Source organism: Pan paniscus, chromosome 9, assembly GCF_029289425.2.
Source record: "Pan paniscus chromosome 9, NHGRI_mPanPan1-v2.0_pri, whole genome shotgun sequence".
NCBI classification, from domain to species: domain Eukaryota; kingdom Metazoa; phylum Chordata; class Mammalia; order Primates; family Hominidae; genus Pan; species Pan paniscus.
Genome location: NC_073258.2, coordinates 40,938,251 through 41,082,429, shown reverse-complemented (window position 1 = coordinate 41,082,429; position 144,179 = coordinate 40,938,251).

The following is a 144,179-nucleotide window of genomic DNA, read 5'->3' as shown; positions in this document are numbered from 1 at the left end:
TCAGCAGTGATCACGCCAGTACACTTCGGACTGGGCAACAAAGTGAGACCCTGTCTCAAAACAAAAGAAACAAAACAACATCCACTTTAATAAGCTGCATGGCATCAAGTCACGTTCATACATACCACCTATCATAGTGTCTATTTTCCAGTTATTTTTATGGAATTAATATCTATGTATTCCACTAAATTGAGGATCTATGAAGGTAATAGCCATCCCCTTATTTGCTCTATGTGGTATTCCAGCACTGAGTTGTGCCTAGTGTGTACTGAATGAATGAATCATTGAGTATAAAAATTGATGACAATGAAAAGAATGGATACGAAGTTTATTTATGATAGTAACTTCTCTGATTTACCAATTCTCTACAATTGCCTGATAATCCTAATGGTTTTCTATAGCTTCTCTCCAATAAATAATGTAGACACAAGTAAGAATTCGGAACTGCTGTCAGAAATTACATTATAATAATTATCATCAATATCATTTTCTTTATCACTATTATCATTGTGATCATTGTTGTCAGAATTACAAATACACCTCTGTTCCATAATTTTGCTAAATGGAAATTTAAAATACATACAGAGTCAAGCATATTTTTCATGTACAAAGAGGATTAATGAAGAGATGATGGGGGAGAAAGTGTAAATCTATAGAATGTATTCATGTTTTGAGGTATAATGTGAAAATTTAGCTTTGAAAGAAAGCAATAAAATTTGCGTTTTGTAATTTATACCTAGTTCGACACCCTCTGGGCCAGGACAAGGAACAGATGCTGTCAATACAAATTGCATCACTTTCAAATTTAACATATCAGCATCACAGAATGCTACTTTTTTCAGTCTGAACTTGTATCCTAGGTATATGAAATATTATCTGTTCATAGAACTTTTTCCCAAATTGAATATAAATGTACACCAGACCTATGATGGATGATTATAGACCTCATTTTCCTTCTCAGAAAAAAATAATTAGTATTTCTCTTTTGCAAAAAGCAGGAACCATTCAAAATTTTACCTAAGATAGGCAAACTTGTGATTTATAATGTATATGTGTTTGTGTATAATATTGAATTACAGTAGATTAAGCAGAGTAGTGTGCATGCATTTTACACAGCATTTAATTGATATTCAAAATATTTCTTAGATGAATGAATGAATGCACTCTGAAAGCATTAGTCTACTTTAGCAGTTTTTGTTAGCAATTAAGAGATTGTTCTCCCTGAAGACATTTATACTTAATGTATATTTTAAAAATAGCATGACACATTTTTTCAAATGAAAAGTGTTGTATGTATGTGTACAATTACTTTTTTTATTAGCTTCCTAAATATGATTCTGCCCAGTATTTAATTGCTTCAGTCTTGTATTCAAAACATGAATGAAACATTCTAATTTGACATCCAGCTTTTCAAAATAACTAATAGGAAACTTGAAGTAAAGCAACACCTCTCTAAGCTTTGAGTCATTTTCTACCAATACTATTTTCTTAAAATTATGTATTTTAAAAAATTAATGGACAGGTAAACATGGAGCTAAAATGTTCCCTTTGGATTTGCAGGCAATTATTTCGACTTGCATCATGAGAAAATAAAACACCTTCACACATGAAAATGATTAAGTTTGAAACAATTGAAATTTATGAAGTGTACATTAAAAATAAATGCTCTCGTTCCTCAGAGAACAAAACATTTTGTTGGTTCCTGGAGTTTCTCTTTCTAAATTAAGGTTGCTACCATTTAACTGTCTCATTTATTCACTTACATATGGGATTCTTTGAGAAATCTAAGATTTACTGATGTCTTAACAAATACAGGTGGGTACATTATGGATGAGCGCACATGTTGGAATCTAATATAGTTTCACTTGGAACTTATATTAGATTCATTTAGTTTTGGATACCAAAAAATAAATCTTTTAATTTATGTCTCTTCATTTCCCCCATATATTTGCCCCTTCTATATATGACTGACATAGAAGATGAAGCTGAAAATTTACAATTTCAAGATATTCTTAGAAGATATCTGGTCTACTTTTTTGAGCTGTTAACATTTTTCTGAGGTTTGTAAAATACTTACAATTTATAAAACTTTGTTAACTTGGTAAGTGAAAATTAAAGCCAGACTTTGACTTTCACTAGAAATAGCTGTCTTTCATTATGTGCAATAGTCTAGATCAATCTTTATAAACATTAGAGGTGAGATTTAAATCTAATTTCCCAAATGATTTCCATTTATCATGCTGCTGCTATGCATGCAATGCGAATGAATGCAGTTGGTTATCAAGGCCAAGAACTTTCCTCACATGAAGCCAGTATCAGAATGAATTTACCATTGATAATTTGTTTTGGTCACTCATAAATTAAAGCTTCTTCCATAATTTTGGAAATTTTTAGGCCTATGAAACAGAGTCCCACTCATGCTAGCTGTAAAGCTGAATATTTTTCTTACAAGCTCCACTTGCACTTTAAATATATAAACACAACTTTGATTCAACCAGTCAGATGCACCCAGTCCAGACTTGTAAGCCAGAGATACATACAAGCAGAAAAAATGTGCATAACATTCTGGCAATGATGAGAGAGTCAGTAGTAATTACATTTATTTTTTCAGAGGCAGTGACATAAGCGCATATTGAAAAGTGTCTCCTGACATTGATAGAAAATGTAGAAAAGGAAGCAAACAAAACGAACAAAACAACTATGACAAAAATCAATACTAGGAGAAACAAAATATTGTATAAAAATGAAATCATGTTTATTGTTCATTATATGGTATGGTTGTGAACAATAATTATGTAGTCCTCAAAAATGCATTCACCAAAAATAAGGGTTGAAATAACAATTGTGATGTCATCATATTACAAGGATGAGGAAAGGAAATGTTTATGAAAGGAAAGAATGGGCCAGGAACGGTGGCTTACGCCTGTAATCCCAGCACTTTGGGAGGCCAAGGCAGGCGGATCACCTGAGGTGGGGAGTTCAAGACCAGCCTGACCAACATGGAGAAACCCTGTCTCTACTAAAAATACAAAATTAGCCAGGCGGAGTGGCATATGCCTGTAATCCCAGCTATTCGGGAGTCTGAGGCAGGAGAACTGCTTGAACCGGGAGGCAGAGGTTGCAGTGAGCCGAGATTGAGCCATTGCACTCCAGCCTGGGCAACAAAGGAAAGAATGTAAGAAAGATAGAGCTGTATTTTATCTTCCAAATTTAGAAGTCAATATATGGACTAGTCATGGTTCTCCAGATAAACAGAATGATAGATATGTTTTAAGGTTGGGTTTACTGATTTTGGAGGCTTGGCAAGTCCAAAATCTGCAGGTTAGGCCATCAGGCTGGAGACGTAGGGAAGAACTGTAATTCGAGTCCAAAGGCAATTCTTCTTGCTTGGGTGGCTCAGTCTTTTTCTTTGTACAAAGGCCTTCAACTGACTGATTGAAGCCCTCCCGTAACAGGAAAGGTAATGTGCTTCATTGAAAGCCTACTGATTTAAATGCTAAACTCATTTAACACATACCTGCTGAGAAACATGTAGAATAATGTTTAACCAAATAGTTTGGTACCTTATTCTAACCAAGTTGATACATAAAATTAGCCATCATGATATATAATATCTAAACCTCAAAAATTAAAGAAATAGTGTGAGGAAATGGTGTTGGGGATGAGAAATGGTGGTATATAGGGTTGTGCTGTTTCCATTATAAGTCTGATAATTTTTACTGTTTAATGATTTAAATTATGTACAAAGGTTACTTGGATAAAAAATTTATAAGGTTACATTTTAGTAAAATATAAAAACTCATATGGTCATTCTGAATATTTCAGATGTATATTTTTGTCTTGTCTTTCATTTCCTCCTAGGGCAATTAAGTAACAATGAAATTGAAATTATCAAATAATTCATCTATTTAGGAAAATTGGAAACTAGTAAAAATGTGGCATCTACACATTTACAGAAAGTCTTGGCTAATGAAAGCATTGATAAATAGTTCTAGGATTGTAAAAATGAGTATATATTTCTAATTTTCTATTTTAATTAACAAATAATGCAGAAATATATGTGGTATGATGTGATGTTTTAATATATGTTTATATTGTGGAATGATCAAATCAAGCTGATTAGCAGATCTATCACCTACCTACTTATCACTTTTTTTTATGGTGAGAACATTTAAAATCTACTCTTTTCGCAATTTAAAAAGTACAATACATTATAATTAACTATAGTTCTCATGCTGTGCAACATATCTCTAAAATTTACACATCTTATCTAACTGAAACTTCATACTCTTTGGACATTTCCCCATTCAATAATAATTTTTGACTCGCCACCAAAGCTACATTCCAAATCTCCCCCGATTATTATAACCACCAGAATTTTTTTGCCTCAATTAGAGATGATGAAGTCTTGACTTTGTCCCCTGGACATGTCTAATTTTAAGAGTTTTGGGTTTTGCCAACATTATGATATAGTATTTGAATGTATCACGTAGAATGAAATTTATTTATTTTGCCTAATAGTCTAATATTTTTATAGCACTATTCAAAGACGTTTATGTAAAAGTTAAAATAGGGATTCATTAGATAGCTAAATAATAGATAAATAGAACATCGATAGATAGACAGATAGAATTTTATTCTAGAGCCTTAACTACCTTCTCTAAAATCCTCTCTACTACATAATTTCTGTATTAATTCCAAAATGATTTATTAAAAATCCATATCAGTTTCTCATAGTCCTGTCATTTGCCTGAAATTGCCCTTAATTTATGTTACTTTACATCATCTTCCTCAAACAGTGAATAAGGATTCCTTCAAGTCTCATTTCTTCCTCTTTTCTCAATATTCTTTAAAACGTAAGTCACTACTTCCTTTGATGAATAAGTTTATTTCAGGAAATGAATATATTTCCCATTATTAATTTTGGCTCTGTGTTTGGAAAATAAATGTTCCTAGCTTTATGTGTTACTTATTGCACCATTTTGTAAATTGCATGTGAATTTTAAAATTTACTTTATACAAAGTAACTACTTCATAACAAAATATTGATTGTTAATCAGGGAGTAGTTTTTAATCATTATCTATTTTGAGACACGTGTATTTAAGTCACATATAGTCATTTTTCTACATGTTTTTCAGTTACTTTTTTATATCAGTTTGGGATTTTTTAAGTTGATGTATAATATATAATAATAATTTTTTCATTTAAGATAAAAAATGCCCCAGGTTAGCAATTTTGCACCGAATTATTGATTTATTGTAATAAATTTACATAAAATTTAAATGTGCTTTCTACAAGTCAGCAACAGCTTCTTTTACAATGTGATATTCAGTCTGATAGCCATAAAAGTCTACGGTATTTGGAAGTAAAGTTAACATAAAACATGCAAGATCTTTATAGAGAAAATTATGTAAAACATTTTAATGATAAAAATGAGAAGCTGAACAAGTTAGATACATGTTCATAAATAGGAAAATTAATACAATAAAATGTATTTTCCCAAATATACCTTTAAACTCAGTGTATCTCAATCCGTCTTCAAAATAATTTTTTTTTCTGAGACATGACAATGTAACTCTAACATATCATGGAAACATAAAAGGTCTAGGAAATAAAAATAGCTTTGAAATAAGATTGCTGTACTTATTTTGTAAAATCGTATTGATTTATTTTAAATCTATAATAATTAAGCCAACATAATATTGGTGTGAAAATAGAAAAATAGACCATATGGATGGAAAGTTCAGGAACAAACCCACCATATTGAAATTAGATATATAACAGAGTAGTAGTATTACAAATTCACAGGTACAGTTGAACTATTGAACAAATGGCACTCTAAGAAACAGGCTTATATATTATATATTTATATATGTGTGTGTATTTACTATATACTATATGTATATACTGTGTGTGTATATATATATATATCACAATCCACATATAAAAGAATAATCTAGGGAATTATATGCCTAAAAAAAGGTAAATTTACTTTAAAATGTATAGATACATATATAATCTCATTTTTTTTAAAGAACATGTAGTGGAGATGTATATACAGGAGCAAGAACTGTTAAAAACACTATTACATTAAAGTTAGAAATCATCTTTCTAACACAAAAATTTCATAAATATACATAAGGCATATAAATGTATAATAAAAAGATAAACAACTCCCCTAAAAAGGACAAAGAATATGATTATGTATTCTCAAAAAAAATAAACCAAGTAGAGAATAAATTTTTTTAAAAAATGTTTAACCACAGTAGTAATCACAGGGGGAAATTAAAAACAAATGGAATATTACTTCACATCTATTATTTCAGAACGAATTAAAAGTCTGGAAACATAAAATGTTGACAAGGAAGTAAATTAATAAATCTCACATTTTAGGTATGCTTGCCAGGTACTGCTATGAATGCTGTTCATGTATCATTTTATTAAATTCTTTCAAAATATTATGATCTTGTACTATTATTTTACACATGATAGAAGTAAGGTAAAGGAAGCAATAATAACCTCCAGGTCAAACAGCTGATTAAGTCTTAGAGGCTTAATAAAGTCTAGGCCATCTCACTCCAGCATCCATCTGCTCAACCATTATGCTGTTCTGGCTGTTTTACAGAAATCACACCCAAAAAGCTCCATTCACATTTAATTGGCCATTCTTAACTAAAGAACAGGCTAAGAAATGTGGTCTCTGAATGGGCACACTTCCACAAGGATTAAAAGTCAGAGTGTTATACCGAAAGATGGAGGATGGTTATTAGATAGCTAATGTGTATATCCTATGTCTCTTCCACTTGTAGGTATAGAACCTTGGGGAAACTTCCACAGCATAGAAGACAGGAAAACATGCGCATCATATTGTTTGCACTAAGAAGTAAATTGGGACTAGTCAGCATGCATCAATAGGATGTATGTATTATTATTGTTGTATAGTCATGGTTAAAAAAATGAGTGAAGCAGACATACGTATATCATCAGGGAAATCATAAATTAATAATATTGAGAAACAAAATAAAAATTCAGAATAATATATTCAATTTGTTATAACTTATTTAAAGTTTATGAACATACCAAACACGGCAGGTGCGTATGCCTTAAAATTGGAAAAGTCTGCATAACAGTTATACATATCAATGACAGGGTGCAAGAAATGATGGGAAAATGAACATTCTAAGCAAGAATTTAACAATATTTTTCATGTTTTATTTCTTTAAAATGATGGCAACACCTATGTCAAACTCTTAGATTGAGTTAGATTTGAGTAGGATGTTCATAAAATGTTTATGTTAATCACTTTAATTTTATATATTTTAAAAAATTGATGAGAAAGTATAATCTAGGCCGTCAAAAAATGAAAATAATAATAACATGCAGGGTGAACATTTTGATTCAGTTTGGTTGCTCACAACTGAGCTCCAGTTTACATTTGTGAAGTTCCTCTTCACATGAATCCTACTGAAGGGCAAAGACCATCGCTCTTTAGGTCCACTGAAAACTCTACTCTCTTCTTTCCAGTTTCCCTACAGCTAGGGCAAAATTATGAGGCCTATGATAGACTTTGACTCTGGGGATGATGATTCAAGAGAAAGAAAGGGTTAGAAGCTGTCTTTTCCTTATTGCGAGGATAGTAACACAACTGGAAAGTCGCATCCTGAAGCAGAAGTAGAGACAGAACCAAGCTCCAGCCTGCTTGCAGGAGCAGCTGTTTCCTCTCTAGGCTAGTTGTGAACTTAGTTTGAGCCTAATTGTCAAGCCATCTAACACATTTTCAAAACAACCCAGTATCTATTTAATCTTTTTTTCTGTTTACATATCAGAGTTAACTTTTGTTGGGAAGAAATGAAGTGGAAATATGGTTGCTGCCTAAGAAGTAATAATAGGAGATACAGGAAGCAGTTTGAAATGGAATAGGTATGCAAAACACTAATGGAGCAGAAATACAGTCGAAAATAACATGCAAAAACAAACATAGTAAACAACTATAGAGAACGCATTTTGGGGCTCATATATGGACTTTTACAGGTGTAGTATATAATGAAGCAAAGCCAGGATTTTGAAACATATGAGGGGACTTTAAAAAGTTCATGGAAAAATGGAACTAAAAGATAAAAGTAAAAAAAATACAAACTATTTCTCAACATAAGGTCCTTCAAGATCAATACACTTTTGCAAACGATGACAACAGCCATTTATTTAACTGATAAAGAGCTAAAAGTCCTGGGAATTCAACCATGTCCTGCAGTCTTCTTTACATTATTAACTGAAGAAAAGTGGGTGCCCTTTACAGAATTTTTTAAGATTAGGGAACAAAAAGAAGTCAGCAAGAGCCAATTCAGGATGGTAAGGTGTATGCTTACCACTTTATCATTAAAACTCTCATAAAATTGCTCTTGTTTGATGATAGGAATGAGCAGAATCATCATCCTCAAGGAGAAGGACTCTCTGATGAAGCTTTTCCAGGCATCATTTTCTCAAAATGAGTTATCTGTTTGTAAACTACTGATTTCTTTAGGTGGCAGGGGGTGGGAGGGGGCATTGTCCCATAAACCTTTCTCTCCTGTTTTTACACACGAAGTCACTATTTTATTAATCCTAATTAGGTATTTTTAATTTTGGGTATCCATCACATGAAGCATTTATCATTTCTTTTTGAATAGAACATTTCAAAGCATCAGTAATTTCACCATTCTTTCACCCAAGCTTCACCATAAATTTGGTGTTTGTTCCTGCTTCAATTTTAGCAGAATGTATGTTACTCTGATAGGGGCTGTTTTCAAACTGATGTCTTAACCTTCTTAGAACCACAAACTAGATATTTTTCAGACATGATATAACTTAGTATGAGTTTGTTTTGGTTCAAAAAGGTTTTGAAATCCATGCAGTTTTTTTCGTAATATTTTCATAACCTTTTTCACAAACTTTTTGAAGACCCCTTATATAGTCTTCAAATCTTTCTAAAGTCAAGAGGAGACACACACACTTTACACACATAGCCAATACAGTATTTTAAACACTATAGCTCTTATTCATGAATGGCATAATTACAAATTAAAATCTGTATAGGATTTACACAAATATTTTCAAGTGCACTATTTATTCCCTCCACATTCAAGAGAATATTCCAATGCATAGTGGTGTGTGTGTGTGTGTGTGTGTGCATTTTCTCTATTGCCTCACAATGCATCAGGTTATTGTCACTATTTGACCAAGACCCTGTTTAGTTCTAGATTGATTTTAAACAGCTAAAAATATTTGCAAAAATAATTGCAATTTCTTGCTTCGTGTCCACATACATTCTGTAAAATTTTCACTTGATTAAGGCAGCCCTCTTTATAAGAGTTTCTATTAGTCTTAGAGTAATTGAAAGCATTTTGTGTTTGTCATATCTTTTTATGTGTTTGTAATTTTTTAATTTCCAGTTATTATTAGGTGAGAAAATAAATGATTAAAAAACTATGAAAAATCTTCTACTTGCATGATTTTGGGTGAGATATTAAATCTATCTGAATTTCAGATTTATGAACTCTAAAGGGTTGATGAGAGTAACTAAAATGTTTCTCCTAACATTAACATTCTGATTCTAAGTTTACAGACTGATTTTTTGTGGGGGCAAGATGGTACTGAAAGAAACGTTTTCTATCACTTTAAACCTAATGAAATTTCCCATTTCCGAGATTTAAGAGAATCATTCAAGAAGAAATACAAAGTCATAAAATTAGGGACATTCTACAATTTATTATGGAATAACTTGACAACCCAGAATTGACATTTTGTAACTGTTACTCTCTCCAGATATTATTTTTTCTCATAAATATGCTTAGGAAATATTTTGTGAATATACTTTAAAAAGACATATGGAGAGAATTACTCATTTGTGTGCTATTCTACATGTGGATATTTTGTTGGCAACTCAGGCTTAATTTAATTCTACTAGGTGTCTACTTTACAGAAATGTAAAATAACATCTTTACCAGGAAGTTTCAATCAAAAGCTCTATTTAGTCTTTTGTAATATAAAAATATTACATTCAATACTGACAGAAACTGTACAATCATATTATAGTCTACTTTCCCATCTGTTACTGGATATAAACTGAGTTAAAGTTTCTGTTGTATGAGAAGAGTAAGCTAAGTTTTATTAAGCACCTGCAATTTTCCAGGGACTATTTCCAGGGACTATTATTTTATTTTTCCTCTTTGACATATCTATGTGGTGCAAATTATGACTATTTTAAAGATGAGGAAACTGAGGTTCTGAGTGAAGCATCAAGTGGAGTTTGAAATAGATTTGCAAGGTGACTTATACACTGTTATTTAATCTTAATAACAATCCTTTTTAGTTAGAGATCACTCTTTTCCTGTTAGATATTGAAATACTGATATTTATAGAGTTTAAGTAATTTGCCTTAGCAGACTTGCAAATGGCAGAACAGCAGAAAGCTAATTCTGTTTATAGCTAAAGACTTGCCCATTTTTAGTCTACTATGATTTAGAATTATTAACTTATTTCCTTCCTTCATGCGTATCTATTTTTTATAAGACTGGTGAATAGGAGAGGCGAGCTTGCTCCATTACAGACATGTGTGTTCATATGTATGTGTACATGTGTTTATTTAAGTGTTAAAATAATTGGAGGAATTTCACTGTAGGAGGTATAAGTATCCTGCAATGAAAGACCATAAACTATATACAGGGAAAGTATTCATGCTCGTACAAAATAGAGAGTGTGACAATGTCACAAATGAGAAACTTAGAAAATATATGATTTACCATAATTCTGCACAAACTATATGACTATCAGAATCTATAGACTGTCAGAACCTAAGTATTTAGATTGATTCATTCTAGATACACATCTAAGGTAGCAGAGACTAACTAGTCAATATTCTTCACCGAATCAGAGAGTATTTAAACTCTTCTCTAAACAGCTAAAAAGGATCAAGAATGAGAAGCATGTTTAACATCAGCTTAGCAGCCGTATACTATTTGTTACAGAAATAACTTGTGATATAGGACAGAAGCCATATCAGAAGTCACAGAATTAATTATGTGAGTCTGGGATCAGTGAGAGATGAAAATTGAGAAGAAAGAAAACTGTAAGAATCTGTGACTTGAAAAATCCAGGAGAGACAGGTAAAGAACAGAAGCCAATATCACACCCTAGGAGATTCAGAATCAAGCATGCCAAATTCACGCTTCACAGTGAGAAGGGTGGTAGATCAGAAATTAAGATCAGATTGTTGATTTTCCTAAGTACTGGAGAAGTTGAGTTATATAAAAAAGCTAAGAGTCATTAAAGATTTTTTTTTTAATTTAGGTGTGTCATCTTTAAAGAGAAATTTTCAGAATTTTATTGAAGCTAGTTTATTTTTTAAATTATATATATATATATATATATATATATATTTACTAGTTTTCATTCAGTAATTTCAAAATTGCCAGAGGAGAAAATCATGGCAGTGGGCATATGATCATCTCAGAGAAAAAGAAACACATTAATGGTCTCTTCTTTCTTCTGGAGCTATATAATAGGAAGCAAGTATTTTCCAGGAAATGGAGGTGACATACGTGTAGATAGATTCCTTTCCTGGTACCTTACAGATAGAGCTAACTAGAGTTTAAAACCCATATGCATAGGCTGAGTAATCCAGCCTGCAAGTGTGAGTGGGCATACTCTTGTAAGAATTATTATAAAACCATACAAATTAAATCCTTTAAGAAAGCATATTATTTTCAATTTTTTTAGCCCCTTCCTTATTATCTATCTTTGTCTCTATATCTATCAGTCTCTCTCTATATAAACAGAGATTGAAAATTGAATGACTCAGTTTTCCTGTAGAGCAATATAAATACAGTCACACGTTTCTTAACAATTGAGATATATTCTGGGAAATGCATCATTGGGCAATTTTATGGTTATGCAAATGTCATTGGTTGTGCAAACCAACTTAGATGGTAGAGCTTACTAAAAATGCAGGTTATACGGTATAGCCTATTACTCTTAGGCTACAAATCTGTGCAGCATATTACTGTACTTACTACTGTATGCAATTATAACACAATTGTATTAGTGTATCTAAATATATCTAAATACAGAAAAGGTACAGTAAAAATATGGTATTATAATCTTATTTGACCACTGATGTATATGCAGTCCATGACTGACCAAAACATTGTTACGCATGGCATGACTATATTTGGGTAAGCAATATCTAGTGTGGACTATAAAACATTACCTTCAATAGAATTACAGAAAGCCCAAGAACTTAGCGAGTCAATATCAGGAAATCAATAATTCATTGACGAAATAAAAGTCAAACATTAAAATTCCAGAAGAATTGAATGCTGGATGAAAATTAGGTTCTATTTTCAATATTTTTTACTTAAAGAGGCTACACATGAATATTATTGTACTGTAATTGAATCAAATTTATAGAGAGAGTTTAAACGTTTTTGGACTAAGCTTTCTTCTGTAACAATGAATACACAAATTTTATATATACACAACCATATATGGTTGGCTATAATCATTGAAATTTAAATGTCTTCATTTAAATGCATTTCTCTTGTCAAAAAAATCTTGGAAAGAAATCTGTTGTCTAAGCAATCATTCATAAAGTTTTGTGTGAACATTTTAGTTGAGATATTCTGATGTATTCAGAGATACACATGATATAAGCCAAGTCTGTTAAAACTGAAATAAATAAATAAATGTGTGTATGTGTATATATGAAAATAACACACATATGTACATTTAAGTATACACACACACATATATATTCTCATATATATAATTTCAGAAATTGCATAGATTTCAAAGTGAGAGTCTATTATACAATGACATGTTTTACAAAGTGAGGTTATTTTGAAAATAAATGATGCTGGGAAATGTAAGAGAATTTTAAAAGTGGGCAAAGAGCACAAATAGACATTTTTAAAAGATATACAAATGGAAAAGCATATGATCTGTATCTACCCAAAGGAAAATACATTATGTAAAAAGAGATCTTCACTCATATGTTTATCACAGCATTATTCACAATAGCGACGATATGGGATCACTCTAAGTATACATCAATGAATGATTGAATAAAGAAAATGTAATATATATATCACATTTCTATATACATTTCATATACACTTCACATATCCATACATTTCTCAAGTTACAGATATGTTGTTATATTATTATCCCAAAGTTTTTAACCATTTATATTTTCATCAATAGGATATAACAGCACCCATGTCCCAATCCATATTATTTCTAAAAGCGAATAAGACTGTGTAAAAAAGAATAGCTTTGACTATCTTATTAAAAAACAAACTATCCTAGGGATTTGATTGGCATTTTCTTGATTATTGGTGATGCTGGAAGTGCTTTCATTTTCTTGTTTTTCGTATATTTTCTTTTATAATGCACTGATTTATGTTTGCCTGTTTACCTATTGAAGTTTTCAGCTCATTTTTAATAAAAGAGCTATATATATACACACACACACATACGTGAATACATATATATGTATGTATGTATACATATGTATGTATAGATAGCTCTTTTATAGTATGTCTGTGTATAGATGTATACATATGTATACCTGTATCTATGTATCTATGTATAGATGTATGTATGCATCTATATACATAGACATACTATAAAAGAGCTACATATACACATGTATACATCTGTATACATGTATACATACGTATACATGTATACAGATGTATACATAGACATACTATAAAAGAGCTACATATACACGTATATACATATATAGTTCTTTTACATATAAATATATATAGCTATATATGTATATAGCTCTTTTACTTAAAAAAAGAGCTGAAAACTTCAACAGGTAAACAGGCAAACATAAATCAATGCATTGTAAAAGGTAATATACAAAAACCAAAGAAGCCATATATGTATATATGTGTATATGTATATATAGATACATATACACATACACAGCTATTTTAGTAAAAGCTGTATATACATATATACTGCTCTTTTATATTTATACATATGTACAGCTCTTTTACAAAAGAGCTATATATGTATGCATACAGAATATATATATATACAGAACATATATATATATACACTATATACACACACACACACAATGTAATAGTATTCAGCCATTTAAAAAAAAGAATAAAATGTTATGATCTGTAGCAACATGGATAGAACTGGATACAGTTATCTTTAACAAAAACACTCAGAAATAAAGTTAATACCTCATGCTCTCACTTATAAGTAGAAGCTACATAATGTGTGTCCATGGACATAGAGTGTGTAGTAATAGATCCTGGAGACTCAGAAAGAGGGTAGGGTGGGAGGGAGGTGAGGTATGACAAATGACTTAATAGGTACATTGTTTGCGTGATGGTTACACTAAAAGCCCAGGTTTCATCACTACACAATATATCCATAACAAAACTGTACTTGTACTCCTTAAATTTATATTTTAAAAAACATAGGCAACCTTAAAAGCTATCTCTTTTGGAATTTATGAAACACAGTACCTGTATCACTTTCTCTCAAACAAGCGATACAACATGTTATACACCATGCTAATTGTGACTGTTGAATATCTGGCAGTGTTTCTAAGGACTCATTGCTCTTTAACAACAACCACAGAAATAATTAATTTGCCACGTTAACAAAGGGAGAAAGTGAAAGAACAGGTAGATTTGGTAGGTGCCATTTGAAAATTTAGGTCCATTTTGTATTTAAAATAATTGAGGTTCAGATAGTAAAATAAATGTTGGCCTAACTGCCAATTAGTGACAAGCATTTTTAACACCAGCCCTGCCTGACATGAATTGCTACATTTTATATTCCCGTTTTTTATATTATCTTCCACTTTTAGGCCTAACATGACATAGACTTTTTTAAAGTTTTATTTCAAAGTGGTAACTATTCTTTCCGGAACAAAAGTAAAATAACCAATTCCAATAGAAACTAAACAAATATTATCAGCATGTCTATGATTTATATACATTTTCAAATATGAAGTTTCTATGTATACATTTATTTAATTTTACTAAATTGGAATTTTTCTATATGTACCAATTTATAACATACTTCCTCCCTTTTGTGAGCATTTTTACATACCAATAATATTTTCACACAATTATTATTTTGATGGATTCATAAAATGATTAATTTACAGTCATGTCTCACATTATCACATTTTGGTCTTCTTACACAACAGTGGTCTCGTAACATTACAATGGAGCTGAAAAATTCTTAATGCCTAAATATATCATAACCATTCAGTTACAACTGCCTACATTATTCAGTACAGTAATATGTTGTACAAGTTTGTAGGAGCATTAGACTACATACACCATATAGCCTAGATTTGTATTGTAGACTATACCATCTAGGTTTTTTGTAAGTACTACTGTGTACTCACAATGAAATCGTCTAGCTCATTTCACAGAACATATCTCTGTCATTAAGCAAAGCAAATATTATATATTATTGGATATTTGTACAATAATATATAATATGTATTCTTGGATATATTTATATATTATTTAATATATTATTGGATTTCTATATTATTGGATATTTCTATATTGTCCTGTTCCTGTTGCCTCCTCAGAATATTTTACATTAATTACTGACTTTTCTGTGAAACAGCTCATAACTTGTAGTTGTGAATATTATTGTTTTAAAGTAGAAACATGTTTGAGAAATACTTCTGTGATATTGTACAATTAGCAACTTTAAAAATCTCTTTTCATTTGATGCTGATGCACTAAAATATTCATCTTGATCAAAAGTTCACTATATTGAAATATCTATTGTGATATATAGGGGAAGAATTTAATCTAATATCACCTTAATCGTTATACATGCTTTAGCAACATTTTGTAAATCAGACCACTAATAACTTACATTCTTGTCTGTTTTGGAAATTGCTTCTCTTTGCTTTTGACCAAACTTGTCTGAAAACATGCTTTCATTTTTAATGCTAACTACTTCTAGTGTTTGTCTTTTTAGGTCTTTGCAAGGAAGAAAAAAAAAGGAAGATATGTTTTTGATTTATAAATTCATTGAGTTTATTTTTCTTTTCTTTTTTCTCTACCCCAGCCATTTCCTTCTCCTGTCCCTCTTCCCTTCCACTTCATCCTCCTCCTCTTTCTTCCTCTCTCTTATTTTTTTATTTATGGGAAAATATAGTGTAGTAATTGATAGCATAGCCACTAGTGTCAGCCCGCCTGGTGTTGGATCTTACATTTTCTGTGTCTGCCTGTGTAAATTTTTGCGTCAATATAATGACTATTTTTAAACCTATAAATCAGGATAGTAATAGTATTTGCTTCAGAAAGGACCCAGGATTACATGTTCACTGAGTTTAAAAGAGCTCTGTCTTCCAGTATGTGCACAGCATGCATTATATTTTATTAATATTAAAGCAATTAACATTAGATTTATTTTGTTTTTGTTTTTATAACTTGGATTTCCTCTCCCATTTCAGAAAGGTCCAAGACTGATTATTTAATGATTTTTGTACACAATAAAAATACACAAGAATATTTTGATAGCAAGGTTACTTAACATAAATGATATAAAAATAAGATAAATATAATAGTATGTGAACATAAAACCAGCCTTGACCACTGAGAATACTAGCTAACAAATATTCTATTATTATTTTTATTATATTTTATTATGACAAAACAAATTCCTATTGAATATATAAATATAAAAAGTTAAACATAAAAGAGCTAGAAAATATAGAAAGAGAAATATCTTTTAGGACATATAGTGAGAACACACACACATATATTATATCTCAGAATTTGAAATATTACTTAAAAACAACTGGTAAAACAATGTTTCTGTTTTACCATTGCCTTTAGGCAACTGAATTGCTACATTGTATTTTCTCTTAAACCCAAGAAAATTCCCTGTGTTAGAGCAACATGAATGAAAAGAAGAATAAACAGGTGTCCAACAATAACATTTCCAAGATAGGAAGAAAGGGAGGGTTCAAAACGAAGGTATGTAAATGAAATGTTGGTATACTTTATGCTCAGGATAACAACCTGTTGGGTTTATTCTATTTTTTGCATTTGCTTCTTATTTATCATTTTAATTTACAAAACTCTTGTGGTACCACGTCTGCTTTCCAAGGCATACACACACTGGTGAAATGGAATGACCGGTTTATGTAACTTCCTTTCCATTCTATGATGTAAGTACCACCCAAATGTTTTCCCAGGGTGTTGAAAAAGTGTAAGTAATTTTCTAAAGATTTGCACTTTGCTTCATCATAGGTAGTGAAAAATACAAAATCTATTTGCAGAAGGATTGAGAATATCTTAGCTTTTTGGATATTTTCTTTTCTGAGACTTGTTTTAAATTCAGGTCAGAAAAGCTAGTGTAATATTGGAATTGAAAAGAGCAACAGTGTTTTGACATTGTATATCTTGGCATAAACCTTGCATTATTCACAGTATGAGATGTCATGAAACTCAACTCAGCATAACATAAAATCAAATGGGTTAAAGGAGCAAACATCCAGGTGTCTTCGCTGTCCAGCATCTAGTAATAGGAGGACATTGAGACAGAATAATATCATACCATTTATTATTCAGCATTTATTGTGTACCCGCTATGTGCCAAGGGCTGTGTCAAGGACATAAAAATTAATTTAAAAAAAACCTCTTACTCTTGAAAAGGGAATCATCTGACAACTAGCATTTATTGAAAACTCAAGCATTGAACTCTGCATTTTGCATGTATCTCTGTTTAATCTTTACATTAACTTCGTGAATATAATATTATTATTTTAAAGATGTGGAAAGAAGATGCAAAAATGTTGATTAAATTATCTAAGGTATTTAACCTGCCATTGGCTGATACATATTTCAAACAAGCCTGCCTTAACCACAAAATGTTTATGCTTTTAGTTATATATAATGTGTCTCACCAATCACTGAAGGGGACAAGTCATCCATGTAAGAAATTAACTCAACCCAGGTGAGAGGACATATTCCTGTAATCTCAGCCACTCAGGAGCCTGAAGCAGGAGGATAATTTCAGGGAAGGAATTGAGACCAGCATGGGCAACATAGCAAGATGTAAAAAAAACAAAACAAAACGCAATTTTTTAATGTTAACTAGGTGTGGTGGCATGTTCCTGTAGTCCCAGCTACTCAGGAGCATGAGGCAGGAAGCTTGCTTGAGCCCCAAAGTTCAAGGGTGCAGTAAGCTATGGTTGCACTTCTGCATTCCAGCCTAGGTGACAGAGAAAGATCCCCTCTAGAACAAATTAATTTATTGTCAAATATACTTTTGCATAACTGTGTGCAAATTACGTAGCTTTAAGGCTATGATGTAATTATGCCCTGAAACTGTTTGTTGCTGTTTTTGGTTTTGTTTTATTTTTGCTTGGTATTGGTGATATATGGAGTAATGTGTTCACTGGTCTTTGAAGTATAATCATACCTTTGCCAGATGGAGAACAGCTGAGCAGTATATTCCAGGAATAGGGAATATTATGTCTAAAACATGACATAGTCAAGGAATTACAGCAAAGTTTTGTTTATAAAGAGGAGAGGAAAAAAAAGAATGATACAAGGAATATAAATGGGGCGGGCTCTGTATGTATGCATTTTTAGAATATAAAATGTTTTTCTATAGAAAATAAAGAAACCATGATATGAATATAATATGTGGGGAGCATAAACATGTCTGCAATTTATTAATATTTATTTTTAATAAACATTTTTGAATGCATATTAAGTGTGTGTACTATAATGATTTACATCGATTTACAAAATGCCAGCCTCCATTTGACAGTAGATCCCAAGGGGCCCAATCTAAGCTCTACCCCCTCTTGTAGTTAGGGAACTACCTTAATTTTTCAGGGACCTGCTGGGTCTCCTTCCCACAGCAAAGCATTTCCACACAGCCACAGTACCATTCTTGGGTTTTCTCCAAGTCCATCTCAGCCAAAAATCCGTGACAATCATCAAGTAAGTCTTCATGATACAGTACATCTTGGCTTAGAGCATCCTTTAGTGCTGAGATGGCTACAGTGGTTAGAGGATCAGGAAATAAAACAGTTAGTATACTTAGAATTCCTGGTAAACCTTCTGAAGAACAGGTACAAAAAAAAAAAACCCAGACTGAAAGGTAAGATTAAGATAACAGGTAGGAGGCAAGACTAGCTTGCAGCTCCCAGTCAGACAGAGCAGGATGTGGAGAGTAACACTGTGAACTTTTGCTCCCAAAACTGCTGCAGGAACATACCAGGAACGCTAAAAGAATCCACAGACCCTTTGAAGGAACTGGATCTCCACTGCAGGCTGCCCGAAATGCTGAAAAACTGTGTCTGCTTGCTTTCTCAGTGGAGAGACTGGTGGTCTGGGGCAATTTCTCAGCCCTGGCCACCGGCTGCCTGGAAATAGACTTGGTGCTGTTCCAGGGTAACAACGGGAATGAGATTGGCCTTAACGACTGCGGGCTGTGTGGGAGTGGGATGAGGCTGAGGGCTTTCCCACACTTCCCTGGTGACCTTATGACTCAGCAGAGGCAGCCATAATCATCCTGGGAACATAACTCCATTGGCCTAGAAACCACACTCCATCCCCTAGAGCAGCTGCAGGGATCCCCACCCAAGGGAAGTCTGAGCTCAGACACTCCTATCCCTGCCCCCACCTGGTGGTCTTTCTCTACCCACCCTGGTTGCCAAAGACAAAGATCAGAATCTCTTGGAGGCTCTGTGGCCCTACCCACCACCTGAGGCCTCTCAATACTTAACCAGGCAATCATAGGGCAAGTTTGCATCCTTCCTATGAAATCACAGCGGATGTGCTCTTGAAAGTGCCACTTCCTGGCTGGAGGCCAACCAACACAAAACAAGTGCACTAAACAAAAATACAACCCAGGACTCTCATAGAGTCCACTTCACTCCCCTTCTGCCTCCACTGGAGTAGGTGCTGGTATCCATGGCTGAAAGACATGAAGATGGATCACATCACAGAACACTTTGCAGACACTCCCCAGTACCAGCCCAGAGCCTGGTAGCTCCTATGGATGGCTGGACCCAAAAGAGCAAAAACAATCATTGCAGTTCAGCTTTCAGAAAGCCCCATACCTAGGGGAAGGGGGAGGGCACCACATCAAGGGAGCACTCTGTGGGACAAAAGATAATCTGAGCAGCATCCCTTGAGTCCCAGATCTTCTCTCTGACATAATCCACCCAAATGTGATGGAATCAGATAAAGAATTCTGGTAATAAAACAAGCTTCTTTAACACCTTCAAAAAATCACAACAGCTCACCAGCAAATGGATCCAAACCAAGATGAATTCTTCGAATTTCCAGAGCAAGAATTCAGAAGGTTATTAAGCTAATCAGGAAGGCACCAGAGAAAGGTGAAGTCCAACTTAAAGAAATCAAAAATATGATGCAGGTTATGAGAGGAAAGGTCTTCAGTGAAATAGACAGCATAAAAAACAATCGCAACTTCTGGAAATCAAGGAGACACTTATAGAAACGCAAAATGCAGGCTGGGCGCAGTGGCTCACACCTGTAATCCCAGCACTTTGGGAGGCCAAGTTCAGGAGTTCGAGACCAGCCTGGCCAATATGGTGAAATCCCATCTCTACTAAAAATACAAAAATTAGCTGGGTGTGGTGGTGGACACCTGTAATCCCAGCTACTCTGGAGGCTGAGGCAAGAGAATTGCTTGAAACCAGAAGGTGGAGGTTGCAGTGAGCTGAGATCGTGCCACTGCACTCAAGCCTGGGCAACAAGAGCAACACTCCGTCTCGAAAAAAAAAAAATCCAAAATGCACTGGAAAGTATCAGAAATAGAATCAAAAGAATCAAACAAGCAGAAAAAAGAACTTCAGAGCTCAAAGACAAATCTTTTGAATTGATCCAATCCATAAAAGACAAAATAAATAAATAAATAAATAAATAAAGCCTCCAAGAAGTCTGGGACTATATTAAACATCCAAACCTAGGAATAATTGGTGTATGGATACATCGAAAAGTTTGGAAAACATATTTGAGAGAATAATTGAAGAAAACTTCCCCAGCCTTACTAGAGATCTAATCATCCAAATACAGGAGGCTTAAAAAATACCTGGGAAATTATTGCAAAAAGGTTATCACCTAGTCATATAGTCATCAAGTTATCTAAATTCAAGACAAAGGAAAGAATCCTAAGAGCCATGAGGCAAAAGCATCAGGTAATGTACAAAGGAAAAACCTAAAACCTATCACAGAAAAAGCAGAAATCCTACAAGCTGGAAGGGACTTGGGTCCTATTTTTAGCCTCTTTAAACAAAACAATTATCAGTCAAGAATTTTGTTTCCAGCTAAACTAAGATTCACAAATGAAAGAAAGATACAATTTTTTTTCCAGACAAACAAATGCTGAGACAATGAACCACTGCCAAGCCAGCACTACAAGAACTGCTAAAAGGAGCTCTAAATCTTGAAGCAAATCCTCAAAATACACCAAGATAGGACCTCCTTAAACCATAAGTCTCACAGGACCTATATAAGAATAACACAATGAAACAAACAAAACAAAACAAGATATTCAGGCAACACATAGCATGATGAATAGAATAGTATCTCACTTCTCAATACTAATGCAGAATGTAAATGGCCTAAATTCTCTGCTTAAAATATATAGAATGGCAGATGGGATAAGAGTTTACCAACCAAGTTTCTGCCATCTTCAGGAGACTCACCTTACATATAAGGACTCATATAAACTTCAGGTAAAGGGGTGGAAAAAGATATTCCATGCAAATGGACACCAAAAACAAGCAGGAGTAGCTATTCTTATATCAGACAAAACAAACTTTAAAGCAACAGCAGTTAAAAAGAACAGGGACATTATATAATGATGAAAGGACTAGTCCAACAGGAAAATATCACAATCCTAAGTATATATGCACCTAACACCAGAACTCCCAAATTTATAAAACAATTGCTACTAGACCTAAAAAAAGGTATAGATGGCAACAGAATAATAGTGGGGGACTTTAATACTCCACTGACAGCACTAGACAGGTCATCAAAACAGAAAGTCAACAAAGAAACAATGAACTTAAACTATACCCTACAACAAATATACTTACTAGATATTTACATAACATTCTACCCAACAACTACAGAATATACATTCTATTCATCAGCACATTGAACATTCTCCAAGATAGACCATATGATAGGCCACAAAACAAGTCTCAGTAAATTTAAGAAAATCAAACCTATATCAAGTACTCTCTCAGACCACAGTGGAATAAAATTGGAAATCATCTCCAAAAGGGACTCTCAAAATGATGCAAATACATGGAAATTAAATAACCTGCTCCTGAATGATTGTTAGGTCAAGAATGAAATCAAGATGGAAATTTGAAAATTCTTTGAACTTAATGACAATAGTGACACTGCCTATCAAAACTTCTGGGATACAGAAAAAGTAGTACTAAGAGGAAAGTTTATAGCATTAAATGCCTACATAAAAAAAAAAAAACTGAAAGAGACAATAGACAATCTATTGTGTTTCACACCTCATGAAACTGTAGAAACAGGAGCAATCCAAACCAAAACCCAGTAAAAGAAAAGAAATAATAAAGATCAGAGTAGAACTAAATGAAATTGAAACAACAACAACAAAACAATACAAAATATAAATGAAACATAAATCTGGTTCTTTGAAAAGATAAATTGAGAGACCATTCATGAGATTAACCAAGACAAAAAGAGAGAAGAAGCAAATAAGCTCAATTAGAAATGAAATAGGAGATAGTACTACTGATACCACAGAATTAGAAAAGATTATTCAAGGCTCCTGTAAGCACCTTTACATGCATAAACTAGAAAACCTAGAGGATATGGATAAATTCCTGGAAATAAACAACCTTCCTAGATTAAACCAGGAAGATATAGAAACTCTGAACAGACAAATAAAAAGCAGTGAGATTGAAATGGTAATTTAAAAAAAATGCCAACATAAAAAGAAAGTCCAGAACCAGACAAATTTATAGCTGAATTGTGTCAAACATTTAAAGAAGAATGGGTACCAATCCTGTTGACATTATTTCACAAGATAGAAAAAGAGGGAATCCTTCTTAAATCTTTGTATGAAGGCAGTATCACCCAAATACCAAACCAGGAAAGGACATAACAAAAAAAAAGTAAACTACAAACCAATATCCCTGATGAACATAGATCCAAAAATCCTCAACAAAATACTAGCTAACAGAACCCAACAGCATATCCAAAAGTAATCCACCATGATCAAATGGGTTTCATACCAGGAATTCAGGGATGGTTTAATATCCACAAGTCAATAAATGTGATACACCACATAAGCAGAATTAAAGACAAAAATCACATGAGTATCTCAATAGTTGCAGAAAAAGCATTTGGCAAAATCCAGCATCTCTTTATGATTAAAACCCGCAGAAAAATTGGCATATAAAGGACATACCTTAAGGTAATAAAATCCATCTATGACAAACCCACATCCAACATTATACTGAATGGGGAAAAGTTGAAAGCATTCTCCTGGATAATTGGAACAAGGCAAGGATGCCCACTTTCACTACTTCTACTCAACATAGTACTGGAAGTCCTAGCCAGAGCAATCAGAAAAGAGAAAGAAATAAAGAGCATTCAAATCAGTAAAGAGGAAGTTAAACTGTTGCTGTTTGTTGATGATATGATTGTACACCTAGAAAACCCTAAACACTCCTCCATAAAGCTCCTAGAACTGGCAAATAAATTCAGCAAAGTTTCTGAATATAAAATTAATGTATGCAAATTAATAGCTCTGCTATATACAAACAATGACCAAGCTGAGAATCAAATCAACAACTCAACCCCTTTTACAATAGCTGCAAAAAAAGAGTACTTAGAAATATACCTAATCAAGAAGGTGAAAGACTTCTACAAGGAAAACTATGAAACACTGCTGAAAGAAATCATAGATAACACAAACAAATGGAAACACATCCCATACTTGTGGATGGGTAGAATCAATATTGTGAAAATGATCATACTGCCAAAAACAATCTACAAATTCAAGGCAATTCTCATCAAAATACCACTGTCATTCTTCACAGAATCAGAAAAAACAATTCCAAAGTTCATATGGAACCAAAATTGGGCCCACATAGCAAAGCAAAATAAACAAATCTGGAGGCATTACATTACCTGACTTCAAACTATGCTATAAGGCCAAAGTCACCAAAATATCATGGTACTGGCATAAAAATAAGCATGTATACCAATGGAACAGAATAGAGAACCCAGATATAAAGCCAAATATTTACAGCCCACTGATCTTCAACAAAGAAGACAGAAACATAAAGTTGGGAAAGGACACCCTATTGAACAAATGGTGCTAGGATAATTGGCAAGCCACACGTAGAAAATGAAATTGGATCCTCATCCCTCACCTTATACAAAATCAACTCAAGATGGATCAAGGACTTACATACAAGACATGAAACCATAAAAATTCTAGAAGGTAACATTGGAAAACTCTTCTGGAAGTTGGCTTAGATGACAACTTTATGACCAAGAACTCAAAAGCAAATGCAAGAAAAACAAAGATAAATAGGTGGGACTTAGTTAAACTAAAAAGCTTCTGAACAGCAAAAGAAATAGCAGAGTTAACAACTAAACTAAAAAGCTTCTGCACAGCAAAAGAAATGGCAGAGTTAACAGAAAACCCACAGAGTGGGAGGAAATCTTTACAATCTATACATCTGAGAAAGGACTAATATCCAGAATCTACAAAGAACTCACAAATCAGTGAGAAAACACCAAAGAATCCCATCGAAAAGTGGGCTAAGGACATGAATAGACGATTCTCAAAAGAAGATATACAAATGGCCAACAAACAAAAGGAAAAATACTCAACATCACGACGGATTATCAGGGAAATGCAAATCAAAATCATAATGCAAAACCATCTTAGACCTGCAAGTATGACCATAATCAAAAAAATAAAAAAAAATAGATATTGGCCTGGATGTAGTGAAAGGGAACACTTTTACACTGTTGGTGGAAATGTAAACTAGTACTCCCATGGAAAACAGTGTGGAGATTCCTTAAGGAACTACAAGTAGATCTACCATTTGATCCAGCAATCCCACTACTGAGTAGCTACTGAGAGGAAAAGAAGTCATTATACAAAAAATATATTTGCACATGCATGTTTATAGCAGCACAATTTGCAATTTCAAAATATGGAACTAGCCCAAATGCCCATCAATAAATGAGTGGATAAAGAATATATGCTATATATATACCATGGTATACTATTCAGCCATAAAAAGGAATGAAATAATGGCATTCACAACAACCTGGATGGAACTGGAGACTATTATTCTGAGTGAAGTAACTTAGCAACGGAAAACCAAACATCATATGTTCTCATTCATAAGTGGGAGCTAAGCTATGAGGACACAAAGGCATAAGAATGATACAATGGACTCTGGGTACTTGGGAAAAAGGGTGGGAAGGGGTGAGTGATAAAAGACTACATAATGGGTGCAGTGTACACTTCTTGGGTGATGGGCACACCAAAATCTCAGAAATCACCATTAAAGAACTTATTCATGTAGCCAAACACCATCTGTTCCCCAAAGACCTATTGAAATAAAAAATAAATTAATAAAAACCAACTGAGACCACATTAGGTACCTAATTCATCAATGTACAGATGTCATCACAAGCATCAAGAACTGTCAGGGAATGTGAACTCAACAAATATACAAAGTAATGTGACACAGACCAATGCTAAAGCAAGGAAAATCTGTCATCCCTGAGACAAAGAATTCAAAATAGCTCTTTTAAAGAAGCTCAACAACTTCAAGAAAACACAAGAAATCAGTGTAGAAATGTATCAGAGAAATTTAACAAAAAGATTGAAATAATTTCAAAAAAGCAAACAATTTTGGAGCTGAAAAGTACCATGAATGAAATTTACAAATGCAGTAGAGAGCATCAACAGTAGAATTGATTGGACAGAAGAAAGAAGCATGAGCTCAAAGACAGACGATTGGAAAATACACAGAAGAGAGAAAATAACAAAACACGAAAAGAAATAAAGCTTACATGATCTACAGGACATCAAAAGATCTAATATTTGGGCTAATGGAGTTAATGAGGAAACTGAGAAAGACAAAAGGATAGAAAACATATTAAAAGAAATAATAATAGAGAGGTTTCTAAGCCTGGAGAATTATATAAGTATTCAGGTGCAAGAAGATCAAAGTTTACCAATCAGATTAAAGCAAAATAAAAATATCTCAAGACATATTATAATCAACCTCTCAAATTTCAGTGACAAAGAGATGATCCTAAAAGCAGTGAGAGAAAGGAAGCAAATCAGATATGAGTGAGTTAAAATATTCTTGGTGGCCGGGCAAGTTGGCTCACCCCTGTAATCCCAGCACTTTGGGAGGCCCAGGTGGGTGGATCACGATGTCAGGAGATTGAGACTATCCTGGCTAACATGGTGAAACCCCGTCTCTACTAAAAATACAAAAAAATTAGCCAGGTGTGGTAGCGGGTGCCTGTAGTTCCAGCTACTCAGGAGGCTGAGGCAGGAGAATGGTGTGAACCCAGGAGGCGGAGCTTGCAGTGAGTGGAGATTGCGCCACTGCACTCCAGCCTGGGTGACAGAGTGAGACTCTGTCTCAAAATAAATAAATAAATAAATAAATAAATAAATATTCTTGGCAGCAGACTTCTCAGCAGAAACCTTATAGGCCAGGAGAGAGTGAGATAATATATTAAGAATAATGAAGGAAAACACACACACACACACACACACACACACACCTGCCAACCAAGAATGCTGTTTGCAGCAAGTCTATTTTCCAGAAATGAAGGATTGATAAAGACTTTCCTAGACAAAGAAAAGCTGAGGCTTTTCCAGACAAACAAAAGCTGGGGAAATTTACTATGACTAGACCTGTACTACAAGAAATGTTAAAGAGAGTTCTTCAAACTGAAGGAAAAAACCACTAATGTGATCGTTATGCTAATATTGTAATGGTGGTGAATAAGCCACTTTTATCCTTCTTAAGAAGAATACAAGGCAAAATATTAAAATTATCACTGCAAAAACTTTTAAGGGACAGGAAATATAAAAAATGTAAATTGTGACGTCAAAAATTCAAAATGTAGGACTAGAAAGGAATTAATGTGTGCAGCTGTTTTATAGTTTTTTTGTGATCAAGGTTGAATTGGTATCAGTTTTAAATAACTAGTTATAACTATAGGATGTTTTTTGTAAGCCTCATGGTAAAAAGTAAAAACCTATAATAGAGACATTACAAATTAAAAGCAACAAATTAAAACATACTCCAAGAGAAAATCAAATAATTACAAAGAAAAACTATAAGAAAGGAAGAAAGAGAGGAGTTAAAAAAAAAAAAACAGAAAGCAAATAACAAAATGGCAGTAGTATGTCCTTAACTATCAATAGCAACATTGGATGTAAGTGGACTAAATTCTCTAATTAAAAGACATAGGCTGGCTGAATAGATTAAAAATATGTGACTACTATATGCCATCTATGGAAACTCACTTTACCTGTAAAGACACACATAGGCCAAAAGCGAAGGCATGAAAAAATATGTGCCATGCAAATGGAAACAAAAAAAAAAGCAGGAGTAGCTACACTCATGTAAGACCAAATAGACTTTATATCAACAACTGTAAAATGAGATATCAAAGGTTATTACATAATGATAAAAGGGTCAACTCAGCAAAAGGATATAATACTACTAAATATATATGTGTATGTAAACATAAACATATATACATATGTACCCCACACTGTAGCACCCAAATACATAAAGCAAATATTAGTAGATCTAAAGGGAGAGATAAACTGCAGTACAATATATTAAAGGAATTCAGCACCCCACTTTTGTCAATGGCGAGATCATCCAGACAGAGAATGAACAAAGAAACATTGAAGTTAAACTATATTCTGGACCAAATGGTCCTAATAGACAGTTATCGAACATTGTATCCAGCTTCTCCAGAATATGCATTCTTCTCATCTGCACAAAGAACACTGTCCAGGATACACCATTTGTTAGGCCACAAAACAAGTCTCAACAAATTTAAGAGTCAAAATTATATCAAGTACCTTTCCTGATCCTAGCAAAATAAAACTATGCTCAACAATAACAGGAACTTTGGAAACAGTAAAAATACGTTAAAATTAAACATGTTTCTGAATAACCAAGGAGTCAATGAAGAAATATAAAAGAAAATTAAAAATGTTTCTCTTAAAACAAATAGAAACATTAGAACCTATGGGATACTGCAAAAGCAGTACTAAGAGGCCTTATTACAATAAACACCTACATAAAAACCATAAAAAAATTAAAATAACCTAATGATGCACCCAAAGGAACTACAAGAAAAGCAAGAAAAAAAAAATGCAGAATTAATACAGAAACTAAATAATAAAGGTCAGAACAGAAATAAAGAAAACTGAGACTGAAAAAAAACAAAAGATCAAAAAAGGTTTTATAAAAGATAAACAAAATCAATAAACCTTCACCTAGATTAAGAAAAAGGGAGAGAAAACCAAAACAAAAAAATCAGAGATTAAAAAGAAAAAAGTAAAACTGATACCACAAAACTACAAAGAGATCATTAGAGACTACTATGAACAATTCTACTCCAGTTTTACTGGACTCTGATTATTAAATATTTCAAGGTATTAATTTTGTTTTTATATATATTAAAATTTTATTTGGTACTTAGAATATGACATCACATTTTATGAATACTAAAGGAGTACTTAAAAAATGATACAGTTTATGTTTATAGGACATCATTAGGATATATGGTCTCATATATCCTTATTAATTTTTGGTCTATTTTATCAATTATGACCTGAAGAGATGAATTAAATTGTATGACAACTAAGATATTTCTCTCTGTTTTATTGTATTGCTATACTTTATTTTTAACTAATAAGTATTGATTTATTTAAATTGGTGCATACATAGTCATTGTTGTAAGATCTGCATGGGAAATAACCATTTTATATAAAATAATATTATTATTCTGAGCAGTTTTAGAAAAGATGTTTCTTTATCTTACATGTCTGATAATTTAATGTGCCTAATCTTGTTGACTGTTCTTTCTTACTCTTTTGTGCATTGTGGTGCACACTTACAACTTTCTTCTTTTAATTTTCAAAAATGTTTCCTAAATTACATATTTCAGTATGTCTTGTCTTTATTTCTATGATGGATTTCTTTTTTTATTCTGCTTTTATTGAGCTTTGAAGCTCATAATTCCCCCCTACTGACTAACACCACATGCTGGCTCTCACTGAAGAGTATCTCTTCTTCCATGCCTCCCTAACTGACTGTTTTTTCCAAATATATTGTGTCTATCTGATTTAATTTTAGCCTTACTTTCCCTGTTTCTCAGAGTTTTATTTGTCAAAGTATGTTCAGGGAAGACTAAATAGCCTAACAGCTTGTGCAACTATTTACTTTTTCAAAATTATTGGAGAAAACCCAAAATAAAAAATTTGGTTTCAACATGTTGAGTTTAGGTATCTGCAAGGTATATAATCAGAGCTGTCCACCAGATACTTGGTGATATAAGGTAACTACTTAGGGAGAAAAATATTTTCACATATAAAAATGATGCAGTAACTAGCACTGAGAAAGTGGGCTTAAGAATATAAATGAGAAGAATGTACACAAAAGGAGCATATTGCCTGGAAAAACAGGTGGTTAACAGGTGGATGTTCACAATCTAACTAATCAAGCATTATTCAAGTATAAAATACCTAGAGAAGTTAGAGGATAGAAGGGGTAAACCTCAAGCAAATAATAATGTATGTCATATATATGTCGTAAATTCAAATTTAATGTCTTCCTGAGTCCCATCATAGTCTGTGTCTCCATGAAAATAAAGGAATGAGAACACTACCAATGCAGAGAAACTTAATCACTTAATAGTAACCAGGCATGAAAAAATGTTTAGAGATTTGCTTGGATTGTCTCATGCAAACAAAAAGAAATATAAAGAATCATAATTGGCCGGGCCCAGTGTCTCACACCTGTAATCCCAGCACTTTGGGAGGCCGAGGCGGGCGGATCACCTCAGGTCAGGAGTTCGAGACCAGCCTGGCCAATGTGGTGAAACCCTGTCTCTACCAAAAATACAAAAATTAGCCAGGTGTGGTGGTAAGCCTGTAGCCCAAGCTACTAAAGAGACTGAAGCAGGAGAATCGCTTGAACCCAGTAGGCAGAGGTTGCAGTGAGCCCAGATAGCACCACTGTACTTCAGCCTGGGTGACAGAGTGAGACTCTGTCAAAAAAAAAAAAAGGTCATAATTTATCACATTGTGGTCAAAACCATATAAGGGTGAATATTTTAACAATCTAAAGTGGGTAAAGTGGGAAAGATTTGAATTAAAGTTGTCCTGGGATGGTAGATATAAAGCAGGACTTTCCTTGGCACACATGGGATGCGTGGTCACCTAATTTTAAGGCACTTAATAAGGTACATCATTAGTGACATGGGTATATCGGTGGTGATAATTCCATTTTACTCGATTAATATCAACCATAACTCTACCTCTTTATACATCCAGCTCTCTTACTTGTAATACGTGTTTATATTACTCTTTGGTTTCTAAGTAGGCTTTCCTGCACAAAAATAGAATGTGTGCTTATTCAGGTGACACTGCTTTCTAACTCATCACACAAGCTGATTAGCCAGTATAAATAAGTGAATTGCTTTTTTTGACATACAATTCATCCTTTTAGGGTTTGGGGTAGCATAGATAGATTTCTTAACAGCTTCTGGTAAGTTGATGCAATTTTGTTGCTGAGCGTGAATATACGAGGCAGGAAATCTTGGCATATTCAGGGAATAATGAGTAGAGCAATACTGCTGGAGAAGAGCTCATGAAGTTGAATTTTGACATCAGTGATCCAGAATTCTTTCTTTTTTTCTTTACAGATCCAAAATTTTTAAGGGATGGCTCTCAGCCTTGTAGCCAGAGCAATGTTTCTTCATCCCCATGAAACATTAGCAGAGAAATTATACCCAAGGTTTCAACCTGGTCATTGCCGCTCCCTGCTATCACTGTGCAAACTATCATTTTCTTCTGAACGTTTTTCCACACAGAAAAAACATCATTTTTTTTCTGAAGTTCTTTTCATGTAGACTGTGGTCTCTGAAAATCTAATGAAACCTCTGTTTTCCTTGTTATATTCTCAATCCTCCATTCTTTGCACATATTTTCAAAATTTATTCTTGTCCTCTGTATCTGTGAAAACTGAATAGCCCAATAAACTCTGAGGTTTAGGCATTCTTCTTTTTTATTGCATTGTTGGTAGTTCTTATCCCTAGCCAGACATGTTAAGTGACAGACAGTGATAGTGGAGGTAATAAGGCTACCTTAATTCTAAACCAAAGTAAACAGGCTGTCATAAAAATATGGAATTGAATAGATGACAAACTAAATTCTCTCTCTGAAAGCAATTATTTCTGAACCTCAGATCTAATAATCTGCAATTCTGAAAGCTTAGAGAAGTGATCATTTGTGGCTCAATCAATTTAAAACTAAAATCTGCATGACGGTACAGATAGCAGCTGAGAGAAAGGTTTTTTTCCTCTGCTCTGAACAAATAACAGACATCTTTTGTAATACCTATTGGCTTTCAATTTATTACAACAATGGTATATTATGCAATCCTCTATATCATCAAATAATAGCTTCCCTGACTAGTATGACCAAATTTTTGTGCAGGAATACAAAGGTAAATAATGAATAAAATAATGCCCTTCCCCAGAGAAAGGCATATGAGTCCTATTAGGCAAATATTTGTTCAAAGAAATTTAGCTCTGTGTAAAATTGTATTTCTTAAATAATATATTTAATAGGAGGAGTATCGTAGTACATATGAATAGCCTTATTTGATTATGTATTTGAAAATGGCTTGCTAAGAATGGCATAGAAGAAATGAATGGTTATGTATAATAAACCTATTATACTATGAAATAATTGTAAGTGGAACAGGTCAATATATTTTGAAGAGCTATCATGAGTCAGAATTAAATATGTTATAACTTATAATCCTAAACCAATGACTAGCTATTATTTCCATTTTAGCTTCAGGAAAAAGTAGGTTTTGAGTTGTAAAATCCTTACCTAAGATGACATTAAGAAAGTGGAAGGGTCAAGATTCAAGCACTTATCAGTCATATTCCAAAGCCCAGGCTTAGTCCACCATATCATCTCTACTTACTGAGTTATGTGATAGATTGAGTCCAAAATAAACTTCTCATATTAGCATAATTGAGTAAATATAGATTTTTTAAACAATATAGTTACCGTTAGAAAAATGTATTTATTAATGAAAATAATTATTAAATGTCTAATTCCATAAAATGGAAAACTGAAAAGTAAAAGTAAAAATGACTATGCCTAGAAAGTGAAAACAATTATGTTAGTGTTCTTCACTTGATACTGAATTAAGTAGCTAAGAGTAGATGTGCCAAGATTATGTATACAGGTGAATGCCCTCTATTCTCATTGTTTACCTTGAGCCCCTAAAATAATGACTTTTTACATTATATAAACTCAGAGAAGTCGAAACCTAGAAAGAGTTAAATTTGTACAACACATTCATTTTGTCAATACGGAAATGCATACTTGGGGAATTAATGTGAGTCACCTAAGATTTAATAAGGTTGAGAGAAAAACTGAAAACAAACTGGTAATTCTTATTTAATATAAAGTAGATTCGAATTTTCTTAAACTCTAAAAAAATCCCAATATTTTGTTAAGATGGAGAGTTAATATTGAGTGAGTGAACAGAATATTGCTGAAGTCTAATGACACATAACTTATATGAAAATGTCTCCTATAAATTGTGTATTTCATATATCTTTTTGTTCAAACTTGAATTGCTATGGGTTGTCTAGTAGTACTTTCATTCCATTATTTTATTACTTTTCTTCTTTTTCCTTAGGCTGCAACTATAAGTGGTGTATTAGTCTGTTCTTGGCATTGCCATAAATAACTACCTAAGACTGGGTAATCTATAAAGAAAAGAGGTTTAATTAGCTCCTGGTTCCACAGGCTGTACAGGAGGCATGGCTGGGGAGGCCCCAGGAAACTTAAAATCATGGTGGAAGATGAAGGGGAAGCTGGCAAGTCTGACATGGCTGGAGTAGGAAGAAGACAGAGTGGGGGAAGGTGCTACACATTTTTAAACAATCAGATCTTGTGAGAACTCATTCACTATCACAAGAACAGAAAGGGGGAAATTTTCCCCCATGGTCCAATCATCTCCCACCAGGCCCCTCCTCCAACACTGGGGATTACAATTCGACATGAGATTCTGTCGGGGACACGATTCTAAACCACACCAACTGGGTACTATATTATATAATACAGTATATAACTGTAATCTAGAATTAGATAAAGAGTTTAAGTGCTAGAATTAGAGAGTTTAGAAAGGCAAGATGATGCTTGGGGAATGGTTTACATTACAAAGTACAGCTATACAGGAACACATAAGGAGTTGAGTTTGGTAGACAATAAGTATGGTTCTGTGATAGATATATGCAAGATTACAAAATTGTTTACATGATTTGAAGGTGGCATTTATTGCTTAGGTATATTATATATATATATATATATATATTCTACTTAGGAGACATAGCATTAAGTTCAAGTTTAAAAGTGAAACAGAGAGCATACTCTGAATTACTAGAAAAATTACAATGGTTTCAGCTTTACTCTAAAGAGTAAACTTTATATTTGTGTTCACCAAAGTGGAACAACACTATAGAGAAGGACTAATTCCAAGGAGAGTTTAGTAGTACAACATATGATAATAAAGTGCTTAGTGACTTTATTATGACACCTGTCCTTATAAGCCCTCTACTTACATTAACTTATTTAAGACTCAGAGTAATAGTAGAAGATGGTTATATTTATCACCCCAACTTATGAATGAATAACTGAGGCATACAGAGGTTATTACTTCTGGATTTCTGTAAAATCACTCCATTATTTTTCTTGAAAATATTTAGATCACTAAATTTTGAGTACCCCCCATCTTAATAGTCTCTGAATGCTGCTTGCAAACAGAAAAGTTATAGTAACCTTTGCATTGCCTTTATTTTATGTTAAAATATGTTTTATAGATGAAGCTGAAACTGACAGCAGATGGTGGTTGGAAAGAATCCAATATTTTTCCTTTCTCCATCATGTAATAGTTATTACTATCCTCTCCTCACTTCACAGATTCATCCCATTAAAATAAATTTTCAAGAAATTTAACTAATGAAGCTATTTTTACAGATATATACTTGGTATATGTTTTTAAATATATAAAACAAACTTAAGGCACATGTTTCAATTGTAGATCAACCATTTCTCTTACGTATTACCATAATGGTCACTTGCCTACTATTACTCTTGCCTTTACCATTCTTAGTCTTTAAATGATAATATGAAATATGAACAGTGATTATTCATGTTTTCATTCTAAAGGACTCTAAAAGTTACATGAAGCATTGCCTCTTTATTTCAGAAGAAAGAAAAACATTCTCAACTAATTAGAGATATTGTAACGTTCAAATGATAGTAAAGTTGAAACAGACATTATTTTTTATCAAGCAATATAAACACTTTTGATCATCAGGCATGGTACAAAGCCATGAGTACAGTAAGGCTTGATGTCTCAAAGAGTAGTATAATTTCCCTTTTAGGAAGAATAAATTTTTTTTTTTTTTGAGACGGAGTCTCACTCTGTTGCCCGGGCTGGAGTGCAGTGGAGCCATCTCAGCTCACTGCAAGCTCCGCCTCCCAGGTTCAAGTGATTCTCCTGCCTCAGCCTCCAGAGTAGCCGGGACTACAGCCATGTGCCACCATGCCCGGCTAATTTTTGTATTTTTAGTAGAGACAGAGTTTCACCATGTTGGTCAGGCTGGTCTCGAACTCCCGACCTCAGGTGATCCGCTGGCCTCAGCCTCCCAAAGTGCTGGGATTACAGGCATAAGCCACCGCACCTGGCCCTGAAATAAAATTCTTTAAAAAAATACATACATAAAAACTAAATAAAATGTGAAAATAATGCTTTGAAATTATTTTACCAATTTTTAATCCAAAAAGGTTTTGATATGTAAACAATTGGATAACCATTAGATATGAAAGAATAATTTAACAATAGAAGAAATAAATGAAATTTTATTATCACATACAATTTTTAATTGGTAATGTTCTAAAATTATGTTTTAGTATATTGCAGAATGATAGCTTATGAAACAACCTAGTGATTAGATATTTTAGGCTTTTGGTAAACATAAATTTCTTAATTTAAAAGCTGAATAGTAATGCATATCATTTCATTTACAAACCTTAAAATGCACATTTCACTCCCCACAAAAAGAAACACTTAATATTAAACTGATTATTTGGTTGTAAATTTATTTCCAAATTTAACAGAATGTGTAATAGAACATATAAGGTACTTTTTATTTGTTAAAGACCATTTACTTCATACATCCTGCATGCAATGTATTGAGCTTTCAATTAAAAAAAATTCAAGGTAAACCATATTCTGTACATAATTATTTAAAAACTATTGCCAATATAGTGAGTGGTATTTTAAAATAATATTTATCATTGCTTCACCCTCAACATCATTAATGTTGCACTTATTCTGTAATGGTTCTTATGCTTCTACTCCTGAATAGATTTTATATTTTTTATTTTAACTCTCCTTAAAAAAATTAAATTCTGCAGTTGCATTTTTTGTAAATATAAGCCAAACTGCTTGTTGTAGTTATGTTTAGATAACATCTGGGAGCATTACCCCAAAGCAAAGAGGATCTATTTCCAATTCATCTCCAGAATGTTGGAGTGTAGTAATTCATTGTCAGTTGACTATTTTGTTTGGAACACTGCATTTATTAGAGAAAAGAATTCATGATTTGATGTGGTGTTTTTCACAACAGAAATGTATGAAAGAAAAATTACCTCTTTCATGATCTATTGCTGTGATTTTATCTGGAGGAAAATGCAGAAAGCTTTTAAATATTATTACACGCTTTATGTGAAGCCTGTGTACAGAGAACATCACTGCCAACCAACAACATTTGACAGTGTCTTGTGAGTCTAAAACCACTGAAAAGAATACTATCTTTAACTTGAGAATTGAATGATATCGAATGACTTTTAATAAATGCAACTACTTTCCATATTTGTGTCAGCAAACCATTGCTCCGTAACAAAATTGCAATGAGTTACAATTTATCCCTTGTCCCTTTTATTGAAAAGAATCGCTAAGGGTGATAACGGATAGAGAGATGTGAAAAATTGGTGCCAGTGATGAAATATACCACACAAAGGGTAACATCAGAATAATCTCGACCATGCATTAAGAAGATAGAAAGATCTTGAATTAACAAGAATAAACTAAACCCAAATCTAGCAGAAGAAAAGATATAACTATAATCAGAGAAAAACTAAATGAAATTGAGACTCAAAAATATCATACAAAGGATCAATAAAACATAATTGGTTCTTTGAATGGATAAAGACATTTGATAGACCACTAGCCAAATTAATAAAGAAAAAAGATAATATTCAAATAAGCACTATCAGAAATGACAAAAGTGGCATTACAACCAATCCCACAGGAATACAAAAGATCCTCAGAGACTACTATAAAATTCTCTATACAAAAAAACTAAAACCTAGAAAAGCTAGAGAAAATTGATAAATTTTTAGAAACACACAATCTACCAAGTTTAAACTAGGAAGAAGCAGTAATTCCGAACAGAACAATAATGAGTAGTAAAATTGAAACTGTGAAGTACCTACCAACTGAAAAAAAAAAAAAGCCCCTGAGCCAAATGGATTCTTAGCCACATTTTAGCAGATATAAAAATAAAAATAAGAGCTTGTCCCAATCCTACTGAAACTATTCCGAAAAATCAAGGAGGAAAGATTTCTCTCTAACTCATTCTATGAAACTGGTATCATCCTGACACCAAAATCTGGCAAAGACACAACAAAGAAATAAAATTACAGGAAAATATCCCTGATGACATAGGTTCAAAAGTCCTCAACAAAATACTAGCAAAATGAATCTGGCACCACATCAAAAATATAATTCATCATAATCAAGTAGACTTTATTCCTGTGATGCAAGTATAGTTCAGCATACACAAATCAATATATGTAATTCACCACATGAACAGAATTAAAAGTAAAAACCATATAATCATCTCAACAAATGCAAAAAAAAGAATTTCATAAAAAACAGCATTCCTTCATGATAAAAACCCTTAACAAACTTAGCATTGAAGGAATATACCTAAAAATAATAAGCATCTCTGAACAAACCAGAAAAACACAGCCAAATCATACTAAACAGGCATAAGTTGAAAGCATTCCCCCTGAGAACTGTCAAATAACAAGGATATCCTTTCTCATCACTCCTACTCAATATAGTATTAAAGGTCCTAACCAGAGCAATCAGGCGAGAGAAAGAAATAAAGGGCATCCAAATAGGAGAAGAGAAAGTCAAATTACCTCTGTTTGCTGATAATGATTCTAAACTAAGAAAACCCTAAAGACGGCTGGGCGCGGTGGCTCACTCCTGTAATCCCAACACTTTGGGAGGCTGAGGCAGGTGGATCATGAGGTCAGGAGTTCAACACCAGCCTGGTCAAGATGGTGAAACCCCGTCTCTACTAAAAATACAAAAAAATTAGCCAGCCGTAGTGGCGTGTGCCTGTAATCCCAGCTACTCGGGAAGCTGAGGCAAAGAATTGCTTGAACCCAGGAGATGGAGGTTGCAGTGAGCCAAGATTGTGCCACTGCACTCCAGCATGAGTGACAGAGTGAGACTCCATCTCAAAAAAGTAAATAAATAAATTAATTAAATAAAATAGAAAAGAAAACAAAACCCTAAAGATTCTGCCAAAAGACTCCTATACCTTGTACATAACTTCAGTAAGATATAAAATCAATGTACAAAAATCAGTAGCATTTATTTATACTAATAACATTCAGTCTGAGAACCAAATCAAGAATGCAGTACCATTTACAGTAGCTACGCGCATGCGCGCACACACACACACACACACACACCTAGAAATACTTATAACCAAGGAGGTGAAACATGTCTACAAGGAGAACTACACACTACTGAAAGAAATCACAGATGACACAAATAAAAAAACATTCCATGCCCATGGATGGGAAGAATCAATATCAATAAAATATCTATACTTCCCAAAGCAATCTACAGATTCCACATTGTTCCTGTCAAATAAACAATGCTATTTTTCACAGAATTAGAAAAAACAATTCTAAAATTCATATGGAACAAAATGGAACCCCAACAGCCAAAGCAATCTTAAGCAAAAAGAACAAAGCCAGAGGCATCATATTACCTGACTCCAAACTATACTGAAAGGCTATAGTAACCAAAACAGCATGGCACTTTTATATTTTATACTAGAAATATAAAAGTGGACACATAAACCAATGGAACAGAATAGAGACCCCAGAAATAAAGCTGTACACCTACAACCGAATGGTCTTTGAGAAAGTTGACAAAAATAAACAATAAAGAAAAGATATCCTATTTAATAAATGGTGCTGGGAAAACTGGGTAACAATATTCAGAAGAGTGAAACTGGACCCCTACATCAGCATACACACACATTAACTCAAAATGGATTGAACTCTTAAATGTAAGATTTCTAAGTGTAAAAATCCTAGAATAAAACTTAGGAAATACTCATAGACATTAGCCTGGGCACATAATTTATAACGGAATCCTCAAAAGCAAATTCAACAACAAAAACAATTAAGTAGGACCTAATCAAACTAAAGAGCTTGTGCACAGCAAATGAAACTATCAAGAGTAAACAGACAACCTATAGAATGGGAGAAAATATTTGCAAATTGTGCATTTAACAAAGGACTAATATTCAGAATCTATCAGCAACTCAAACAAAACAAGGAAAAAACAACACATTTGTAAAGTAGGCAAAGGACATGAGCAGACACTCCTCAAAAGAAAACATACATGCAGCCAACAAACATTAAAAAATGTTCATCATTACCAATCACCAGAGAGATGCAAATCAAAGCCATGATGACATAACGTCTTACACCAGTCAGAGTGGCTACCATTTAAAAAGTCAAAAAATAACAAATGTTGTCAAGGTTGCAGAGAAAAGGGAACGCTGTTCACATGTTTTCACTTGTAAGTGAAAGCTAAACATTGGATACACATGGACATAAAGATAAGAACAATAGACATTGAAGATTCCAAAAGGTGGGAGGGCAGGAGGAGGGCAACAGTCAAAAAGCTGACTATTGAGTACTATGTTCACTACTTGGGTGATGGAATCATACCAAGCCAAAACTTCAACATGCACCCCCTGAATCAATATTAATTTGTTTTTTTAAAAATATAACCTGGGCAGGTGGATGGTGTTGACAGATATCAAATTATTTTACATTTCTAATGATCACAATAAATAGAATTGACACAAAAGTAGTTTTTGCCTCAAAACTCAAATGGTTCTACTGAATAAAGACATGAATATATATATGTGTGTATATATATATGTATGTGTATATATATATTTTTGACAGAGTTTCACTCTTGTCACCCAGGCTGGAGTGCAATGGCACGATCTCGGCTCACTGCAACCTCTGCCTCTTTTCTAGCGATTCTCCTGCCTCAGCCTCCTGAAGTAGCTGGGATTACAGGCGCCTGCCACCACGCCCAGCTAATTTTTTTTTTTTTTTTTTTTTTGTATTTTTATTTGGGATTGGGTTTCACCATGTTGGCCAGGCTAGTCTTGAGCTCCTGACCTCAGGTGATCCACTGGCCTTGGCTTCCCAAAGTGCTGGGATTACAGGCTTGAGCCACAGCGCCAGACCAGGCATGAATATTTTTTAAAAAATACCAGAAATTGTTGTTTAATTTTTTTAAACTATTGTTGACCACTTTGCTAAGTATTTTTAAATTATATTACCTCCAATATTCCATAAATGTCATACAGAATTTTTAAAGAAGGATTACATGCTTTTATTTATTTATTTATTTATTTGAGACAGCGTCTCGCACTGTCGCCCAGGTAGGAGTGCAGTGGCGCGATCTCGGCTCAAGGCAAGCTCCACCTCCTGGGTTCACGCCGTTCTCCTGACTCAGCCTCCCGAGTAGCTGGGACTACAGGCGGCCCTCCACCACGCCCAGCTAATTTTTTTGTATTTTTAGTAGAGACGGGGTTTCACTGTGTTAGCCAGGATGGTCTTTATCTCCTGACCTCGTGATCCGCCCAACTCGGGCTCCCAAATTGCTGGGATTAAGGGCCTTTCTTTTTTTTAAGAGTTATAAAAGCCAATTAAATGTCCTTGTTTTACCATTCCCAAAACCTAGAAGCAATTTGCCCCTTAATTGCTCTTTGAATAGTCACAGATTCATCTCTTCCACTTTCAAAGTATCTTCCTTCCATATATTCTGTCTTACTAGTGTTCCTATCTCATTCTCAACTCTAATGATGATGTAACTCTACCATTTTCTTTTTCTCATCACTGAAAGTCATCATGTCCTAGCAACTGGCCCTCAACTTACTGTCCTACTGACTTTTGTTGAGCCATCATATTCACCGCATCAACTGGTCACTCTATGACCTGAACATTGAGGTTAGAAATATTAACTTAAAATACTTTATATGTTTGATGATTATCCCCTGTTTAATGCCAATACTTTTATCCGTTCTTCAGTCTAATAAAAAAAAAAAAAGGTGTAAGTTCTTTATGTAACTGGGCACTTCATGATCTACTCTTAATTTTTATTCTCAGCCTCCATAATAATTTAACATCATTTGTTTTTCTTTCTTTCTTTAAATTTCTGAATTATTTTCTCCCTGCCTAGGAAGCTTCCATTTAGATGATTCCTCATCAGTCATGCCCTTAGGTAGAGTTTATTGCAAATATATACATATATATAAAAATAATAACCTTGTTTTAATTTTAGAAAAGTTTTAGATTTTTGGAAAATGGTGAAGATAGCTCAAAGAGATCCCATATATCCCACATCCAATTTCCCATATTGTTAACATCTTATATTAGTATAGTATTTTTTCTACAATTAATGATCAATATTTATACATAACTAACTCAAATCCATACTTTATTCACATGTACTTAGTTATTATCTAAGGTAATTTTTCTGTTCCAGGATCTCATCTAGGTTAACACATTACATTTAGTTGTCAAGTCTCTTTAGGCTCTTATTAATTATAATGTTTCTCAGACTTCCTTGTTTTTAATGACCTTGACAGCTTTAAGGAATATTTATAAGGTATTTTGTAGGATGTCCCCCAGTTGGGATTTATCTGTCATTATTCTCATGACTATATTGAAGTTATGAATTTTGGGTGAGAAAACACCTCTCTAGTTGCAATGTCTTACGACATCATATCCAGGGTACATGCTATGCAGTTTTCATGTTGAACTTCATTGTTTGATTGAAGTAGTGTTTGTCAAGATTCTCCACTATATGCTTTTTTTCTTGTTTCCATAACTTTTTGGAAATCATTATGTGCTGCTCCACAACTTTAAAGACAGAGTCTCAAAATACATTACTAGCAATTCTTCTATATAAGAGATTTGTCTATTCTTCTTCAATTATTAAAGCATTTATTTATATCAGCTTGGATTTATGGGTATCTGTTTTACTTATAACGTTACTGATATGGTTTGGCTCTGTGTACCCACTCAAATCTCATCTAGAACTGTAATCCCAAAGTGTTGAGGGAGGGATCCAGTGGGAGGGGATTGGATCATGGGGGCAGTTTTTCCCATGCTGTTCTCAAGGATAGTAAGTAAGTCTCACAACATCTGATGGTTTTATAAATGGCAATTTCTCCTATGCTTGCTCTCTTGCTGCCTTGTGAAGAAGATGCCTGCTTCCCCTTTGCCTTCCACAATGATTCTAAGTTTCCTGAGGCCTCCCCAGCCATGCAGAACTGTGAGTCAATGAAACCTCTTTTATTATAAATTACCCAGTCTCAGGCATTTCTTTATAGTAGTGTGAAAATGGACTAATACAATTATCTTATTTATTTTCTTGCTCAAATTATCTAGATTTGGTCATTGGGCACTTTCTTTGTTAGTTTCAATGTCTCTTTCACATTCTAACACCATTATGTCTGTGTGTGAGTGGCATTTTTATTTACTTGTTTGAGCACATCCTTACTTTCTGGAACAACAAGAGGCCCTGGGCTCATCTTGTGTTTTTCTTATCCCTTGTCTTAAATTCAGACATTTTTTTCAAGAAGCCCTGGTTCCGTTTTTTGGGGAATGGTATTAGAAACAAATATCTGGGTGCTAGATATGCGTATTGCTACTGGAATCTCATTGCTTCTAGGCTCTCTAAACAGAGAGAGCAGGGAGATATATGTGTGGATACTAACCCACTGTCTGACATATAATAGGTAATTTTTTAAATGAAGGCAAGATTGAGTGAAAGAACAAAATAATTTTATGTGATGAATAACTTCAAAGGTAATTGGAGTAATCATGTGTTGAGGAATAAGACTATAGTGACAATTTGTTTTGCATTATGTTAAGTGTCCAGTACATTGGGACTGGATTTTTCCTAACCTCACATTAATATCCTTTATTCAAAGATTTGTCCTTTGAAATATGTTCCAATATTCACTAGGGCCGTCTATTGACAAATTAATTTATAAGAAGAAATTAATTTTACCCCATATGTAATAATGTAGAAACAAATGTTCCTTACTTTAACAAAAGATTCTATCCCTTTCAATCAGGTATGAGTGACAAATTATTTTGAAGCCAATAAATATTTTTGAACAATATTACTTTCTAATTTAGAACATAAGTGCTGGGCTATATATTATTTGTGGATGTGATGAGACAATATTAATAGTAAATATATTGAGGGCAGTATATGAAGAAGATGCGTATGATGTTACAATATAAATAAATCAATACACATTTAGTGAATTATTCTTCAACACATTAGACTATATTACTTACATAAAAATTGTTAAGGTATTTAATTTTTACTTCAGAGACTGAAATTAACAACAAAATAATTTTAAGAAGTTGCCTAGTATCTCTTATCTGATAAGTGTCAGGCCTGTGTTTAAAATTTTGAAGCCAGGTTTTATTTTTATACTTCAAACAGGCCATTTACATCAAGTGTAAGTTTGATCAGAGTTAATTGTTTAATTCAATTAGTTTTCATTAAAACCAAAATCTAAGTTCTTTCAATGATATAGCTATCCTACTTTATATCTCATTACTGAATTACCTTCCTTTTATGTGTGGCACCTTATAGCAAAATGTGATATAAATAGACTAAGCAATGATGCAGAAGAAACCTAAAAAGAGCAAATTTGTCAGAATATATCATAATCATATGAGATGATTCATTTACTGATTTTCTTTTTACCTCAACTATATCTATAATGTCAATTTTTCTCCTAAACCCTGAGGGAATTACAAGTTGTTTTCAGTGTCAATGCTTCACTTCCCACATAGGCCCATTCTTTTAGAAATAACACTAATGGAAGCAGAAGAAAGTGACTTAGAGATTCTCGAATTTGTGGTATGTGAAAATTTATTCCCAAACTCATCTCTTGCCTTTTTTGCCAAGATTCTGGACTTTCATGTACTTTCTGCTGACTTTTTGAAATTTATATTCTTTTCTCTTACTCTTTCTGACATAGAACTTGGATGGATGTCTACTTCCAACAGTAAATCAGTTGCTCTATGCACAAAGAACATTTGTTGCAGTAAATATTTTTCCTCGATTCCTGAGCAAAATCTGAGCCAAGCATTAGTTAGGCTTGGGAAATGACATGAGGTTGATGCCACTGGAATGTTTTATATTGATTGAAAAATGTGGGAGACAAATGTTTGTTAGTGAATCAGTTGGAGAAATATGATTTGCCTAGGCCCTGCTGTTATAAGACAGCTACCAACTTTCAAATTGCTATGACAATAAAAGGGAAGAAATTATTGAAAGGAAAGTCTAACCAATTTTTAACACATTAACTATGAGCTATGAGTTTGTCCATTTCTATAATTTTAGAAAATAGATTATAGTCATTCATTGATCCTAGTGAGAGGAGTGGCATAAACATTGTCATTATAATATTTTATGAAGAAACACAGACTAGCTCTTGTACCTTGGCACCATTGTGAATGCATTAAAAAGGTTTCTAGATTCTTTTTTCTGCTTTTTAGTGATCAAGGTGAGATATAAAAAGAAATTAATCTAAGTGACTTAAATGGAGAAGAAAGGCTTTATTCGGTTGATATAGATCAGGAAGCACCTGCATACAAGTTGACTCCCGGAAGAAACAGTGACAGGATTTTTATAGGATACGGGATAGTTGCTCACCTGTCTAGCAGTTTTGGTTCAAGCAGTTTTGTTTTGTTTTGTTTTTTACTTAACCAAAACACCCACATTTTTGTGGACTATTCATGTTTTCATATTCATTGCTGAGAGCCCTGATAAACATCAGAAAAATGTTTTCTGAGAATCATTTTTCAAGCCTTGCAGTCAATCAGCTAATCAAGGTGAGGGACAGAGGTCACTAACAAACCTGCGCATTCTGCACATGTACCCCAGAACTTAAAGTAAAATTAAAAAAAATAATAAATTTTTTAAAAAAGAAAAGGGGGCAAATGTGGAAAGCAAGAGAGGAGCTGGGGCCTGCCATCATGTTTGCTTTTCTTTTTACTGAGAAAAGGTAAAATTCTTCTCTTCCCTTGAAAAATACATAGCCTTCTTTGGTGGAACTGAGGTAGGTCAAACCATCAAAGCTTGCTTTTGTTTTAAAGACTGGGAAGAATGTTTACTCATTCTCAGTGGAGACTTTCTCACTCTTGTCACTCTACTCATTTTATGGTGGATTCCCCAGAAGTAGATACTGACATAATGACTTTGTGAAAGTGATTACAGGAAATGTTCACAGGACAAAACCAGAAGAAACATGAAGAAATAAGATCTCCATGTGAGTAAACCAAGTTTTTGGTGTCTAAAAAAGTCCTACAGAAATAAATTTTGGCTCGATTTTGCAGGATAGGCATGGAGAGAGTGAAGATCACACATTAATCAGGAGACAAGAAAACTTGGGTTTATATCTTTTAATAGGCGACTCAGTGGTTAACCTCTAACTCCAGCGGATGTACAAATGTAGACACTCCCACTCACAGTACCTACAGGTAAAGTGATTTGGGGTAGCCTGAGTGCAGTTCTAGTGAAAGGATACCCACGTGCTGGGATTATCTAGTATGTGGTGAGGGGAGCGACAGCCAGTGAGCACAAAAGTAATAAAGGAAAACTATGGGACTTTCCACTTTCTATTCAAATACAACAAAAACTCAAAAAAAATTATTTTATCAGGTATCTTACTGGAAAAACTAAATTGGAGAATAAAACATGGCCTAATATCTCCCTTTAGCAACATAGAATTTGAGACCTTCATAATCCAAAATAACTTATTTAATTGCAACAGGTAAGATAGAGCAATAGAGTGAGATCTAGGCCAGAGGTTGGAGGGTCTTGTTTTTGTAGTACTTACTGGAAACACAGTATTCATCTCTTTTTCTCGTATGTAAGGAAGAATTAAGAAAATGGAGGTAAAAACGGGTACCCCTCAGAATTTTTGATAGTCTAGAAACGATGGTGGGACTTCCTTTTCTTTTGGCCAACATGAAAACTAGTTTTCATCTTACATAGGAGATAATTCATGTACACAGTGGTTTAATGGTTTTCAAATGACAAGTGGTAGAGCTTCAATTTTGACCAGGAATTCTACCTCCAGGATCAATACTCTTAACCACTATGCTGTATTGCCTTAGTGAAGTTGCCAGAAAGTACAGAATTAAAAAATTATTCCTTTCCTCAAGGACCCTTCTTTAACCAGATTGGTTCATTCTGACACCAAAAGATACCTTAATTTCCCTTGTTGAAATACTGATATGGAAGACATACTTGTTTCAGTGAAAGTAAAGTATCATATTTTGTAGAATTTCAAAACCTTTAGAGAAAGTGCAGCAAGTGGAAAACCTTCTTGATTCAAAAATAGATAGACTAATGTTTAGCTTAGTTTTGTGATATCCAATGAAGGATGAGATCTGGAAACAACAATTTTAAATGAAATTATTAAATCATGCTAAAGATTGTATCAGAATGTGAAAAATATTGTGTCACTATTTTTCAAGTAATATTCTGTGATGCACCAATAAGATGTGTTTTTCCCTAGGCATGATCTCTATGGCAAAGTGTAATATATCTGAAGTTTGTGAATTTTCCTTTCCCCTAATCTATTCTAAAAGACTTCTCTTTAAATTCTCCCTTTAAAAAATATTATATACTGTGCTACTACTAAATAATTTTATGATACTGATATAGTCATAAGGAGAAGACTTGTCTTCTTTAAAGAAGAGCTTAGGAGAAGACTTGTCTTCTTTAAAGAAGAGCTTTAAAGAAGACTTGTCAAGTTTCAGAGTTAAAGCTCATCTGTCTAATTCACTTTGATTTTATAAATGAAGAAAATAAGGTTAACTGACATGACCAATATCACATTAGCTTAGTATTGAAATTAATATCAATCTCTCTCTAGCTCAGTTATTTTCAACTGGGTGATTTTGTACTCCCAGGGACATTTGAGAAAGTTCAGAGACATTTTTGATTGTCATAACTTGGCAAAAATGTTGCTACTGCTATCTGGTGAGTGGAGGTCAAGGATGCTGTGAAACATCCTACAAAGTACAGGACATCTTCCCACAGCAAAAACATTATTCAGTCCAAAATGTTAATAAGCCTGAACCTCAGAGGTTAAGAAAATCTAGATGATAACAGTGTTAGATAAGCAAATGCATATGTTGAAACAAATTGTAATGGCTTACATAATGAAAATATGTCCTTGTTCAACTGAATTCTGAAGCAACTATTCCTGATTGGGAGAATCTCCTTCAAGCTATGGTTCAGATTCCCAGGTATATTAGTTATCTAAAGCTATGGCACAAGTTACTCCTAAATGTAAGTAACCCCAAAATGTAAGTGGATTAACAGTAGCGATAACAACACATGTACTGTATCTTACAGTTTCTGTGGGTCAGAAATTTGGAAGCAGCTTGGCTAGGCAGTTCTAACTAAGCATTTCTCATGAGGAGTCACATATTGGCCAGGAATGTAGTCATCTGTGAGCCTGATGAAGGATGAAAGCTTTCAGTAGCTTCCAAGGGACTCACTGACATAGCTGGCAATTGATGCTGACTGTTGGCAGGTTTCTCATTACACCCCACATGGGCTTCTCCATGGGGTTTCTTGAGTGTCACCATGAAATCCAAGTAGAAGAAGCAAGTCAAGAAACAAAAGTGGGAGTTGCATCGCAGTTTTTGATACAGTCTTAGAAGTCACACAACATCACTTCCACAGTATTGTATGTGTCACACAGTTCAGCCTTGATTCAATTTGTGAAGGGACTACACAAAAGCTTGATTATCCAGATGTGATAATCATTGGAAGTGTTCATTACTGCAGATTATTGCACATCATTACTTCCATTGTGTCTTCACTATATTCTACCTAAGACTTCGGAGATCACCATTGGTGCATCTCTATCCCAACCACCATGAAGAAGACAAAGATGGAGAATACCACATGCAGGAGAGTTTTGGGCCAGAACTTGCAGCTGTTCACATTCTTTCTTGGTAAACGAAAACCATGGCATGCATGGAAAATGGAGTTGATCTATGTGCTCAGGAAGAGGAGTGAACAAATATTGCAAAGTACCTGCCAGTCTCTGACATACTTCCAGAAGGTTACTTAACACATTTTAGGCAATATCGTGCAAAAATGCTATTCTCAAAATAAGGAAGATATGGAAATATACTTGGGAGAGGAAAATATAATTAATAATCAGAATGAGAGTCACTATTCAATGAGTATATTATACAATTTGGTGTCACATAATTCCTATTTTTATTGTAACATAGTAAAAGTATTTTTACTTCTTCTAAACGTTAATTTAGAAGGATAGCAAACTGACAGCAGTTAAGTACTTTTTTGTGCTTTATAATGTGCAACACATTTGACAGACTTAGTGCTATGTTATTCTTACATCAGACTCAAGAAATAACTATTATAATTCTTATGCTACATATGAGGAAATAGACTAAAAATTCAAGTATATTACCAAAAGTGATATGGCTAATAAGTAAAATATACAAAATTCAAGACTAGGTTGGTCTCAACCTAATATCCTTGAAGGAGGTATTTTCCGTTATACCACCAAATTGCTATTAGTGTGTTCTGTGCTTCCTTAAAAAGATATGTGAGGGTTTATAAATGTTATTTACTTATTTTTTTTAGAAATTCCTTTACAGACAATTACTCACACATTCCAGATCTGTCTAAAATTGCAGACTTTTCTTTAACCTTGTACAGAAGGACATAATGCAAAATAACAGAAAACCCTGGCCTCCAAATAGCATTGTGTTAGAGTGCTCTTATCTTATTTGGAAGCATTTTTGGAGAGTGATTTCATGCATGCAAATAAAGTAGTGCATAAACAAAGAAATTTAGCTATAGAATATTTAAATTATATCAGCCAGAAGCCACAAATACTTCTTTAAAGGACAGATTGCAAAGAAATCTACTAGAAGCCAAAATATTCTCTTTAAAAGAAGTCTTTTAGACACACGGCACATTTCCTTGCTTATTTCCCATAAATTTTGTGTAACAAACCACTCAGTGTCATCGTTCAGTGCTTGAAAAGGTATTTTATGATCAAGTGATGATTACTTTAGGGTGATGAGATTTGAAAGGTATGCAAATGTGCTCTTTGACGGAGGAGCCATTTACCTATGAAAAGCAACATTACTAGAAAACTGATATGTTTAAGAAGTAAATGGCAAACCAAGTGAGCCCACAGTATTTGGCTGTTTCTTCAGCAGCAATATATCCAGAAACATCCAATGCTAGGATCAGAACATGGTAATGTAGTTAAACACTGGAAAAGTCCATCATTTTTCAATCTTAGCAGAGAGCTAAATTGGGTCTAAAACACACACATTAAGACACATAAGAACGATTGTCTCTGAATGCTCACAGACTTCTGATCTCTTTTTATTGCTCCTCTATTAACTTCAGTTCAACAAAGATGCCTTTTTGTTACGTTTGCTGGTGCTTTAGCTATGCTTTTTTTCTTTTTGAGGTGGTGGCTATTTTCATTATTGCAAACTGGACTTATCTAACTTTGCATGTATTAATAGTTTACATAAATACTCTTATTTTGGAAGTTTATATTTTTTAAATTTTAACTTTTATTTTAGATACAGGTGGTATATTTTTATGTATTCTACATTAAAATTATTTCTTAATATATTGGGAATGAATTCTCAGGTGTTTTGGAACTGCAGTTAATTTGTGGGAAGTAGAGGATTTTCTAGCCCTTTCCTCTCTTTTCATTTGCATTTTCTTGGTAATGACCATCCTTCTTATCACCACCATCACCACTTAAAGGTGCTTATTTGGTTGGAAAGCTAGCCTAAGACCTGTTTCTTTCTCTACCACAACCTTCTCTCTCTTTTGCTTTACTTTTGTAGATAAATGAAATAAAATAAACATATTCCAGAAATAAAATGCTAGATATATCCATTAATTAAATACTGTTTACATATAATTCTAGCCTAAAGATTCCCTATGGAATTCTTACTAAAGACTTCTGGCTCTTATCCTATTATGCAGCAAAGTCCAAAGTTCTCGGTAAGATAGATAAATAACTTTGTGCATCTTCACTGATAATTGTGTGTAATTAGTGATCCTGTGGGTGAAATGCAAAAGGCTGAAGAGAATGCGCCCGAGTCAATGCCCTTTTTCATTTTTTGTTTAAAAGCCTTAATGTACTTTTTAAGGCACACAAGTTTTAGCAATAAATAACAGTATATAAACAATTTCAAAGAAGAAAACATTTACCCACATCTAATCATCAGGAAAGATAAACTGTTGACATGACAATCGCTTTTAAAATCATGGTCCTATGATTGTATGTATATGTATATATATACACATATACAAGCACACACATCTCATACTATACAAGTAACATTGTGAACATTTTCTATACATTGTATAAAGAATGTATAGCATATACATTGTGTATATGCTGTACACAAAATTTTGTCTCAAGAAATATGCATATATATAATTTTTAATGGTTGTATTATTTTCTACGAATTCACTTTAAAATATTTAATCAATTCTCTACGGAAAGATATCTGTAATGAAGCTTAGAGAAGCAACTACTTAGGTCATGCAGCTGATGAGTATTGAAAAAGAAAAATAAAATTTGTTTTTTCTGTTTTTAAATCCCATGCTGCTGCCACTACAGAACATTGGCTTACTTTTTTCACACAGCATTTCCAGTTATTTCTATGCATGTCATTGACCCAGACAAATCACTCTAAGTTCTAAAAACAAGGTTAATGTTGCAGGTTAAATAACTCATTCATTTTGGCTTTGTCATTCATTTGAAAGAAGGCCCTTTCCAACATATTTGTAGCTACCTGTGCTTACTATGTGAAAACATTACATAAAGACTTCTTGTTTTACGTAATTTTGAAAGTTGGCATGGAAAGTTCCACCATACAAATGCCCCCAGCTGCATTGTTAGAAGCCTTAGCCATAGGCTTAGCTGGCGTTGAACAAAAATGAGCAGTTAACAACAATAAAACAAAGCTCTCCAGTCATCTGGCATTGTGTAAACCCAGTCATAAAGTGCATGTTATGATGTAACACCCACTGGGCCTAATTATTCCCTTTTATATACAGAAAAGCACAAGCTGTGCAACCTTTAGGAGTATTGACTACTCAGAAAGGCTTCCATTCCTCTCTCCTCCCACTCCCTGCCCACAGTAGAAATTGTTCCATCAAGCCTCCATTCTGCTAGGAGAGAGAATAGAATCTTTGGTAATTGATAGTCTCTGTTCTGGCATAGAGTAGAGCAAAACCTGCAATTGTCACCCCTCTGCTCAGACACATTTAATGGATTCTCAGTGCCAACAAGTTAAAATCTTCAACACTGCCTGCAGTCCTGAATGATAGAGACTGGCTAGCCTTCACAGTCTTGTTCTCACCACTGTCTCTCTGTAACTCTTAGCTTATGCCAAGACTGTTCTTTGTTCCCCAGAAGCAAATCCTACAGCTCAGCTTTCTTTTTTTTTTTTTTTTTTTAACTTTTATCATAAGTTCAGGGGTACATGTTCAGGATGTACAGGTTTGTTAGATAGGTAAATGTGTGTCATGGGGGTTTGTTGTACAGATTATTTCATCACCCAGGTATTAAGTCTAGTATCCACTAGTTATTTTCCTTGGTGGTCTCCCTCCTCTCATCCTCTGCCCTCTGGGCCCCAGTGTGAGTTATGACTATATCTTTATACCCCTTCTACCTGTGTGAATTCTGTCCTCCAACACATGCTAATATACCACCTTCTTCCCAAAGTCTTCTTCCAAACTATCTTGGGCTTTGTTGATGCCTCGTTTCTTTATTTGTAATACTTACTTTGCTCCTAAATTAATCTTTTTATTGTGAATTTTATTTTTCCAACATGTTATTTTTTTCTCTACCAGTAAAAAATTTGTCCTTTACTCTGTCTCTTAACTGCTTAAATGCTGACATACTATCTTCTCTTAGGTGTTTGAAAACAGTGTCTGATTAATTTTCTTGGACTGAGAGTTTACCCTTTCTGAGATAGCCTTTAACTTTACAGTGAATTTAAAAAATAGCCTTTTTTTTTTTGGTTATTGTTTTTCCCAGAGAGAACCATTTGTAACTGAATCACTATTTAAAGACATTATTTATATTAGGTCTGTGTCAGTCACTCTGAAACTATTGAACACCAATTAGCACCTATGAATGCAGGTAGTAACTATCACACTTATAAAGACAGCCCCAGACATGAAGAGTAAGTAGACTCAGTGTATTTAGTAACAACAGAAGGCATAATTCTCTGAAAGGTTCTCTCAGGGGTTCTTTTACCAAACAGGATTGGGAAAGAACCTAGACTGCTTAGTATGAAAGTAAAATGTTGAACTTTTAAACAGTCATGCTGCTTTAATACCAGGAATATTTAAAGAGGCCTTTTAGCTATTTTGCTTTCTCATATTATGAGCAAATAGTCATAGTTTATCTTCTGTCGTGCTGCTTTAGGGTCTTCTAAGCCAATCTCCAAAGGTAAATATCAATTGTTCAGCCATAAAAGTCCATAAAAACCAGAGTTCCAGAAACAGCATTATGTTTTGCATACAGTAATGTGTTTGTAAGTGTTTTATAAGCCATCTGCAACAAAAATGGCAGTGTGAATACAAGTAAATATGATATGTCAGTTACTCTCTGGGACACTTAATAATATTAGCAATATGTTTCAATCAGAAACACATTTATTAAGGAACTTTATGTGGTTTTCTTTTTCAATTTGAAGCTAATACATTGCTTAAAAAAACTCCAAGCATATGTATGGTATCAATCCTTGTATACCAGCTGATGTTTATAGCAGTGCATCATGGGACATTACTTCCAGAATGGCTTGAAAACCAAACCATGAATTTAGAGGGCTACATGAGTTTCCACTATCAATTTTCAGCAACCCAGACATTTCTATACAACATAAACTACCAACTGCATATCATAAATGTGACCTCAAATCCATTTATTTTGTTAATTTTCCCTCTGCTACAATTCTTACCTGAGCCTTGGGAGGTAAAAATGGAAGTTTAAATCAATCCAATTTTAATAACACCCAGGAATTCATTTCTCACCCAAATGGATATATCTTTTATCCTTTTGCTAAAGGAGGAAACATTTAGTTTGCTTTTCCTTTATGAACAAATTATCAACCTACAGTCTCTATAACTATGAGGTATTCAGTAATCTAAAATTAACACAAGGATACTGTTTAATTTAATTAAGCTTTTGGGAAGGTTTCAGATTTGGTTATTCTATGCATGCATCCTTTCTTTTGTATAAGACTGAAGTAACCAACAACAAAATCATTCTATTTAGATTCTCTTGGATTTATTAACTTTCTGTAAACCCTTCCCTGAGCTTCAGGTCTATACTTGCAGCTCTTTACCTGTAGATTACCTTCAGGCTACAGGAGCCACTTTGCCCTGCAAGCACAGAGAGTTTGTATCCTTTTGGTACAGTCTTTAGTCAATGATACCAAGAGTGAACAGATTGGGGTGTGAGATCTTAGGTCTCTGGCCTCAGGTCACAGCAACTTTTTCCAGTGAAATTAGCTGAAATATTCTTCCATGTGACTTTGCCTCAAATCTTATTCTTGCTTGGTTTCTTCAGTTTATCTTTTGGGTTCTTCCTAATAATTCACTTGAATACAAATGCTCAATTTGAGTTGTACTTCTGGGGAACTTGAACTAAAACAGCTTGTCTTATACCTCAATATTTGCTTATTCAGTATAATTCTTGGTCTACCAGTAAAGAATGATACATAAATAATTTATTTTATTAGAAATTAATTTTTTAAATAATAATTTTGTTGGAGTTGCTTTTGGAGAGAACATGGGCTTAGAAGTCAGAGAAAGATTCAAAGTCAGCCTGGCTGCTCATTAGCTGTGCAACATTGGTAAACTTAATTAGTCTTTTACAGTGCTTGTTTCTTCAACTCCATTGGAATTAATCCCTATAGGGATGTGTTAGACATTACATGAATTTGTCTAGCCTATGCTTTGCTCATAGAATTTCTTGTTATAAATATTTCTCTTCGTCCTACCCGCCTGTCTAATTGCTTGAAAATGTTTAATCTGCCAAAAGTATGATCTATGTTACTTTATTGCATGTAGGTTAGGTCATGCCAATTTCACTATTAATTTTTCATGGAAAGACAGGGAATGTTAAGAAAGTGCAAGACTGAAAGGTATAGAATTAGAAATATTGCTATTCTGTATATGTAGTGATGGACTATGTGTCCTTCCTATAATCCAGAAAGCCAATACTATTTTTGGTCTTTGTCCTTCCAACTTTGGCAGCATTACCACATGTAACTACAAATGCCTTTATAATAACAAAGTTTCAAGAATTCTAGATATTAGAGAAATATATAGCTTTAAAAGTTTGCAGAGGAAATCTAATCACTTGATATTTTATTTACTATAAAAGCAGTTAAACTGCTTAATGATTTTGTCCCTGGAGAAGAAGCATTACAGTGGCCATGTTACTTTGTAGTTACAATTATTTGCCCAACTAACACCTACCATCCATTCCTTGTTTGAACATAAATCCAACTTGTTTAGTTATCTTAAGATACCCCATTTTATTTTATTTTTTTTAAGTATATGACCTAATTTGACCAAATAAATTTTAATACAAGTATTTGTGGATCTTTTTGGAAATGCTATTTATTCATTTTGAGACGGCAATCAGAAGTAAGTTGCTTTTTAATCTCTGCTTCAATTTCACTGGATATTATCAGTCATGTATATGAGCTTCGTAGCTGCTGTAGCCATCTCATGACTGTAGTGAAAATGAACCTTTGAAGTAAGAAGGTAAATCCAAGAAATTTACAGGAAAACAGAATAAGAGCAACTCACCTTGGAAGAGAGTCAATTCTCTTAATTACTATTTGTGTGAACTAATACATTTCCATATTTTTACAGTTTGGATGGGCCTATTAGTTTCCAGGGGCTTTGGTAACAAATTATAACGAACCTTATAACAAACCTGATGGCTTCAAACAACAGAAATATATTCCCTCACAGCTCTGGAGGCCAGAAGTTTGACATCAAGGTATTTGCAAAGTTGCTTCTTTCTGGAGACTCTGTGAAAGAATCTGTTCCATGCTTATCTCCTAGCTTCTCGTTAGCTGCCAGCAATGCTTGGCATTCATCAGTATGTAGACACATCACACCAGTCTCTAACTGAGACTTCTCATGTCCTTCTCTCAACTGTTCCTCTGTGTGTCAAATCTCTCTCTTCTCTCTCTTATAAAAACATTAGTCATTGGACTTAGGTCTCACCCTAAATCCAGAGTAATATCACCTAGAGATTTCTAATTTAATTCTATCTGCTAAAATCCTATTTCCAAATAAGGTCACCTTCACAGAAATTGGGGGAAAAGAGTTAGACATATCTATTTGGAGGGACACAGTTCAACACAGTTGAATTTTTGTTACTCGCAGACACAACCATTCTGATTGATCCAGACTCCAATTTTATTCAAATAAATAACTCCTTTATTCTGTACCAAAATTCTAGGATCCTCGTCCTTCAAGATAATATAATTCTACAATTAAACTTTTTAAAAAGTTAGTTATCTAATGTATTTCTTGCAATAAAAATTCTCTTCAGGGGGTTCATAAGCAATGGTTGTCATACTATTTTAATTACTCTGAAATTTATGTTTTTCATGATATCCAAATTACTTCCAGATAATTTTGATCATTTGAAATCTTCTGTGAACGAAAAAAGCATATCTTGTTTTTGAGGATCCCAAATTATGTGGCTTATCTATATGAAAGAAGACTTTAAATCTTTATTAGGGCCATAAAAGTATGGTATTAACAGCAATTTTCTAAAATAGTAAGCTAGATTGACAGATGGAAAAGAAAAAGATCTGCTTTAACAGTAAAATTTCTACACAGTTGACTCTAGGTGAGTTTACTATTAAAACTCAATAAATGTAATATTTTGTACTACTATGCATAGGGGATTATTTCAACTTATCCTGAGACATAAGTTGAAATGAACTTTGTGAACTTTGAATGGAAAATAAAATATAAATGCTTATTTTCTCTGTCATACAATAAAATGAGGGAGAGACATGGAACATCCAGAACTAAGACAGACAGAAAAAAATTCCATTAATTTAAAATTATGTTTATTTTAGGATATTTTACATGTTTATTTAATATGCACCCAGTGGGATCAGTTCATGTGTCCTGCCATTTCCATTAAAAAAAAAAACTACAGTTTTTGATGCTCTTGCAGTAGACATAATAACTTGTTAAAGAAATGGTGTTATACTTTTGAGCCTTTTAAAGCATCTTTGAAAGTAGTATCTGGTGAGCCAAATGTATAGGAGTTTTAACATGAACTATATGAGCAGAGTCTGAGTATGGAATACCATGTATTCCTGTTATTCTGAAGAAACAGACATGAACAAACTTCTGCCCAATGATCAACTTGCACACCCAGTCAGATGTCGTCCCCAAGGATAAAACCATGACAAAACACTTAACAAGTACATTAGTATATTAATGTGAAGAAAAAAAATCAATAAATATGTTAAGAAAATTTGGTATAGTGGGAGATACTCTTCATAGATACTTTTTTTTTGTTTTTCCTTTTTTTTTTTTTGAGACGTAGTCTTGCTCTGTCGCCAGGCTGGAGTGCAGTGGCGCAATCTCGGTTCACTGCAACCTCTGCCTCCCGGGTTCAAGTGATTCTCCTGCCTCAGCCTCTTGAGTAGCTGGGACTACAAGCATGTGCCACCATGCCCAGCTAATTTTTGTACTTTTAGTAGAGACGAGGTTCACCATGTTGGCCAGGATGGTCTCGATCTCTTGACCTCATGATCCACCCACCTCAGCCTCCCAAAGTGCTGGGATTATAGGCATGGGCCACCATGCCCGGAGATAGATACTTTTGATTCAAATACTGCCTTCACCTTTTTCAAAGACAATGATCCAATTACTCAGTTTAATTTTTTTATTATAAAATAAAAATAGAGATTCATTTTGAACAACACTAAATTCTCCACTACACACTTATTAGAATAGTGAAAAGTCAAAACACTGACAACACTACATGCTGGCATGGAGGTTGAACAACACAAATTTTCATTTATTGCTGGCAGGAGTGCAAAATGGTCTAGTCTTTTTGTTTGCTTGTTTAAGTTTCAGGGGTATATTGCAGGTTTGTTACACGGATGTATGTATATTGCTGGAGTTTGGCTTTCTATTGATGCCATCATACAAATAATGAAAACAGTACTCAATAGTAGTATTTCAAAACTTCCCCTTGCTTCCTCCCTCCTGCTTTGAGAATACCCACTGCCTACTGCTTCCATCTTTATGTCTGTGTGTACTTATTGTTTAGCTCCCATGTATAAGTGAGAAGACGAAGTATTTGATTTTCTGTTTCTGCATTACTTCAGTTAGGACAATGGCCTAGCTGCATCCAGGTTGTTGCAAAGGACAAGATTTCATTTTTTTTATGGCTGGGTAGTATTCCATTATGTATATGTACCACAATTTTTTAATCCAATCCACCATTGATGGGCATCTAGGTTGGTTCCTTGTCTTTGTTATTGTGAATAGTGCTGTGACAACATAAAAGCACTGGTGTCTTTTTGGTAGAATGATTTATTTTTGTTTGGGTAGATACCCACTAATTGGATTGCTGGGTCAAATGGTCATTCCATTTTTATTTCTTTGAGAAATCTCCATGTTGTTTTCCCCAGAGGCTAAAATAATTGACATTCTCACTAACAGTGTATAAGTGTTCACTTTTCTCCACATCCTTGCCAGCATCTGTTAATTTTTACTTTTTAATAATAGCCATTCTGACTGAAGTAAGATAATATATCATTGTAGTTTTGATTTGCATTTCTCTGGTGTTTAGTGATGTTTGGCATTTTTTCATATGCTTATTGGCTGCTTGTATGTCTTTTTTTGAGAAGTGTCTGTTCATGTTCTTTGCCCACTTTTTAATGGGGTTTTTTTTTCATGCTGATTGGTTAATGTTTCTTATAGATTCTGTTTGTTAGTTCTCTGTTGGATATATAGTTTGCAAATATTTTCTCCCCTTCTCTAAGTTGTCTGTTTACTCTGGATAGTAAGAGCATCTTTTGCTGTGCAGAAGCTCTTTAGTTTAATTAGGTCTGACTTGTCAATTTTTGTTTTGGTGCATTTGCTTTTGAGGTCTTAGTCATAAATTCTTTGCCTAGGCCAATGTCCAAAGAAGTTTTTCCAAAGTTTTCTTCTAGGACTTTTATAGTTTGACATTTTACTTTGAAGTCTTTGTCTTGAGTTCATTTTTGTCTGTGATGAGAAGTAGGGGTTCAATTTCATTCTTCTGCATATGGTTAACCAGTTTTCCCAGAACATTGTATTGCATAGGGTGTCATTTTCCTGTTCTTCATTTCTGGATTTCCTATTCTGTTCCATTGGTCAATGTGTTTAGTTTTGTACCGCTTCCATGCTCTTTTAGTTACTAGCCTTGTAGTATAGTTTGAAGCCAGATAATATAATGTCTCCAGCTTTATAACTTTTGCTTAGGATTGCATGAGCTATTTGGGATCTTTTTGGTTCCACATGGATTTTAGAATTGTTTTTTCTAATTTTGTGAAAAATAACATTGGTTATTGGACAGGAATAATATTGAATCTGTAGATTGCTTTGAGCAGTATGGACATTTTAACCATATTGATTCTTGGCATTTTTTGTGTAATCTATGATTTCTTTCAGCAGTGCTTTGTTAACAGTTCTTCTAGAGCTCTTTCACCTCCTTGGTTGGATGTATTCCTAGGTCCTTTATTTTGTTGTGGCTACTATAAATGGGATTGAATTATTGATTTGGCTCTCAGCATGAATGTTATATTGGTGTATAGAAATGCTACTACTTTTAGTATATTGATTTGGTATTCTGAAACTTTACTGAAGTTGCTTATCAGGTCTAGGAGTCTTTTGGAAGAATCTTTAACGTTTTCTCAGTATAGAATCATATTGTCAGCAAAGAGAAGTAATTTGACTTCCTCTTTTCCTATTTGGATACCTTTTATTTCTTTTGCTTGCCTGATTGCCCTGGTTCAGATTTGTTGTGCCTTGTCTCTGCCACAAGACAAGGATGTCCACTCTCACTAGTAGAAGTGAGAAGTGCTAGTTTTCAGGGGGAGTGCTGCCAACTTTTGCCTGTTCGGTATAATGTTGGCTGTGGGTTTGTCATGGATAGCTCTTATTATTTTGAGTTATGTTCCTTCAATGCATACTCTGTTAAGGGTTTTTATTATGAAGATAGATTAGATATGTTAGATTTTATGGAATGCCTTTTCTGCATCTATTGAGATGATCACATGGTTGTTGTTTTTAATTCTGTTTATGTGGTGAATCACATTTATTGATTTATGTATGTTGAACCATCCTTGCATTCCAGGAATAAAGTCCACTTGACCATGATGAATTATTTTTTTTTGATATGGTGCTTTATACAGTTTGTTAGTATTTTGTGGAAGATTTTTGCATCTATGTTCATCAGGAATATTGGGTTACATTTTTCTTTTTATGTTGTGTCCTTGCCAGGTTTTGGTATTAGTATAATACTGGTTTTGCAGAAAGAGTTAGAGAGGAATGACTCTTGGCACAGCTTTTCTTTGTATGTCTGATAAAATTTGGCTATGAATCAAAATCCATCTACTGTAAGGTTTTGTTTTGTTTTGGTAGGTACGTTTTTTTTAAATTACAGATTCAATTTTGTAACTCATTATTGGACTGTACAGGATTTCAATTTCTTTCTGTTTAATCTTGGGAGGTTGTATGGGTCCAGAAAATTAAAAATTTCTTCTGGATTTTTTAGTTTGTACAAATAGAGATGGTGAAAGTAGTTTCTGAAGATCTTTTGCATTTCTATAGGATCAGTTGTAATGTCACTTTTGTCTTTTTTAATTGTGCTAATTTTGATATTTTTTCTTTATTAGTCTGGCTAGCAGTCTATCAGTCTTCTTTATCTTTTCAAATAATCAACTTTTTAAAAATTGATTCTTTGTATGGTTTTTGTTCTCAATTTAATTTAGTTCTGCTATGATTTTAGTTATTTCTTTTATTCTACTAGGTCTGAGTTTCGTTTGTCCTTGTTTTCCTAGTTCCTTTAGGTGTGACGTTGAGTTGTTAATTTGAGATATTTTTAACTTCTTGGTGTAGACATTTAGTACTATACAATTTCCTCTTAACACTGCTTTTGCTGTATCCCAGAGATCGTGGCATGTGATGCCTCTAGTTCCATTTGTTTCAAGGACATTTTTTAAATTGTTGCCCTAATTTGGCTATTTACCCCAAAATCATTAAGGGGCAAGTGGTTTAGTTTCCATGTATTTGTCAGGTTTTAAGAGTTCCTGCTGGTATTGACTTTAAATTTTATTCCACTGTCTTCTGAGAAGATGTGTAGTATGATTTTGAATGTTTTGACTTTATTAAGAATTGCTTTATGACAGAGCATGTAATCAATCTTAAGAGTATATCCTTGTGTAGTTGAGAAGAATGTATATTCTGTGGTTGTTGGTGGAATATTGTAAAGGTGTCTATTAGCTCCACTTGGCCAGGTGTCCAATTTTAGTCTTGAATTTGTTAGTTTTGAGCCTTAATGTTTTGTCTAAATGTTGTCTGTGGGGTGCTGAAGACCCCCACTATTATTGTGTAGCTGACTAACTCTGTACATAGGTTTTATAGTAATTGTTTTATAAATCTAGGTGCTCCAATGTTGGGTGTATGTATAATTGGGATAGTAAAATCTTCTTGATGAATTGAAAGCTTGATCATTATGTAGTCCCTTTTTTGCCCTGTCTTTTTTTTTTTTTACTGTTATTGGCAAACAGTCTGTCTTATCTGATATAAAAATAGCAATCCCTGCTTTATTTGTTTTTCATTGGCATTATAGATGTTCACTCATCCCTTTACTTTGAGCCTATGCATGCCATTAAAGATGAGAGCGTCTCTTGAAGACAGCAGAAGGTTGAGTTATTTTTTTTCTAATCCAATTTGCCCCTCTAAGTCTTTTAAGTGGAGCATATAGGTTATTTACATTGAAGGTTAATATTGATATGTGGGGTTTTGTTCCTGTCTTGGTGTTTTTAGCTAGTTGCTTTGCAGTCTTGATTTGTATTTGCTTTATATGGTCTGTGGGCTTTGTACTTACACGTGCTTTTGTAGTGGCAAGTATCATTATTTTGTTGCCATGTTTAGAACTGCATTAAACATTTCTTAGAGATCCAGGCTGGTGGTGACAATTTCCCTTAGTCTTTGCTGGTCTCAAAATACTTTATTTCTCCTTGTTTGTGAAACTTAGCTTTGTAGGAAATGAAATTATTGGATGGAATTTTTTTCTTTAGGAATGCTAAAAAATAGACCCTCAGTCTCTTCTGGCTTGTAAGGTTTCTGCTAAGAAAGCCACTGTCAATCTTAGGAAAATCCTTTTTTAAGTAATTTGACCCTTTTCTCCAGCTGCCTTTAAAATTTTTTATTTCTTGTTGATTTTGGATAGTTGGATAATTATATGCTTTGGGGATGGTCATCTTGTATAGTTTCTTACAGGAGTTTCTGAATTTCTTGGGTCTGCATGTTGACCTCTAGCAAAATTGGGGAAATTTTCCTGAATTAAACTCTTGAATATATTTTCCAAGTTGTCTACTTTTTCTTCTTCTCTCTCAGGAGTGCCAATAAGTCATAGGTTTTGCCATATTACATAATCCAATGTTCCTCAAAATCTTTGTTCAGTTTTTAAAGTTATTTAAAAAAAATTTGTCTCACTGGTTTGGTTCAAAGGAACAGTTTTCTTGCTGTAAAAGCCTTTCTCTTTCTTTGTCTAGCCTATTGTTTAGGCTTCCAACTGCATTTTGAAATTCCCGTAGTGAATTTTTCAATTCCAAAAGTTCTTTTTTGTTCTTTTTTGTTTAGCCATGCCATCTTTCATATCTTGAACCTTTTTTTGTGCTTGTTTGTCTCTTTGTTTTGGATTTCAGCTTTCTCCTCAATCTCACTGAGTTACCTCGCCATTCATATATTTAACTCTCTATCAACAATTTCGGACATTGCAATCTGGTTAGGACCCATTGCTAAGGAGTATATACAATCTTTTGGAGGTGACAAAACACTCTGGCTTTTTAAGCTGCCAGAGTTCTTGCTATAATTTCGACTTATCTAAGGGATCTCTTGCTTCTTTTTTTGAGTTTTCTATCATTTGGACGGGGTTTTAATTTTTTTATTCTTTTTTTCCCTTGAGGGTTTGACTGTGGTGTATGTTGTGTATAATTGAATGGCTTTGGTTTTGGGTGCTTTCAGAGGACCAAAGCTCGGAAGGGGTTCCTTGTTTGCAAATAGGTTCTTTGCGGTGACATTCTCAGATCCTGATTGTTGATGTAATTTTTTTTTTTTTGGTTTGGTGGTGCAATTCATGCTGAAGTCCTATAGATGGTGCTTAAGATTAAGAGCCAGTGAATGAGCTGATGCCCTACATACATGCTCTGATGGAGGTAGCAAGAAGAGATTTTGATGTGGTGCACTGAAGCACAGGGGGAAGAACCTGGGGAGGTATGAACAAGTTCCTCATCTTGAGCTAGCAAGAAAACAATCAGCTTCCCTATTACACCCCTGTCATGGGGTTCGCAGTCTTCTGTTTATGAAGCCTTCATCTTTGGTACCCAGCTGCAGCTTGGCTGTGGGCAAAGGAGCGTCTACCTTATGGCTATCACTAGAATGGGGTTGGTGGCAGAGCCACTTTTCCCTGTCCAGGGCAGGTAACTTCGCACTCTGTCCTCCCTTGCAGGGGTGCTAGAACTCTGTGTAGGGAGGGGTAGTTGGGTGCCATCCTTTGTTTTCAGCTCTCTGGAAAAGCATGAGAAGCACTTTTTTCAGTGTGTGCTCACTTTCTTTGAGGATGGAGCCACCGGAAAAATGAGATAAATGATTTCTTTAATTGCTCACTCACCAGGCCCTGATAGGAAGAAGTACTACTGCATCTGACACAGTGTATGGAGAGGTGGGGGACAAAATATTACCCAATCTCCACATCACTTCCTAGTCATCGATGGGACCCCTTTTGCAGTTGGTGCCTCACCTGCATTTCCTTTGCCCCCGGAGGGGCTTTGCCAGGCCGTGTTCTTCACCAAGGGTTAGATCTCCAGGAGACTCACAACTTCCTGGGCTCCACCAGTTGCCTGTGCTTGCCAAAATCAGAGTGGGTTGTGGGGTATGTTTGTGAGTGTTCCGGTGGTGCAGTGGTTCAAGAGCAGAGGATCCCCAGGAAGGAGAGTTGCACCATGGGTACCCAACTGGTATGGTGCCCACCCTCTTAGCTTGGGTCTGAGGGGTATGTGGCATGGCTGCACAAGCTGACCACTCAGTTCTCTGTTTATGAGAAGTTCTCTGATTGCTACTGATAGTGCTACCATGGATTGCAAGGGCGGGGGGGCACCCAACAGTTTAGTAGTCAGCAGCTTGGCAGAGGGTTCCGGGAGGGGAGAAGCACTCCCACCTACCCTTTCTGCTGGGCTTTGAGTGTGTTAGGGGTCAGTCTAGACTTTTGCTGCTTTTTTTTCTATACCCCAGCTTCTTTCCATGGGTGCTCTGATGGATCCTGGCTCTCTTCTCTCCATTTTCTGTTTAAAACTTGGCCATGCACTGGTATCTTTGATCTAATTTCTGAGGAGAACTAGTATGTATGTCCCTAGTCTGCTATGCCATGTTAAAAAAAAAGATATAACCACTTTGGAAAACATTTTGGCAGTATTTTAAAAAATACACTTCAGCAATCATACTCCTTGGAATTCATCCAAATAAATTGAAAACGTATGTCCACAGAAAACATGCATTAGAATGTTTCTAGAAGCTTTATTCATAATTGCTAAAGTGTCCTTTAGTTGGTGAGTGGATAAATAAATTGTAGTACATTCAGACAATGGAATATTACTTAGCAGTAGCAAGAAAGCTATCAAGCCAAGAAAAGAACTGGAGGAAACTTGATGGCTTATCACTCAGTGAAAGAAACCAAACTGCAACTACTATAGACTGTGTAATTCCAACTATGACATTCTGCAAAAGGCAAAACTATGAAGTAAAGAAGATCAGTAGCTTCCAGGGGTTAGGAAGAGGGAGGGATGCAAAGACAGATGAGATGCTTTGGGCTCTCTGTCCCCAACTAAATCTCATCTCAAATTGTAATCCCCACATGTTGAGGGAGAGACTTGGTGGGAGATGATTAGATCATCGGGGCAGATTTTCCCTATTCTGTTCTTGTGATAGTGAGTTAGCTCTCAAAACAGCTGATGGTTTAAAAGTGTGTGGCTTTCTTCGCTCCCTCCCTCTCCTGCCACCATATAAGATGTGCCTTGCTTCCCCTTTGCCTTCCGCCATGATTGTAAGTTTCCTGAGGCCTCCCCAGCCATGCAGAACTGTGAATCTATTAAACCTCTTTTCTTTATAAATTACCCATTCTCAGGTAGTTCTTTATAGCAGTGTGAAAACAGACTAATACAGCAGAGAAAAGTGTATTTTCAGGGAAGTGAAATATTGTCTGATACTACAATGATGGATAATGTCATTATACATTTGTCAAAACCCATAAAATGAGTACACTACCAACAGTGAACCCTAATGGAAACTATGCAAATATATCCTAGGCAAATATGTAAACTATGACCTTTAAGTATTAATTTTGTGTCACTGTAGATTCATGGATTGTAACGAACATATGATTCTTATGCAGAATGTTGATAGTGGGGGAGTATGTGCATGTGTGTGGTCAGGGGCCATATAGAAACTCTATCTTTTTGGGGTGGAGCCAAGATGGCTGAATAGGAACAGCTCCAGTCTACAGCTCCCAGCGTGAGCAACGCAGAAGACGGGTAATTTCTGCATTTCCAGCTGAGGTACCGGGTTCATCTCACTGGGGAGTGTTGGACAGTGGGTGCAGGACAGTGGGCTCAGCGCACCGAGCATGAGCCAAAGCAGGGTTAGGCATCACCTCACCCAGGAAGCACAAGGGGTCAGGGAATTCCCTTTCCTAGTCAAAGAAAGGGGTGACAGACGGCACCTGGAAAATTGGGTCACTCCCACCCTAATACTGCGCTTTTCCAACGGTCTTAGCAAAGGGCACACCAGGAGATTATATCTTGCACATGGCTCAGAGGGTCCTACACCCAGGGAGCCTCGCTCACTGCTAGCACAGCAGTCTGAGAAAAAACTGCAAGGCGGTAGCGAGGCTGGGGGAGGGGTGCCCGCCATTACTGAGGCTTGAGTAGGTAAACAAAGTGGCCAGGAAGCTCGAACTGGGTGGAGCCCACTGCAACTCAAGGAGGACTGCCTGCCTCTGTAGACTCCACCTCTGGAGGCAGGGCATAGCCAAACAAAAGGCAGCAGAAACCTCTGCAGACTTAAATGTCCCTGTCTGACAGCTTTGAAGAGAGTAGTGGTTCTCCCAGCACACTGCTGGAGACTGCCTCCTCAAGTGGGTCCCTGACCCCCGAGTAGCCTAACTGGGAGGCACCCCCCGGTAGGGGCAGAATGACACCTCACATGGCCAGGTACTCCTCTGAGACAAAACTTCCAGCGGAACGATCAGGCAGCAACATTTGCTGTTCACCAATATCCACTGTTCTGCAGCCTCTGCTGCTGATACCCAGGCAAATAGGATCTGGAGTGGACCTCCAGCAAACTCCAACAGACCTACAGCTGAGGGTCCTGATTGTTAGAAGGAAAACTAACAAACAGAAAGGACATCCACACCAAAACCCCATCTATATGTCACCATCATCAAAGACCAAAGGTAGATAAAAACACAAAGATGGGGAAAAAAACAGAGCAGAAAAACTGGAAACTCTAAAAATTAGAGCGCTTCTCATCCTCCAAAGGAATGCAGCTCCTCACCAGCAATGGAACAAAGCTGGATGGAGAATGACTTTGACGAGTTGAGAGAAGAAGGCTTCAGATGATCAAACTACTCCAAGCTAAAGGAGGAACTTCGAACCCATGGCAAAGAAGTTAAAAACCTCAAAAAAAAATTAGATGAATGGCAAACTAGAATAACCAATGCAGAGAAGTCCTTAAAGGACCTGATGGAGCTGAAAACCACGGCACGAGAAAACATTTTAAGGCCAGGCATAGTGGCCCACACTTGTTATCTTAGCACTTTGGGAGGCTGAGGTGGGAAGATCATTTGGGTTCAGGAGTTTGAGGATACAGTGAGCTATGATTATGTTATGGTACTCTAACCTGGGTGACAGAGTAAGATTCTGTTTCTAAAACAAAAAGCAATGACAAAAAAACCAAAAGATTTGCTGCATTTCATTCTAACTTATTTTTGTTTATATAGCATTTGTCCTGCATAATACTAAGTAATGCTAAATAGTACTATTATTAAATAATATTAAATATTATTGAATAATAACAATATTCAATTTTTAATTCTAAAACTATTTATTGTGTACCTATTATGGCTCCAAAACTCTTCTAGGCAATCAAAATACAATTATAAACTTGGAAGAGAAATTCTCTGTTTTCATGAAAGTTGAATTCTAATGAAAATTTAATACCCAGAAAGACAAATCTAGAAATAATATATTTGTATTTACTGATCAGGATTTAAAAAAATAACAATAGTAAGGAGTGTAAGAACTAATACAAATTAAACATAAGCAGCTTAGTTCTTCTTACTGGAAATAAAGGAAGAGGTATATCCTCCATTCTCTTTTCTGAGAGCATTTATTTTAGAAAACTGATCATTTTAAGTTTTTTTGTATCTCTTTGAAATGTACATAAATCTTTTTGAAAGTTAAATAGCCTCTTGACAGCTTTTAGACCCAGAGATATCTTTCCCAAGGACTGGGAAACTATGTAATTGAAATGTAATCAACAAAGATAGCACCTTACCTCCTCTTTTCCTCCTGTTTCTATGAAAGGGCAAGAGACTAACATCAGTGGGCGCCTTTCTCCAAGTTGCAAAACTAAGTGTTGTAACAAACATGTAAGAGGTTTATTTTTCTGTCAGATGAAAGTAATTAGTTAACACAGAAAGACACTCTATGAAGTGAATTTATGCTGAACTATGTGTGACAAACAGTGCTGTCAAGTCCTCTTATGTGAGGCTAGCTGTTGTTTATCTTGAGAATACATTTGTAATGGGTTGTATATGCTTCTCTATGTAAAAAAGTGAGACTTCTGTCTTTGCAGTCTCTTAGTGGATTGCTTGTGATTTGTGTCACGTACTGTTTTAATTCTTATTAAACAATAAATTTGTGTTACTTCTCTTCCACCTTTGTGGTGGAGGAGAGACTTCTGGGCTTGAAGGAGATTTTGTTTATAATTATATTTTCTCAACATGGAATAGAAAATTATGCAATAAGATGTTTGTGAGGATGTGGATTTAGAGAGAATGGCCTACAAATTCTTTCTAGGGAAACGATAATTTGAGTAGAGATCTGAATGTTAGAAAAGAACTAGCTATATAAAATATCTATGGAAAAGAATCCAAGTAGTGAAAATAGCAAACATGATAGTTCTGAGACAAAGATAAGCCTGGTTTATTTTAATAACGGAAGTAGGCCAATGTATGTAAGGCTTAAAGAATGATAGGAAAAGTGATAAATAAGATCAGAAAGATAAGTTGACATCATGTATGGCTTGCTGTCATTAAGAAGACATTTTTTAAAAGATTCTATGTGTAATTGTATGCATCGCCTTGCTCATGATTTCAAAAATATTACTACTAGGTTTTCTTTGTACAGAATAGGCTATGAAGGGGAAAGAGCTGTAGCAAGGAGGTAATTAGGAGTCTATTATAGTTGTCCAGGCAGGAAATAGGGCTAGAATAACAGTGGTGGAGGTTTTGAGAGATGATTGAATTTGGAATAAACTTTGGAGATAGACAACTCCATTTGGAAAAGAAGACTATGAAAAACAGAGAAATCAAGAATACTCCCTAGGTCCTTGTCCTCTGCAATTGTATGAATGGTGACACCATCATAAACTGTGGTAGGCTGGGGAAGACTAATTTTAAGGGGGAAATAAAAAATTCCATTCAGCCATGTAATGCTTGAAACACTCATTAGATACTCAAATACTGACAGTGAGCAGCGAGAGAAAAAGAGTCTGGAGTTCAGAAATATATTTTAAGAAATCAATAGTGTAGACTGTATTGTAAACCAAGGGTCTGAATAATGTCATCTAGACTAGAGTATTGCTGGTGATAAAAAGATAGATGTAAGCTGTTCCCTGAGACACATAGGCATTTAAAGAACTGAAAAAGGGGGAGAGGCTAGGAAAGGAAAATGATGAGTCATTAGTACAGTAGGAAGTAAAAGAAGACTGTGATTTTACATATGCCAAAAAATGATTTTGAGTTGAAAGAAAGTTGTCAACAGTGTCAGAGACGAGTTCAAGGGTGATAAGAACAGATATTTGAATTTTGTATTTAGAAAGGTAGTCATTGGTGACCTTGATAAGATCACTTTCAATGGAATGATGGGGAAGAAAATCTAAATTGAGTGGAATAAGGAGGTGAGGAAAAGAAGACTAAATATAGGCAGCTCTCTTGTTAGTTGATGGGAAGCATGACTACAAAAGAGAAAAGCTGTGCATTTTTAAAAAATAACCAGGATTGATTTTATGTCAGATTCCAAGACTCCAGCTATTTTATTGTCTTTTTCGTTGTTGTCAATATGCCCCCACCATCTCTTCAGATACATAAATAGAGAAAAATGACAGAGACAACAGCAATAAATTCAGCATGAAAAATGACAATATACACTCCAAACTATATGCGTCATCTTGCAAACTTAGGATTCTTAATATGAACACGATTTAGTGGGGTTGATTTATGCCACCTCCTATTTCTCTAGAAAAAGAATAATACCTATTTTATAAATGTTTAAAATCATATTAAAAATACTATATGAATTTTGTTTTTCTGTCAACCACATGCTAGGTCTTTTCAGAATTTTTTTTTTTAAAATCCTGTAACCATAGTTTTCTTTTAAGCAAAACTAAACAACTTTCCGTCTCCCCTGATAAATTACTATTTTTTAATTTTAATTTTCCTCTCAAGTTATACTTAATATTTAAAAAAAATATTTTGGAACTTTTTTGAGTAGTTTATTCATGATGCATACCTGGGTGAAATGTTTTCTGAAGCTTCACATATGAAATTGTTTTTATTCTTTTCCAGAGTAATAAATAAGTTGGTTGGATACGAGGATCTTGGTACATGGCAGGCCTACTCACATTCTCTACTTATTTCCTGGGTTTTTAAAAAAAAACTGGTTGATGTGTATGTTTCCAAGAACCTTTTCTTCTTTTGGAATTTTTGGAAATTTTTCTTTGACGTTAAAATAAAAAAGTATATCCTATTTAATTCTATATTTGCCCTAAAACATTTTGATTACTCTTTTTTTAAACTTTTCTCCCTTGTTTAAATTTTTTTTTTTTCCAGACAGGTCTCACTACATTTCTTAGGCTGTACTGGAACTCCTGGGGCTCAGCTGATCTTCTGCCTCTGCCCCCTGAGTTAACTGGTACTACAGATCTTGTAGGTTTTGTTTTGTTTTCAAGATAAGAAATTTTTTTCTTCTGCTAAGGAGTCTTCAGTGTTTCTTCTACTTTCTTTTTTGTTCAGACCTAATATGCATACTGTGCAATCCCAGTGTTAGTTTTACAAATATTTTCTATTAAAATAATTTTCAAACTGCATATTATTTTTCTGCAGTGTTCTGATATTTTTCCCTGGATTGTTTCTCAGTATTATAGGATTATTTCTTGACTTTCTCCTGCAAAATACAAATTTGATACTGTTGATAATCCTATTCACACTCATGCATGCTTCTGCATGCTTCTCAGTTCCCATGATTTCTTAAATCTTTTCCTTTACAAATCTAGTGTATGTGCCTTTCACTTGCAGACCCAAAATCAGTACTGTAGGGAAAAATACTAATTCCAAGATTTCTTCCCCACAGAAAACAGGAATTTTGTTGTTGTTGTTGTTGTTGTTGTTTGTTTGTTTTGATAATTCATTCTTCCTTGATATTATTTCAAAAGACACTGCCTCAAGATGGTCTATTTATTTTAATTTTTTATCTTCAACTTCCTTAGCCACGTTTAAAATTTTTAAGTTTGAGATATGCAGAAAGAAAGCCTCATATAATTTATCCCTATGATCTAGAACCACGTGTTTACTGTACTTTTTTTTTTAAGTTTCAACAGGTTCTTAATGTAATCTGCCCCCACCATCTCTTAAGATATGTAGAGAAAAATGAGAGAGAGAATAACAACAAACTCAGCATGCAAAATAACAATATATACTCCATTGTATATGTGTCATCTTGCAAACTTAGGATTCTTAGTATAAACACAATTTAGTGGGGCTGATTAATGCCACCTCCAATTTATTTAGAAAAAGGATAATACCTATTTTATAAATGTTTAAAATCATATTTAAAAATTACTCTATGAATTTTGATTTTCTGTGAACCACATGCTAGTTTTCAAATTTCCTTGATGACTCTATGTCTAATACCAAACCTATGTCAAGAAACATTAATTCTTTAATCGGAAAATAGAAATATGAGTGTATCTGACCACAGTAACTCTATAAAAATGTATATTCTTATATAAAATCACCTCATAAGGCAAATTATTTTTTATTTATTTTTTATTATTTATTTAGAGGCAGGATCTTGCTGTGTTGCCCAGGCTACAGTGTAGTAGTATGATCATAGCTCAGGCAGCCTGAAACTCCTGGACTAAGTGATCCTCCTGCCTCAGCCTCCCAAGTCAATAAAAGCAACATTTTGTCCAGAAACTAAAACCCTGGGAATGGGAGCAAAAGAGGAGGCTGCAGTGTTTGAATAAATCTATACGTGTGTGAGTGAGTGTGTGTGTGTATGTGTGTGTGTGTGTGTGTGTATGCAGTGAATTTTTAGGCTATGATCTACCTAGTTAAATCAAGTAGGAGAAGACAGACTTAAGCCTAATTAATGAGGAATCCATCTGACAGAACCAACACTCAGTATCTCCCAGTAAAGAACATGTTCTTAGCTATACCCACTGATAACTAGAAATTTTTGCTGGAAATACAATTTAAAAATATAAGCAAAGTAAAATTCTTGGGAATGAATAAAAGGCTCAATGATTAGAGCTGGGGGCAAAGGCCAGGGCTGCCATATCATTGAGAGTCACTCGATGGGGGATCTTAGATGCTGGGCTGTCTGTCACTACAGCACCAATGGATGACTGAACCCTTCTTCACGTTAAGTCAAGAATTGTACCAAACAGCTTTGAAACAGCTTCATGATTGAGTAGTGCTTGGAAAATAAGCAGGCAGTTATGTTGTTTTTAAAGGTTAATGAAATACAAGTCCCTGGAAAATATCCTTCTAAGCAGTTGATTACAGTATACTGAGAAAAGAATAACTGTTGAGGGTGCCAAAACTATTAGCCCTAATGAACAGGTAGAATAAGTGACTTTCTACACTGGATAATTTCAAGGGCCACAAAAGCCTCAACAAAACTCCATATTATCCTTCAACATTACATTCATTTATCCATTCAACACAAGTTGATAATAATATATTTTTTTCTTGCCAAACTGCAGATCCCCGGAATGAAGATGGGGAAGATGGTGTTTCTGTGAATTAACAATAATAATAATAAAATAAAAAATACTTGAAATTCTTTTCAGTCATAGAAATGTTGAAATGTTTTGTTTAATTTTTCTTTGTGTATTTATTAGCATAGTGGTTGAAATGTTGTGGATTCTCGTAGAATATTTGTGTAACTTTCATGTAGGGTAAATATAAAAACAGAAATCAGAAATCAGGCTGGTAGGAAAGTACCAAATGATGGTATTCCTTAAGGGGATGCATTAAGTTCATTGTGTCAGGGGTACACATGAGAATAAGAAAACTAAGTGTGCTAAATACAAGACCTGCCTTCTTTACAATATGATTGTGGACCAGAAAATGATCAATACTAGGCCTCTTTGCAAACATTGTACAACTCCCTCTCATTATTTTCCTGTCTGGAAAAATTCTCCTTGTGTATGCAACAGACATCTCATTCCTCCTTCTGTCCTTTAAACTGGAAGAACTCCTTATGTTGTCTATGCATGGATAAAACAAGAATCAACCTAAACACAAACATTTTTTTTCTATCAATCAATTAAGGTATTCAGACTGAATCTTAAAATGAAATTCTATTTCATTCATTCCCCAGCACATCGTGGCTGAGAAATGCAACTGGTATTATAAGTAAATGAGTCATGTTAGGAGAGTCCAGACATTTAACATCTACTCCCGGAAGCCTTCACGTGCCCTGTTCAGACAATAAAATCCTCTAAAAATGCTATGATGTATTTCATCTATGAAATGTTTTTATCCAATTCGTAAAACTCAGGATGTGAGTCAAGGCAACCAGAAGAATTCAGTTTGAGATAATCTTAATGATTTAAAGCCTGCGATGACTGATTAGGAATTCTGAGCTTTTTTGATGTAACCTTTAAAATATCCTTCAAAAATCTTCCTATAGCTTGAACTTGATATCTATACTCTTTTTTTTTCTGTACTTTGTTTTTATTATTATTATTATTATACTTTAAGTTTTAGGGTGCATGTGCACAATGTGCAGGTTTGTTACATATGTATACATGTGCCATGTTGGTGCACTGCACCCATTAACTTGTCATTTAGCATTAGGTATATCTCCTAATGCTATCCATCCCCCCTCCCCCCACCCCACAACAGTCCCTGGAGTGTGATGTTCCCCTTCCTGTGTCCATGTGTTCTCGTTGTTCAATTCCCACCTATGAGTGAGAACATGCAGTGTTTGGTTTTTTGTCCTTGAGATAGTTTGCTGAGAATGATGATTTCCAGTTTCATCCATGTCCCTGCAAAGGATATGAACTCATCATTTTTTATGGCTACATAGTATTCCATGGTGTATATGTACCACATTTCCTTAATCCAGTCTATCGTTGTTGGACATTTGGGTTGGTTCCAAGACTTTGCTATTGTGAATAGTGCCGCAATAAACATATGTGTGCATGTGTCTTTATAGCAGCATGATTTATAGTCCTTTGGGTATATACCCAGTAATGGGATGGCTGGGTCAAATGGTATTTCTAGTTCTAGATCCCTGAGGAATCGCCACACTGACTTCCACAATGGTTGAACTAGTTTACAGTCCCACCAACAGTGTAAAAGTGTTCCTATTTCTCCACATCCTCTCTAGCACCTGTTGTTTCCTGACTTTTTAATGATCGCTATTCTAACTGGTGTGAGATGGTATCTCATTGTGGTTTTGATTTGCATTTCTCTGATGGCCAGTGATGTTGAGCATTTTTTCATGAGTTTTTTGGCTGCATAAATGTCTTCTTTTGAGAAGTGTCTGTTCATGTCCTTCACCCACTTTTTGATGGGGTTGTTTGTTTTTTTCTTGTAAATTTGTTTGAGTTCATTGTAGATTCTGGATATCAGCCCTTTGTCAGATGAGTAGGTTGCGAAAATTTTCTTCCATTTTGTAGGTTGCCTGTTCACTCTGATGATAGTTTCTTTTGCTGTGCAGAGCTCTTTAGTTTAATTAGATCCCATCTGTCAATTTTGGCTTTTGTTACCATTGCTTTTGGTGTCTTAGACATGAAGTCCTTGCCCATGCCCTGAATGGTAATGCCTAGGTTTTCTTCTAGGGTTTTTATGGTTTTAGGTCTAACGTTTAAGTCTTTAATCCATCTTGAATTAATTTTTGTATAGGGTGTGTCCTCCATCCCTTTATTTTGAGCCTATGTATGTCTCTGCACGTGAGATGGGTTTCCTGAATACAGCACACTGATGGGTCTTGAGTCTTTATCCAGTTTGCCAGTCTGTGTCTTTTAATTGGAGCATTTAGCCCATTTACATTTAAAGTTAATATTATTATGTGTGAATTTGATCCTGTCATTATGATGTTAGCTGGTTATTTTGCTTGTTAGTTGATGCAGTTTCTTCCTAGCCTTGATGGTCTTTACAGTTTGGTATGTTTTTGCAGTGGCTGGTACCAGTTTTTCCTTTCCATGTTTCATGCTTCCTTCATGAGCTCTTGTAAGGCAGGCCTGTTGGTGACAAAATCTGTCAGCATTTGCTTGTCTGTAAAGGATTGTATTTCTCCTTGACTTATGAAGCTTAGTTTGGCTGGATATGAAATTCTGGGTTGAAAATTCTTTTCTTTAAGAATGTTGAATATTGGCCCCCACTCTCTTCTGGTTTGTAGAGTTTCTGCTGAAAGATCTGCTGTTAGTCTGATGGGCTTCCCTTTGTGGGTAACCCAACCTTTCTCTCTGGCTGCCCTTAACATTTTTCCTTCATTTCAACTTTGGTGAATCTGACAATTATGTGTCTTGTAGTTGCTCTTCTCGAGGAGTATCTTTGTGGCGTTCTCTGTATTTCGTGAATCTGAATGTTGGCCTGCCTTTCTAGATTCGGGAATTTCTCCTGGATAATATCCTGCAGAGTGTTTTCCAACTTGGTTCCATTCTCCCCGTCACTTTCAGGTACACCAATCAGATGTACATTTGGTCTTTTCACATAGTCCCATATTTCTTGGAGACTGCATTCATTTCTTTTTATTCTTTTTTCTCTAAACTTCCCTTCTCACTTCATTTCATTCATTTCATCTTCCATCACTTATACCCTTTCTTTCAGTTGATCACATTGGCTCCTGAGGCTTCTGCATTCTTCATGTAGTTCTTGAGCCTTGGCTTTCAGCTCCATCAGCTCCTTTAAGCACTTCTCTACATTGGTTATTCTAGTTATACATTTGTCTAATTTTTTTTCAAAGTTTTTAACTTCTTTGCCATTGGTTTGAATTTCCTCCTGTAGCTTGGAGTAGTTTGATCGTCTGAAGCCTTCTTCTCTCAACTCGTCAAAGTCATTCTCTGTCCAGCTTTGTTCTGTTGCTGGTGAGGAACTGTGTTCCTTTGGAGGAGGAGAGGCGCTCTGCTTTTTAGAGTTTCCAGTTTTTCTGTTCTGTTTTTTCCCCATATTTGTGATTTTATCTACTTTTGGTTTTTGATGATGGTGACATACAAATGGGTTTTTGGTGTGGATGTCCTTTCTGTTTGTGAGTTTTCCTTCTAACAGCCAGGACCCTCAGCTGCAGGTCTGTTGGAGTTTGCTAGAGGTCCACTCCAGACCCTGTTTGCCTGGGTGTCAGCAGTAGTGGCTGCAGAACAGTGGTGGCTGTAGAACAGCGGATTTTCCTGAACCGCAAATGCTGCTGCCTGATTGATCCTCTGGAAGTTTTGTCTCAGAGGAGTACCCGGCCGTGTGAGGTGTCAGTCTGCCCCTACTGGGGGGTGCCCCCCAGTTAGGCTACTCGGGGGTCAGGGACCCACTTGAGGAGGCAGTCTGCCCGTTCTCAGATCTCCAGCTGCATGCTGGGAGAACCACTACTCTCTTCAAAGCTGTCACACAGGGACGTTTAAGTCTGCAGAGGTTACTGCTGTCTTTTTGTTTGTCTGTGCCCTGCCCGCAGAGGTGGAGCCTACAGAGGCAGGCAGGCCTCCTTGAGCTGTGGTGGGCTCCACCCAGTTTGAGTTTCCCGGCTGCTTTATTTACCTAAGCAAGCCAGGGCAATGGCAGGTGCCCCTCCCCCAGCCTCACTGCCGCCTTGCAGTTTGATCTCATACTGCTCTGCTAGCAATCAGCGAGACTCCGTGGGCATAGGACCCTCCAAGTCATATGCAGGATATAATCTCCTGGTGTGCCGTTTTTTAAGCCTGTTGGAAAAGGGCAGTATTAGGGTGGGAGTGACCTGATTTTCCAGGTGCTATCTGTCACCCCTTTCTTTGACTAGGAAAGGGAACTCCCTGACCCCTTGCACTTCCTGAGTGAGGCAATGCCTCGCCCTGCTTTGGCTCACGCCCGGCGCGCTGCACCCACTGTCCTGCACCCACTGTCTGGCACTCCCTAGTGAGATGAACCCGGTACCTCAGATGGAAATGCAGAAATCACCCATCTTCTGCGTCGCTCACGCTGGGAGCTGTAGATCGGAGCTGTTCCTATTTGGCCATCTTGGTGCCACCCCAATATCTATACTCCTTATGAAATAATAGAAATAGAAGATATATCTAATTTTTCTGACTCTTGTAAAAGGAGTAAAATGATAAGGGAAAAACTAATGTTGGAACGAGGGAAATTCATAAAAACAAACATCAGCATCAAAAGTCTTGCAAGCTGCCTGTTCCAAAAAGCACCACATTTCATAGGGCAAGAAGAGCCTCTGCCTCCATCCCATGCTTCAGAGCAGTGCTTCTCAAACTTCAATGGGCATACTTACAGATCCACTTAAAATTCATATTCTGGTCCAGTAGATCTGAGGCAGGCTTGAGCTTCTGCATTTCTTATGAAATCCTAGGTGAATGTTTCTTAAGCTCAACACCACTAGCATTTTGCACCAACTGATTCTTTGTTTTGGGGACCGCTCTTGTGTACCGTAGATTTTTTTTAGCAGCATTTCTGGATTCTACCTACTGGTTGCTACTAACACTCTCCTGAGCAGTTGTGACAACTAAAAGCCCCTCCAGATAAGGTCAGATGTACTTGGGAACTATTGTTTTAGGAGATGCTGATGCTGCTGGTTCTAAGGAGAGAGATCTTTAGAGGGCTCCACCTGGTATCTCCATATTTAATTCACTTTTCCACAGAGTAAGAATTCTCTGGGTTATGAGAAGGATACATCCTAAGCCTATGCTTCCCTACTTCATGATGCTCTAGGTAACTAAAACTTGGGGATTTCCTGCTGACATGATCTTGACTTCCTTCCAAAATTCATGGTGCCCCGTCTACTGGATCGGTTTCCCCAAGGAGCGCGTATGTCACTAGGCATATATGTAACCCTTGGCTTTCAGCAGGGTTGGCCAAGGAGAGATGTTCTGAAAATGGGTGGACAGAGCTGAGGCATGTGTGTTGGGATGTCCACATGGATGCATTTCTATCGCAGCACATGAATAATTGAAATGGAGAAGAAAAGCCTATGGGGAGTCACAGAGTGGAGCTGAGGCCATGTCCTCTCCATACTGCCATCTTTTAGTGAAGAAACTTAAAAGTCTAAAAATTTTAATTTCAAGTTTGACTTTCTAGGTCAATGTGAAGGCATACTTATCGAAATAGGATGGTACAACATATTTAATTGAATGATTTTGGAGGATTGATTTATTATTTTAAAATGAATCACATATGTGCCTCCATTTAACTCTTGCCTTGAGAGGCCATAAATGCTAAGGACTGTCTTAGTTTCAGAGTTGGTGGAGAATTCTGAATGTTTGATATCACAGTAAGGTCCTGATGACGGGGGAATAAAGAAAGTCTTTTTTTTTTGTTTTTTTCAGAAGAGAAAATTCAGTTGTTTAACCTGAAAAACACGTTGGGGATTATAAAACGTAGCACAAAATGTAAAGCTTAACCTGGAACACAGTTTCTCATGAGTCTATTTTACTCAAAGACCATTTTTATTGTGCTGCATTAGACATTGGCAAGTTTTGCTGTAAAGTGTCAAATAGTAAATATTTTAGGCTTGGCAGGCTAAACAACTCTGATGAAACTACTCAATGCTGTTGTAGCTAGAAAGCAGACATAGATAATATATAAAGGGATGTTTGTGGCTGTCTTTTAATAAAACATATATTTTTCAAAAAACTGGCTGCATTTTTCTAATCCTTGTGTTATATTCCCCCTCAGTACAAAGGGACTTTAAGGTAGCATGTTAGTGTGACACAATATTAACTGTTAAAATCAATCTATTCACTATGGAGAAGGTACAGATCAAAATACATGAGCCAGATTTTTGAATTTTTGCCCACTTAGTCTCAGAATCTTGACTGTAATAGTATTTGTCTTCTATTTAGATATGATAATCTCTCTGTAATGATGCATAAAGGTGCTTTTGTAACATGAGACTGATAAAGACATACATACATACCATGCACACATACATACATAAACAAAAAAATAAAACTGACTGAAGGCACACTCTGAGATAAAATCATATATAAGTTGGGCGTGGTGGCTCACGCTTGTAATCCCAGCACTCTAGGAGGCCGAGGCAGGCAGATCACCTGAGGTCAGGAGTTCCAGACCAGTCTGGCCAACATGGTGAAACCCTGTCTCTACTAAAAATACAAAAATTAGCTGGGTGTGATGGTGGGTGCCTATAATCCCAGCTACTCAGAAGGCTGAGGCAGGAGAACAGCTTGAACCCAGGAGGCAGAGTTTGCAGTGAGCCAAGATAGGGCCATTGCACTTCAGCTTGGACAACAAGAGCGAGACTCTGTCACACACACACAAAAAATCATATATAATGAATATTGAGTTACCTTAAATTTGACATAAATTTATCAATACTTCTTCATTTGGAATTGGCATAGATCTTTAAAATAAGATTCTAAAAGAATGTATTTTTTTGTTCTTTTCTGAATTATTTTTCAATTTGTGTTTTCTAAGTTTTCTTGATACAGGTCTATGTATTGTACTTTTCTCAACTCACTTCACTGTATGTCAGGATGTCATTCTCTACTACAGAGATACACTGGGGATAGAGGAGGCCAAGTTCCAGACAACTGGAATAAAGTGAAAATTACAATAAAGTTAGCCAAAACTTTTTTGGTTTCCGAATGTATATAAAAGCTATGTTTATGCTGTATGGTAGTCTACTAAGTATTCAATATCGTCATGTCTAAACATTACTGTATATACCTTAATTAAAATATTTTGTTGCTAAAAATTCCTATAATCATGTGAACCTTAAGCCAGTCATAATTTTTTTTTCTGGTGGTGGGTATTGACTTGATGCTGACGGCTGCTGACTGATCAGGGTGGTGCTTGCTGAAGGCTGGGATGGCTGCGACAATTTCTTAAGACAACGGTGACATTTTCTGTATTAACTCCTCCTTTCAGAAAATACTTCTCTATAGCATGGGATAATGTTTGACAGCATTTTACCTATGATAGAACTTCTTTCAAAATTGGAGCCAATCCTCTCAAATTATGCTGCTTTATCAGCTAAGTTTATATAATATTCTCAATCTTGTATTGTTATTTTAACAATGTTCACAACATCACAAGGAATAGATTTCATCTCAAGAAACCACTTTCTTGACTTGTTCATAAGAAACAACTTCTCATTCATTCAAGTTCTGCATGAGATTGTAGCAATTTAGCCTCATATTCAGGCCATAGTTCTAGTTATAGTTCTCCTGCTATTTCCAATATATCTACAGAAACTTCTTCCACTAACACTTGAGCCTCTCAAACTATTTATAAGAGTTGGAATTAACTTCTTTCAAATTCCTGTTAATGTTGATATTTTGACCATCTCTCACAAATCATGAATGTTCTTTTTTTTTTTATTATACTTTAAGTTTTAGGGTACATGTGCACATTGTGCAGGTTAGTTACATATGTATACATGTGCCATGCTGGTGCGTAGCACCCACTAACTCGTCATCTAGCATTAGGTATATCTCCTAATGCTATCCCTCCCCCCTCCCCCCTCCCCACCACAGTCCCCAGAGTGTGATATTCCCCTTCCTGTGTCCATGTGATCTCATTGTTCAATTCCCACCTATGAGTGAGAATATGTGGTGTTTGGTTTTTTGTTCTTGCGATAGTTTACTGAGAATGATGGTTTCCAGTTTCATCCATGTCCCTACAAAGGACATGAACTCATCATTTTTTATGGCTGCATAGTATTCCATGGTGTATATGTGCCACATTTTCTTAATCCAGTCTATCATTGTTGGACATTTGGGTTGGTTCCAAGTCTTTGCTATTGTGAATAATGCCGCAATAAACATATGTGTGCATGTGTCTTTATAGCAGCATGATTTATAGTCCTTTGGGTATATACCCAGTAATGGGATGGCTGGGTCAAATGGTATTTCTAGTTCTAGATCCCTGAGGAATCGCCACACTGACTTCCACAATGGTTGAACTAGTTTACAGTCCCACCAACAGTGTAAAAGTGTTCCTATTTCTCCACATCCTCTCCAGCACCTGTTGTTTCCTGACTTTTGAATGATTGCCATTCTAACTGGTGTGAGATGATATCTCATAGTGGTTTTGATTTGCATTTCTCTGATGGCCAGTGATGATGAGCATTTTTTCATGTGTTTTTTGGCTGCATAAATGTCTTCTTTTGAGAAGTGTCTGTTCATGTCCCTCGCCCACTTTTTGATGGGGTTGTTTGTTTTTTTCTTGTAAATTTGTTTGAGTTCATTGTAGATTCTGGATATTAGCCCTTTGTCAGATGAGTAGGTTGCGAAAATTTTCTCCCATGCTGTAGGTTGCCTGTTGACTCTGATGGTAGTTTCTTTTGCTGTGCAGAAGCTCTTTAGTTTAATTAGATCCCATTTGTCAATTTTGGCTTTTGTTGCCATTGCTTTTGGTGTTTTGGACATGAAGTCCTTGCCCACGCCTATGTCCTGAATGGTAATGCCTAGGTTTTCTTCTAGGGTTTTTATGGTTTTAGGTCTAACGTTTAAATCTTTAATCCATCTTGAATTGATTTTTGTATAAGGTGTAAGGAAGGGATCCAGTTTCAGCTTTCTACATATGGCTAGCCAGTTTTCCCAGCACCATTTATTAAATAGGGAATCCTTTCCCCATTGCTTCTTTTTCTCAGGTTTGTCAAAGATCAGATAGTTGTAGGTAAGTGGCGTTATTTCTGAGGGCTCTGTTCTGTTCCATTGATCTATATCTCTGTTTTGGTACCAGTACCATGCTGTTTTGGTTACTGTAGCCTTGTAGTATAGTTTGAAGTCAGGTAGTGTGATGCCTCCAGCTTTGTTCTTTTGGCTTAGGATTGACTTGGCGATGCGGGCTCTTTTTTGGTTCCATATGAACTTTAAAGTAGTTTTTTCCAATTCTGTGAAGAAAGGCATTGGTAGCTTGATGGGGATGGCATTGAATCTGTAAATTACCTTGGGCAGTATGGCCATTTTCACGATATTGATTCTTCCTACCCATGAGCATGGAATGTTCTTCCATTTGTTTGTATCCTCTTTTATTTCCTTGAGCAGTGGTTTGTAGTTCTCCTTGAAGAGGTGCTTCACATCCCTTGTAAGTTGGATTCCTAGGTATTTTATTCTGTTTGAAGCAATTGTGAATGGGAGTTCACTCATGATTTGGCTCTGTGTTTGTCTGTTGTTGGTGTATAAGAATGCTTGTGATTTTTGTACATTGATTTTGTATCCTGAGACTTTGCTGAAGTTGCTTATCAGCTTAAGGAGATTTTGGGCTGAGACGATGGGGTTTTCTAGATAAACAATCATGTCGTCTGCAAACAGGGACAATTTGACTTCCTCTTTTCCTAATTGAATACCCTTTATTTCCTTCTCCTGCCTAATTGCCCTGGCCAGAACTTCCAACACTATGTTGAATAGGAGCGGTGAGAGAGGGCATCCCTGTCTTGTGCCAGTTTTCAAAGGGAATGCTTCCAGTTTTTGCCCATTCAGTATGATATTGGCTGTGGGTTTGTCATAGATAGCTCTTATTATTTTGAAATATGTCCCATCAATACCTAATTTATTGAGAGTTTTTAGCATGAAGGGTTGTTGAATTTTGTCAAAGGCTTTTTCTGCATCTATTGAGATAATCATGTAGTTTTTGTCTTTGGCTCTGTTTATATGCTGGATTACATTTATTGATTTGCGTATATTGAACCAGCCTTGCATCCCAGGGATGAAGCCCACTTGATCATGGTGGATAAGCTTTTTGATGTGCTGCTGGATTCGGTTTGCCAGTATTTTATTGAGGATTTTTGCATCAATGTTCATCAAGGATATTGGTCTAAAATTCTCTTTTTTGGTTGTGTCTCTGCCCGGCTTTGGTATCAGAATGATGCTGGCCTCATAAAATGAGTTAGGGAGGATTCCCTCTTTTTCTATTGATTGGAATAGTTTCAGAAGGAATGGTACCAGTTCCTCCTTGTACCTCTGGTAGAATTCGGCTGTGAATCCATCTGGTCCTGGACTCTTTTTGGTTGGTAAACTGTTGATTATTGCCACAATTTCAGCTCCTGTTATTGGTCTATTCAGAGATTCAACTTCTTCCTGGTTTAGTCTTGGAAGAGTGTATGTGTCGAGGAATGTATCCATTTCTTCTAGATTTTCTAATTTATTTGCGTAGAGGTGTTTGTAGTATTCTCTGATGGTAGTTTGTATTTCTGTGGGATCGGTGGTGATATCCCCTTTATCATTTTTTATTGTGTCTATTTGATTCTTCTCTCTTTTTTTCTTTATTAGTCTTGCTAGCAGTCTATCAATTTTGTTGATCTTTTCAAAAAACCAGCTCCTGGATTCATTGATTTTTTGAAGGGTTTTTTGTGTCTCTATTTCCTTCAGTTCTGCTCAGATTTTAGTTATTTCTTGCCTTCTGCTAGCTTTTGAATGTGTTTGCTCTTGCTTTTCTAGTTCTTTGAATTGTGATGTTAGGGTGTCAATTTTGGATCTTTCCTGCTTTCTCTTGTGGGCATTTAGTGCTATAAATTTCCCTCTAAGTACTGCTTTGAATGCGTCCCAGAGATTCTGGTATGTTGTGTCTTTGTTCTCGTTGGTTTCAAATAACATCTTTATTTCTGCCTTCATTTCGTTATGTACCCAGTAGTCTTTCAGGAGCAGGTTGGTCAGTTTCCATGTAGTTGAGCGGTTTTGAGTGAGTTTCTTAATCCTGAGTTCTAGTTTGATTGCACTGTGGTCTGAGAGATAGTTTGTTATAATTTCTGTTCTTTTACATTTGCTGAGGAGAGCTTTACTTCCAAGTATGTGGTCAATTTTGGAATAGGTGTGGTGTGGTGCTGAAAAAAATGTATATTCTGTTGATTTGGGGTGGAGAGTTCTGTAGATGTCTATTAGGTCCGCTTGGTGCAGAGCTGAGTTCAATTCCCGGGTATCCTTGTTGACTTTCTGTCTCGTTGATCTGTCTAATATTGACAGTGGGGTGTTAAAGTCTCCCATTATTAATGTGTGGGAGTCTAAGTCTCTTTGTAGGTCACTCAGGACTTGCTTTATGAATCTGGGTGCTCCTGTATTGGGTGCATATATATTTAGGATAGTTAGCTCCTCTTGTTGAATTGATCCCTTTACCATTATGTAATGGCCTTCTTTGTCTCTTTTGATCTTTGTTGGTTTAAAGTCTGTTTTATCAGAGACTAGGATTGCAACCCCTGCCTTTTTTTGTTTTCCATTTGCTTGGTAGATCTTCCTCCATCCTTTTATTTTGAGTCTATGTGTGTCTCTGCACGTGAGATGGGTTTCCTGAATACAGCACACTGATGGGTCTTGACTCTTTATCCAACTTGCCAGTCTGTGTCTTTTAATTGGAGAATTTAGTCCATTTACATTTAAAGTTAATATTGTTATGTGTGAATTTGATCCTGTCATTATGATGTTAGCTGGTGATTTTGCACGTTAGTTGATGCAGTTTCTTCCTAGTCTCGATGGTCTTTACATTTTGGCATGATTTTGCAGCGGCTGGTACCGGTTGTTCCTTTCCATGTTTAGTGCTTCCTTCAGGAGCTCTTTTAGGGCAGGCCTGGTGGTGACAAAATCTCTCAGCATTTGCTTGTCTGTAAAGTATTTTATTTCTCCTTCACTTATGAAGCTTAGTTTGGCTGGATATGAAATTCTGGGTTGAAAATTCTTTTCTTTAAGAATGTTGAATATTGGCCCCCACTCTCTTCTGGCTTGTAGGGTTTCTGCCGAGAGATCTGCTGTTAGTCTGATGGGCTTCCCTTTGAGGGTAACCCAGCCTTTCTCTCTGGCTGCCCTTAACATTTTTTCCTTCATTTCAACTTTGGTGAATCTGACAATTATGTGTCTTGGAGTTGCTCTTCTCGAGGAGTATCTTTGTGGCGTTCTCTGTATTTCCTGAGTCTGAACGTTGGCCTGCCTTGCTAGATTGGGGAAGTTCTCCTGGATAATATCCTGCAGAGTGTTTTCCAACTTGGTTCCATTCTCCGCATCACTTTCAGGTACACCAGTCAGACGTAGATTTGGTCTTTTCACATAGTCCCATATTTCTTGGAGGCTTTGCTCATTTCTTTTTATTCTTTTTTCTCTAAACTTCCCTTCTCGCTTCATTTCATTCATTTCATCTTCCATTGCTGATACCCTTTCTTCCAGTTGATCGCATCGGCTCCTGAGGCTTCTGCATTCTTCACGTAGTTCTCAAGCCTTGGTTTTCAGCTCCATCAGCTCCTTTAAGCACTTCTCTGTATTGGTTATTCTAGTTATACATTCGTCTAAATTTTTTCCAAGTTTTCAACTTCTTTGCCTTTGGTTTGAATATCCTCCCGTAGCTCAGAGTAGTTTGATCGTCTGAAGCCTTCTTCTCTCAGCTGGTCAAAATCATTCTCCATCCAGCTTTGTTCCGTTGCTGGTGAGGAACTGCGTTCCTTTGGAGGAGGAGAGGCACTCTGCATTTTAGAGTTTCCAGTTTTTCTGTTCTGTTTTTTCCCCATCTTTGTGGTTTTATCTACTTTTGGTCTTTGATGATGGTGATGTACAGATGGGTTTTCGGTGTGGATGTCCTTTCTGTTTGTGAGTTTTCCTTCTAACAGACAGGACCCTCAGCTGCAGGTCTGTTGGAATACCCTGCCGTGTGAGGTGTCAGTGTGCCCCTGCTGGGGGGTGCCTCCCAGTTAGGCTGCTCGGGGGTCAGGGGTCAGGGACCCACTTGAGGAGGCAGTCTGCCCGTTCTCAGATCTCCAGCTGCGTGCTGGGAGAACCACTGCTCTCTTCAAAGCTGTCAGACAGGGACATTTAAGTCTGCAGAGGTTACTGCTGTCTTTTTGTTTGTCTGTGCCCTGCCCCTAGAGGTGGAGCCTACAGAGGCAGGCAGGCCTCCTTGAGCTGTGGTGGGCTCCACCCAGTTGGAGCTTCCTGGCTGCTTTGTTTACCTAAGCAAGCCTGGGCAATGGCGGGCACCACTCCCCCAGCCTCGCTGCCGCCTTGCAGTTTGATCTCAGACTGCTGTGCTAGCAATCAGCAAGATTCCGTGGGTGTAGGACCCTCCGAGCCAGGTGTGGGATATAGTCTCGTGGTGCACCGTTTTTTAAGCTGGTCTGAAAAGCGCAATATTCGGGTGGGAGTGACCCGATTTTCCAGGTGCGTCCCTCACCCCTTTCTTTGACTCGGAAAGGGAACTCCCTGACCCCTTGCGCTTCCCAGGTGAGGCAATGCCTCGCCCTGCTTCGGCTCACGCACGGTGCGCGCACCCACTGGCCTGCGCCCACTATCTGGCACTCCCTAGTGAGATGAACCCGGTACCTCAGATGGAAATGCAGAAATCACCCGTCTTCTGCGTCGCTCACGCTGGGAGCTGTAGACTGGAGCTGTTCCTATTCGGCCATCTTGGCTCCTCCCCCAAATGTTCTTAATGGTATCTAGAATGTTGGATCTTTTCCAGAAGGTTTTCAATTTCAGATACATGAGAGGAAGATCAAAATATTTAATTTAAATTAATTAATTTAATCTTCTATTTATGACAGCTATATCCTTATGGAATGTATTCCTTAAATAATAAGACTAGAAATTTGAAATGACTCCTTGATCTATGGGCTGCAAATGGATGTTGTGTTAGCAGGCGTGAAAAAAAAAAAAGTTAACCTCCTTGTATCATCAGAGCTCTTGGGTGAGTAGGTACATTGTCAATGAGCACTAATGTTCAGAATGAAATCTTTCTTTCTAAGCAGTTGGTTTCAACAGTGGGCTTAAAATATCCAGTATGGGCTTAAAATATGCAGTAGACTATACTGCAAAATAGATGTGCTGTCATCCAAGCTTTGCTGTTCAATTTGTAGAAGACAAGCAGAATATATTTAGTATCATTCTCAGGGGTCCTAGGATTCTTGGAATGGTAAATAATGGTAAATGAGCATTGGATTAAACTTAAAGTCATCAGCTGCATTATCCCCTAACAAGAGGTCAGTGTTTCTTTTGAAGCTCTGAAGACAGGCATTGAGTTGTCCTCTCTAGCTGTGAAAATCTGAGATGGCATTTTTTTTCCAATATAATGTTGATTTGTCTCATTGAAAAACTCTTGTTTAGCTACCTTCATCAATTATCTTAGCCAGGTCTTCTGGATAACTTGCTTCAACTTCTACATCAGCACTTGCTGTTTCACCTTGCAATTTTACGTTACGAAGGTGGATTTCTTTTCCTATACCTCATAAACCCACTTCTACTAGCCTCACACTTTTCTACTGAAGCTTCCTCACTTCTCTCAGATTTCAAAGCATAAGGAGAGTTACAGCCTTTCTCTGGATTAGGCTTTAGTTTAAAGGAATGCTGTGGTTGGTTTAATCTTCTATTCAGTTCACTAAAACTTTCTCTATGTAAGCAATGAGACCATTACACTTTCTTATCATTATGTGTGTTCACTAGAGTAGCAATTTTAATTTTTTAGGGTTAATTTCCTGGGTTTTGTACCCAAGTTAAGATTGTTATTGTTCTTTGGTTCAGTGGGAACAGGAAGGGTACTATAATCTCCTACTATTGAAGGAGAGTAACTTACTAATTGCAATATGAGTTAAAACTGATTCTCCTATTGGGAAAAATATGGAAGAGATCCAATTTCTGAAGCAAAATCATTATATACCTTTCTTGGCAGCTGCAGCTCACCATCACGTGGGCTATTAAGGCTGTTATATAGTTGTATATAGCAGTATAAGAAGAATTACCCCTTTTTTTCATTTTGCAGCCAATTCTAGATTTCTTAATAATTTTTGTATGAGGGTCTAAAGGTTTTGCATTTCTCATAGTAGAATATCTGTTTAACAGTGTCTTTTTGGTTCAAGATATCTGTATGCAACCACATGACATAACCTATTCAGATAGAACACCCCCACACACACACCCTTGAAAAAAGGAATTAAAAATTGAAAATGAGTACTATATTCTCATTTTCTGTCTTTCACTTGCAATATACGTCAGGCTCTGGTAGGGGAGAGAGGCAGGCTGATAAAACATTTGCAAAGCAGTGAAAATGTGTTCAGGCTAATAGATTCAAAAATACATCTGCAAGGCCAAAAGGAAATATATTATACAGAATACAACAAGAAAAGTGCTCCAATGATGGAAAACCAAGGTTCCCTGCTTATTTCTACCTAAAACACCTTTAAGGTCCTAATTCTTCTTTTTTTGTAGCTAACACATTTCCAAAACTCTGCAATTATCACACATGAGTAAAGCAGTGAAAATGTGCTATGCTTTCTACAGAAATTCTCAGGCTATCCTTGATAATAATAATTGTGATGGACAGGAGTTTTATTTCTGGAAGCACGGTCACCATGTAAAACCAAGTTATCAGATTTCAGGGCCAAAAAGAACATTTTGTTGGATGTAATAGTTATAAATCATTCCTCTCTAGAATACTGGAAGTTGTGGCTTTTAGCAAAGAAATACATCAAATGTAGTTTAATATTGATTTTTTTCCCTTCAGAAATGCATTTCAACCAAGAGGACCCCAAAGCTTAGTAAATCTACATGTAATTTTTATGCAGACTACAGTTACACTTTTCTCCTTATTTTATTGAGAAATGTTTGTGACAGTTCATTCAATTTATTCTCCTAAATCTGACTTGCTTTTCATAGGAGAGCATCATGAGGACTGTGGCCTCAGATTTATTGGGAATATCAGAGTATGTGTATTGGAAAGAAGTGAATGATCCCCTGAGTAAATGCAACACTCACCACAGGTCCGCTGTAAAGCTTCCTCCCTCAAGATGTGTCTAATACATAGGTTACCATACTTTCTAATGTGAGGCTCCAACACTCAAACAATAAATGATTGGACTATGGACAAAAAGATAACCCTCTGATAGGCTATGCAACTGTCTTACTGGATTTTGTCTTAAAATACAAAGGAAGAAATTAAACTAGTAGCAAAATATTAAATCTAAAATGTATAAATGTCATAAGAAAATGGAAGGTACAAATAAGCATGAACCTTAAAGTAGAATGAACTTTATATCAAATGCCTTCCATAAAACTTTTCACATGGTGTTCATAGACAAGAGAAATGATTGCATCATAACACAAATATGGAAAATGCTGGGTTAAATTACATTGAATTTGGTTTTCAAACTTCAAGCCTTCTCAGCATATTTAAAGTAAAAATATGAATTATGAATCTCAATAGAGAGTAATAGTCAAAATGTTGCCTGTAGATTTCAAGTTATGTTGTAAATCAGCTTGTTAACATATCATAAAATACTAGATTAACATGAATACAGTGTATACAATGCTGAAATATTGAAAAGAATATGAAGGAGAAAGAGACAGACAGAGATAAAGATAATTTTTTTTAAAAATGGAGAGGCACTGAATCACCCACAATTGGTGAAAAGATAGAGTTGGCTAAAATAGAGAGCAATGGACACAGGTTTCAGGAAGATGACAAGTTACCATATCACTACACTATTGCTTTGCTTAAAAGATCTTGAATGCTACTGAATTTTACTTCAGTTTTATAAAGGTGTGCTCTGAAATTCCAAACTCTCTCTTATTCTATTATCCTTATTAGAATAGCCATTAATTGAGCATGTAAGATCAACATGAAACAATTTATCTATTTCAAAGTTTCATCTAAGAACAGACTTTGTTCCCTAATTGGGTGGACATTTTAATGGAGATATTTAAATGAATGCAAAGGGTATGGATTAAAAATTCCAAGCTTGATTGTTGCCTCCTGCCTTTCCTTGAACCATCAGTGAAGAAATGGGAGCCTCCTAGACAGTAGTACCATGGAGGGTTGGTGCTTTTCTACACCAAGTAGAGTTATAAAGTTGGGAATAGACAGACCGTGGTGTGGCAGTAGTTGTGACTACCAAACCAGGGCCTTCCATTAGGCTTAGGTTAATGGAAGAGAATAGTCATTATGTTATCATTGTCATTCTCTACTTCTTCTTTCTTTCTTTTTTTTTTTTTTTTTTTGAGACGAAGTCTCTTCTGTCGCCCAGGCTGGAGTACAATGGCACGATCTCAGCTCACTGCAACCTCCGCCTCCCGGGTTCAAGTGATTCTCCTGCCTCAGCCTCCTAAGTAGCTGGGATTACAGGTGCATGCCATCATGCCTGGCTAATATTTGTATTTTTAGTATAGACGGGGTTTCACTGTGTTGATCAGACTGGTCTGGAACTCCTGACCTCGTGATCTGCCTGCCTCGGCCTCCCAAAGTGCTGAGATTACAGGGATTACAGGCATGAGCCACCGCGCCTGGCCTCTCCTTCTTCTTTCTAAGAGAACCCTCACCACCACCACCACCACCGCCATCACACAAAATTATTGGAGGTAGCAATTTGTCTAGTTAAAAAGTAGTGTTTACCAGCTTTCTTTGTAAATGTATGTGGGCAATATGACATTAACACAAGTAGGAGGCGGGGGTTCTTAGGAAACTCTCTTTGTCCTTCCCTTTTCTTTTTTTTTTTTCTGCCTGTTGCCTGGAATGTGATTATGGAGGCTTAAGTGCCTTCAGCCATTTTTGGGAGTGGAAGGCCAAGACTTGTACAAATCAGATCTCTCATGTTTAAAAAGCTGCTAAACCAAAGCTAGAATCCACCCACCTTCATATTTCTGATTGCAAAGAAAAAAGACTTCTCTCTTTTTATAGTCAGATATTTTTAATTGAGTATTTTGAGGCCTCTGTTTATAGATGCCTACCCTCATTCCTAACTGGATAGCTTGGTCTCACTAGGTATCGAAGAATGGCAAAGACTAGGGACATAATGTGTTATCTCAGACTGCTCCAACGTTATGGCCCCTAGGCTTCCATGTGTCTAACAATTACTGGTTTCTTATTGCCTCCTAATTAGAGAGCCCGGCACTTAGGGGCTATCAGGTTACCTAGGCACAGGTAACATTTTACAATATGTAGCTCTAAATCCATGATGCACTCAATTGAAACACAGCCTTTTCACTTGGGTCCGAAGTCTTGCATTAAAGTCAATTGCCATCAACTTGTTTTATATTTAAGAGTACAGGATACTACTAATCAAAGATATAACTTTATAATAAAAAGGGAAACATGTTTTGAAGTGACACTTGTTTTTCAGACCCAAATACAAGACAATAAGTTCCATGTCAATACTGGGTAGATCCTGAACATGTTAATAGTGGGTAGGTCCTGACCATGTTAAGTTCCCAGATTCATGTCAATTCTGGGTAGATCCTGAACATGTTAAGTTCCATGCAACTTAAAGAACATAACTAACACAGAGAGCAGAAACTATGATTTCTTGTCCTTATACCACATTTGAAGGATTCTTGGTATTAAAACAAATAATGCTTTTATTTTTATGTTCTATCATGTGATGACTGTAGATAAATTTTTACTAATATTTGAAGAAGAGATTACCATAAAATGTCATGTTATACATTTGAAGGTATGTGTGTGTGTGTGTGTGTGTGTGTATACAAATGTTCATTAGAAACCCAACATGCCTTTATACAGAAGGAATTAAGGGATGGAAATAAGTCTTCTGAGAACAGATAATGGTAGAAAATTTAAGAAGGCTTGGATGTAACTGGAGATGAAAGATTGGATAGGTATATTATAACTCTTAGTCCTATAAGTTATGTCTATAGTTATAACTAGCTTTCAATTAATATAAGTATTGATATATGTATTTGCAACCAGTATGTTACAAAAACTTGAGTTTTGCATGCAATCATGAAAGCCATTGATTTTTGTCACCATTGTCACTTCAGGATTTATTAAGAGAGAAAAACTTTTCCTCTGCCATTGGATAAAAACACTGAAGGAAAGACAGGACCCCCCCTATCTTTTCTTGCCACTCATAAGTAATAAAAAACTAAATTTCCATTTAACTAACAAATAATTAGTTATATTCTTGATTATAAAATGAGTCCATTATTTATTATCCGATTTTCATTCAAAGGAAAGACCACTGACACAGACTTCCCAACTAGGCCTGGCCTTAGTTTATTAATTCCTTTGCTCCAGAGCTTTCTGGATTTGGAGTATAGGGAAGAAAGCAGGAAAGTCAGGCAGCACGTCTTTACCATCTGCCTTGTCTTTGCATTCTTTGGGGGTTTGCTATTAATTAAGGAAGAAACGTTTTTACATGGGAATATTCTTGTTTTCTATGGAGGATTCTGGGTGGGACACTCTGATTTTGATGCCCAAACTCACTCTGCTTCAACACACTGCTCCTATTCTCCCCTCAGACTCTGATTTCTGTCTTTCTACTCCTCTTAGACTCTCTCTGCTAGATCGTCCTATGTTATCTAGGATACCCCTATTAGACAAACTCCCAAAGTGATCATGCAATATGCTGACCTGTGGTTCTGTGTTTGTTCCCCAAGATTCACATCCCTGGACAAACTACTGGAGGAGGGTGCAATTATGTTCTTTAGGAGCAGCACTTAACTTTGTGGTACCTGCTGCTCAGAGCCATTGCCATCCTCCACCTTTAGAATACTCAGACTAGTGTATTATGGGAATTGAAACAGATCAGGAAATATGCAAAAGTGTTAACAGTTGTTATTTCCTAGTCCTGGTTACATAGAAGCTTACATTTTCTTTCTCTGTATTTTCCAAATTATCTACGATGTGACACAAAATACATTTAAACCAATAATATATTTAAAGTAATAACCAAGAAAAACTATAATGCATGTGACAATTAACTCAATGTTTTAAATTGATAATAAATAAGATTTTGAAGAACCTTCTAAGAAGTAAAAGGAAATCAGCAAATGAACTTAAACAAACCACAAAAATCTGTTTGAGGAAGGATTTTAGGAAAATATGTGCTCAAAAGACCAGAGATAAGAAAGGAGACAAATCACTTCCAAACCTCTAGAAGCTTATACAGAAATAAATAAGAAGCCAATGGTTCGGACATATTTACGTAGAATATTATCTGGTGTGAGAATCGGGCTTAATAACTGTATTTTCAATGAATCACTGAGAAGAATCATTACTTATTAGGTTCAATATGAGAAAGAAAGAAAAGGGAATCAAGACATTCTTATGAAATCGTAACAGGTATCTTGTGATGTGAATGTCTGTCTATAGCAGGGCCAATGAATACACATTTATATATTAAAACACGCACACATATACATACACCTACACAAAACAAGTTCTATAGGCTAGGGTTATTAAAGAAAGATTTTTCTTCACCAAAGATAATGGGGTTAATAATTTCGTATTCAAAAGTAGTTATTTTTAATATACATGGTAGGAAAAAAATCAAAAGATAAAATTACAGAGTATATTTTCATTTATAAATCCTGTTTTATTTGTAAAATATTTTATTTATAAATTGATGCATATGTGATTATCAATTTATTGGTTTCACATCTATACACACATTTACTTTCAATTATAATGGCAAATATATATACACAGAGAATGAAAGATGTATATTCATATATAAAATAAGTATACATATATTATGTCATATATGATATTCAGAATACATATAAATATACATAAAGAATCAAAACATATACACAGAAATATATAAGCTTCATATGTATATACACACATATATATTACACATTTATCCTAATAAAAATTATGTAAGATAAGGTAACATAATTTTAGTGATAAATAGAAAAGTCAATCAGCACTGAGTGAGTTGGTTAAAGCATAGAAAATATAGAGAGCTTACATCTTACATCTATCAAGGACAATTACTCAGAATATCATTGGAATATAAACCTCAAAAACAGCCTCTGAAGATATATGTAAAGTATATGAGAAGAGTGGAAAGAATGAGAGGTTTTATGCTGTATCATCCTCCATTAAATTCTGTACATGCCATGGACCAGTGTTGGCAGGTTATTGATTTTACCTCCTTCCTTAAAGTTGATACTGGTATTGTCCTGATCCTCCCAGGCTATGGAATAGTGAAAAGCCATCTGATACTTGGTATCTTTAACTTTTAATTCTGGCTTCTCAGAAACATGTTCTAATCAATTGAGGTAAATCTGAACAACCAGTATGCTTCGTCAATCAGGACATTTAATTTGCAAATAAAAAAGAAACAACAGTAAAGAAAATCATAGGGGGATGAATTCATCAACTACCCCATCTGTTGTCCCTTGGGTGCCATTTTGTTTTGTTTTACTTTCTCTGTCATGGTAGGTGTGTTTAGTTTGTGTACAATTTCCAGAGCCTATGTTTTTAGTAAATTGTGATTAAATTTTGATACCAAGAACATTCCTGTATAATGTAACTCCATGCAATTTTTTTCTATTCATTTACAGACCATATGGAGGGATTGAGGAAGTAGATGGAGCTTCTATTTTTCAGTTTTAATTTGTAAAGAGATTATTTAGGGGCTAATCATAGCAGTATACTGCAAAGATGACCTGCAGTGAAGATCTTTCTATAGAAGATTTAAAATGCACTCAAGGTGTTGGCTTCCTCTTTAAATTGCTGCTAATATTATTTTCCTTATTTCAGACTATTTCTCAGAAATGCTCATTTTACTTTCAAATAGTTTCAAATCAGTCTTCTAATTGTTATCACAACAATCTGTGAGCTTTATAGGCTGGTATAGTCCTTGCTTAATACATGTGAAAAATAAAGTGCAGAGATCTTAAGGTGATTTTTTCATGGTTTACAGTGACAGTAAACCAGATATCCTTATCCCGAGTCTATAGTATTTTTGTTTGACTCAAAGCATCAAAGTGATGCAGTAGGACATCACCTTCTTCTTACTGTCAGTTGCTAGATAATTAAATTTGTTAAGAGTCAGGTCTTTGTTGAAAATCATATGGAGAATTTGTCTCCTATAATGACAAAACAATCACAGAATATAGCCATCTCATCTTCAAGGAAGCATTGAACACAGATTTGAGATTCAAAATATACTATAGCAAATTCCATAAAACCCACCTGTTTTTTAAAGAGTTTATTTGAAATCCACATTAAACTGAGAAATTATTCAAGGAGCCCAGTGAAATAAAAAAAAATGTTGAAAATTACTATAAAGATGTCTTGAAGTTTAAAAGCTTTGTCCAAAGAAGCTTGAAACCTCTTTGTAATTTTTCTCTTCTGCCTATTTTAGTTACAGGAGCTCCTGAAATTTTCTTTCCTGGGTGTGAAATTTAATTGATCTGTATACTAATGCTACTTTTATTATTATTATTGTTATTTGACAGGGTCTTACACTGTCACCCAGGCTAGATTACAGTGGTACAATGGGACTCACTGCAGCCTCAACCTACAGGGATAGAGTCATCCTTCCACCTTTACCTCCCAAGTAGCTGGGACTACAGGGACACACCACGATGCCTGGTTGATTTTTTTTATTTGTATTTTTGACACAGACAGAGTCTCACTAGGTTGCCAAGGCTGGGTTCGAACTTTTGGCCTGAAGTAATCCTCCCACCTCAGTCTCCCAAAGTGTTGGGATTACAGGCGTGAGACAGCACACCCAGCCTTCTACTTTTATTATTAAAAAGTAATTTAGATATCTGATTCTATCCCAAGCTCTCACTTTGTTCCTGATTCTAAGTATTCTTTTACTATATAGAAATAGCAAAGCTAATACAAACATAAAAGTTAATTCTCATTAATATTAACATTCCAGCAAAAATGTTTTCAAAATTAAAGCGAGAACTAGTTTCCTTCAATATACCATGTGTTATAGTTAAATTATCTTTGCATCCATATAATATCTACCTTCTTGCTGAAAGCATACATGTTTAGTTGTACAAATAGGTAATAAAATGCAGTTGGAACAATGGTGGGAGGAAATCTCTATGTAGTCTTGGAGTAGCTGAGTGTCCTTATCAATTGACTTAAGCACAAGAATAATTTTAAAAGCACTACTAACTTTCTAATGGAACCATACAGAGACTTCTTTTGTGATATGAAGAATCCCTTCCATATGTAACAGTTTATTCCCTAATTAAAATTTGCAATTTGTGTAAACAAGTTTCATTAACTGAAGCACATTTATATATCATAGATATGACCTTATCTTTGTAATAGCTATCAAATAATAAGTAAATGCTTCTCTGTAATAAGTTTAATTTTATCCATCCTGGCCCAAGTGCAAAGGTGCACCCTTGCCAAAGAATAGCTTTATACAATGTGTCAGACAGGTGAACTCTAGGGAAATAACAGCGTTGGACAGATCAGCCTGGAATGAGCTATCAGCAAAGAGGCCTCTTTTTCAAAATTCGAAATTACCAAACTGAAAATGCAAGTGGATTTCAATTATAGGCTGTAGCTTTTAGAGAGGTATTGTTCTGTTGTGGGTTTTTTTTTTCCTTTCCATTTATATACAGGAAGCAATCACTGTCAGCATCATCAACATGAAATATGAATGACAGTGATGTGTGAATACTGAGACAGGCTCACCAAAGACAGTTACAGTAGGGGTTATGAAGAAGGGGAAGAATTTGGGAGATGAGATGAAGCTAAAAGTGACAAGTAAGGCAAAAAATAGATGGATAGAATTTCTTTTTAAAGGACTCTGAGGTTTACAATTTAAGAAGAGGTGAGGTGACAAGGCCTTAGTGAAAGATGAGTAGCTCAGCTGTGCTACTGTAAAGCAATAAATGCAAATGTGTCATTAATGTGAGGCCTTTATTTACATAAACTTAAAAATAATAACAATAACCAAACAGTAATAAATAGCAGGTAAAATAAAAAATTAGAAAAATAAAAGCATATCATTTCTTCTATTGTGTTTTTATTGTTCTATAAAAATGGATATCTTGATCTTTAAGAAATTTGTTCTTTGTAGAATTGTATGGAACAAATGGGAGACTGATAGTTTCTAGTAAAGAATTTGATTCTATTGTGAAATTGAAATACAGCTTCAAAAGGCATGGAGCTGGACAGGTATAGACATGGGGAAAATCACGAAATGGCTTCATTCTGTCTGGGAAAAGCTTGTCACAGAAAAACTGAAAATGTCAACCACTCTCTTTTTCACACCACCCTCCCTTTTTCCTTGAACATGAAGCTACATAGAGCAAATGCCAGTCTTCTGTGTCAAAAAGACAGGTAACGATTGGATGATGAGATATACAGAGTGAAGCACAGCCCAGCAAAATGAAAATATCACATTTTATAGCTGAAAGATACATCAAAGATTATTCAGTGCACTACTATAGCTTAAGATGAGAAAACTATGGCCTGGGAACCAGATGTGAGACACTCTATTTTACCAATGATAAATGACTGAAGCATATGTGGTGTATTAGTCCGTTTCATACTGCTGATAAAGACATACCCGAGACTGGGCAATTTACAAAAGAAAGAGGTTTGATGGACTTACATTTCCACATGGCTGGGGAGGCCTCACAATCAGAGCAGAAGGGGAAAGGCAGGTCTCACATGGCAGCAGACAAGAGAAGAGAGCTTGTTCAGGGAAACTCCCCTTTTTAAAACTATCAGATCTTGTGAAAGTTATTCACCATCATGAAAACAGTGCAGGAAAGACCCATCGCCATAATTCAATTGCCTCCCACTGGTTTCCTCCTATGACATATGGGAATTGTGGGAGTTACAATTCAAGATGAGATTTTGGTGGAGACACAGCCAAACCATATCCTAATGGCTTAAGCATTTTTCATTTTAGAAGACTACACGTGTTTTGAAATTTATAACCTTTAGGTAAATATTTTTTACCTTGGGTGGTGAGCTACTTCTCAGGTCTTTCTAGCCACATTGTTATGCAAAATTGCTGATGCTGAAATGTGCTGAAATATATAGTCAGAACCAGCCAGCTGAAGTCTGGCCAATGTAGTCCAGCAATGTACATTACTCAAGAGGGAAAGAATAAAATGTATCCAGGCATTCTGGAAAAAGTTGATGCTCAAGGAATCCAAACACATCAGTGATAGAGAATGTGAAACAGATTCTGTGTAAAGCCAGCCATAAAGGAAAAAGAAGGGAATAGAATCTAGGAAGACCAAACTCAATTGCTCTAAGAGGTCAAATATGTAGGTCCAAGTCTTAGTCCCACTGTGATATGATAATTGCTCTTAGGATAGATAATGTTATCTTATGACTTAGTGTGATGGATTCTCCTCAGTGTGGACTGGTCAATACTAGTAAGAAAATATTGTTTTCCGGGGCGTGACACCCGCTTATAATTGATATTCTTTGGTATGAGGCAGACTAAAGAATGTGTACTAGTGCAAACACTGGGCATTGTTAGAATCCTTTTTATTCCTAAAAAAAAAAAGGAGAACTGAAAGGTCCTAATCATGCAAAGTAGTAATGTCTGCAACTATGCAAATTAGAGACATTTTAACAGAATTAACTCATTTTACATATGAAATGGGATTGGGAAAATAAGAGACCCTGGAAGCTGGGGAAAGGTGTAGCAAGCTGCAGGGAGCTGTAGATTACAGGGAGGTTGGAGATAAGGGTAGGTGACTCTTTGAAATAGAGAAAGATGAATATAAGGTGGGAAAAAGAGAAAACAGCCACCTTTATAGAACTTTGATTCACTTTTGTGCTGTGGATTTTAATGTTACACTCACCTCTATTATCAAGGAGCTACTTACTCAACAGTGCTTTGGGGACTGGATTTATGTTACTCATTCAGATATAATGAAGTGCTGAGGCAGATATCCAGGCCAGGAAAACTATGAAGGCTGAACTACAAAGGGTGTAGAGACAAACATGGGTTATTGTGAGAGAAAGAGTCTCTAAGAAGAGAAGGGACGTGTTGATTACCATTTCCAAAAACCTATTTTTATACCTTCAAATGTAATCCCAAATTTTAACTAGGCATTTTCTTTGTCTTGGAATTTTAAGTGTTTACCTTAGAAAACAAGTTCATGGAAATGTGTGTTCAAACATTACACTCTACTGGGAGTCCAGCAGCATAAAATATAAAACCATAAACCGTGTATTTCAGGGAAAGTTAATTCATCACCTTATATGAAACTATAGAGAATAAATCAAATGTTCACCTAAGAAATGAGTAATGATACATTTACACATATTTCAAATAGCATGTCTAAGTTTACTTATATAGCCTTTTGCAACTACTACATAATGATGATACCACATGAACCTTTGGACCTGATCAAAGTTAAGTCAAATTATGTAATGTTTATTTAAATGTGGAGAAAAAAAGATTCATAGACTTTTAAAATCATGGAGTGAATTCCTAAAGTATATGAATATAAATCGGAACACATTATCAAGATTTAGAGAAAAAACTGGAAAAAATACATTATTTTTTTCATTGTTAAGACCAATACAAACAAAACCTTTAAAACTTATCACCAGGCTGGGCGTGGTGGCTCATGCCTGTAATCCCAGCACTTTGGGAGGCTGAGGAGGGCAGATCACCTGAGGTAGGGAGTTCGAGACCAGCCTGAACAACATGGAGAAACCCCGTGTCTCCAGGTTCTTTGATGTTTCCAAGTCTTCCAACACAGCTCGTGTGTTTGCCTAGTTCTCTTGGAAATTGTCCTTTATTTTAAAAATAATTTTAGTAAGTCAGTTAATATTATTCTGTACCTACATAATTGAAACAGTCAGGTTTTTCTCCTTACCCCACCTTGGTGTTCTAAAAATAGGGCAATTGCATATGCTGGCTTATTTCTTTTTTTTTAAACCAATCAACTTCAGTATGTTGTAAAAATACAAAATTTTTTCAGTATTTGTAAAAATATAAAATTAGCCAGGCATGGTGGTCCATGCCTGTAATCCCAGCTGCTCGGGAGGCTGAGGCAGGAGAACTGCTTGAACCCGGGAGGCAGAGGTTGCGGTGAGCAGAGATTGCGCCATTGCACTCTAGACTGGGTAACAAGAGCAAAACTCTTTCTCAAAAACAAAAACAAACAAACAAACAACAACCAAAAAAACAGAACAACTTATCACCTGAGAAACTTTCGTGAAGTCTTTCATTCCTGATGCTGTTAAATACCCACTTTAAAAAGAATCAAGAATGATTATGGATATCATCAAATACACATTGATAACTTCAGTAAGGATTTCAGATTTCAAGGTTTTTAACATATAAAATCATCACATTTTATAGTTTAGATTTTATTGCTGGATTTGTAATGAATTGGTCATAAAATCATTTCCTTTAATTCCTTTTTTATTATGATTATATGGTTAGATATGTTATTGAAAAATTGACATTATTTTATAATTGCAGGAGATTACCATGAAAACTGGCAAATTCTTTGGAGCAAACAATCATAATTGGGGTCTAGGGGGAGGTGTATGGTATTGAACACTAATTATACTCCAGAAATGCTGGATTGGTGGTTGACATTTTTATTAAAATAAAAATACAGAAAAAATTACCTGTTTCTAGCATGAAATCTGTTATTTACCACCAAGCTTTGGTTTTCAAAATTGCACTTATCATAATGTCTAATAGAAAACCTGAACCTTACAATAAAATAGCACAATTACATTGGAGGAAAAAAATATTAAATACTGAACCATTTGCTTTGTTTTTTTTTTTAACTATTGTAATTCAAATAGAAATATTTTTTATTACATACTGAAGTTGATTGGTTTTAAAAAAAGAAATAAGCTAGCATATGCAATTGCCCTATTTTTAGAACACCAGGGTGGGGTAAGGAGAAAAACCTGACTGTTTCAATTATGTAGGAACAGAATAATATTAACCGACTTACTAAAATGATATTTAAAATAAAGGACAACTTCCAAGAGAACTAGACAAACACACTAGCTGTGTTGGAAGAGTTGGAAACATCAAAGAACCTGAAGCTTCAAGAGTCAAACACAAAGATTATAGCTCATTACTATATACCTCAAGTATTGACTGAAAACTGCTAAAAATTAGTGATGAAATTGTCTCCATTTTCTTGATTTGATGAAGTGCTTAGGGACAAGGTTCTTGAACATGATTTTTAAGCAAAACATCAAAATTCAATAGCCTTCTTGTAAGATTACTTGAGATAATTTTTGCTTTATGTTTTGCCTGAGTCTTCCATTTGGAAGTTTGTAAATGACCACATAGGATAACTATTGTGAGATTTTGTTGAAATGATTTTTACTAAGTGATCTTTTATCTCAAACATATATAAGGTGAAGGAGGTCAGCAATAATGAATGCAACTATTATCTATCAATTTTTACACATTGAATAATAAAATATTTATTATTCATGTTATTAATCTTATCTTTTATTGCTACCTTTATCCAAGTATTTTTAAGGACACAGCAACTAATGCTAATTTTATAACTTGTATAATCAGTAGCCTGCATGGAACAATATACGTTTACCAAATTTTCTCCTATCTTATGAACCAGATCAGTAGGCATGTATTTATAATTAAAGAACTGAACATAATGCTTCAGATCACCCTCACTCATCTTGACCCTAAGAGATTCCCTATCAACATGTTCTCATGGCCAAGAGTCTTTGAAAAATGTGCAAAAGCAGGATATTTTCACCACAATTTTTTAAGACCTATTTTTCTTTCCAATCCAACTTCCCATATGTCACGTACTTTTCTTCTGTCAAATGACTCATATTACAAAATTGAAATGGTATGAAGAGCTGATTAAAGAAAACACAACTAAAAGTGTATGAAGAAAAATCGTATGTGATAAACATTTATTATGTCTTTGCTACTCAGCTAGGCTCTTTAGGGATAATCTTATTTCTCCTACATGAAAGCCCTTTGAATCACATATTCGTATAATCATTTAAAAATTATTTTCAGAATAAAGATAATTGATGTTTAATTTACTAATCAAGATATAAAAACATAGACTAGATCATTTTAACTGTGACATCTAAACTTTTGATTTCAATAATACTATTAATTCCTCAATGTCAAATTTGACAGAAAAAGTAATTCATTTTAAAAAGTGTGCTGTGTTTGTATTGCCCTAGCTTTTGGTTCAAACTTCCAGTTAAAATTAGGAAAATAAAACAAAGAACACTGGAAATAAATATAAGTTCCAGGTAATTTTGAATGGTAGGAAGCAAATGGTAATACATTGATGCGCAGACGTACACACACATTGAATGGCACATTATCACAAAAGACGCTCAAAGCAGTTATGAGCCTTTACAGGGAAAATGTCGAGATACCACCTATTTGGAGACAATAGACAATAGATACAGAGGGTGGTCTTTCTTATTTTAACATTTAAGAACAGCAGTAGAACCCTAGATGGTGTTGTCTGTCCCTTTCTCTGTACATAATGTATCTTAAAAAGTGAGTACTGGAATATGATTCTTAATGAATCTGATCCTCTCTTTCAAGAAACAGAAAAGAACTTTGTAAGAATCTACAGCAAACTTAGAGCAGGAAACATATTTTTTTAAATAACAATAGCTCTAGCAAGAAAAAAACACTCCATACACAAAGATTTTTGTTTCTTTTAAACCAAAGATTTCACATCAGGAATTGAATGCTGCATAAAGTTGAGTACATCAAAGATAACGTATGAGTATATGATAACTGTGACCACTGGGGAAAACCAAAAACACAAAACAAAAAGAAAGACAAATAAAAAAATCTCTAGATGGGGACCACCTCTGGGCACCCAGCTAGTGGGAACAGCTTGGGGAATGAGGACAGTGGGGACGCTGAGAAGACTTTTCTTCTTTTTACGTCTATTCTTATTTTAAAATGTATCACTCTGCATAGTGCATCTATTTTGATAGTTTTTCTCTTAAATTACTGTTTTTGTCTTTATATACATAAGTGTCAGTTGAAAAGCTGCTTTAGTATCTAACCACTAGGGGGTGCCCTCATTGCACATATTGATGTACAACTGGTACAGGGCTGATCTGGACAAGGGATGCCATGAGATAAATTTTACTTCAGGCTAATGTCAATCTGAACTTGTTTCGCTGTTTAATGTATACATATAAAATCTGATCTGAGGACCTGACATCTTGACATCACTGTATTCTTCATAGTGAGACATAAAGCCACTTTTTTGCATTTCTGTTAATATTCAGAATTTTGCAGGAAAGAATGAAACACTGGAAGCAGTTACTGAAGCTCAGATTCCTGTTCTCTTCAGGAGACACATCAACCCTCATACATATGCAGCCTCAGTTTTTAAAATATTACATAGTTGCTTATATTTATTTCTATCAGTTTAAAAAATATTTATATAAGCTGATTATGACATCTATTAATATTTTAAAAATTCAAATTTTTCTTAAAAATTGTTATCCCCTCAAATGTAAAAATATTAAATTTTGCTATATTATCACTAGTGTAAAGAACTTATTGTTGTATTTGTTAATCTGTTAGAACATTTTAAACATTGTTAATATTTCACTTTTATTCAAATTTTATGTTACAATTACACTTACAATTAATAAATAGCTTACTATAATGTTCTGGTAGGGAATTCCTTAGTAAAATAATGCACAAGAATATATTAAAGTTTATATAGAGTAATTGATATTATTTTTCCATAAGGGCCAATGAGATTAAATGAACCTTCTTTCTTCTTTTCTGTTCTTTCTTTTTTTTTTTTTTTAACCTCCTGCTCCCGGGTTCAAGCGATTCTCCTGCCTCAGCCTCCCCAGTAGCTGGGACTACAGGAGCCAGCCAGCACACCTGGCTATTTTTTTTGTATTTTTAGTAGAGACAGGGTTTCACCATGGTCAGCCTGGTCTTGAACTCCTGACCTCAGGTGATCCACCCGCCTCAGCCTCCCAAAGTGCTGGGATTACAGGCATGAGCCACCACGCCTGGCCCCTTGTTTCTTATATTTAGAAATATCAACATAAAAATTTAGAAACTTTAATAAATAATTAATGTGAAACTCCAAATACAGTCTTGGCCTTAGAAAACATCAAGAAAAATTTGGGGAGCCTTTAAAATGAGGGAAAAAATAATGGGTGTGTTGTCTAGATTACTCATTCAGGTTATTTACATCTTTGATTGTCTTTGAGCTATTTTGAAACCAAGTAAACTGTAAAAAAATGCAAATGATTTTTTTCTATAAATCCCAATTAATTGTACCTAAGGAATGAAATTGAATATTGTCCTGTAGATGGGCCTTTAAAAAACTTTGTAAATTCATTTTCAGAATTTCTTTTTTTTTTATTATACTTTAAGTTTTAGGGTACATGTGCACAACGTGCAAGTTAGTTACAATATGCATACATGTGCCATGTTGGTGTGCTGAACCCAGTAACTCATCATTTAACATTAGGTATATCTCCTAATGCTATCCCTCCCCGCCGCCACCCCAAAACAGGCCCCGGTGTGTGATGTTCCCCTTCCGGTGTCCATGTGTTCTCATTGTTCAGTTCCCACCTGTGAGTGAGAACATGCGGTGTTTGGTTTTTTGTCCTTGTGATAGTTTGCTGAGAATGATGGTTTCCAACTTCATCCATGTCCCTACAAAGGACATGAACTCATCATTTTTTATGGCTGCATAGTATTCCATGGTGTATATGTGCCATATTTTCTTAATCCAGAATTTCTTATTTCATAGGTATGTGTGCTTCTTGAAATTCTCTTTTGAAATGGTTGTAATGGTTTCCACCCTTATATTATTATTATTTGGAAGGAGCTTCTTTTTTATTTTTTTACTTTTATTTTATTTCATTTTTTTTGAGACAGGATCTCACTCTGTAGCCCAGGCTGGTGGGTGGTGGTACAGTCACGGCTCATTGTAGCCTCTGCCTTCTGGGCTCAGCCTTAGCCTCCTGATAGTTGAGACTACAGGCGTGAGCCACCATGCCTGGCTTCCTCATTCGTTATTGACATAGCATCTTTGACATATGTTTATCTTGTGTTTGTATAAGAGTTATTATTTTGCTATTGTTTGAAAATAGTCTAAAAGATTAGCAAGATTATGATCTAAAATAATGGATGAGGACTCGGATCAACAAATGCTGATCAGATTCCATTAAAACAAAAGCTATTAAAAGATTTAAAAAAGAGTTTTATTCTTAAAAGTCTAATAAGACTTGAATTCTTTGAATATATTAAAATACAACATGAGTTTTACCTAGATAAGCTTTTAAGAAACTATTATCTTTTCCCAGCCTTGGGGTTTGAAAGCTCAAATTCTTTGCACACAAACTCTGATAAATCCCCACAATCAATGTCAGTGTCATATACATCATATTGTTTGATACTTTAGAATAAAATGCATATGGATCTTAGATATGTGAACATACTTAGGTAGTAAGATATCTATCTCTATATATCTATATTTATATCTATATCTATATCTATATCTATGTTAGTACTATTGCAATATAATACAATAACCTCCTCTAGCCATCCCTCACACCCACCCAACTTATTCGTTCTGAATCTGGTAGGAACAAGTCTAAATAAAAAACTTTACAGTACAGCCCAGGCATGGAATATTTATTTCCTGATATTCTCAAATTTGTTTTTCTCATGCCATAGTTATTGCTTGATGTATGACTGGGCTAGATGTAAGTGTATTTATAAGAATAGGCCTACAGTTTGAGGGTGCTACATAAGGAACAAAGCATTTATTCTCCCTGGGGATGGCCCAGATTGCAGAGCTTTTTAGAAATCATAACTTCAAAGAAATACTGTTTTTTTTTTCCAAACTGAACAATCCTTGGGCTTTAGTCCATGACTGCTCCAGCTTCTGAAGGCATATGTCTGTGGCCAGTGGTTGCTGGCTGAGCAGCATTAGGTGCAAGCCAATAGGGCAGTTGCCTACAGCAACAATCTTTGGAGAGCACAAAAATATTGCTGGGCTGCTAAAACATCACTAGAAATATAAGTGGATAAAGGAAATGTGTTTATCAGCAGTAGGAGGATATTAAGATGGGACTCTCACAGTTTGTCTTTATGGAAACAAAAGAGCAGGGGATGAAATGTTCAGATGCACTTATGCCACATTCTAAATCAAATCCAAGGCATGGCCTTGGATGTGTGCCATGTAAAGTAGGTGACTCTCAAGTAGTCCCTTAGCCCGGTGGTTCTCAACCAAAAGCATTTTTGCCCCCTAAGGAGTGTTGGCAATATCTGGAGATATTTATGGCTTGGGTGGTGTGGAAAAGATGCTACTCACATCTAGAGTATAGAAACCAGCAATATGTTAAGCATTCTGTAATGTTCAGGACCACCCTACATAACAAATAATTATTCAATCCAAAATATCCTTAGTGCTGATGTTGAAAATCCTAGCTTAGTGTAACAATACTCTTATGATTATAGAAGAGCTGAATTAGAGAAGTCAGGAATCACAATTTGTTTGAATAAAGGTGTTAGATTTATGTGGAATTTTAATCTCAATTAGGGAGAGAGGCTTTCTTTACACATCAGGTTTAGTTGACAGACTTTTAAAAGAATCTGTCCTTGAAAAAATTAGTATTTGTCTCTTGAATTTGAAGAGTCAGTGGCATCGGCAATTAGTCATGTCTGAGAAGAACATTTATGAAAGGCACCCTTACAGCCAGCTGCTCTATGGCCATGTGAGAAAGGGTGACCACAAGAGGTAAACCTGCACTTTTAAGACCTAAGGAAATATGTTTCTCAGGAATCAGATTAGAATCTTTGATACAAGGGTTTGTTTTGAAAGGGACTATGCCTGACTAGGTGCAGTGGCTCACACTGTAATCCCAACACTTTGGGAGGCCGAGGTGGGTGGATCACCTGAGGTCAGGAGTTCAAGACCAGCCTGGCCAACATGGTGAAATCCCATATCTACTAAAAATACAAAAAAAAAAAAAAATTAGCTGGGCATGGTGGTAATCCCAGCTACTAGGGAGGCTGAGGCAGGAGAATCTCTTGAACCTGGGAGGTGGAGGTGGCAGTGAGCTGAGATTGCACCATTGCACTCTAGCCGGGTCAACAGGAGTGAAACAAAAAAGAAAGAAAGAAAGAGAGAAAGAGAGAGGGAGAGAGGAAGGAAGGAAGGAACAAAAGGAAGGAAGGAAGGAGAAAGGAAAGGAAAAGAAAGAAAGGAAGGAAGGAAGGAAGGAGAGAGAGGGAGGGAGGGAGGGACTGTGCCCAAAACTGTAATCTGGGTTGTGTTTGGGAGTGGAGGCAGGTCTTAAGGACCCCACCAGATCAAGCATCACTGGTATTAAAAACTTTGCTTATGAGTAGTGTCTAGGGATGGAGAAAGTCTTATCTCCAAAGGGCTTAGAAAGCACCCGTTTAAAAAAAGACCACCTTCCATGCCACTACACTCCAGCCTGGGCAACAGAGTGAGACTCTGTCTCAAAAAAAAAAAGAAAAGAAAAAGGAAGAAATGCTCAAGTCAGATAAATGGAGGTCAGCAGACCTTGTCATGTCAATGTAGTCCTCTTAGCCTGAAGCAGAACCAAGCTGGAGGAGAAGAAGGTTTTAGAAACTTATGAATTAATTAATTAACTTAAAAATAAGTTTAAATCATTATGGGTACATAATAGTTGTATATTTGTGTGTGGTACATGTGATACATTGATACAGACATACATTGGGTAATGATCAAATGAGGGTAATTGTAGCATCCATCACCTCATGAACTTATTATTTTTTGTTAGGAACATTCCAATTTCACTCTTTTAGTTATTTTAACATATATTCACACAATAAACGATTGTGAACTAAACCCACCCTATTGGTCTACCAAATACCAGATCTTATTAATTCTGTGTGTTTGTCTCCTTTAACCCTTCTTACATTATCCTTCCCTCACTGCTATGCTTCCCAGACTTCTAGTACCCATCAATCTACTCTATATCCCCATGAGTTCATTTTCTTTTAGCTCCCAAATATTAGTGAGAATATGTGAAATTTGTCTTTCTGTAACTGGGTTATTTCACTTAACACAATGTCCTCCAGTTCCATCCATGTCGTTACAAATGACAGGATTTCTAATGCTTACATGATAGTCCATTGAAGCTACCAGAAAAAAGCACTGGACATCGGTCTGGGCAAAGTTTTCTTGAGTAGTATCTCAAAAGCACAGGCAACCAAAGCAAGAATGGACAAATGGGATCACATCAAGTTAAAAAGCTTCTGCACAGCAAAGGTAACAATCAACAGTAAAGAGACAACCCACAAAATGGGATAAATATTTGTAAGCTACTCATCTGACAAGGGATCAATAACCAAGATACAAGGACCTCTAACAACTCAATAGAAAATAATCAAATAATCCAATTAAAAATGGGCAAAAGATCAGAATAGGCATTTATCAAAAGAAGATATACAAATGGCCAACAGGTATATGAAGAAATGTTCAACATCTCTAATCATCAGATAAATGGAAATCAAAACTACAATGAGATATCATCTCACCCAAGTTAAAATGGCTTTTATCCAAAAGACAGGCACTAACAATTGACAGCAAGGATGTGGAGAAAGAGGAACCCTTCCTTGTACATGGTTGGGGGAAATGTAAATTAGTACAACCACTATGGAGAACAGTATGTACTGCGGGATCTGGCCAGAAGCCCGCAATGCAACGGGGCTCTCTCTTTGTTCCCAGGTGTATCGGCAGGTTGAGAAATAATAGACACACACAAGATAGTGAAAGCTGGGTCCAGGGGGGTCACAAACTTCTGGTCCCACGGTGCCAACAATGCACTGGATATACCAGCATTTATTATTAAGTTTAGTGAGGGCAGGGGTAGGTTAGTGAGGGATTAGAGTCGTTTGATTATGAGGTGAGATGGTCACATGGGCATGAAGTAATTTTTTAACATAACATTTGTATGTAGAAGTACAGTACATTTCGATGTAGAAGTACATATACAGAGATAAGAATTTACAATATAGTGTGTGTGTCAGTAATTTCTAACAGAGCCTGAAAACAGAAACACAATTTTTCCATAACCTATGATTAGCAAGATATTAATTGGCAAAAACAGTTGCAGCAAAAGCTGGTTACAAACAATCCATAGAAACAGGACATGAAGCTAGACAACCAGTTAGACCAGGAATTCTCAGAAGGGAGTATGCCTTAACCCTAAAGAGGCCTAGAAGAGCCGTGGCAAGGTGAGGGCATTTATAGCCCTATCTTATCCATATGGACAGGTGCCCCGCCATGTGTCTGTTTATAGGCTCTCCACAAGTTCCCAGAGCTATGAACATCTGCTTTTCTGGGATAGGAATCTTGGTGATGTTAGACCTCCCTGACTGCATGTCCATTCATAGGCTCTCTGCAGGAGGAAGCACATCACACACTGTTGGCTCATTCTGGCAGTCCAACCTGGCCTTGTCTTTACACAATCCTGCATGCAATTTTGTATTTACAATAATCAGGAGCATTTCATCTTTTATTCTATAGCCATAGTTTCAGGGGGTCTCCCTAGAAGTATGGAGGGTCCTCAAAACACTAGAAATAGAATTACCATATGATCCAGTAATCCCACTGCTGGGGATGTATCCAAAATAAAGGAAATCAGTATGTCGAAGAGACCTGCACTTGTATGTTTATTGTAGCACTATTCACAAGAGCCAAGGTGTGGAATCAGCCTCAGTGTCCAACAACGGATGAATGCATAAAGAAAATGTGGTACAAATACACAATAGAAATTTATTTTTAATTGCTAGACTATAACTATTTTGAGGACTAAAGCTATTGTGGAAGAATTTTCATTTTTTCAAAAGATATTTCCCAAATTAGGAGTTTTATTTAAGACACAAGGAAGAAATAGTACACAATTTGCATTTGAGAGGACAGTGGAGGAAGAGTAAATCGCTTTCTGTTTGTATCTCTGCTGTAGTAATAGCAGATGATAGGTAACAATGGCATTTAATGAAGGAAATATCTAAAAATGATGAGCCTAATTGCAGAGGCTTTGTTTTGCTAAGTGAAGTTTGCAAGCCTGAGGTCAAGAAAGTCCTGATTATTTTTAAAGCTAAGTAGGGATTCCACACTACATGCTACAGCTTTTTTATATTTTGTTCTCTTGCGCAATTAAGAATTTTAAGTGTGGCTATCACCAGCCTGCCTGGATCTTGGTTTGGACCCTTCCTTTCTAGGACACTTGCATTCCTTGCTACATGAGTTCATGAAAGATTATTTCTCATATTCATCTTTACCCATTGCTTTCTTGTTCAACACTAGATTTTTTTCTAAACTAACAAACTACTGCTTCAGTCTAATTTCATCTACTCTCTGTTAGAATAGTTCTTAATGCATTAGTGATAAAAATTAATTCATTCCTTAATTTATGCTTTCCTTCAACTTATTTATGAAGCACATTTTTTATGCAAAAACCTATCCTTCATGTTGTATATTCAATAGCAGATGAAAGAGATCCAATCTCTTCTTTTATGTAGCATACAGTCTGTTATATTATATTAAAAATATTTAGTCCCAACAAAGTTCTTGGTGTTGTATCAAGGTATTGCATACATGCAGGTGATGAAAACTAACATTAACCTAACTAACTAGCATGGAATTTAAAATCTAAAGTTGCAGAGAAATAGTGATGGTGGTAGAAGATTAATGGTTGTGATATCAATTCAAATGTTTTCAGTGTGCCACAATGAAACACAATGAAAACGTAATTTCTGGGAATCCCATGAAGATACTCTATACTGTCAGAAAACTCATCTGAAATTTTCAAATTAAGGCATAAAAGCATGCAGTACATCCTTTTAATGCAAAATGGGAGCAACAGTTACCCAATGATGATCTAGGGGAATGTACTTAGCTCGCCTCACAGTTTATTATTTATTACTGTCCCAGATTCCATGTTAACTTGAAGACTTTTTGGTCCAGTAGACTTTTTGATCTAGTAAAGATGCAAATAATGTTCCTCTGGTAGACCAGATAACCCTTAAATGTTTATGACCCTGTCATACATAAATCAATATTGTATCTAATCCAGCAATCTTTTTCTAGCACTGTTTATACATGCTTAGTTTATAATGCCCTCCGAACTGGCCACAATATCTTACTTTTTTCCTCATTAAATAATAAATTAAACAAATCTCTAACTGGTATTTATTTTATATTTGTCTGAGCACCATGATTTTTACCTACTGGAAAATTAGACCTAAAAATAACAAGCTTATGGAAAATATATATTATAATATATTATAGCTACAGGACTTATAGGTTTTTATTTTAATCAAGGGTGGTTATTAAAATTTTTGTCAATTTGTTATTTATAGTACCTACCAAGATGATATCAAATTGTCTTTTTTAATCTCTTAAATTAGTGAAATATTGCTAATAATTATTTTACTATCAAGCCGCCTTTATATTTATGGGATAAATAATACATTTAAAAAGCAATATTTTAAAATAACTCAAGGTTCAAATTGGTAATACTTTATTTAGAAGTTTTTTTGTGTGTATGTTAGTATTTGAGTTCGGTCTCTTCTTATTTTAATTGTAGATGTAATACTCATGTTTATGTTATTATAGAGATTGGTAGGCTTTTTTTTTTCCTCCTATATTTTGAAATACTTTAAGCAATGTCTTTTGAAGTTTGATAGAATTTTATTTTGGAAAGATTTTAAATCTGTGATTATATTTTCAATTTATTCTATGAATATTGGCCTACTCAATTTTTCTACCTGATTTTAGGTCACTTTTTAAAATATAGATTATCTTACTAAATTGTCCATTTTATCTAGATGACCACATTTATTGGTAAACAGTTTTATATATATATATAGTATTATTTTATTAACTTAAACAAATTGTGAAAGAAATACTTACACATGTACCTGTGTTTCCATCCTGATGGGTGTTCATATGTATGTATTTTTCTGTATGAAGGAATAATACTGAGCATATTGTTCTATAACTTGCTAATTTGCAACATGCTGCAATTTATGATATGCTCCCACATCTTTCCATGACACTTCATGTAGATTTCTTTCATTTTATAATAATTAAGATAATTTGCTTTAATGGTGCATAGATCATGTGGAGTAGAAATTCTAGAAAAGACAATTATTGTACTATTGATAGACATATGAGTAATTCCAAATATTTTTTAGTAACAAACAATACTAAAGAGAATTTAGTTTTGCATATTTTGTGTACAGGTGGTATTATTGTGGAACACATACCCAGAAATGCAATTATTGAGTCAAATGTTTTGCATATAAATTTAAAAAATAGTATGACATTTTCTGGCCAGGTGCGGTGGCTCACGCCTGTAATCCCAGCACTTTGGGAGGCCAAGGTGGGCAGATCACGAGGTCAGGAGATCAAGACCATTCTGGCTAACATGGAGAAACCCCGTCTCTACTAAAAATACCAAAAAATGAGCCAGGCACGGTGGTGGGCACCTGTAGTCCCAGCTACTCGGGAGGCTGAGGCAGGAGAATGGCATGAACCCGGGAGGCGGAGCTTGCAGTGAGCCAAGATCACGCCACTGCACTCCAGCCTGGGCGACTGAGCGAGACTGTCTCAAAAAAAAAAAAATAGTATGACATTTTCCGAAAAAAGCCTCTAATCAGTTTGCACTCCAATCAGCATGTCTCACCAAACTAGATATTATCAAGCATATTCATTTCTATAATTGCCAACATGGCGAGTAAAATGTGTATCTTACGTATAATTGCATCTTCTTTATTTTAATTTGTAAACCTTTTATTAAGTCCCTCCATGATATGTGCTTTTTATTGACCTTTACCTTCATATTAAAGCCACTTTATTGAGGTATAATTGAAATATGAAAAGCTGCATATATTTAACATATAGCCATTCATGAATTTGGAGATGGGTGTAAAATAAATACACCCATGAAATGATCACCACAGTCAATGCCATAAATGCACCCATCACCTCCAAAATTTCCTCTAGCCTTCTTTATTATTATTACTGTTGTTGATGTGATAAGAATACTTAACATAAGAGCTACCCACTTAGCAAGTTTTAAAGTATGTAATGTAGAATTGCTAACTATAGGCACTATGCTGTACAATAGATTTTTAGGACTTATTCACCTTGCATGAGTGAAACTTTATACACCTTGACCAATAATTTGACTAATACTACATGATCATAACAATAAGATAATGGCATAAAAATGGCATATAATTCAATGGAAGAAAATAGAAAGGCTAGAAGTAAACACATTCATATAAGGTAAACTAATCTTTGACAAACATGCCAAGAAAACACAATGGAAAAAGGACAGTCTCTTTAATAGGTAGTGTTGGGAAAACTGAGTATCTACATGCAAAAGAATAAAACTGAGTTCTTATCTTATATCAGATACAAAAATCAACTCAAGGCCGGGAGCGGTGGCTCACGCCTGTTATCCCAGCACTCTGGGAGGCTGAGGCGGATGGATCACCAGGCCAGGAGTTCAAGACCAGTCTGGCCAACATAGTGAAACCCCGTCTCTACTAAATGTACAAAAATTAGCAGAGTGTGGTGGTGTATGCCTGTAATCCCAGATACTCGGGAGGCTGTGGCAGGAGAATCATGTGAACCCGGGAGGCAGAGGTTGCAGTGAGCCGAGATCGCGCCATTCCACGCCAGCCCAGGCGACAGAGGGAGACTCTGTCCCCCTCCAGTAAAAAACCAACTCAAAATGGACTCAATCCTTAAATGAATGACCTGAAAATGTGAAACTCCTAGAAAAAAAACATACAGAAAGGCTTCCAAGACTTTGGTTTTGCAATGATTTTTTCGATATGACAACAAAAGCATAGGCAGCAAAAGCAAAAATAGACAAATGGGACAACATCAAACTAAAAATCGTCTAAACAGAAAAAGATCATTAAAATATAGACTGGGCACGGTGGCTCACACCTGTAATCCCAGCACTTTGGGAGGCTGAGACAGGCAGATCACAAGGTGAAGAGATTGAGACCATCCTGGCCAACGTGGTGAAACTCCGTCTCTACTAAAAATACAAAAATTAGCTGGTGTGGTGGTGAGCGCCTGTAGTCTCAGCTACTAGGGAAGCTGAGGCAGAAGAATCACTTGAACCCAGAAGGCAGAGGTTGCAGTGAGCCAAGATTGTGCCACTGCACTCCAGCCTGGCAACAGAGCGAGACTCTGTCTCAGAAAATAAATAAATAAATAAATAAAATAAAATGTAATAAAAATATTTGCCAGCCATTTATCTGATAAAGGATTAATAATCCAACACATATAAGAAACCTTTCTTATTTTTATCATTACTTTTATTGAATTTTTTTTAAACTTCATGAGAACATGAATATCCAGATGGTTAATTTTCAGCTTCTCTGCCTTATTTTAATATGCTTATTGGCTATTTTAATTTTCTTCCCTACCTATTCTTCATTAAATCATTTTTGCCTTTTTCATAAATCCTTATCCATCTTGGTTATAAGTAGATAAGGCTTAAAATTTCCTGTAGGTAAAGACAATAAACACACTGTTTTGTCACTCCCTTAAATTGTTTTTTTTTTTTTAGAAGCCATGAGCTTCTAATGTTTCTGCCCCATCTCCAATTTTATCCACCCATCCTTTTTTCTGGTTTTCAAATTATCTTTGCTTTGAGTCAGTGTTATTCACTGGAAAAGCAAAGTGACATACTCCTACAGAAGGACTGTCGACTCTCCAGTCACGTTATGCTTCCCATCACTACCACATTATAGAAGTATCAATTAGAGGTGATGACAAGATGTTCTACCAAATACATATTTTCTCAAAATGAAGCAGGCATATTAGAGAAAATCTTTGACAAAATGCCATTCATATTCCCATAACTCCTGTCCTTGATTTTGCATGCTAGTCAAAAAACGTTAACACATAGTCAACACTTTGAGTTGGCGTGTTCCCATGTTAAATAAACCACTTTCTAAGTCAAAATTATTTTGGTTATAATTAACAGAAAATCATTTGAAAACAACTAAACAAAAACCAGGAATACAGGGATATCTTATAGATTTATATTGCAGGAAGCTCTCCTGAGGGTCTGCAGTCAATATTTGGAAACTGCCAGTAATGAAGACCAACGACTCTTCCTCTTCCTCTTTCTCTCATGGCCACTTATTACTTACATCACTGATTTATTTTTGCATATGCTTCATTTTTCTTTCTAAAGAATCGTTTTCTCTATTATCTCCATGCCAAATAATAACCATTCGGATCCTGTGTGTATAAGTGCTCTATTCACTTGTAAGCGTTTCGAAGAAAAATTGCATTGGACAAAGTTAAACAGGCAAGGAATATCTTATTCAAAACCATTGTAACAGGAAATAGAGATTGAACTCAACTCCAGTGAAAGAAAAGGAGGTTTGTAGCTGCTGGTGAGCTAGTGGAAAAGCACTGGAGGATGTTAGCAGGGAGACAGTTCTATGGGATTATATTAAGCACAATGCCTCATTCTTAAGTTTACAAATGTTTTGTTCTCTGTAATTAGGCTATTCGGATATGCTCATTGGTGTCAATTAAAGTTAGGTTCCTACTCCTACTCAACAGCAACTGGGGTATGGAATACTATTTTTCCTGATGACTACATTTTGAACGGATGGCTCTCAGGTCTTCAGAGAGGAACGTTTCTGAATTATTAAACTGGTGAGAGCTAGGAGAAGATATATACACATTTCATAGAGGCAGAGAGCATTTGGACAAGTGTTCTGAAGTAAATCCTCAAAGAACAGGAAGATGGGGCCTATAGTATGGATTAAACCAGTCTAAACTTTAGTCTAACTGAAGGAAACTTTAAGCCATCTTAGTAAAGCCCAAAGTTATAATCAGTTTTCATTTGGATTCCAAATTCAAAGGTGAGTAAAATTGATTGCCTCAGGGAAGGTTAAATGTCTAATCCAGGTCCAATCAGAATTATCTGTTCAAGTTGTATAATGTGGCTTCCCAGGTAGTTCTCAGAGGCATGGGTTATAGTTGAGTAATTCTGCAAACATTTATTGTACTATTGTTCTGAAAATGTTGTTTATTATTTTGAATACTTAAAGCATTAAAGTTACATCTCCAAGCAAACCTCTGAAATGAGAACGTGTAATAAGCAAAGATACTAATGGACCTTAGTGTTATGCAACCAATTAACAGAATATGGACATAAAACAATATACAGTAATACTGGAAAAAGATGTAGTTTATGTATAATCTGATGAGCTACCTGAAGCTATTTTTCTAAAAACATAGATTTTAGGTTCAGGGGTACATGTGCAGGTTTGTTACATAGGTAAACTCGTGCCATGGAGGTTTCATGTAAAGATTATTATGTCACCCAGGTATTAAGCCTAGTACCCATTAGTTATTTTTCCTGATCCTCTCCCTCTTCCTGCCCTCCTCTCCAGTAGACCCCAGTGTCTGTTGTTCTCTTTGTGTCCATGTGTTCTCATTATTTAGCTCCCACTTATAAGAGAACATGTGGTATTTGGTTTTCTGTTTCTGCATTAGTTTGCTAATGATAATGGCCTCCAGTTCCATCTATGCTCTTGCAAAGGACATGATCTCATTCTTATTTATGGCTGCATAGTACTCCATGGTGTACATGTATCACACTTTCTTTATCCAGTCTTCCACTGATGGGCATTTAGGTTGATTCCATGTCTTTGCTGTTGTGAATGGTGCTGCCATGAACATAATGCATGCATGTGTCTTTATGATAGAACAATTTATATTCCTTTGGGTATATACACAGTAATGGGATTGCTGGGTCAAAAGGTAGTCCTTGTTTTAAGTTCTTTGAGGAATCTCCCCATTGCTTTCCACAATGATTGAAGTAATTTACACTCCCACAGTGTATAAGTGTCCCCTTTTCTCCACAACCTCAGTAGCACCTGTTATTTTTTGAATTTTGAAATAATAGCCATTATGACTGATTTGACTTGGTATCTCATTGTAGTTTTGATTTATTTCTCTAATGATCAGTGATGTGAGCTTTTAAAAAATATGTGCTTGTTGGTCACATTTATGTCTTCTTTTGAAAAATGTCTAATGATCAGTGATGTGAGCTTTTAAAAAATATGTGCTTGTTGGTCACATTTATGTCTTCTTTTGAAAAATGTCTGTCATGTCTTTTGCCCACTTTTTAATGGGGTTGTTTTCCTCTTGCAGATTTGTTTAGTTTCCTTATAGATGGTGGATATTAGACCTTTGTCAGATGCATAGTTTTGCAGATATTTTCTTCCATTCTGTAGATTGTCTGTTTACTCCGTTCGTAGTTCATTTTGCTGTACAGAAACTCTTTAGTTTAATTAGATCCCGCTTGCCAATTTTTGCTTTCATTGCAATTGCTTTTGGCATCTTTATCATAAAATCTTTGCTTGTTCCTAAGTCCAAAATGGTATTGCCTAGATTGACTTTCATGATTTTTATAGTTTGGGGTATTATTTTAAGTCTTTAACCCATCTTGAGTATATTTATATATATATGGTTTAAGGAAGGGGTCCAGTTTCAATCTTCTGCATATGGCTAGCCGGTTATCCCAGCACCATTTATTGAATAGGGAATCCTTTCCCTGTTGCATGTTTTGTTGACTTTTGCTGATGATCAGATGGTTGTAGCTGTGTGGCTTTATTTCTGGGCTATTTTCTTCCATTGGTCTATGTGTCTATTTTTGTATGAGTACCACTCTTTTTCAAATACTGTAACCCAGTAGTATAGTTTGAAGTTGGGTAGAATAAAGCCTCCTGCTTTTTTCTTTTAACTTAGGATTGCCTTGGCTATTTGGGCTCTTTTTTGATTCCATATGAATTTTAAAATAGGTTTTGATAGTTTTGATAGTTCTGTGAATGCCATTGGAAGGTTCATAGGGACAGCATTACATCTCTAAATCGCTTTGAGCAGTGTGACCATTTTAATGACATTGATTCTTCGTATCCATGAGCATGGAATATTTTTCTATTTGTGTCATCTCTGATTTCTTTGAGCAGTGTTTTGTAATTCTCATTGTAGAGATATTTCATCTCCCTTGTTAGCTGTGTTCTTAGATATTTTATTTTTTGTGGTAATAGACTGCATTCCTGATTTGGCTGGCCTGGATACTGTTGAGGTATAGGAATTCTAGTGATTTTTGTTCGCTGATTTTGTATCCTGAAACTCTCCTAAAGTTGTTTATCGGCTGAAGAAGCTTTGGGGCTGAGATTTTGGAGTTTTCTAGATATAGTAGCAGGTCACCTGCAAACAGGGATAGTTTGACTTTCTCTCTTCCAATTTGATGCTGATATGGTTTGGCAGTGCCCTACCCAAATCTCATCTTGAATTCCAATGTGATGTGGAAGGGACCTGGTGGGAAGTAATTAAATCATGGGGGCAGGTCTTTCTCATGCTGTTCTTGTGATAGTAAATAAGTCTCACAAATTTGATGGCTTTAAAAAGGGGAGTTTCCCTGAACTATCTCTGTTCTCTTCTTTGCTGCCATATGAGACAGGTCTTTCACCTTCCACCATGATTGTGAGGCCTCCCCAGCTGTGTGGAAGTATAAGTCCAATAAACCTCTTTCTTTTGTAAATTTCCTAGTATCAAGTATGTCTTTATCAGCAGCATGAAAATGGACTAATAGAGTAAATTGGCACCAGAAGTAAGGTGCTGCTAAAAAGATACCCAAAAATGTGGAAGCGACTTTGGAACTGGGTAACAGGCAAAGGTTGGAACAGTGTGGAGGGCTCAGAAGAAGACAGGAAAATGTGGGAAAGTTTGGAACCTCTTAGAGACTTGTTGAATGGTTTTGACAAAAATGCTGATAATGATATTCACAATAAAGTCCAGGCTAAGGTGGTCTCTGATAGAGATGAGAAACATGTTGGGAACTGGAGCAAAGGTGACTCTTGTGTTGGTTTAGCAAAGAGACTGGAGGCATTTTGCCCCTGCCCTAGAGATTTGTGAAACTTTGAACTTGAGAGAGATGATTTAGGGTATCTGACTTAAGAAATTTCTAAGGAGCAAAGCATTCAAGAGCTGACTTGGGTGCTGTTAAAAGCATTCAGTTTTATAAGGGAAGCAGAGCATAAAAGTTCAGACAATTTAAAATCTAACAATGTGATACAAATGAAAATTCCATTTTCTGAGGAGAAATTGAAGCTGGCTGCAGAAATTTGCATAAGGAATGAGGAGCCAGATGTTAATCCCCAAAACAATGGGGAAAATGTCTCCAGGGCATGTCAGAGGTCTTCACAGCAGCCCTTCCCATCAGAGGCCTGGGGATATAGGAGGAAAAAATTGTTTTGTGGGCTGGGCCCAGGGTCCCCGTGCTGTGTGAAGCCTAGGGACTTGGTGTCCTGCATCCTAGCTGCTCCGGCCATGGCTGAAAGTGGCCAACATAGAGCTCAGGCCATGGTTTCATACAGTGGAAGCCCAAAGCCTTGGCAACTTCCAGGTGGTGTTGAGACTGAAAGTGCATAGAAGTCAAGAATTGAGGTTTGGGAACCTCCACCTAGATTTCAGAGGCTGTATGGAAATGCCTGGATGCCCAGACAGAAGTTTGCTGCAGGGGTGGGCCCTCATGGAGAACCTCTGCTAGGGCAGTGCTGAAGTACAACTTGGGGTCAGAGCCCACACACAGAGTCCCTGCTGGGGCACTGCCTTGTGGAGCTGTGAGAAGAAGGCCACAATCCTCCAGACCCCAGAATGGTAGATGCATCGGCAGCTTGCACTGTGCACCTGAAAGAGCCACAAACAATCAACACCAGCCTGTGAAAGCAGCCAGGAGGGAGGCTGTACCCTGCAAAGCCACAGAGGTGGAGCTGCCCAAAGCCATGGGAGCCCACATGTTGCATCAGTGTGACCTGGATTTGAGACATGGAGTCAAATGAAAACATATTGGAGCTTTAAGATTTGACTGCCCCGCTAGATTTTGGAATTGCATGGGGCCTGTAGACCCAGTGTTTTGGCCAATTTATCCCATTTGGAATCGCTGTATTTCCCCAATATGGGGACCCCCATTGTATCTAGGAAGTAACTAACATGCTTTCGATTTTACAGTCTCATAGGTGGCAGGGACTTGCCTTGTTTCAGGTGAGACTTTGGACTGTGGACTTTTGAGTTAATGCTGAAATGAGTTAAGATTTTGGGGGACTGTGGGAAAGATGTGATTGGTTTTGAAATGTGAGGACATGAGATTTGGGAGGGAGCAGGGTTGGAATGATATGGTTTGGCTGTGTCCCCACCCTAATCTCATTCTGAATTCCCACTTGTCATGGGAGGAAGCTGGTGGGAGGTAATTGAATCATGGGGGCAGATCTTTCCTGTGCTGTTCCTGTGATAGTGAATAAGTCTCATGAGATCTGATGGTTTTGAAAAGGGAAGTTTTCCTGCACAAGCTCTTTTCTCCTGTCTGCCACCATGTGAGAAGTGCTTTTTGCCTTCTGCCATAATTGTGAGGCCTCCCCAGCCACATGGAATTGTAAGTCCAATAAACCTTTTTTTTCTTTTGGCAAATTACCCAGTCTCAGGTATGTCTTTATCAGCAGCATGCAACAGATTAATACAGATGCTCTTGCCTGATTGCTCTGGCCAGTACTTCCAGTACTATGTTGAATAGTAGTAGTGATAGAGGGCATCTTTGTCTTGTTTCCAGACAAAGATGTCCTGTCTCACTACTCCTATTTTCCAGGGGAATTATTCCAGCTTTTGTCCACTCAGTAAAATGCTGGCTGTGGGCTTGTCATAGATGGCTCTTATTATTTCGAGGTATGATTCTTTATTTTACCTAATTTGTTGAGAGTTTTTAACATGAAGAGATGTTGAATTTATAGAAATTATTTTCCACATTGAGTGAGATGATCATGTGTTTTTTGTGTTTAGTTATGTTTAAGTGATGAATCACAGTTATTGATTTTTCTATGTTGAACCAATCTTTCACACTAGGGATAATGCCTACTTGATTGTGGTGGATTAGCTTTTTGATGTATAGCTGGATTAAGTTTGCTGGTATTTTGTTTAGGATTTTTATGTCAACATTCCACGAGTGTATTGGCCTAAAGTTTTCCATTTTTGCTGTGTCTCTGCCAGGTTTTGGTATCAGGATGATACTGGCCTCATGTCATTAAGTGGGGAGGAGTCCTTCCTCCTCAATTATTTAAAATAATTTCAGTAGGAATGGTACCAGACCTTCTTTGTATATCTGATGGAATTTGGCTGTGAATCCATCTGGTCCAGGGCTTTTTTTTTTTTTTTTTTCCGTTGGTAGGCTATATATTACTGATTTAATTTTGGAGCTCCTTATTGGTCAGCTCAGGGATTTAGTGTCTTCCTCCTTCAGTATATGAAAGAGGTATATGTCCTGGAATTTATTCAATTCTTCTAGATTTCCAGGTTTGTGTTCATAGAGATGTTCATAATAGTTTCTGATGTTTATTTGTATTTCTGTGAGGTCAGTGGTAAGATCCCCTTCATCATTTCTGATTGTGTTTATTTGGATCTGTTCTCTTTTGTTCTTTACTATTCTAACCAGTAGTACATCTAGCCTTCATTTTTTTCATAAAACATCTCCTGTCTTTGTTGATCATTTAAATGGGTTTTCATGTCTCAATCTCCCTCAGTTCAGCTCTGATTTGGGTTATTTCTTGTCTTCTGCTAGCTTTGGGGTTAGTTTGCTCTTGCTTACCTAGGCCTTTAGGTGTGAGAGTAGGTCATTAATTTAAGCTCTTTTAACTTTTTGATGTGGACATTTAGTGTTACTGTCTTCCCTCTTACTACTGCCTTACATGTGTCACAGAGATGCTGGTATGCTGCGTCTTTGTTCTCATCAATTTCAAACTATGAATGGATTTTTGCCTTCTCATTATTTACCTAAAAGTCATTCAGGAGTAGGTTGTCTAATTTGTTTTTATTTGTATGGTTTTGAGCAATTTTCTCAGTCTTAAATTCTATTTTTATTGTGCTGTGTTCTGAGAGAGTCTTTGGTATAATTTTGTTTTCCTTTGCTTATTGCTTTATGTCAAATTGCGTGACCATACTTAAAATATGTGCCACATGTAGATGAGAAGAATGTATATTCTGTTGGTTCTGGACGGGGAGTTCTGTAGATATCTATCAGATCCATTCAGTCCAGTGTTGAGTTCAGGTCCTTAATATCTTTGTTAATTTTCTGCTTCAGTGATCTGTCTAATAATGTCAGTGATGTGTTGAAGTCTCCAACTATTATTTCATGGAGTCTAAGTTTCTTTGAAGGTATCTAAGAACTTGCTTTATGAATCTAGGTGCTCCTGTGTTGGGTGAGTGAATATATATTTAGGATAGCTAGGTCTTCTTGTTGAATTGACACCATTACCATCATGTAATGCTCTTTGTCTTTTTAAATATTTGTTGGTGTAAAGTCTGTTTTGTCTGAAATTAAGATTGTAACCTCTGCTCTTTTCTATTTTCCATTTCCTTGGTAGATTTTTCCCCATTCCTTCATTTTGTGCCTCTAGGTGTCATTGCATGTGAGATGAGTTTCTTGAAGAAAGCATACCATTGGGTCTTGCTTCTTTATCCAGCTTGCCACTCTATGCCTTTTAGTTGGCATATTTATCTCATTTACATTCATAATTAGTATCAATATGTGTGGATTTGACCCTGTCATCATTTTAGCTTTTTATTATTCCGACTTGTTTGTGTCGTGGCTTTTTCATGTCACTGTTTGGTGTTCTTAAGTGTATTTTTGTGGTGGCTGGTAATAGTCATTCCTTCTCGTTTAGAGTTTCTATCAGAGGCTCTAGTATGGCAGGTCTGGTGGTAATAAATTTCCTCAGCATTTGCTTGTCCATAGACTGTATAAAGAAAATGTGGCACATATACACCATGGAATACTATGCAGCCATAATAGTGGATGAGTTTATGTCCTTTGCAGGGACATGGATGAAGCTGGAAACCATTGTTCTCAGCAAACTAACACAAGAACAGAAGACCAAACACTGCACGTTCTCACTCATAAGTGGGAGTTGAACAATGAAAACACATGGACACAGGGAGGGGAATATCACATACCAGGGCATGTTGGGGGGTGGGGGTCTGGGGAGGGATAGCATTAAGAGAAATACCTAATGTAGGTGATGGGTTGATGGGTGCAGCAAACCACCATGGCACGTGTATACCTATGTAACAAAACTGCATGTTCTGCACATGTACCCCAGAACTTAAAGTATAATAATAATAAAAAATAAATGATGTACAATACTGATCTATGCTACAACATAAATTAACCTTAAAAATACTATATTGAGTGAAAGAAGTCAGTCATAAAGGATAATATGTTGTATGATTCCATTTATGTGAAATGCCCAGAATGAGTAGGTCTATAGAGACAGAAAGTAGATTGTTAGTTGTCTAGGTCTAGAAGGATGGCGTAATTAGGGAAGGATGACTGCAAATAGGTAAGTGGTTTCTTTTGGAGGTGATAGAAATGTTTTAGAATTGATTATGGTAAGGGTTGCACAACTCCATGAATATGCCAAAAGCTATTAAATTGTACACTTTAAGTGGGTTAATTATATGTGAATTATATCTCAATAAAGCTGTTTAAAAATTATGACATTTTTGAAACTATTGGAAATTTGAATATTGGATATATGATGGTAATAAATTGTTGATATTTTAACTGACAATGATTATATGCCTGTTTTTAAAGATTTCTTATCTTTTACAGAAAAATATTGAATTATTTATGGTTGACATTATGTGATGTATAGGATTTGCTTCAAAATAACTCAGTCATGAGCAGTGTGTGGCAATATAGATAAAACAAGATTGGCCATGAGATCATTATTTTTGAAGCCAATGATGTATATGTATGGGTTCACTATATTACTCTGCCTGAATTTTTGTTTGAAATTTTCTCATTAAATTTTACTTTGGTGATTAAAATAATATGCACCCCCCCCTCAAAAAAAGAAAATAATTTTATTTCTCCTTTGCTTATGAATATTAGTTTGGCCAGATATTAAATTTTTGGTTGAGCCTTCTTTTCTTTAAGAATGTTGATTATAGGCCTCCAATCTCTCCTGGCTTGTAGACTTTGTCCTGAGACGTCTGCTGTTAGTCTGATGGGCTTGCCTTCATAGGTGACCTGTCCTTTCTCTCTAGCTGTCTTTGACTTCTTTTTTCTTTTTTTCTTAACTTGGAGAATCTGATGATAACGTGTCTTGGAGATAATCTTTTTGATATTTTTGTGAAGTATTTTGCAGGTGTTCCCTGAATTTCTGAATTTGAATGTTGGTTTTCCTACCTAGGTTGGGGAGTTCTCATGGAAGATATCCTGATATGTGTTTTCCAAGTTATTTCCATTCTCCCCATTTTTAGCAAGGATGCCAATGAGTCATAGATTTGGTTCTTCACAGAATCCCATATTTCTTGGAGGTTTTGTTTGTTCCTTTTTATTCTTCTTTCTCTACATTTCTCTGACTGTCTTATTTCAGAAAGCCCGTCTTTAAGCTCTTTCCTTAGCTTGGTGTATTCTGCTGTTAATACTTGTGATTGCATTATGAAATTCTTGTGTTATATTTTTCTGCTCTATCCTGTTGGTTACATTGTTTTCTATACTGACTATTGTGTCTGTCATCTCCTGTACTGTTCTATTATGAGTCTTAGCTTCCTTAGGTTGGGTTTTAATGCTCTCTTGACTTTCAATAATTTTCATTGCTATCCATCATCTTAATTCTATTTCTGTCATTTCAGCCACCTCAACTGGGTTAAGAATCCTTGTTGAAAAACTAGTGCAGTCATTTGCAGAAAAGAAGACACTGGCTTTTTGAGTTGTCAGAATTCTTGCAGTGTTTCTTTCTCATCTTTGTGGCCTGATGTTCCTTGAATATTTGAAGTTATTGACCTTTGGGTTTTTTTTTTCCTTTATCCTAGTTGATGACCTTGGGGGGTTGATTGCATTATAAGGTAAGTTCAGTCAACTGGCTTCATTACTGGAAGATTTCAGGCAGGCAAGGCTCAACTCAGGACTCCTGGATTATGTGCTCTAACTCTAGGGGACTGGTATTGGGCTCCAGCTTTGATCTCTGGCTCCTCAAGTTTTGGATTGTGCTGCACTGTTGGGGCTGAGGTGCTCTCGGACTTCTGGTCACAACACTCTGATAGTTGTTACCAGCCAAAGCACTTCATAGGATTGTTGTAGTGGGATCTGTTCTTGTTTGCATGTTCCAGGAGCAGCAGCAGTGGCAGTGTGGTGGAGTGCATGCTCAGCAGCTGCAGCAGGGTGCTAGCAGGTGACAGGGTGTCAGCCTCCTTGCAGATGTTCACACCAGCAGTGGGGGCAGGATATCTTATGGGTACCAGAGGCCCCTGCTGGCAACTGTGCATGTGTTTATACCAGTGGTAGTTTAGCATGGGGTTAGGGTGCTGGCTGGTACAGGACTGCATGCACCCTCTGTGTGTGTTCAACTTGGCGATAGTGGTTGCTCAGGACTAGGGACAGGTCCACGGTTTTCTGTGCCTAGTTTTGTGCAGGTGGCCCCAGTTCAGGGTCAGTGTGCTGGCTGGGGTGGGACTGACAGGCTCCCTGCTGCCAATGCTTGGGCAACATTGGAGGTACAGTGGGAAGAGGGGCTGTGATGCACTCAGATAGGCAGCAGTGACATGGAAGGATGTATGCGCACACACATACTGGTGAAGAAGGGAAGGCCAGGTCTCCTGCTGCACACACATGCCGGCAAAGTGATGTAGGAGGTGGCTGTGGGTGAGTACCTTCAAACAAAGCAGCATGGAGGAGGCTGCGGTTGAGGTAGGGCATGAGTGAGCTGGTGAGTGTCCATGGGGGCCACTCTGCTGGAGCACTCTACTGGTCAGGTGGTCCGTCAGCACAGGAGCTATGATTTGGGCACCCAGGAGATACCAGGGGGCTGTACTGAAAGCAGGCATGGCCAGGTTGGGAGCCCGAGAGAGGCCAGAAGATCAGAGGCTGCTTGAGGGGTCTTTCCCTGTCTCATGAGCAAGACTACCCTGAAGAGTTCAGGTCTGACAGTTCTGCTGGGGCTAAAGTCTCCTACAGAAGCAAGTTGAGCCTAGGGGGATGAGTGACCCTGGCCATACTCGACTATAGATGCTTCTGCACCAAATTGTCTATGCTCCACTCTGGTTGGAGCTTTGCCCCTATGACTTCTCTAAGCAACTGTCCCTGCCAACTCAAGTTTCCTTGATGATTGAGTGATCACCTCAAGGGGATTCCAGAGGCCTGTGGTGAGAGTGGCTTGCTCCTTGCCTGTTCAACTCACCCCCTCCACAGGAACTGTTGGGGGCCAGGAATAAATCCTGATGTGTGGTAGCCCTGTGAAGTGTTCCCAGCTTCCTCCCACTTCAGCCCAGCTTCTGTGTGTTTCCTCCATCCACTTTCAATTCCTTCCCTCTGAAGATCTGCTAAAAGCGCACTAGTCTTCCTGTTGCCCTGGTTCATTGGTGGGAGATGTTCCTCCTGGCTGCATCTAGTTGGACATTTTGGAGCAGGAATCACCTCCCCCCTTTTCAACTTAATTTATCTGAGATTATATGTCTGTAATATTGAAACTCTGAAGTTTATACTCCTTAGAATGCTATTTAGTAAACATATGAATATACTTACCAGTCATTCTTTTAATAAATGTTTATTGAAACATTTACATAGATCAGAAACCAAAAAAATACTCCCCAAAGAAAATTTTAAAACAATATGAAAAGACAAAATTACAGAGATGCTCACAGTGCTATGGAAATAAAATGAAGGTCTGCCTAATCTAACTGGGGGGAGAAAAGAGGAAAAACAAGTTTGCTAAAAAAGCTGACCCTTAGATCGAATATGTCATAAGAACATGAGGAAGAGTATTGCATACAGAAGGTACAAAGTGAGTAAGGAGACAACATATAAGCATTGGGAATTACAAAAGTTACTTATACAAAATTAAATTCTAAGTTAAGAAGTGTGAGAAATGAGACTGTAGAAGTAAGCTCTTATACATCACATTTAAAAATTTGAATTTTTTACACACAAATCTTATCACAGAAGCTCTTATTTGCACACACAAATCCTACCATATAATGTCCATTTGTAACAACCTGCAGTGACTCTTGCAGTTCTTCCAAATGTTTCCATCATGGTACACATTGAAAGTAATAAAATTCAAATAACACCCTGAGAAAAAAAGAAAAGGCTGCTTGCTCATCCCTTTCCCCCATCCCATCTCAGGGCTCTCTCCGACTGTACCAAGGGCTGAGGATACAATTTGTCACAATAATCGCAGCTGTCCAGTGAAAGGCTTTGGAATGCCATTACACAGAGGGAAGATGGATGGCTACAAACCTGACAGCAGGGAGAAAAGTTTGGGGCAACATAAGAGCTGAACTTGGGGCTTCTAAGAGCTAAACTTAGAAACCGAGAAGGATGAGGAAGAGAAGTAGTGAAAGTGGGGGAAGAGACATGGATACTTTCAAGAAATATTTAGGAGATAAACTTGACAGGGCTTGAAGAGTGATGACAAGGCAGGATGAAGAATAGAAATGAGTCCAGGATGACTCCACCTTATCATGCATTAGCCATGCTAGCATATGTTTACATAGCAGGGCTATAGTTTTCTCACATTTTATGTAGATAAGGTGATGCAACATATAGTAGGAAAGGGAAATGTCAGGAAAAAAAAAGGACAGGCAGGAAAACAAAACCAAAAAACAGACCATGGGGGGAAAATATAAGGCCTTAAAATATAAGGGTTATTCATGGGGCAACAATAAATTCCAAAAGTTTAAACTGAATGAAAATGAGGCTCAAAAGGTAGATTTGGCCCACTTAGTTGAAAGTTAAGAAAATGCTACTAAGGAAATAATCAAATAGGGGTGGTGAGACTATTAGATACCTCAAGAAGTAGACTCATAAGTAACTTTGTTTCTATGTTGGATTGAGTAAACATCTAGAATTCTCAGACATTTAGAAAGCAGTAGGTAAGTCCAGAGGTTCAGATTATATAATTAAATTCAGATATAAATAAGTCAGTTTCTCCCTCACTCTTCCTTTCCCTCCCTCCTTTCCTCCTTTCTTCTCTCTCTTTCAGTCTCTCCCTCCCTCCTTTCCTCTGTCTTTTCTCTCCCCCTCCCCCCCTCTTCTCCTCTCTTTCTTTCTCTCTCTCTCTCCTCCCTCCCTCCTTTCATCCCTCTTCTGCTTTCATCTGAGTTGCCTACGTGTCACACATATTGTTTCCACATAGCAGCAACATAACTCCTGGTGCCTGGTTCCTTAATAACTGCAATCTTAGAAGCAAAGAGATCTTTCCTCTCTGTGTAAAGTCACCCTCAAAATAAGCATACATGTCAATGTAAGAGTTACTCTCATTTTCTGTACTTTTCTTGTGCATAGACTTCAAACAATTCATAGATCAGTATAGTTCTGCAGACGTCACTTTGAATAACACTAGGTTTAGTGATCTTCCAACATTTTAAAAACCATCAAACCCAACACTGAACTTCTCTGAATGTAGTTGGAGTCAGTTCTTGATATCTTTGCCTGTTCTATGTGTTGTCCAGGATAGATGGAAACAGGGCCCTATTTATATAGTCTCACTGTATGGGAAACAAGCAGATAGATCCTCATGAGTTGCAGTACCAAAAGAAATGACTGAGCAAAAACGGAAGGCATGTCTAAAATAAGCATGGTGATCACAGTATATTACCCTGAATATTTTTAAAAGAGATTAATTCATCACTTAGTAAACGTTTATAGAATGTTTAATATAAATAAACATTTCTATGATAAGTTACAGGAAGGTGAAGTTAATATGCATAGATTCTACCTTTATGGGGTAGATTTATAAGAATATGACCCATAAACTGACACTATCCAAGTATAGAGGAGTCCTCTATGTCTTAGACCTTAGGCAAAGTCTGTGTCTTTCGTGGTGAAAATGCCACCTTTGTTTTCTTTTTTTCTAGTTTCTTACTAGATATATAAATCATAAGAGTTGAGCTGCATTTGAAGTTGAGCACTGATGGTGAGCTGGAGCCTACCATACATTTAACAATTTCCTGGACTCTTCAATTTTAGTCCTTAAAAAGTAATAAATGTGACCACACCTGCAAAGACAAAGTTAACATCAGCCAATATGACCCTATGACATAACAGGCAATACTTATTTTGTTACCAATTGGAGAAAAGAGTCATAAGGGATTACCTCTGAGAAAAGAAACAAATATTTATTCTATCTCCCTTACTAATTGTATTATAGAGGTATCTTTCTTGTTAGATTGCAGTTAGCCAGGAACATTTTTATTGTTGTTGTTTGCCATTGTGTCCTCAGCAGCTAGCACAATACTTGACACATATAACTTGCTGAATAAAATGTTGATTGAATGAGTAAATGAGAGCAGCTTTCTTAATGAAGAAGCACTGCAGTTTTCCCCTTACTGAATCAGAAAAAAATACTTTATTATTTGAAAAAGGAAATAGAAAAAAATACCAAAGAGCAAGACATATCTGTCTCCAAGACCAACTTTTTTTCCACTTATTTGTAAATGTATTTTTCACATGCGCATATGATAGCTGAACGTTCTTTTTATATTTTGCTCTAATAAATGTGGACTTTATGAAGTCTAAGGGTAGAAAACAACCACCAATCATAGATAAATGCTTAAAGCTTCTTTTATTGTTTTTTAGCTGGTGCCCTTTGCTGAAGGATATCTCCTGTGCTCTTCAGTGGCAGAAGCAAAATAAAAACATTTCATTTTATGGAAGCAATTAGACACACATCTGTTGTTTCAGAACTTCCATATTAAATGCTTGTCTACACAGGCCATGTCAATTAAAACTGTCTGTATGCAACAAGAAAAAATTTAAGTCATATTGATATACAACAACTGTTACAGAATTTGGCCCCTTTTTATTTTGTCTTAATGGAAAGGAAGCCTTTCATTCCTTGAGTAGTTAAAAACCTAGGTTTATCTCTGTTGTAACCAAACTAAGACAAATGATACTAATTCATTTGGCTTTTATATCTATTTAAATCTTGTAAAAAATAGCTTTTCACCTCTATAACCCTAGCATTGAACTTCGTGGCTATTTAATAAATAATTATACAGTGATTAAAGGAATGTTTGAGTGAGAATAAGAAAAAAAAATTTGAGATTCTTAAAACAAGGTGAAATTATATTTGAAAATACAGACTTTATTTGAGAATTAAACTTTATTTTTATTCTCAGTACTAACGCTAAAATAGTAAAATTAATGATGTTAATTTTTTTGTTTGTTTTTTGAGATGGAGGCTTGCTCTGTCACTGAGGCTGGAGCATAATCTCAGCTCACTACAACCTCTGCCTCCTGGGTTTAAGTGATTCTCCTGCCTCAGCCTCCTGAGTAGCTGAGATTATAGTTGTGTGCCACCACAGCTGGCTAATTTTTGTATTTTTAGTAGAGATGGGGTTTTCACCATGTTGGCCAGCCTGGTTTTGAACACATGACCTCAAGTGATCTGCCAGCTTCAGCCTCCCGAAGTGCTAGGATTACAGGCATAAGCCACCTCGCCCAGCCAATAAAGTTAAATACTTTTGATGAAACATAGATATACACACAAATTATGTCATATCTACAGATTGCCAAATTATTACCCCAAGTTGATTGTGTTTCAGGAAATAAGCTTCCAGATAAAAGATACTATAAAATATTTAGCATAAATATTTGATTTCCTTTAATTCTTTCAGCTTTTTGATTTTACATTAAATATTTCTTAGTATCTTTCATCTAGACTCTTACTCCCTAGAAGGTAAAAAAAAATTAAATATGTATACCTATGTAATTTTAAATAAATTCATAAATGAGATTATTCCATATTCCATTTTAATGCAGTTTTGTTTTGTTTGGTTGTTTTGTGTCTTTGTTGCTGGATTCCTGTCTCATTTTCTATTCCACTTTCTTATCACCCTAGTCAGGGAATTAATTTCAGGCGAGATTGGGCCCGTTGAGTGTGGTATGGCCATAGATGTCAGGAAATTAATTTCAACAAGTCATTCATACTCTTATTTCCATATTCAGATTAGATTTCTTTATATCTACAAATATTTAAGGAAACTCCTTAATCTTCTCTGCTTCTCTTGAAGAAGTAGCTTTCCACCTAGATATGGTAATTTTCTTCCATTGATTGGCTCTCTGCTGTTATACAACCCTCTCTAAATATCTCCCTCTTTCTCGCTCTCTCTTTTTCTCATCTTTCACTATCAGTTATTATGACTCAGATTTTATGTACATTAGCCCATTATTATGTTCCAATTATCTTCTAAAAGCCCTAACTCCACTTCATATTTGAAAATACCCTGGGATGCAAGGCTGGTTCAACATACACAAATCAATAAATGTAATCCATCACATAAACAGAATCAATGACAAAAATCACATGATTATCTCAATAGATGCAGAAAAGACATTCAAAAAAATCAACAGGACTTCAGGCTAAAAACTCTGAATAAACTAGGCATTGATGGAACATATCTCAAAATAGTAAGAGCTATTTATGACAAATCCATAGCCAATATTGTACTGAATGGGCAAAAACTGGTAGCATTCCCTTTGAAAACTGGCACAAGACCAGGATGTTCTCTCTCATCACTCCTATTCAACATAGTATTGGAAGTTCTGGCCAGGGCAATCAGGCAAGAGAAAGAAATAAAGGGTATTCAATTAGGAAAAGAGGTAGTCAAATTGTCTGTGTTTGCAGATGACATGATTTTATATTTAGGAAACCCCATCGTCTCAGCTCACAGTCACCTTAAGCTGATAAGCAACTTCAGCAGTCTCAGGATACAAAATCAATGCGCAAAAATCACAAGCATTCCTATACACCAATAACAGACAAACAGAGAGCCAAATCATGAGTGAACTCCTATTCACTATTGCTACAAAGAGAATAAAATACCTAGGAACACAATTTACTAGGAATTTGAAGGACATCTTCAAGGAGAACTACAAACCACTGCTCAAGAAAATATGAGAGAACACAAACAAATAAAAAAAAATTCCATGCTCATGCATAGGAAGAATCAATATCGTGAAAATGGCCATACTGCCCAAGGTAATTTATAGATTCAATGCTATCCCCATCAAGCTACCATTGACTTTCTTCACAGAATTAGAAAAAAAACTACTTTAAATTTCATATAGAACCAAAAAAGACCCCGTATAGACAAGACAATCCTAAGCAAAAAGAACAAGGCTGGAGGCATCATGCTACCTGACTTCAAAATATATTTACAAGGCTACAGTAACCAAAACAGCATGGTACTGGTACCAAAACAGATATATAGACCAATGGAATAAAACAGAGGCCTCAGAAATAACACCACACATCTACAACCATCTGATCTTCAACAAGCCTGACAAAAACAAGCAATGCAGAAATGATTCCCTATTTAATAAATGGTGCTGAGAACACTGGGTAGCCATATGCAGCAAACAGAAACCTGTCCCCTTCCTTACACCTTATACAAAAATTAACTCAAGATGGATTCAAGAATTAAACATAAAACCTAAAACCATAAAAACCCTAGAAGGGAACCTAGGCAATACCATTCAGGACATAGGCATGGGCAAAGACTTCATGACTATAACAAAAAAAGCAATGGCAACAAAAGCCAAAATTGACAAATTGGATCTAATTAAACTAAAGAGCTTATGCATAGCAAAAGAAACTATCATCAGAGTGAACTGGCAGCCTACAGAAGGGGGGAAATTTTTGCAATCTATCCATCTGACAAAGGGCTAATATCCAGAATCTATAAGGAACTTAAACAAATTTATAAGAAAAAAACAAACAACTCAATCGAAAAGTGGGCAAAGTAAGTGAACAGACACTTCTTAATAGAAGACATTTATGTGGCCAAGAAATATATGAAAAAATGCTCATCATCACTGGTCATTAGAGAAATCCAAATAAAAACCATAATAGTCGTTAGAGAAATGCAAATCAAAACCATAATCAAAACCATAACCAGACACCGTCTCATGCTAGTTAGAATGGTGATCATTAAAAAGTAAGGAAACAACAGATGCTGTCAAGGATGTGGAGAAATAGGAACACCTTCATGCTGTTGATGTGAGTGTAAATTAGTTCAACCGTCATGGAAGACAGTGTGGCGAATTCTAAAGATCTAGAACCAGAAATACCATTTGACCCTGCAGTCCCATTACTGGGTATATACTCAAAGGATTATAAATCATTCTACAATAAAGACATATGCACACGTATGTTTTTTTTTTGCAGCACTGTTCACAATTGCAAAGACTTGGAACCAACCCAAATGCTCATCAATGATAAACTGTATAAAGAAAATGTGGCACATATACACCATGGAATACTATGCAGCCATAAAAAGGGATGAGTTCATGTCCTTTGCAGGGACATGGATGAAGCTGGGGACTATCATTTTCAGCAAACTAACACAGGAACAGAAAACCAAACACTGCATGTTCTCACTCGTAAGTGGGAGTTGAACAATGTGAACACATGTACACAGGGAGGGGAACATCACACACCAGGGCCTATCGGGGGATGAGGGGCTAGGGGAGCGATAGCATTAGGAGAAATACCTAATATAGATGATGGTTTGATGGGTGCAGCAAACCACCATGGCATGTGTACATCATGGCACATGCAAGGCTCCTACTGGCCATATGTTTCATTTCTAGCTTTGATGTCTGGGCACCAATTTCCCTAGCTTTAACTATTTGCTAAATGTTAAGGCAGTGCTGTGGAAATGTGTGTAACTGGGGTGCTATGCAGTCCTGTCCATGTGATTGGCAGGGAGATTGCCTGCCACAAAATGACAGGTATTCTTGGCAACTGGAAGAAGCTAGGAGAGAAGCATGGGCCATATTCTCCCTCAGAACTTCAGAAGCCAACTCTGCTGACATCTGGATATTGCACTTCTACCCACCAGAGCTGTGCTGATAATTTCAGTTGTCTTAAACCACCCAGTTTGTGAACATTTGTTACAGCAGCCATAGAAAACTAATAATCAGCATCTACTTTTGGCAAGAGAAAATGAGTATGTGTAATCTGCAATTTTGCCACTTTTAAATACTTGGATTTTTGATGAGTAACTTACTTAAATTTACCTGTAATTTAAATGTATTTTATTTTTGAGGTTGAGCATTGTCTCATAAGTTTAAGAGTTTTTATTTTCTTCTTTTGCATTTTTTACATATTTAGCTGACTTTCACTAATTTTGTCTTCTAGATATTGAAGAACAGTATTAAGGTTTATCTTTGTGTATAAATTGCAAATCTCCTCTTTTGGCTCTTTTGCCTTTTTAATTTTTTTTATGATAAAAATATCCTTCCACATCGTAAAGTTTTATTCAAAGTTACTTATTTTTACTTGTATTGATTTTGTATTTTATATTTTACATAATATTTAGGATGCTTCCCATCATTTCTGGATTATAATGGAATTTACATGTATTTTTCTAGCACATATATTATTTCAGTGTCTACATTTACATCTCTGATCTGTATCCCACAATGTGATGTAAAGTTTAGATTGAATTATATACATTTTCCAAATGAATTTTTAAGGATCTAACAATTCCTTATTAAAAATACCATTCATCACCTGATTTGAGTTGCTATATTTATTACTAAATTTTTATGCACGCACATATCTCTTCATGTTCTTTCGTATTGCTTTGTTTAGTCACTGATGCCACAGTGCTTTAAATATATAAAATTATAATATATTGTAACATTGCTTTGGGGTATTTTTATTGGAATTTCGCTGTTCATTAATTCCTGGTTCTTGAATCTTGTTTATTTTCCTATAAGAATTAATAATGTGTCTACTTGCAGGAAAAAATAATTGATTATTTGATAAAAATCACATTATATTTACATATCAACTTAAGTGGAATTGACATATTTTTCACATTGAACTTTTCTATTAAAAATGTGAAATATTTTTTTATTTGTTCAATTCTGTTTTGCATCTTTAAAATGTCTTAAAGATTTCTCCATACAATATTTAGGAAATTTATATGAAGTTTTTATTTAATTATTTTATAAATAAGTATTACACATTTTACCTTGTAACTTTTTAAAAAAATGAAACAAGCTTAGTTTTAGTTTAGTACATATGCAATCTATTAAAGCATTAATTTACTAGATTCTGCTATTTGCAGTAGCTTTTTATTAGATCCTCTTGGACATTTCAAATATATAATCATAACATCAGCAAATGTAGTTTTGTCTTTTTCTTTCTACTTTTTGAACATATTGTTGCTCTCTCTTACCTAGTTACATTGAAAATATGCTCAATTGTAGAAGTAACAGTGGGTTTCTCTTTCTTTCTCCTAACCTTAGGAGAAATGCTTCCAATGTGTATCCAGTAAGTAAAATCTGATTTTTGGACTAATATTTACTTTTAAACCTATTATATAAATTTCTATTTATTCTTGTTTTATTAGTAGGAATGGGTTTTGATTTTTGCAAAATGCCTTTTCAGCATCTATGATGCTTTTCTTCATAGATGTATTTAGAGAATGAATTATATTAATGGATGTTCTTCTTGAATCATACTTGCATTCTTGAAAGGAACCCCACTGGTTGACAATGTATTTATTTATTCACTGTTATATATTCTATTTGCAAACTCACATTAAACATTTTTATTGCTATTTATAACATCTTTATTTCTTAATGTTTATTAGGTTTCATAATGATGTAGTCATTTTATAAAAGGAATTTTGAAAATTTCTCCTTTTCATGCTGTGTAAGTTTTAGAATCACTGTGACTAGGTGATTTTGGAACACCTGAAAGAATCCTTCTGTGAAAAAAGTCTTGGCCAGGATATTATTATCATCATTATTATTTGTAGAGACAGGGTTTTGATATATTAATAGTCCAGGCTGGTCTTGAACTCCTGGCCTCAAGTAATCCTCTCATCTTGATCCCGCAGAGAGCTTGGATTACAGGCATGAGCCACCATGTCTGGTGAGGACATAATTTTTCAGTTTGTTTGTTTTTTTATGTGGATAGAAAGTTCATTCACACATTTCTTTCATTGTCCCTTTAAATTGCTCTATTTAGATTTTTCCCTCTTATTTGAGGTTTTGAATTTTCTTGTTAACAAGAATTTTGCGATCTGTTCTCCCACGCAGCTATCTGAATCTTCTGTTTCTCTTGACCCCACTCTTCTTGCTATGCTCAACTTGGTTTCTAATTTCAGTATATTTCATCATGAGTAGTCTCTGTCATTTCAAAATAGCATCTGATGAACAGTTCTGAGAGTCATAAGAACTTAAACCAACACAATTTTGTATATTATTCTATATATTCTTCTATATCCATGCATGTAGTTCTTTTGTACTCACCAGAAGCTTAAAATCTGTAGATTTTCTTAGTCTTACTGATTGATTTTTAAGTCCCTCACCCAGGTTTGTATGCATGATGGAGTCCTTTATTTAGGGATGCATCTGTTGGCATTATTTTAGTTTGTAGAATTCATCTAGAACTTTCTTCCACTTTTCCCTCATTCCCCAATACACGGCCCTTGATCTCAGGATGACCACATGGCCCATGTTCAGAAGTTCATCAGGATTTCTTCCTTACAAGTTTTATTGAGGATGCCATCTTCATGTTGTGTGTTTCTTTTTTTCCCTTTCCCGATTGGTTTATTTCATTTTCTGGGAAATTTTGTGAAAATTCAAAAACTGTGCTTTGTTTTTCATTATTCTTCTGGAAGACTCATGTATTTTTTAAAGGTAAGAAAAATAAGAAGAGTGCCATTGTGATTATTTTGGGGGAAAGTAAGAAACCTGAGAAGACAGTGGAAGCATATCAGTCATCTCAATGCACCTAAGAGTGAGAGGGCAAAGATGGGCACAAGGATACACTGGTCACAGAGAATAAAGAAGAAAAAAATGCCTAAGTAACTGAGAGCTACAGAAATTAAAAAAAAAAAATGGTAAGACTAGAGTGATCCTCTTGAGATTATGAAGTTTCCCCATGGATGCAACTCTTAGCAGTGTCCATTCCCCAACAATCATGGACATTAAAATGAGCATTGGTAGAGTATTTTTGAACCATGATCCAAGTCACATGATCCGACTTAGCACCATACCCATCAATTATCATTGAAATCATACACTGACTATATCACAGATTTATTCTTTTTTGTCTAATTTCATTAAGGCCTCTGGGCCCACATTATTGCATTCGTTTGAAAACAGTGCCTTGATCTCACTAGGATTTTTTGCATTTAATGATTTTGTTTGGAGATGCCTTGGAGCTTCTGTCAAATAACCAGTTTACTGATTGAGAGGGAGAGCTAATTTTTTCATAGGGTTGGCTTAGATGTTGGTTTTGTTTAGCAGCCCTTACTACCTTGTCTATTTTTTATCTTTATTTTCTACTACTCACTTAGTGAAACTTTTTTCTATAAGCATAATAGATTATGTATATATATGTTTTGCTATGCTTTGTAGGACTACACAGAGGGAAAATTTCTGTGTAATAGATTCTCTCTCTTCCTTTTTGTTTGTAATAGATTATTTTCTATTTCTCTTTTGTGAGGGAAAACTGGCAAAGCTTTTCCTTTGCCAGGAAATTGTGGAGAAGAGAGAAAAAATGGCAGAATTAGTAACTTCTCTCACTATAACATATGCCTTCAGGACATCCTCTTGCCAAAGAGCTTGGAACCAAGTTAGCTATTATTACTGTACTCAAGGGACCTCAAAATTTCTAATCATGATGATAGTAGCTAATGTTACATTATCTGATATCCCACACAGAAAGGCTCTGATCAAAGGCAGAGCAACACAAATGACAAAAGAAAAAAATCAGAAATAAAATTCAAATGTTATTTCTGGAAGGTAAAATGAATTCTCACACAAAACCACAAAATGAGCCCAGTGCACAAATTGGATGGCTAAACTTTCTTTGAGCTTGGTGGCTATGATCCAAATGATTTCCAAAATTTAAAGGAAATCACTGCCAGATCCTTTGAATTTTCTCAAGCATTCCAATTTCAATCATGAGCTAGTTTAGCTAGAAGTCAGATTCTTCCCAAGTTCACTTGAAGACTTCTTGGCTACAAGTTCAGACGTTCTGGCCAAAACTAAAACTGAATAGGAAAGTTTACATTTTTTCTGTATTTCAATTATAGTCTTTGCCACTTACTTCTACTTGAAATGGATGATGAAAATGATATGACTGTTAATAAATTTGAGGTAATTTTCTATTCATTTTATTATGTACTTTTAAAAATAATTTGTTTCAAGTGACTTCTGTCATAAACAACTAAATAGAGTTCATGAGACAATCTTAATTCTGATTAATCTCAGTTTAGGTACTTACTGATTTTATTTCAATAAAATTGTCAAGAGATTCTTTATCAAAGGGGAGTATGCCATTTATGGTGAATGAAAATGCCATGCCCATAGACACAAATTTTCTCAAGCCTTCCAATTTCATTATTAACTAGTTTAGCTGGAAGTCAGTTTCTTCTCAAGTAAGAATGTATTCCCACATATGTATCATAACTTTTTCTTCTCATATATTCCCCCAAATTGCATGTATTCTTAAGAAAAAAAGTATATATATATTTGAGAAGAAATTTTAAAATTATCATTTAAATTTTAATTATTACAAGTGGAAAAATATTATTTAAAATGATTGCATATTTTTTGTATTTTTCGTATTTTTATATTCATCATATTTTTTTATATTCATCAATCTAGAAAATCAGTCTAAATTGTACATTTTTTGGAATTCCAAAGTTAGTGCCATACACATCAATTATCATTGAAATCATACATTAAGAATTTTAAGTATTAAGTTTGAAATGCTTACCCATTTCTTATGCAACAGCATTGAATATTCCAAACTGCTAAACTAAATAAGTAGCTCAGTGTTTTGTTTTGTTTTTTATAAACTGGGGTTGAGACCCTTGCTATTCAGCTACTGAGGTTATCATTGTGCTGAATCCAGTGATTCCAAAACCTGAGTAGATTTCAGGAGATTTAATATAGATTTTGTGCTGCTGTACCTTAGCCACTAAAAGGGCCAAGCCAGATATTTAATACTAATGCTTAAAATATTAAGGAATATAAAAAGTTCTAAATGATAATAATGAGTATCATTTCATTTCTCTTAACAAAAGTGGAAAAGCAGTTGTTTTTGTTTTTACTTTTCTTGGTAGCCTAAATTATGTTTTAACTCTCTTCTAAGGGCAACAGTATTGCTGAAAAGCATTACTGAACTTGCAGCCAGTTAGAACATTTCAATTTAATTCCAGGTTGCATGGCATTGAATAGTTGAGTTAAGCTCTTTGAGTCTTTGGTTTATTTCACCTATGAAATCCTACAAAGCGCAGCCCCTATTATTAACAAAAATATTTTAATGCATGCCTGACAGCATTAATATTTTATAAGCCACATCTAAGTGCTAATTGCCCATGTGTCCTATTAGCAAAACTTTTATTATTATTGATATCAAAACCGTTAGTGAAACATTAATTCCTTTTTTCAAATGTCTGGAGTTTTATATCAGAATTTTTTCTGGAGATAATATTTCTTATGCCTATGATAAAATTTATGTACTGAACATTTCCCAATGTTTAGTAAACTGGAAGAAGGGTCCACTTTTAGAGTTATTGGGGAAATAGGTTAGACAAACAGAAATAAAAACATTTCTATATCATGGCTGTTGAGCTAGGAGGTAGGCAAATATTAGTTTAAAATTGCTTTTACAAAAAGGAACAAGTTTAAAAAAATCCTTTACACTCCCCTATCTTATAGTCTAATTTAAATTATACCTAGTGTGGAATCAGAAGAAGAAATTTCAAAGAAATCATACTTAAATTTTGTAAGCCCCTTATTTTCTGTCTACTTATGTGTAAGTTATTATGTTGTGGACATGTTAGAAACTGTAGATGAAATAAAATTTTTATATTGGCTTTGAAAAAGATAAATGACCACAAAGGTAGGATTTTATTATTACATATTCATATTAAACTTTAAAACACTTAACAACTTGTATTTTTACAAAAAAATCAGGAAAATGCTTTTTCATACAAAAAGACAATATGTTTTAATGCATAGAATGTGGCTTGCATACCCTTATTCCTGTTATCAAAAATGTATTGGGGAAAAATTAACACAAATGGGAAGAAAGCAAGCAAGTAAGCAAGCAAAACTCAGTGGGGCAGCATTGTTAGCTAAACTTCTGATTTTTTTATTGCTGACAATGGTGATGACAGCTCACCTGAAAAAAGTGTCAAGAGAAATAAAACCTTAATGAGAAATTACTTAGTAATTTCATTGTGATTCGACAAGCATTGCATGTTGTAAAGAAAACTTTAAGAAACACAATAGCAAATTTAAGAGAGTTGTACCAATTAGAGGTTTTAAACTAAAGGAAAATCATTTAAATGAGATTTAAAGATGGACAAGAAATCAGTTAAGGGAACAATGAACAGATCTTAAAACGTTTTCTTTCAGAAAGAGAATGTTCTGATTACTGCCTTTGTGAGGTTAAGAAATGCAAAATTAAGATAAGATGGCCTTTCACAACCTGTCAATAAAAGTACATAGATATATCTCGGTAGCATCACCAATAGGTACAGTATTTTGTAGTCTCAGAGATATGAAGTATGCTGTATTTTTCATTTCAATGCCAAGGTTTAGTACAAAGGCTGGCACAAACAACCACCTCCCTAAATGACTAATGAATAAATAAATTGGGCATTATTTAATCATATTGAAGCTAGTATTGCCACAGATCCTTGGCTAGTGGAAAGTGGCTCCACTCTGCCCTAAAAATCATGAGTGTTCTCCTGGCAGACTAGCTTCTAAGTGGTAAGACTTCCAAGGCAAGGTAGACATTCCATGACTCAGCAGGTCAGCAGAGGGGAGCAGGGCTTCCTACATAAGGCTGTACAGAACCATGCCTCAGCCCCTCTGCTACTGTTCACTACCCTGAACACTTGTGCTCCCTGAGGAGACAATCAGCATTTACTTTGCACATGGGGGAAAAAGTGATTTATCTAGTGGTCCTAAAATTCTCCTTGAGAAAATTCTAGGTTTGGTAAGTTTCTTCTTATATGAAAGAAAGATCACCCAGCAGGGACTCCTAAAGAAAGTAAAGTGGGACTACCTGAAAAGCGAAGAAGGTGGGGCCTTACTAAATAGTAATTTTAGGTGGTTTTCATGCAAATATGATGTATTTGTACCCATATGGTGTTAGAAAGTTACATTTTATTCCACAGATGACCAACTTCTTGTTAAATTTGGCCTGAGGCAGGCTGCATACTTTGAGTCCCTGTGTAGTGAATTGCAACCTAACTTACTATGTAAACAAACTGAAAGCCTAAGAGTATGTCCTTGAAACAAACAATGGGGTTTTAGCCAATCACAAGCAGCTGGGTTTCAGTCTTTCACAGGCAGTCAATTCATCACACCATGTCCAAAAAAGGCAGATGCCTAGCTATAGCCAATCAAGTAATTTTTCTACTTTGCCTCTGTGTCTGGCCTATATAAGCTTGCTGCTTGCACTGCTGGGTAGAGCTCTTTGAAATTCTGCTGGTTCAGGACACTGGCTGACTTATGAATCATTCTTTGCTCAATTAAGCTCTTTTAAAGCTAATCTGTCTAAAGTGTTCGTTTGTTTGTTTTGGTTGGTTTTGTTTCTTGCCATTCCCTTTTGTAAAGTAAATAAATAAACAAGTGATTAGTAAAGCCAAAAACAAACAAACAAACAGGACTTTGGGTTTTTATTTGGTAAAAAAAAAATAATTGTTTACATTAATAAGTCAGTGATAGAGGAAATCAATGGCCATTTATTTCTCAATATGCTAGGGTCACAAAACGAAATGGAAATGTAATGCTATGCCCAAACAAAACGACTATTTTTCATGGTTTCATATATTGGTGTTCACTATGTTATACATAATTAAAGAAGATTCACAATATTGGCCATTGTAAGTAGCTACTTGTCTATGTTTCATCTCAGATGCCCTGTCATTTAATCATGAAAATACTCTGAGAAAATATTAAACCTATTTCATTTTATAAATTAGGAAACTGAGTCCCAAGCAGTATATGTAGCTTTAACTATAATGTTTGTAAAGATAAATCATGTTTCCTCTTGCATCAATTATCCCCAGCACATGTTATTTTCTTTAGTCCCTGGAAGGCACTTAGAAGATAATTGTTAAATGGGTGGATAAGAGAACAAACTTTCTGGATGACTAGCTTGTTATGTTAGATTCAAATAAATCTCTAACTTCGCAGTCCACATTTCTAACAGGAGGAAAGCAACAGATTCTTTTGGTTTTATAGGCAATTCTATTTAAATTAAAACTCAATTAAAAAATAATAACAGTTTCTCAAGAAAGAATATTTCCTTATCATGAAGGATTGGAGGCAGACAACTAAGGTTGAGAGACCTGTCTACACACTTACTTCTATTCATATAATCCTTTTCTTGGCTATTTTTATTCAGTTATTCAATTATTCATCAGGCATTTATTGAGGGCTTCCTATGTGCCAGATCTCTTACAGGGACTCAGGATGCAGTGGTGAAAAAAAAAGAGTCCCTGTCCTCAAATTACTCATATTCTTCAATTCGTGTACTCTGACCTAAACATTTAATTCAATATAAATTCATGAATGTTGCTTATCTCTTGTGAATCTCATTTTCCCCATTTGTAAAATGGAGAGAATAAAACTTCCTCACAAAGCTTCTGTGCATATAGTATATAAAAGATGTAGGAAACTATAAAACTTAAAGAAACAATGGCTATTGAATTGTAAGCTGTACAGCAGGCTGCCACAGATATTATCTTGTTAAATTCTAATTTAATGTACTAATAGGATTACGATAATATTCAGATTATAAAGCAATATGGTCAGGAAGACCACAATTAAAGTCCCTGAACTGATATTATTTGGCTATTTGACCTTGAAAAATATATTACCCTTTTTGACATAAATTTCTTCTCCTGCAGAGTGAAAGTTTCATTCTACTTTGTAAGATTGTTATGAGGATAATTGATAATCTATGCAAATTGCTTACTCACTGAACAGTAACTATTATAAGTGTTCAAAGTTGATAGATATGAGAAATTACAATTCTATGGAACAATCAGAAATCTCTTAGCCTACTAGTAAGAGCATAGTTTAGTACATCTATTCTGGAAATGTTTTGGGAACATCTTCTAAAACTGATTATATGCATGTCACATGGCATGTAAATTGCACTGCATGCAAGTTCACTAGAAGATGTGTTCTAGGATGATTATATCAGCACTATTCATAGTGGATCAAACCCAGAAACTACCTTAGTGCCCATCATTGGTTGAATAACTGTTCACACAAGAAAATGCTATGCAAAAATATGAATGAATGATTTATGACACAATAAAATAAATGAATCTCAGAAACAACATTTAGTGAAAGCAGGAGATATAACCCCCGCGATGTCAAAGATATTCTCCCTATACCAGGAAGAAAGTAATATTCTCATTGTCAAGAATAGGAAGTGAAAACCTAGAGAAGTTTCTGCAAACAAATCCTGTTAAACTAATTTTTATCTCCCTAGTAGCTCAATTAGCTATCCTAACCTTACTTAACTGACTACCCTGGCCTCTGCATCTTTGCCTTTTCAAGCTTTTACAATTCATTACACTTTATAGTGTAAAATTGTAAAATGTGGATATACTATAACAGCATTTGCCTCTAATTGCTTCTTTGTGTCTTCATTTGCTTAGGAGGGCTCCTGTATCACATAAAATGTATATTAAATAAATTTGCGTGATTTTACGCTGTTACTCTGTTTCATATCAGTTTAATTCTCAGGCCCAGTGGAAAGTCCTAAGAAGGTAAATGTAATATTTTTCTTCACCTACAATGTCATTACTGCAAACTACAAAGCCAGGGTAAATGAATTAATGTTTTTAGAAATCGAAGCCGTGGTTACCTTTAATGGGGCTGGGGCATGGTGATTGGAAGGAAATATGAAGAGGGCTTTCGGGGTTTTGGATATTTTGTCTCCTTATTTGGGTGCTAGTTACAGAAGTATGTTCATGTTTATGAAAATTTAGAATTACCCACCTGGGCATTTTTCTACAGGTACATTTTACTTTAATAAAAAGTCAGAAATTATGCGTGTTTACCAATGTCAGTTTTCACTTTTAATTTTAAGAATATAGAACATTTATATAGAGTCTATAGTTCTTAGAAATATTTAAATTGATTGATTTATTTTTCACTATAGCTAAAATGCAGATCTGGGAGACACGTGTCTCATACCTGAAGTCTTCTTCGGTCTGGTTTTCAAGGCAAATTTCTAATAAGTTTCTTCCACATTCCAAAAGGCTATGTAAAAGATCTGTCAAAACAAGAATGCCATTACTTGACATGGACATGAATACCAAGTGGCCTTATAACAACTGGGCTTTTAAAAAAGTACATGGGAGAATCTGTCATGAGCAAAGCAGTAGCTGTTTTTTTTTAAGTTTCTTCTCTTGCCAATTTTGCAGAAAAGCAAACAAAAATCACTCATCACACCCTGCAATTGCTACATTTGTAACATTTATTTATGGCCATTGGTATTTACAGTTCCTATTGGAGGATAATGTGCATAACAGCACTGTGTAATTTTCTGTACTGTATTTTAGGATGCTCAATTCTATCATTCCTAATTTGAGTCCAAACCACATAAATGAAAGTCTTTGCTGTCATGGGGAATAGAAGGAAGGAAGGAAAGAAAAAAATGATGGAAGAAGAGCCAACCACTGTGAGGTTTTGAAGTAGGTCATATTAAATGACATTCCAAATATTTTCAAATTTTTCAACTTTGAAAAACAGGATAATCCCTCACTATCAAATTTAGAGGGATATTATGATGAATACATTATATAGTATGTTGAAAATATTCTGCAATTTAACATATGTTATTCCTACTATATGTCTGACACTCTGGAATGAAAACATGAGTGAGGAATAGTTACTGACCTAACTTCCAGTCTAATGCAAGAGGTTGAGATATATAAATACAATTTCAATATATTTACATGTCTAAGGAAAATCTAGAGGTTCTAAAAGGGAAGTACTGTAGGTGAAATATTCTCACCCAAGCATGATGGTAGTTGTATAACAACAATTAACCAAAAGGAAGTAGAAATATGATAGCATTTGATACTTTATCTAGGCACCAGCCTCACCCACACAAAAATCTATGAGATGGGTATTACTTTCTACCTGTTTGTTAATAATAAAACTAAGGCTTAGAGAGATTAAATGCACACCCCCAATGTGTCACAATTTGTCAGTCAAACTCAGGCTGATGTGTTTCTAATTCTATGCAATGATTCCAGCCAAAAATAATTTACAACCTTAGAGGAAAATAAATAGAGATATAACAGGAGACTAATTTAAAGAGAGCAGATGAATGCACGAACACAGGTAATTTTGTATAAAACAAATGTGTTTAAAACTCTACAGATTATAGAAGAAACACCTAGGTCTGCTTGGGTGTCTCAATAATTTTCAATATAAAAGTAAAACATATTTATATATAC